This window comes from Anolis sagrei, chromosome 4 (assembly GCF_037176765.1).
Source record: "Anolis sagrei isolate rAnoSag1 chromosome 4, rAnoSag1.mat, whole genome shotgun sequence".
Classification (NCBI taxonomy): Eukaryota; Metazoa; Chordata; class Lepidosauria; order Squamata; family Dactyloidae; genus Anolis; species Anolis sagrei.
In genome coordinates this window covers 136,361,149-136,472,327 of record NC_090024.1, presented here as the reverse complement: position 1 = coordinate 136,472,327, position 111,179 = coordinate 136,361,149, and the positions used below count along the sequence as shown (strand labels likewise).

General features: G+C 40.4%; 4 protein-coding genes across 5 annotated transcripts; 2 read left to right on the top strand and 2 right to left on the bottom strand.

The window, feature by feature from the left end:
- Positions 1 to 3,141: 3,141 nt before the first annotated feature.
- LOC132772740 (toll-like receptor 2) lies at positions 3,142 to 12,798 on the top strand. 2 transcript variants are annotated; one of them, XM_067467735.1, is made up of 3 exons: positions 3,142 to 3,256; positions 5,446 to 5,544; positions 10,107 to 12,798. In XM_067467735.1, the coding sequence occupies exon 3, from the start codon at positions 10,117 to 10,119 to the stop codon at positions 11,455 to 11,457; it is 1,341 nt and encodes a 446-aa protein (XP_067323836.1). In that variant the 5' UTR covers positions 3,142 to 3,256; positions 5,446 to 5,544; positions 10,107 to 10,116; the 3' UTR covers positions 11,458 to 12,798. The 2 variants fall into 2 exon arrangements, with proteins under 2 accessions (XP_067323836.1, XP_060627583.2); XM_060771600.2 differs by lacking the exon at positions 3,142 to 3,256 and having other exon boundaries at positions 5,399 to 5,544.
- Positions 12,799 to 14,433: 1,635 nt separating this feature from the next.
- Positions 14,434 to 40,456, bottom strand: LOC132774257 (histidine--tRNA ligase, cytoplasmic). Its single transcript, XM_060774165.2, has 13 exons — positions 40,302 to 40,456; positions 37,432 to 37,521; positions 37,058 to 37,177; positions 34,210 to 34,305; positions 33,149 to 33,274; positions 32,352 to 32,459; positions 27,554 to 27,652; positions 22,173 to 22,266; positions 20,324 to 20,451; positions 19,996 to 20,238; positions 18,443 to 18,559; positions 17,528 to 17,674; positions 14,434 to 14,838 (listed from the first exon to the last, which is right to left on the bottom strand). The coding sequence occupies exons 1-13, from the start codon at positions 40,380 to 40,382 to the stop codon at positions 14,776 to 14,778; spliced, it is 1,512 nt and encodes a 503-aa protein (XP_060630148.2). The 5' UTR covers positions 40,383 to 40,456; the 3' UTR covers positions 14,434 to 14,775.
- An 8,525-nt stretch (positions 40,457 to 48,981) lies between these two features.
- Positions 48,982 to 70,994, bottom strand: LOC132774258 (histidine--tRNA ligase, cytoplasmic-like). The gene is made up of 14 exons (XM_060774166.2): positions 70,900 to 70,994; positions 68,025 to 68,238; positions 67,376 to 67,459; positions 66,861 to 66,980; positions 60,830 to 60,925; positions 58,286 to 58,411; positions 57,916 to 58,023; positions 57,103 to 57,201; positions 56,510 to 56,603; positions 54,376 to 54,503; positions 54,057 to 54,299; positions 49,647 to 49,754; positions 49,240 to 49,386; positions 48,982 to 49,094 (listed from the first exon to the last, which is right to left on the bottom strand). Exons 2-14 carry the CDS (start codon positions 68,145 to 68,147, stop codon positions 49,038 to 49,040), a joined length of 1,533 nt encoding a protein of 510 aa, XP_060630149.2. The 5' UTR covers positions 68,148 to 68,238; positions 70,900 to 70,994; the 3' UTR covers positions 48,982 to 49,037.
- Positions 70,984 to 106,915, top strand: ZMAT2 (zinc finger matrin-type 2). Its single transcript, XM_060774168.2, has 6 exons — positions 70,984 to 71,070; positions 93,004 to 93,097; positions 93,342 to 93,465; positions 95,331 to 95,404; positions 100,239 to 100,384; positions 106,245 to 106,915. The coding sequence occupies exons 1-6, from the start codon at positions 71,053 to 71,055 to the stop codon at positions 106,386 to 106,388; spliced, it is 600 nt and encodes a 199-aa protein (XP_060630151.1). The 5' UTR covers positions 70,984 to 71,052; the 3' UTR covers positions 106,389 to 106,915.
- Positions 106,916 to 111,179: the final 4,264 nt, after the last annotated feature.

The window sequence follows — 111,179 nt, the reverse complement described above, 5'->3', positions numbered from 1 at the left end:
CTCTAGATCTTAGAAAACTCAGCTATGGCAACTAAATAACACAAAATGGAGTCACAGCACAGACAGCAGCCTCTCCTTAGAACAGGTGTGGGCAAACTTCAGCCCTCCTACTGGATGTTAGGAATTGTTCAGCACCTTTCCAAGTCACCCAGTCTTCTGTGTTCCCAGGAGGTATCAGCCATGGCTTGAGGTTCTGGGTTTTAGCTTGCCACTTTTGGACTCTAACTTGCTGAGTTATTCCTGCAAGTATCTCTAGATCTTAGAAAACTCAGCTATGGCAACTAAATAACACAAAATGGAGTCACAGCACAGACAGCAGCCTCTCCTTAGAAAAGGTGTGGGCAAACTTCAGCCCTTCTACTGGATGTTAGGAATTGTGAGAGTTGAAGTCCAAAACACCTTGGGGGGGGGGGGGCAAAGTTTGCCCATGCCTGTCTTAGAAGGTGGGGAAGAAGCGGGCTTGGGGGCCTCCCCATTTTTAGAACAGAAATAATTAAAAATAATGGCTTTTTACTGGGTCAAAATTGGTTGCTATGCATGCAAAGTTGCCCCATTAACTAAAAATCAGATTTTTTATGACTCTTGCAAGTTCTCTAAACTTCCTCAAAAAATCCCAATAGAATTGCATCTGTCTCTATGAAATGGCATTTCAGAAATTGTTTGTGGTTTTTCTGGTTCTGTCTGGAGAATGAGGTGATCTGCGATTTGATGGATGTCTGAGCAAGCAGTTCCCTGATTTAAAAGCCCACAGCTTCAAAAGGGTCTGGTTTGTTTTAGTTAGATCTGATTTTGTCTATGGTCAGCTCAGCCTAACATAATAGTTAGTAGCAGCAGCCATGCTCTCTCAGGCCCCATCGACACTACCATTATAATGCATATTGAACTGGATTATATGGCAGTGTAGACTGATATAATGCAGATCAATCTGGATTGTACAATCTTCACTGTCATATAATACAGTTCAATCTGCATTATAATGGCAGTGTAGATTTTTGGAAAGGCATGACCTTTTAGAGATCATAACCTTTTGGGAAATCAGAAATCTCCATAGCCTTTTGGAAGTGGGACTCTTTTGGAGATTAATTGGAAGTCACACTATTTGGAATAATCATCACCCTTTTGTGAAGTGTGATCTTCCTGGTAAGAGTTAAATACTTGTGTGAGTTAATCTTCTCCTTAGTGGTAAATATCCACTAGTATTCATGCAAGGCAATTTAGACTTCTCGGGGCCCTTCCACTCAGCCATATAATCCAGAATATCAAGGCAGAAAATCCCACAATATCTGCTTTGAACTGTGTTATCTGAGTCCACACTGTTCCAGTTCAAAGCAGAAAATGTGGGATTTTATTCAGCTGTGTGGAAGGGACCTGAGTTGTTAGACTGATATACCTGGTTATCTCTTTGAACGGTCAGGAACAAAGATATGCCAATGCACAAAATATATAGCAAATCTTCAAAAGTGTTATTTTAGTTGCCCAAAAAAACAACTACTCCCCATTAAATATATTGCTTTTAAATCATGCTCTCAAGAGACCAAAAACAGATAGTCTTTGTTAAAAGTAACATAGCTGATTTATTTACAAACTTCATGTATTCAGTATACAGGTACATTTCTTATTGGTTGAGAGTTTAAACAGTAAGTTCTCTAAAGCATTCTGTTTCAGTCTCTTCTTTGTTGCATAGACTAACACTCTCTTCTGTCTAATACAGTAATTATTAATTACTGAACATTGACTCAATACACAGTGACACTAATACTAACTTATTGTGGGGTATTTGTTGTTTTGAAAATTCATCTACTGTAAGATGCAATGTATGAGCAAGCCCCCACAATGTCTATTGTGATTTATTTCACTTGTATAGCAAATGCAAGCATGCTGAGTTTCCTTATTGTTACAGTTAGATGTGATGTTACAGAGTGACTATACAATCTGAAAATTAAGTATCTTGTGACAAAGAAGGATAATGTTTCTTTAAACATAGTCCCCCATCTCCACTGTCATGACATGCTGTTTGAAGCTGCGTTTTTTTCCCATGTCAGGAGCGATTTGAGAAACTGCAAGTCACTTCTGGTGTAAGAGAATTGACCGTCTGCAAAGACATTGCCCAGTAGACTCCCTGGTGTTTTACCATCCTGTGGGAGGCTTCTCTCATGTCGCCACATGAGAAGCTGGAGCTGACAGACAGAAACTCACCCCGAAAATGTCGAACTTACGACATTTTGGTCAGTAGTCATACCAGCACAAGGGTTTAACCCATTGCACCACCGGAGGCTCCTGAAACTGCTTTGCGTGGTCAGCATAGAGTTGACTCATTGAATACAGTTTGAACTGTACTTTCAAGCTGCATTCTATGGCAGTGTAGATAATGGGACCATAATCTGATAAAATAGTACCTGATGCAGGAAACCTCTGTGGGCTATACATAACTTGTTGCAGAATGCCTAACAAAGTCTTACCAACAGCGCAATCCTTTCTGTTTCTACATTTATGACAAATCAATTTGGCTTAGATTAGCATGTATCGTGTTTCTTTGGAGCACCATATCTAACCATATCTAACGTGCATGCCTTCCTCCTGTCCTGGCAAACCCAAAAGAGGGAGGTGTTATTAAATGCCCCCAGAGGGGAAAAATGTATTGGACTCTCTAGTACAGCTTTGCACAAATGTGGAGTTTGTTTCCAAAAAGTACCAAATCCATCTTAACAAATATCACAGGAATAAAAAAAAAATGCAGAGGATATGCAGTCTTTGGCTATAAAATTAAATTTTCCAAACCCTGTACCAAAGTAATTTGATAAGTTTTGATCTAAATAATATATTCCTAACCAACAACTTGCTGCCACCTATAACTCATGTTTTGTGTGTTTGTGTGTGTGGCAAACAAGGATACATTGTTATTATCATGTGCTTATTTCCAATTTCTAGCAAATCTAAGGTGGTGTTGGAAATTAAAACCTTCTTCAAGCGTTCTCTGTATATAATATGTTTATAAATGATCTTGTTGCTTACTGTTTCCTGTATGTATGTTCTGTTATGCAGCTTCCTTTACTCTGTGGTCTCTGAGAAGTTATAAAAAGAGCTGCAGACTACATGATCAGAGACTTCAGACTACTTCAGATTTCGGATCACACGCTTAATAGCTGTTTTGTTATAAGAGAGATTTCCTGCCTGGATGGCACAGATAATTATCCCAAACATATCTGAAACTGGACTGATTAGTTTTGTACCTGGGTATGCTGAACATATGAAGGTTGTGAGTAAACCAAAAATGTTATTTTTATCAAAGCGTACTTCGTTTTTATCTCTTGAGTGCATTATATAAAACAAATGGTTTTAGGGGAGAGTATAACTTTTGGGCACTGAAAAACACTTCTAAAGCTCTTACATTTTTATGTACTGTCAAATCTCTGTTTTTCTAACAGATTGGAGAAAATGGGTTATTCAGTCTAACAAATGAAACCATTGCCTTGCATAATGATATCTGGTTGTATACCACACGTGATGATTCTACTCTAAAGGGTTTTAGGCTCTTTTCAGAAAGGTTGTGCTTTTCTAAAAAGTTATGATCTCCCAAAGGTGTTTTCCAAAAGGTTATAAATGTCATTTTCCAAAATAAGGAGAATTTATTGTGTTTTTTTTATAGGAAGATTTGTTCAGGGGAGGGGGGGTTGCCTATGCTTTCCTCTGAAGCTGAGAGAGTGTGACTTGCCCAGTATTACTCAATAGGTTTCCTAGCTAAGCTGGGACTTCCAATTCATTGCTCAAACAACTATGCCATGCTGCTTTCAGGTGGTAATATTTACATCAACCCATACAAACTTTTATTTGAAAGAATAATATTCTGCTACACAACAGTGTGAAAAAAATTACCCTTAAAATCTGGAATTTGATGGCAAGACGAGCATTGCACCTTTTGTTTTCAAAGTGTTGATAGCTTAGACCAGTGTTTCTCAACCTGGGGGTCAGGACCCCTGAGGGGGTCGCAAAGGGGTGTCTAAGGGGTCACCAAAGACCATCAGGAAACACAGTATTTTCTGATGGTCATGGGGATTCCATGTGGGAAGTTTGAGCCAATTCTATCGTTGGTGGAGTTCAGAATGTTATTTGATTGTAGTGAACTATAAATCCCAGCAACTACAATTCCCAAAAGTCAAGGTCTATTTTCCGCAGACTCCACCTGTGTTCACATTTGCGCATATTGAGTATATGTGCCAAGTTTGGTCCAGATCCACCATTGTGTGAGTCCACAGTGCTCGCTGAATATAGGTGAACTACAACTCCCAAACTCAAGGTCAATGCCCACCAAACCCTTCCAGTGTTTTCCGTTGGTCATGGCAGTTCTGTGCGGCAAATTAGGTTCAAAATCATCGCTGGTGGAGTTCAGAATGCTCTTTGATTATAGGTGAACTATAAATCCCAGCAACTACAACTCCCAAATTACAAAAGCAATCCTTCCCCAACCCCACTAGCATTTACATGTGGGTGCATTGGGTATTTGTGCCCAGTTTGGTCCAGTGAATGAAAATACATCTTGCATATCTGATATTTATATTATAATTTATAACAGTAGGAAAATGACTGTTATGAAGTAGCAACAAAAACAATGTTATGGTTGGGGGTCACCACAACATGAGGGACTGTATTAAGGGGTCACGGCATTAGGACTGTTAGGAGACACACACTGATTATGCCTGTTAAAATAATATACGAGGGTTGAATGAAAAGTAATGCCTTCACCTGGCTTAGACTGAAAGTTCATGAACATATGCTTTCCCTCCCTCTCTCCACCCAAGATGTATGGCCAGGATGTCCTAAAAATGTGTGGAGTGCCTCTGATTTTTAATGCAAATGCTTCCCTATCTGTCTGGAGAAGACTGTGCTTCAGAAACAAGGCACACTCTCTCCCTGAAGGCTAGAAAATCCCTAAAATCTGGTGTTATCCTATCTCTGTCTCCCAGGTTGCCTTCATGAGTCATAACTGGACCTGCAGTGGCTGTTCTGGATGAGAGCCAGTCTGGGATTGGATGGCAGGTTGAAGCAGTTTGAGTCCGCCCCCCCCCCCCCCACTCCTGCCCCCCAGCAGTTAACCTGGCTTTCAGCAGTAGTCTGAAGAAAAAAAATCAGAAAAACCAATGTTGCATTAGACTGTTTGTGACATTGAGTGTTTCAAAATTGAAAGAGAGGAAAAGGACCCAGAAGTTGGGATAGGCTTATTTCTCCTTCCATTTACACATTTGTTGCCCAATAGTTTCACAACCATATCCTTCTGCAAGCTTAGGTTCCCCAAAAAGAAATGAAATGTGCGATGAAGAAGTGCTGATAAGAGACTGCTTTTAGCTATTTCTGAAGTGTGGCTCTTATGTACAATAAGTGGTTTGGAAAAAGAAAGGTACAACTTGAACATTTAAGAGAGGTGATTTGTGTTCGGTTGCTCTTTTCCAGAACTGGCGTAGGGTGTGAACGGTTTCTTCAAGCAGAATATCCCGGAAGCAGAAGAAATTGAGCCAAACGTCTGGCACAACCAGAGCATTTGGATACCGAGTGAGTTCTGTTTTGTTGTTTTGTTGCCATTCCTCTCCTGCCTTGTACCAGACAGTCATTCTGGCACGTTTCCCTTGAATTCAGGCTCCTGCTGTGTTCAGTGTTCAAAAGTGTGCAGAGGATTGCTGTCCAAGTCTAGCATCGCAAATTTGTGGGGCTTTAGTCTTCCATCAGTGAGATTTTCAGTCTTTGCTGGAAAAAGAATGACATCAGTGACAAAATTTAGCAGTTGCCAGATTTCAAACATCTGATGAAATAAAATTAGTGGAGAACAGTATTAATTACCAATATTAATGAAAAGGGGACAATTGGTTTTAGACTGCATGCTCTTCTCTGTTTATCAGAATAGATGTACTGCATATTTTTTTAAAAAAACTTTGCATTTTGTCAAGGAAAATCTATGTAAAGGGCTTCATTGTTCTTTGAGCATACAGTAGTAGCAGTTTAAGCCCATTAAATCTGGTGCCAAAAAGGGCAGGACCATTAAATGTAATGCCAAGTATAGCTATTTAATCCATTCTCCAATCATGCCTTTTTGGCCCTTGCTTCTCTTTGTCCAGCAACTGAATAGCTGCTATGAAACAAGTTGCATTTTCCACTGAAATACTCCTAATAAAAAATAAATTCTGTCAGTTGAGGGCTTATGGTCAAGAAACAAACACATACTTCTGTTGTCGAAGGCTTTCATGGCTGGAATCACTGGGTTGCTGTGAGTTTTCTGGACTGTATGGACATGTTCCAAAAGCATTCTCTCTTGATGTTTCACCCACATCTATGACAGGCATCCTCAAAGGTTGTGATGCCTCACTACCTCTGAGGGTGCTTGCCATAGATGCAGACGAGAGGAGAGAATGCCTCTAGAACATGGCCATATAGCCTGAAAAAACCTACAACAACCTGTTGGAAACTAGGCAAGTGGGTTTATATATCTGTGGAATGGATTTATATGGATATACATTCATATATGGATATATATTCCATCCATACATAGAAAGGATATACATTCCACAGATGTTTCACCAATAATAATAATAATAATAATAATAATAATAATACTTTATTTTTGTATCCCATCACCATCTCCCCAAAGGGACTTGGGACAGCTTACATGGAGCCAAGCCCAGTCAAACAGACTTAAAATAACTCAATAAAAATACATATACAAACATCATAAAAGCATGATTCATCATACAATAACTATATCTATGGCAGGCATCCTCAGAGGTTGTGTGGTCTGTTGGAAGCTAAACATTTGAGATTTATATATCTGTGGAATGTCCAGAGTGGGAGAAAGAAAAACTTTAACACCTCCCAAAACAGGATGTCTCAGGGCAGGAAGCAGCCAGGCTTTGAAGCTGCAAGGCCATTCAGTGCTACTCAAGGTGACCAGTTGCAACATTCACACTTGCCTCCAACTGACAAGAGTTCTTTCTCTCACTCTGGACATTCTATAGATATATAAACCTCACTTGCCTAGTTTCCAACAGCCCTCCCAATCTCTGAGGATGCCTGCTATAGATGTGGGGAAAACATCAGGAGAGAATGCTTCTGGAACATGGCCATACAGCCTGGAAAACCCACAGCAACCCAAAAAATGTTCATTTGCAAACTGTATATGTGTGTATGTGTATAAAATGAATATTTCCTGGCACCTCACTTACAGTTCGGGCACAATGAGAAATGTAGTATATCTCGGAATCAGGTTATTTGTCCAGTTGATGCATGAAGGTATACTATTATATTTGGAAAATCCATGAGCTCTCTAAAAAGCTAAGGAACCATGCATGGAGACATAAATAGCTTGAAATGAACCAATATAAAATTAGTTCTATTTTCTTACAAGTCAGGCTAGCATAAATCAGTACAATTTCTAAGCTTTAGTTTTAAGCACATTATTCCTATTGGTAGAATAATTGTTTAGATACTTAGATGTAAGCTTGTCTTTTGACACATTATTCAGCTTGAGAGGAAAACCTGAAGCTCTGATGTAAATTAAGTCCTTAGTTATCTCGCTGGCAAAAAATGTTTCCGGAGGGTGCTGCTTTTCAAAAACATGCAGCTCCCGGGCAAATTCACTGAAGACAGAAGTAAATCACCACCAAAGAACACAAATCATTAAACAATTCATTCCCGACACTTACACAAATTAGATATTTTAAGGTGTTACAATGCGTCGGGATGTCGAATGGCTTTCTTTTTCTCTGCCAGATACAATAAGTTAGAAATGCCTAGAGAGAAGGATTAGGATAGGGTGAATTTCATGGTTGCTTTGCTTCCTAATCTTCCTACTGCCTTAAAGATTTTAGACGGTAGAGAATGGAGAGGAGGAGAAATGGTGAGCTGCTGCTTGAAATTAAATATGGGGCAGGAAGGCGATTTGCTCGCTTGGCAAGAGACCCTCGGGCAGCCCTTGGCCTTCCAGGCCCTTTGAAGTTTAAAGGGTAGCGTTATCCTTCCTTCCCACTTTATAAAAATAGAGTTATTCTGAATATTGATGTTATTTTCTGTTTTTCTATATTATTGTCTTTTGGAAACTAGCAAGTGGGATTTATATATCTGTGGAATGTCCAGGGTGGGAGCCAGGCTTTGAAGCTGCAAAGCCATTCAATCCTAACCAAGGTGGCCAATGGCAACATTCACACTTGCCTTGGGCAGACAAGAGTTCTTTCTCCCACCCAGGACATTCCACAGATATATAAACCCCGCTTGCCTAGTTTCCAATAGACCCCTGAACCTCTGAGGATGCCTGCCACAGATGTAGGTGAAACATCAGGAGATATGTATTGTCGAAGGCTTTCATGGCCGGAATCACTGGGTTGTTGTAGGTTTTTTTTGGCTATATGGCCATGTTCTAGAGGCATTCTCTCCTGACGTTGCAGGTGAAATATCAGGAGAGAATGCCTCTAGAACAGTGTTTCTCAACCTTTCTAATGCCGTGACCCCTTAATACAGTTCCTCATGTTGTGATGACCCACAACCATAAAAATATTTTCGTTGCTACTGCATACTGTAATTTTGCTACTGTTATGAATTGTAATGTAAATATCTGATATGCAGGAAGTATTTTTATTCAGTGCGCCAAATTTGGCATAGATACCCGATACGCCCTATACTGGTGGGGCTGGGGGGTGGATTGATTTTTTAATTTGGGAGTTGTAGTTGTTGGGATGTATAGTTCATCTACAATCAAAGAGCATTCTGAACTCCACCAACAATGGAATTGAACCAAACTTGGCTCATAGAATTCCCATGGCCAACAGAAAATACTGGAAGGATTTGGTGGGTATTGACCTTGAGTTTGGAAGTTGTAGTTCACCTATATCCAGAGAGCACTGTGGACTCAAACAATGATGGATCTGGACCAAACTTAGCATGGATACTCAATATGCCCAAATGTGAACACTGGTGGAGTTTGGCAGAAATAGACCTTGACATTTGGGAGTTGTAGTTGTTGGGATTTTTAGTTCACCTATAATCAAAGAGAACTCCACCAATGATAGAATTGAGCCAAACTTCAAACACAGAACTCGCATGCCTTGGAGGGATTCACTGGTGTGAACCTCCCTCCCACTTTGCATCCCTCACCTGCCCCGCACCCTCACCGGATGGCAAGAGAGCAAGGCAGGTGAAGGAGCCCTTGCCTGGCTGCGCCCTTGGGATGGGGCCAACAGAGGCGGTCTTGTGACCCCTCCAAAATGGCCAGGCGACCCCCAGGTTGAGAACCGCTGCTCTAGAACATGGCCATATAGCCCCAAAAAACCTACAACACATCAGGAGATACTTCTTCTGGAATATAGCCACACAGCCCAGAAAACTCACAGCAACTCAGTGATTCTGGCTGTGAAAGCCTTTGGCAACACTTTTCTCCATTGTGCTTCTCACCATCACCTGCTTCAAGGAGTTATGTGTTTGAGGGATCAAATAGAGGCTATTATTGAATAATTTGCCCTGCTTTGCCTCTATCTTGCTTATGTCTTCCTTATCTTAAAAGTCTAACAGAGAAAAATAAAATTTAGTTCAATGGGGCTTATTTCTAGTAAGCAGATATAGGATTATTGTGTTATTGTGCGATTTGAAAACATGCAAATGTGAGTAGATCAATAGGTACTGCTCCGACAGGAAGGTAACAGTGCTCCATGCAGTCATGCTGGCCACATGACCTTGGAGGTGTCTACGAATAACGCCTGCTCTTTGGCTTAGAAATTGTGAGCACCAACTCCCAGAGTCGGACACGACTGGACTTAATGTCAGGGAACAACCATTACCTTTACTTTATTTGGAAAGACTTGTTCAGAGGGTAGTTGACTTTGCCTTCCTTGTGCCTTATCTAGTGTGTTCCCATGGCTTAGCAAGGATTCAGACTCTAATCCAGTAATGGGCAAACTTCAGCCCTCCAGGTGTTTTTGGACTTCAACTCTCACAATTCCTAACAGCTGGTTAAAGTCCAAAACACCCGGCAGGCCAAAGTTTACCCATGCCTGCTCTTCTCTAGTGTTATAGTCCAACACTCAAACCACATCACATTGTAGTTTTTACTATGTTGTTTCTTTTTTTTCTCCCAGCCTTTGCATCATGTATACAACTCTGACCTTTGCATTCTTCCTTCTGCTGGGTCTGAACTTCCCTAAAGCAAAAGGCATGTGTTACTTGACTCAACAGCACTGTGTGTGTTCCCTGTCAGAGTTGAAAACATTCTTCACTTGCCTCCCAGCCACCACATATGAACTTCGAGGTGGAAACCTATCTCGGTTTGCCGGCTTTTCTAGAACTGAACTGGATGCAAATGAAATTGACATTCTGGAGGCTTTGCTGGTAAGCAAGCTGATATTTACAGACCTTATTGTGCCAGAATTTTTCTTGCCATTAGCCTTGAAAGTTGTTTCCTACACACCTCTGATATCTGAACTGGAGTTTGTAAACTGTACTTTCCTTAGATCTGCTGACCAGGTTGGTATAGATGGGTTTGACCTAAAAGTTTCTTCTCTGCGCTTCCACAAAGTGACAGCAGATCCCTTGGATGACAGACTTGACATATCCAGCCTGCAAAACTGGCTGGAGACCTTAGAAAACCTGACAGTAACAGAGTCACAAGTCACATCTATCCCTTGCAAAATTAGCACAGTGTTGAAAGCGCTGCACTTTTTAGATCTTTCAGGAAACCATTTCCAGGACCAGGCTCTGGAGACATCATTCTGCAAAGGTGCTTTCTCACAACTCCAGGTGCTAAAATTGCATGGGAACAACCTGAGCTCTTACGAGACGGTGTGCCAGACTCTTGCTCACCTCAACCAGCTTACTAACTTGGACCTCAGTCAGAATGACTTCCTGCCTGGACCACCTTTCATTTCCTGTTTGTGGCCACAGTCACTACGTGTCTTCAACTTGTCCAGCACAGGATTAGAGCACATGGACAGAGCTTTACCACCTAATATTGAAGTATTAGATCTGAGCAACAATCGCATTTTTATCTTAGACCTCTCCATCCCTGGGCTGAAAGAGCTCTACTTGTCCAACAACAGGCTGCAGACCATCCTCTCAATCAAGAGCCTTCCAGGTTTGGAGGTCCTTAGTATAGATCATAATCAGCTCTCACAACTCCCTGCCGAAGACCTCCTGCATTGGAAACACCTGAAGAGCTTAAGAGCTGGACTCAATCCCTACAACTGCTCTTGCAAACAGACAATCAGGGAGATCCAGGACCTGGCCACCCGCAAGGCCTTGCTGCCTGATTGGCCTCATGATTACATATGCAGGTCTCCCCCAGACTACCAGGACTTCCTCTTGAATGAGGTGCCTCTCTCATCGCTGCAGTGCAACAAGGCATCAGTGGTCAGGCAGGGCTCAGTAGTTGGTTTGCTGATATGTCTTCACCTGGTCCTTCGTTTGGTTTCATTGCCAGCATTTAAAAGCTGATTTATTGTGCTGTAAACAGGGCAACAAAGAAGAATGCTTTAGGGTTGACAAACTTAATAAGAGGGTTTTTTTGCTGGAGAATATTCTATGTCAACACAGTTTTAACTGGGTTGTTGTAGGTTTTTTGGGCTATACGGCCATGTTCTAGAAGCATTCTCTCCTGACTTTTCACCTGCATCTATGGCAAGGTTGTGACCTCACAACCTCTGAGGATGCTTGCCATAGATGCAGGCGAAACGTCAGGAGGGAATGCTTCTAGAACATGGCCATGTAGCCTGAAAAACCTACAACAACCCAGTGATTCCAGCCATGACAGCTTTCAACAATACAGTTTTAACTATCACTGCAGATGTGCTTTCTGCTGGACCATTTTCTTTTGAAAAGAAAATTGTTTTGTAGATCAGTTTGAGGGGCTTCCGCCAACTTCCAGCTTTATTTTTACTGATTTGGGGAAAATAAAATTACTAATCTCTACCCTTCCACTCATGAAACATAGTGTCTTAGTTTCACATTCACAGTTGTGAATGTTAATGCTATTATATTCGTTATGCTCCAATTAAAGCAGAGAAAATGGAAAGGAAACAGGTGATGGGTCATACAATTAAGTATTGCTTCAGAATATTCTGATGATTCACCAGTATTATTGCATGTGTAATTTATGTTAAACCAAAGAGATTAATAGTTTTAAAACACTGGATAGACAACTCCAGTTCTAGAATCTTCTAGCACACATTTAGAATCCCAGCCATGATGCATGGAAGTATTCTTTTTGAAGTTGTCTACAGATTTGTTGGACTGATGGAGCACTTCTACCTCTTTGGGAATCGTGCCAATGCTAACAGATAAGAAACATTTAATATTGTAGTAGAGCAGTGCTTCTCAGCCTTGGGTCCCCAGATGTTTTTGGCCTACAACTCCCAGAAATCCCAGCCAGTTTACCAGCTCTTAGGATTTCTCGGAATTGTAGGCCAAAAACATCTGGGGACCCGAGGTTGAGAACGACTGTAGTAGAGTAATGATAAGGAGCGAAGGATGGAGTAGAACATTCATTTTACCCTATTTACATACTACGGCACTCCATAGGTCTAGTTTCTTCTCCTGAATAGAACGTAAGTCTTAACACCCTCTGTCAGTGTTCTTAAGTTTTTTGGAGAAGAAATCCACACTTCTCCATTTGATGACCTAAGCCAAAGGGTTCATTGGTATGACTTTGGAGACTGCTGGATAGGTACGGTGGGCTCTCCGAATCCGTGGACTCATGATCTGTGGATCAACCTAATGTGGATTCAGATGCACATAATACAGGATGTTGGAGTTTGTGGTGAGGAGCATGCTAGCCATCTCCTTTCAATGTGACAGGGTTTCTTTGCAAGAGAGAAGTGGGCAACAGGATGACATCACTCCTGCCCTGTGCCATTTTAAATAGGCACTTATAAGCCTTGACCTTGCTGCATTTGTCTGTCTCCCCTGCCTCTTGAAGGGAACTTAAAGAATGCATCTCTTGTGGGATGTCTAGCAGGTGGAGCTTGCCACTGTCTCCTCCATTGGCCTATATGCCATTTTTAATAATGACTTGAGCATGCGTCATTTTGGTATCTGTGTGGGGTCTTGAAACCAATGCCTATAAATACAAAGTGCCCACTCTGTTTTGTGGCAGAGGATCAGAGGCTGATGTTTTCCAAGATTGACCTCTTCAGTGTTTTCCTGCTTTAAATTGACATATTCTGCTCCTAAGGGGTGGTCTTTGCTTTTGCCTAGGGCGGTGCGGTGGAGTGGGGTGTGCACTTCCTCCTGCACAGAAATACTTTTTTTGCATATAGGGCAATTTTGCATTATTTTTCATTTTGAACCCTGGTAGAGATGGTAAGACATAGAAAATGGGGGGGGACGGGACAGTTTTTTTCAGCCCCCTCCATTTTTTCCTAGGCCTTACCATCTCAAACCCTGGGGAGTCTAAAGGGGGCTCAAAATTTCTAACTGGGGCAAAGTACAAGGAGCACACAACTCCCCTGTTATGTCAGCTTCACTGGCTGCCAGTCTGCTACCGAGCACAATTCAAAGTGCTGCCTTTAGCCTATAAAGCCCTAAATGGTTCCAGCCCAGCTTATCTATTTGAACAGATCTCCATCTATGAACCATCTTGGAGGTTAAGATCTTTTGGGGAGGCCCTGCTCTCAGTCCCATCTTCTTTGCACATGCGGTTGGGAGACAGGGCCTTCTCAGTGGTGGCTCCTCAGCTCTGGAACTCTCTCCCCAGTGAGATTAGATCAGCGCCCTCCCTCCTGACCTTTAGAAAGAAAATACAGACATGGTTGTGAGACCAAACCTTTGGCTAGTAAAATAATGCAGTGCAAAGAATAATTAGGAAAGATGTGCAATGATGATCGGAATGACTATGGTGTACGGTTTTTGGATTATGTAGTTTTAATATTTATACTATAATGTTTTTAATGCTGTTTTCATGCTTAAATGGTGTTTATGTCTCATGTTTAATTATTTTAATGATTTTAATGTATAATATGTTAGTGTTTAGTAATTATGATTTTTTTCTATCTACATGTATGTTGGCATTGAATTTTTGCCATTAATATTTGTAAACTGCCTTGAGTCCCTGTTGTGATGGAGTCTTGGTTGTGAACTAATAAACTTTACTTTTACTAAATACTGGTGCTTTAAGGGGTCTGTCTTGCAACAGCCCCCCCCCCCCAACTAGGGTGGGAAAGGCAGTATATAAATATAGTAAATAAATACATAAATAAAATGTGCTGGAAGCACACCACAGTGATTTCAGACATGTTTGTGCAAAATGACCGCTGTGGGATTGCACTTTCCCACCTCTGCATTGGTGGAACATTTAATAAGACAATTTCTGGCCATTTGTTTAAAGAGGGAAAGCACGCTACTTTAGTTTCACAAAACAACAATGATTTAGCACATTTTAAAAACTGAAACAGAAAACATTAACACAGCAGGAAGCATAGGGCAGGAATATATTTTATTTGAAGTTCCCAATAATATTTTTCAAAATTATGAATTTCTAAGTTGAAACAAGGAAACCCTGCTGGGCAGGCATGCTGAAATAGAGCAGCATTGACTGTGAACCATCGCTGCACAGTCATTAACTGCTCATGTATCAGATGGTGTCTTCCAGAAACCTTACATAAAAGTTCTTTAAAAAAATGTACAGCCCATCATTGCACAAGCCTGATGAAAAAGACCTTCACAATAAAATAAATACAGCTTCTTTGTAGGCAAAACCGATTTGCCGTTCTGACGGATACAGACGACCTTAATAAGGAAAATCAGCAAATCGGATGTCTAGGGTTGACAACATGTTCTTCTTTTGATTTCCTCAACCAGTTTTCCTCTGCAAATATCCACCTACAAAACAGAAATATAATTAAGCTAAATAGTCAGTCCTCTTCCCCGGTATGTTTCACACACCTCTACATCTTTTGAATGTCCTACATATGCAGTTTTCTGTGCTCTAATAAGCTGTCCCGCCAGCCTACATTTTCCGTCAAAACAAATCTGCCATATTTCTATCACTTCAAAGCAGGTGGTTTGCATTTTGACAACAGAAGTGCATGTTAAGTTTGTATCTACATTTCTCACTCATTTCCACTAGACACCTGAGAGACAGTTCAAAGCTCCGTGTGTCTGGAGCAACAGGCCGCACAACTGTTTTTGCATACATTTTGGGATGTGACAGGATGGGGTTATGAGGTTTTAGAAGAAATATGGGAAGAGGAAGGTGTCACCTAACATACCTAAGCAAACACGATTTTGAAAGACAGCTCTCAAAACAAATCTGTGCAGTCCTTTCAACATCTTGGCCTACATTTTAGAACAGACAAGAACAGCCTCGTTGCATATCTAAATTACTGGGTAAGTATTTCCTGATGTTACAGTATGCAGCTTTTGGTGTCCCATCCTTTTTTCTCATTGTTACTGCTGGCAAAACGAGGATGTAGTCTGAAGCTGCAACAGGAAATACTAGGCTGGAAAGGAATGGAACAGTTGTCCCTATGGAATGGGCAAGCAACATAGACTCTCACTGTTTAGACAGCAATAGTTATGGTTTATACTTAGTAAGAAGCTCTCTTAGGTGGTTTATACCTTATTTCAATCCCCTTTGACATAGTTTCCCTCGTGAAAAAACTGTAGCAACTCTAATAGGCAGCAACCAGGGGTTTCAGTTTAAATGCAGAGTAGGATTGATGTAATTTTAAAGAGTATAACACAGTTTGGGGAAAGAGATTGCAGCCAGCATTAATTTTTGATCTGTATATTCACTATGGGTCTCGCTACCCACTTGGTTCAAAAATACAATGCAGAAGTGACCTCTGGATGCAAATTCTAGCCTTTTGTGCTGGGGTTAGTTGGGAGAGAGCAGTGGTTCCCAACCTTCCTAATGCCGTGACACCTTAATACAGTTTCTCATATTATGGTGACCCCCAGCCATATATTTATTTTTGTTGCTACTTCACAATGCAATGTTGCTACTGTTATGAATCGTCATGTAAATATCTGATATGCAGGATGTATTTTCATTTACTGGACCAGATTTGGCACAAATACCCAATACACCCAAATTTGAATACTGGTGAGGTTGGGGGAGGATTGATTTTGTTATTTGGAAGTTGTAGTTGCTGGGATTTATAGTTCACTATAATTCAAGAGCATTCTGAACTTCACCAATGATGGAAGTGAACCAAACTTGGCACAGAGAACCCCAACAGAAAATACTGAAAGGGTTTGGTGGGCACTGGCTTTGAGTTTGGGAGTTGTAGTTCACCTACATCCAGAGAGCACTATGGACTCAAACAATGATGTATCTGGACCAAACTTGGCACAAATACTCAATATGCCCAAATGTGAATACTGGTGGAGTTTGGAGAAAATAGACCTTGTTATTTGGGAGTTATAGTTGCTGGAATTTATAGTTCACCTCCAATCAAGGAGCCCCTTGAACTCCACCAGCGATAGAATTGGGCCAAATTTCCCACACAGAACCCCCATGACCAAAAGAAAATACTGTATTTTCTGATGGTCTTTGGTGACCCCTCTGGCACCCCCTCACGACCCCCCAGGGGTCCCGACCCCCAGGGTGAGAAAGACTGAGAGAGAGGTATTTGTGAATTTGGAGTGGTGACTAAGGCCCCTTCTACTTCCCTATAAAATCTAGATTATCTGTATGGAACTGGATTATATGGCAGTGTAGACTCATATAATCCATTTCAAAGCAGATAATGTGATTGATCTGCTTTGATAATCTGGATTATATGGCAGTGTAGAAGGGGCCTAAATTTTGTGGGACACTTTTAATCTGAATATTCCAGGGGGATGTTGGGGCAAACAGTCTGTTGACTGCAGTTTGTCCAACCCTTGTATAATGGTTGGATGATGGACTAGATTCCAATCACATTAAGGCATTCACGGGGCCCATTCCTCATCTTTCAATGTAAATGTATTCTTCAATATAAAAAAGGAACTGTAAAAAGAGTGGAGAGAAGCAGGCATGCCACACTGACATCCTTGAAGGAAGTTGGGATATGACTGTGCGGATCTATATATACCTAAGCGTATGTACAGGATGTTTCAAAAATGATGAACCCAACTTCGATATAGTTCATGATAGGAACATGTTACAATTACAGAAAAAGTTACAAATGGTTTTCTAATTACGAAGTTTTGTGCCAGAAACAAATTGAGAAAATAACTCTGCAAATGGAGAATATCTCATTTGGCTTTATGTTACGAATGACTGAGGCCAGGGGCTGTTTGTGTGCTGGGAGAGGCATCTAGCAGTATTCCTTTGAAACTCTATGCCCCACCCTTTAAAAGAGTAAGGGTTTCACTCATGGGCGGTTCATAGCAATTTCAAATTGGGATAAACTTTTTAAAACACCCTGTATATCTATGCTCCTTCGAGTCGCTTGACTCATGACGACTTAATATTTTGCATGTATTTATGGTGTATGCAGTCTCTTGTGGTACAAGAAGGGATTCCATTGTTATGCTATGTTCTTGCTTTCACTCTCTTCCTAAGACAAAGGAAAAGACCCACCTCTTCTCTTGTCGCTACATCTCTCAGTTTGACCACTCCATCCTTTAGCTCTTGCTCTCCCAGAATGGCTACAAGAGGAATTCCAGTTTCCTCACAGTATTGCAACTGATTCAGTAGCTTTGGGTTTTTCTTATACAACATCTCTGCCTGGAAAAAAAAGATTAAAAATTATGTAAGTAAAACTGGAGACCCATTCCCATTGTTTAAATATTTTGGGCTTCTAAACTGAGTGTAATTTCAGGGAGTATTCTCTGTTCAAATGAAATGGCCTTTATCGAACAATAAAAAAAAACATAAACATGTCCCTCGGCAACACACCAGGTATCTGCAACTGACATTTGGGCACATTTTGTCAGATAAATTGATACTCCCTGACGGCAACATTTTTTGCAACAATTGTTCTGTTCACATATGCGTCCGGAGTATTGCCTGCCTACAACTTGCCCACATGGACTGCAGCGCCCAGCTTCCATTCCTCCAAAACATGCTGGCTCTCCAAATAACAAACAAAACCCCTTTAAATGAAATTATGCTAGCTACAGGCCTCTATCATCTCTGTGTTTATTTGCATGCTGGCTACAGAACTGTGATACTGCTGGACTACATATTTTCATAAGTTGGAACCAGTCATTGTGTTTGAGACACCTGAAAAACACATGACAAAGACAGCAATTTGGGGCCACTCTTTCTAGTTGGAAGATACCAAACAGGCTTGAAATAAAGAAATGCTGAGGATATCATAAGGATTATCAAGGTGGCACCTGAAATTTTGGATTAATGTATTAAAAGGAGATTAAAACAGGTGCTACAGTATATCAAACACTCCTAATTCCTAGTAACTGAACTGGAAAGACAGAGTGTTGCCTGGTCTGTAGTCACTATTCTGAGCTTGACCCTGATGCACTGCTGTTGTACCTTGATTCCTGAATCCCAGAGTTCAGACACAAGCTTCAGCCTTTCTTCAAGGAGCTTCTTCTGAGCAGATGCCACAAGCACCTGGGTCTCTGTTGTCCGGATCTTCTCCTCTGAAGCCTATAAGCAAAATATTAGTTTTAAGAATTACCTTTGTGGAACTAGTCACACAAAACCCATGCAAGGTCTGAGGAGTACTGGCCTTTCTGCACCAAGTGGCACTCATGGGGTGTGGGGCAGGCAATCACAAGACATCAATTTTATCAATAGTTGACTGTAACGCAGAGGGAGGGGCATGTCCCAAGAAATAAAATAACTGATCTGAACTTGGTTTTGTGCTCCAGCATACAATTTCTGGAAAGGGAAATAATGTTCCCATGAACTGAAGTTTTGGGGGGGGGGGGGGGGACGACAACCCATCCAGACCCAGAAAGGAAAAAGAATAGCAAAAAATCTTTTATTTCCTACAACCATGGCTCCATCTACCTTGTTTTCCTTGTCTTCCACAGAGTGGGTTCCTCCATGCTCTCTTACAAATACTTTCTAGACCTCAGTTGAAAAGTTTTCCATTCACCTCAGACTGGCTCACCCTCCCAGAGTTTAGGGAGAGATAAGTGAGCACAATTCAAAGTGCTGGTTTTAGCCTATAAAGTCCTAAATGGTTTCGACCTAACTTACTTGTCCAAACGTATCTCTCCCTATGAACCGGTTGAGCATTAAGATCTGTCGGGGAGGCACAGCTCTCGCCCCCCCCCCTTCGCAAGTGCAACTGGCAGGAATGAGAGACAGGGCCTTCTCAATGGTGGCCCCTCAGCTATGGAACTCCCTCCCTAGGGATATTCAATCGTCCCTCTCCCTCCTGGTTTTCAGGAAAGAAGTAAAGACATGGCTTTGGAATCTGGCATTTGGAGAATAGTGCAATACAGAATCAGCGTGATGTAGCAGCATGAATGACAGCTTCAGGACTACATCTCATGTTTTTATTGTATTTATCTGTTTTATTGCCCATGTAATTGTGTTGTATTATATTGTATATTTACTTTGTTTATGCGGCATTGAATGTTGCCATACTGTAAGCCGTTCTGAGTCCCCTTGGGGCTGAGATAGAGCAAAATAGAAATATAGTAAATAAATTAAACGATAGAGCCTTAACAAACAGAAATTACATTTTAAGCTTGATATTTTGAAATATGTGATTTCATGGAGCAATTTATTCTGCTGAATTAGCCAGCAGCCTTCCTCTATGTGTCCTTCCTTGGCTTTTTACAGACCTTTCAAAAATGGCATCAGTTTTCCCCTACCAGGTCTAGTCTTTGAGATAGACAACATATGTCATATACCATATAAACCGCTTTGGGTCTCCTTGTGGAGAGAAAAAGCGGGGTATAAATAAAATAAGCATTATAATACCATCTTCATCTGCTCATGGCAATCCTATCTAAGAAACTAGAGCTTTTATTCAATGCAATTTTCTGAATCATAATCACGAATACCCCTCATCACTTGCATGTGATGACAGACAAAGCCAGGAGAGAAAGCAGAAAGCATCCTCTTACCTCCACCTTTTGTTCCATGATGGAAAAGATCCGCTCAATGCCGATGCTGACTCCCACACAGGGCACCTTCCGCCCCTTGGGGTCAAACATCCCTACTAGTCCATCATAACGACCACCTCCAGCCACGCTGCCCACGCCAACAGACTCCTCTGTATGGTCATTTTGCTGCTGCAGGAGGACAGCCTCATAGATGACTCCAGTATAGTAATCCAAGCCACGAGCCAAACTCAGGTCAAAGGAGACCTATAGAATAGGTTGGGAACCTCATCAATAGGAAGAAAAGGCTCAAGGCAAATGATGAGACGAGCAGTGGATCTACCTCACTTACCTGGTCTGAAATGCCAAAAAGGGCCAAGTACTCAAAAAGCAGCTTCATCTCCCCAAGACCTTCCATGGCTTGTTTGTTCTGCATCAATTTTTGGTCATGGAGCAACTGTTCAATCAGACTCAGGCCACCTGCACAAGTGACAGATGCAGGATATATACAGTGTGTGAAAGATACACCAGCACTAGTAACAACCTTGAAAAGACCTTCCATCTGACCTAGTGCTACACTTTATTCAATTTTTTGACTTGTCTTTTTTTAAAAAGGTATATGTTTAATGCCAAGGAAGAATGGGAAATGAGGTATATTAAACAGGGTGTCATACATAGGCAAATGGGGAATTGTGGCTAAGTGCATCTTTATTTACAAAATATTAATTACAAAATTATTCTCATTATGATGATGTTGATTCTAAAGTATCTGAAAGCATAAAATATAATATGAGCTTATTTTTTCCTATGTTTGGGATACCTTTGTATTTATATAAATGAACTCTCGACATTTAATGCATTTTACTACTTTAGCACAGTAATAAAACAATATCACAGTTATTGTAAACTAGGTCAGTGGTGCAGCAGGTTAAATCACTGAGATGCTGAACTTGCTGACTGAAAGATCGGCGGTTTGAATCTGGGGAGCAGGGTGAGCTCCTGCTGTTAGACCCACCTTCTCCCAACCTAGCAGTTCAAAAACATGCAAACGTGAGATCAATAGGTACTGCTTCTGCGGAAAGGTAACAGCGTTCCATGCAGTCATGCTGGCCACATGACCTTGGAGGTGTCTATGGTCATTTCTAAGCTCTTCGGTTTAGAAATGGAGATAAGCACCACCCCCCAGAGTCAGACAGAACTAAACTCAATGTCAAAGGGAAACCTTTACATTTACTAGGCTGAGGACAGGGTTTTTAAAATTAGTATTTTAAACATTTTACAGAAAAATATAACAAAGTAGTACAACGAGGTGTATTGAGCTCGTGCTTCCTGACTATTCAGCTAAAAAAATAGCCGCACAGACTGTCATTTTTATTTTCAGAAATTAAAAATATGCCCTCCCTTGCAAATAATTTGGATGGTCTTGGTAATGTTTAGTAGTCCTTCTCAGAGGCCTTTCTCAAGCAGCCCCTGGGAAGATATATGGGCTAGCTTCAAATGGTAACACACTGTGAAGGGTACATTTACTACCCATTTACTACCCATATACATTTACTACATTGGTATTTGACACTAAAATTGTGTCAGATTCCCTTTTGAAATTGTGTCAGATTCCCTTTTGAAATTGTGTCAGATACTATGGTGCTGTAGGCAGCCAAAAAGCACATCTATATCATCTCACCTTAGGAAGTAAACAGGCTCTCTAACAGATTTGGACACACTTTTGGGTTGTGTGGCATTTGGAGATGTAAAGACCACAATGTTGAATGTGAATTCCCCATGTTCCCCTGCCCCCTTTCAATCTTTTATGGCACTGCTTCTTAAACTATGGTTCTTGACCCAGAATGGGGTCCCCTTCACTCAATGTTGGGGTCAGGAAAAATCTGGCCCTCATTTACACCAATCTCTTAGCAACAACCTGCAGTGCTTACAGCAGACTCCGCAGAAAATGTTTCAGCTATACTCCACAAAAAGAAAAACCAGCCTTTAACAAGCCTTGCAAAGCTGATTCATTATCAGTAAATGTTTGATTTTATACCTATTTTATACACCTGGGGTCACATACAAATGTATCTGATGGAGAACGTTTAAGAAGCCCTGTTCTATGGGATGGCTCAACTTGAAAGGCTTCTTTTTCTACATTATTTAAATCAGCCTGCTTTCCTCAGAACAGAAATGGCAAAAATGGCTTTCCCACTCACCGTGAAGCTTTACATATCCACCAATATTATCTGCAATTTCTGGTGAGAGTCCTTTCTCGCCGACCATCTCATTTTTCACGTCCTCCCAGCTCATCTGCAGGCAAAACAAGAGCTATGTTGACCTTGCTTTGCTATTTCCAGCAGCTTGTCCCCCTTCTCAATTCTATGCTGACTCCCTGGAATCTACATCCATAGTTCAAAAGCCTTTGGCTCCAGACAAAAAGTCAGAATAATCTACACAGTCCCTGAGATGAAATGCAACCAGGAAAGCAACTTATTTGTCACCACAGTTTGTGTTAATAAGATGCATTTTATGTGTGGACAGATACCACCTTCCTTCTCTTCCTTTCCCTTAAGAGAAATGAGAACATTTGCTGTATGGGGCCTAAGTTATGGAACTACAGTGTTCTCCTGATAAGGTTGTTTCCAACAATCAGGAATACATTTTTCCCATCCATGTCTGGACCTGGAGTCCTTAGTGTTTATGCAGAGCTGACATTAGACTGGTCTAAGACTGGGGATTCATTCAATATTGTATGGCCTGATTCACTTGCTAGAGCTGTAGTTCTCAACCTATGGGCAGAGGTGGCTCAACACAGTACGCAAATTATGCTTTTGCGTATAGCGTGCATCTCGGGGGGGGGGGGCGCTCTTGAGGAGCTCTTGAAGTGCCCCTGCCCCAAAGAACACCATGAGGCAGCTCGCTCTCCCTACCTCCTTCCCTCACAAGTGCCCATTGTGCCTCTCCTCCTCCTCCTCACAGGACAAGGGAGAAAAAAACGCCAGCGTGTGTCCTTCTCCCAGTGTTAAGAAGTGCGCGGAGGAGGAGGGGCGATGAAAGGGAAAGGGACGCGCAGCGGTGTTGCTGGGCACGTGGGAAAAGAGGCATGAAACCATAGTGTTTTTTGAATGGATTGGAATATTGGGTTGCTGTGAGTTTGGCCATGTTCTAGAAGCATTCTCTCCTGATGTTTTGCCCATATCTGTGGCAGGCATCCTCAGAGGTTGTGAGTTCTGTTGGAAACTAGGCAAGTGAGGTTTATATATCTGTGGAATAACTACCAGGTACTGTTTACCCACAAGCATCAAGAAATTACATATATTAGAAACCAACTTTCTCATTACTTTCTTTTCAAGATCACCAGACTGGATCACAGCAACGCGTGTCAGGGGACGGCTAGTGTGTGTGTGTGTGTGTGTGTATGGATGGCATGGGACAACTTCGGCCCTCCATGTTTTGGACTTCCAACTCCTACAATTCCAAACAGCAAGTAGGAAGCCCCAAATACCTGGAGGGCCAAAATTTGTCCATGCCCCTATATATATATATATGCATACATATATATACACATGCCCCTATATATATATGGTTTGGGGGGGGGTGCCAAAATACTGTTTGCTTACCAATGAAAATTACCTAGGGCTGCCTCTGCCTATGGGTCCATAGATGTTTTTGCTTACAACTCCCAGAAATCCCAGCCAGTTTACCAGGTGTTAGGATTTCTGAGAGTTGAATGGCAAAACATCTGGGGATACACAGGTTGAGAACCACTGTGCTAGAGTAAGGAACCTGGTGGAAGCCCTTACTAAAGGTATGGACTGCTGTGGCAGTGAAGGAATTGACTTGGCCTCCCTTGAGATCCTAGAAAGCCATAGCTCCCTAATTCTCCAAATGTTATTGCTCCCAAATACCCTTCGATGTGCCATATTTCAGGTCCTCTCCTGATTGATTCTTGTCTGACAGTAAATAAAGAACAACACCAAAAAAACCAAACAAACAAACAAGGGAATTCTAGATAAGAATCAATCAGAGCCAGCTAACACCTCCCAAAAAAGGATCTCCAGGCAGCAACCAGCCAGGCTTTGAAGCTGCAAGGCCATTAAATGCTAATCAAGGTGGCCAATTGCAATATTCACACTTGTCTCCACCAGACAAGAGTTCTTTCTCCAACCCTGGACATTCCACAGATATATAAACCTCACTTGCCTAGTTTCCATCAGACCTCACAACATCTGAGGATGCCTGCCATAGATGTGGATGAAACATCAGGAGATAATGCCTCTGGAACATGGCCCGGAAAACTCACAGCAACCCAGATTAAGAACAGTTGTTATAGCTGGAGTTGTCGCATTGGTAGCAATACAAATGAGTCTAACCTTTGGATTATACAAAAGAACTCACCAAATTATAAATATCAAGGAATGGGAGATGCTAAGAATGCCCAGATGATCATTTAATACTTAATTTGTGATTAAGCATCAAAACAGGTAAAATCAGATGCTAATAAGCTGGAGATGAATCCCGAAAGGAGCTTAAACAGGATGACACAGATTGCAGCCTCCCTCCCTCTAATAAATGAAATAGGGAAGTTCAAATGGGAAAAAAGGGAACTGAGAAAGAAAAACTGCAATATATTCTCAGAGACAAATGAAAAATTGTCTGACAAGGAGGAAGTTGCTATGAGCAATGGATTTTATAGCAGAGCAGATGGTAGCTGTGAAGGATTTTATTGACAGTATTTTTTCCAGGACGGAGTGATGAAAGAAGAAATGAAAAGAGAGAGGGGTTATCTGCCTAGAAAGTGCTTAAAATTAAAACTATGCATTTGGAGGAATGAACTCTTTATAGGTTTATTTAGTTATATTAAAAATTGTATTATGTTTGATAGAAAACCCCATGTCAAATATGCACTTTTAAAGTGATAAAAAGATTTGATTTATTTGCCTTAGGAACAATAGGTTTGTCATTTGATTTCTCAAGGCATAAGATCTAGTATATAAAGATATTTCTGAGTTACATTAATTGTAAAGCAAAAAGTTGGATAAATATTTCATTTGTTGCGCAGGGATTAAACATAGTAAGATAGCCATATTATAAAGAAATGAGAATTTATAATTCCAGATATTTTTATTTTCTATTACGCTGAGAATTCTTGGATATTTTTTGTCTTTTTGTAGTAAAAACGTAATGGAACCAGCTTCTCCTCATCAGCTCTTGTTTCTGAGATACAGAACATATGACATATACCAATCGCCGTCGGCTCTTTCATAGAAAACCAGGATAATCATATCTAAGAAATTAGAGCTGATGCGATCTATCCAACACCATTTTATGAATCAACACCTCAAATAAATCTAGAAACAGGCCTAAAAATGTAGATTTTTTTATTGAGCTGTGTAATATGGTTACTTTATTATGTACTTATTATTAGAGAAAGTAAGGTAAACTGCGGTTGAAAATAAGTTATCAGCTGGAAGGGAAAATGTTGAGAGTGAGTAGCTGAATGTTTGAGAAGATGTGATTAGGTGGAATCAGGTCGGGAGAGATCTAAGTTAGAGGGAGAAGCATGAGTTTGTCAAGGTTATAGTTAATCATGGGGAGAGATGGGGATTAGTAAGACTCAGAACAATTAGCTAGGTTTAGCTAGGATTATGCAGAGATGAGTAAAGAGTTAGCAAAGTCCATTAGGATTTAGATGTACCTAAGTTATTGTTAACTATAAGTTGCATATCAGTCAAATAAATTATTTTTGTATTATATACCTGTATCTCTGGGAAGTTTACAGTAGTGCTATTGATCGAGTAGCCACTACAGATACATGATGTTTATAGTGGCAACTAGGCAACTATAATTCAACGACAATGATGTCTCCTTGTAAGATTATAGAAAGAAGAGTCCATGAACTACGGGGATATCCTGAACAACAAGTAGTGTTGTTACAAGTGAGTGAGGAGAAGACTGCTATGATAATGAGACAGATACAAGTCAGTACAGCGGCAGCATGAAATATATTGCATTTCATCACATAATAATTGCACTTTTTAATCGCATGGGATGCGACTATTATACGATGAAAAAAAATCTGCCTTTGATTCTCCAGTTTCTTGTCTATTAAAAAAAAATAAACTGCCATAACTGCAAAATAGGAAGAGAAGGAGGAATGATCGAGACTCAAACAGCTCTGTTTCTGTTTTTAAAACTATGTTGCCTCAGAGGAAGGAAAATTCCCTCTCCCTTCTTTCCATCTCCGAAGGCAAGGCACTTTACAAAATCTAAAATGGAGCTCTTTGGAGAAAGAAGGAAGGAAGGGGGAATCAACTCCAAGCAGCTCTGCAACTATTATGTGAGGAATACAAAAATACCAATTTTGCCACTCCTAAAATGGGGGTGCTTTTAAAAAAAAATGTTTTTGTTAATATTATATTTTGTTTTATGAGCAGATTTTGTACATTTAATACATACATACATATCTCTACCCCCTTCCTATTTCTCACTCTTCCTCCATTCTATATTATCCGCTCATTTATCGAATATATCTCAATTCTGTTCACTCTTGTTTTTTCCCCTCCCCCCTCAGCTCACCTCCCCGCTCGCCCCATACTCATACCACAATTTCTATTAGAACTTTAACTTCATCCATGAGCTCAACCCATCTCTGTACAATATTCACATTGGCTCTTTTTATTCATTCTATATATATCGACCATTTCTCTTTAATTTTTCTCATTTTATCTTCCTTCTTATCCTCACAGATTACATTTGCTATAATATCAGATTGGACACGATCAAACAAATAATTGTTCCAATTTACCATATTCCATTTTTTTATCTTTCCAACTCCAAGCAATTATGGTGACTATTATGCGATGAAATACAGTATTTCTAGATGTCATACGTTCAGCTTCCTCCAGAACTCCCTATCCATCTCCAAGAACAATCAATTGTAAATTTTGCATAACAAGAAGAAATGTTTCAGGAAGGTGGATCCATAGGGGGTGATTATACTATTTCCAAGAGGCATAACCATTGGAGTTCCCCTGGATTAATCACACAGTGAAGAACCTAAACCACCAGAACAGTTTCTGATCACCTTGTGAGTTCATACTTTGTTTTTGCTCCTTTGGAAATATATGCTTTAAGTACTGGAAATACCATTTTGTTCCCCCCTCTTCAAATTCCCAATTGTCTAAATTATATAGTTTTCAGCCTAGGGTCTCCAGATGTTTTTGGCCTTCAACTCCCAGAAATCCTAACAGCTGGTAAACTGGCTGGGATTTCTGGAAGTTGTAGGCCAAAAACATCTGGGGAACCCAGGTTAAAAACCACTGATCTAGAGAATTAGATACAGTTTGTCTAGGAGTAACAGCTAAAAGAATGACACTGTATAAGCCCAGTAACACCGATCCCAAAGCCTTGGAAAAAAAAGTTCCTCCTCATGGTTTTCATTCATTTGAGGTTGGATCTATACTGCCATATAATCCAGTTCAATGCATTTACTGTGAATTCTGAAACTGGATTATATGGCAATGCAAATCCAGCTTGAGTCACTCTTGACAGTGTGGGGCAACCTATGGTCCCTCTCAGCTTAAAGAGTTCTTACCTTATCTAGTTTGTCTACAGTAGAGCAAATGGTCCGGAATTTGCTATCTGGAACACCACAAACTGCAAACATCCCATCAAGGATACGCCGGTCATTGACCTACAACAAAATCAAATTGTTTTCAGTAGCATTTCAAAGTTCCTATTACTCCTTTATGGTGGGCAAAAAGACGGGAGAAGGATCTGCAGCTGTTTCAGCCTCACTTGCTTCCTGGTTTTACTTTCAAGGAACCAAAATAAGTCTTTTTAATGAATGTGACTTAGAGAACTAAAAGCAGTACAACTGAAACCAATTGTGTCACGGTCAAGTACTTCCTCCATCAACATTCTGTCAAAGCACAAGCTGTGATGGTATTACAGCAGAATAGGAAGGGACAAGTATTTTCTGCTGCTTCCTCCATCATTAGAGAGAGGAAGCCCAAAGCTAGTTGAGCCTAAAGGACACTACAATCACATGATCTGAAATACAATCTCAGCCTTCTGACAGGGATACTTGAATAGAGGATAGGAAGCTACAAAATTAGCACAGATTTGCCATTTCTTGCAAAAATCATGCACAGCAGTGATTAAATTATACTTATATCTTCATCCCTCTATCCCAGTGGTTCTCAACCTGTGGGTCCCCAGGTCTTTTGGCCTACAACTCCCAGAAACCCCAGCCAGTTTACTAGTTGTTCGGATTTCTGGGAGCTGAAGGCCAAAACATCTGGGGACACACAAGTTCTATCCAGTTGTTTCCAAGCTTTGGGCCTCCAGATGTTTTGGACTTCAACTCCCAGAAGTCCCAGCCATCTTACCAGCTGTTAGGAATTGTGGGAGCGGGAACTGAAGTCCAAAACACCTGGAGGCCCAAAGGCTGGGAACTACTGCAAGTTTACAAAAAAGAGTTTGGCGTCTCAAATCTTTCTTTGTGTTTGTATGGGGGGGGGGGGGGAAGAGAAAATGCATTTTCATAATTTGTTCTAAGTCAGGTATGTTATGACTGCTATGAAAAGACACTTTCCAGCTGAACTTGTGGGAGAAGCTACCATGATTTGGACTGATTAAGGATGGAAGGTTAACAAAGCTGATTGGCAACTAGAAATTCCATATGGAACATGCTTGTGTCTGAATTTTCTTAGGGGCAATTAAGTGGTGTCAGCTGAAGAGTGGTCAAAATCAGGTCTAGAAAAAGCTCAGGGTGAGGAACTCCAAATGGAAACCGTGCTGCAAAGTGTTGGTGATGAAACTGGAAGCAGAGCTCAGCATTAGAAAGATCTCACCTGAGAAGTCCTCACCAAATTGTTCCCAAAACAGAATCATCGTGGAAAACTGCACAGTTTCTGTTCCCGATTGTGAAAGACTGGCTACAATGCAGGCTTAAGGAAATGTGGGCTGCGAGAAAAGCTACTAAAATGTAACATGCAGATATTACTTGCTTTGGTAAAGGTGTGCAGGGTAAGTTCTCATTAATTAGAAATACTTATCTTTGTTTGGCAGATTTACAAGACAGCTGTGGAAATCTGCAGCAGCCCCAAGGTTGTTCCCATAGGAGAATGGTACGGGGATGGCTAGGGGAGGTTATGATTAATATGCCAATGGGGAAAAGTCTACAAAAGAGGTATTGAATTCTGCACTGTCCATTTATTATTTGAATTGCAGTGTCTATAAATCTATACTAATCAGATCTGACAACACCCGTAGTATAGTTCATTTCTTGGTCATAAAAGTACAAAAAAATGCAAAAATATCGTAGAACTGGGTGAGACACCAAGAGCCATCCAATCCAACTACCAATCTGCCATGCAGGAACACACAATCAAAGCACACCTGACAGATGGCCATCCAACCCCTGCTTAAAAACCTCCAGAGAAGGAGACTCCATCACACTCCCAAACAGCGAGTTCCACTTTCAAATAGCTTTGTCCTAGTGCGTATGTTGATTTCTTTTTCCTAGTTTGAATCTGTTGCTAGTCTCTGGAGCAAGTTTGCCACATTTTCAACATGATACCCTTTCAAATATTTAAATATGGCCATCACTACCCTATTAAACTTCTCTTCTCCAAGCCAAATATAACCAGCTCCCTAAGCCACTCCTCATGGATCATAGTTTCCAGACATTTGACCATTTTGGTTGGACACATTTCAGATTGTCAATATCCTTCTTGTCTTGCAGTGCCCAGAACTGGACACAATATTATTCCTAATCAAAACTAGCTGGAGGAAATTCCGTATATACTTGAGTATAAGCCCAGTTTTTCAGCCCTTTTATTAGGCTGAAAAAAAAGCCCTCCTCAACTTATACTGGAGTCTAAGTTATTTATTATTTTACTTTGTTACTATTATTTTTATTAACTTTATTATTTTACTCTATTATTGTTGTTATTATTACATTTATTATTTTATTTTATTATTATTGGAAGGATACATAAGCACATTTACATTAAAGATGAGAATAATGCTTTAATCAGAGTTGGACAGTCTTATTTAAATCAGTTTAATGTAAATATTCAAAAACCTACTGATACCTCAAATAATGTAATTTTATTGGTATCTATTTTTATTTTGAAATTTACCAGTAGTTGCTGCATTTCCCACTCTCGGCTTATACTTGAGTCAAGAAGTTTTCCCAGTTTTTTGGTGGTAAAATCTGGTGCCTCGGCTTATATTCGGATTGGCTTATACTCGAGTATATATGGTAATTTCAAGATATGACATTCTCTACAGCGCCTTATCCAAACTATTTTAATTCATTAAACGGGACAAGGTTCCTCTAGTGTGAGACTTAATTCAATCCTCTTCACACTTTAATCTTTAAGATAGGGCTTAAAGCATGGAGGATCTGGCCTTTGGAAGAGGTTTGGACAGGATAAACTTTGAATTCCTTCCAGACTAACTGCTCCTGAGAATTGGTACTTAACTGGCTCCTAGGGAAAATCTGGGCCTAATCCTATAACATGCACACTCTTTTATGCACAAAAACTTTAACTTTTTTTCTTTAGTGTGGAAATAGCTTTACAAGCTGCAAAATCTTTTTAAAACAGAGGGAACACGGTTTCAGCTTTGTACATATATAAAAGCAAATACAAGACATAAGTAATTTCACTTAATTCCTGTAGGACACCTGAAGCACACATACCAAAAAGCATAACAAACAAGAAGCTCATATTGGGGAAAGAGAACATTTAGACCATCAAATATGGAAAGGCATGGTGATGTTGCAAATTAAGATAAAAGAAACCAAACTGTGCTTCTTATGCTATTTTCATTGAAAAACCCAAGATTGTTAAGCTGAAGTATATTTTCAATTTACATTTTTGTGAACAGCTTTAGAATAAAGTAAAGGTAAAGGTTTCCCCATGTCATTAAGTTTAGTTATGTCTGACTATGGGGGGTGGTGCTCAACTCCATTTCTAAGCCGAAGAGCCGGCATTGTCCATAGACACCTCCAAGATCATATGGTTGGCATGACTGCATGGAGCGCCGTTACCTTCCCACCTGAGCAGTACCTATTGAGCTACTCACATTTGCATGTTTTTGAACTGCTAGGTTGGCAGAAGCTGGAGCTAACAGCGGGAGCTCACCCTGCTCCCCAAATTTGAACTGCAAACCTTTCGGTCAGCAACTTCAGCAGCTCAGGAGTTTAACCCACTGCACCACCGGGGCTCCTGTCCTTTAGAATAGCATCTTTAAATAACTGAAGGGATATCATGATGGACCGAGCTCTTTTTCTGCTGCTCCAGAAGTTAAGACACAAACCAAATGGATTCAAATTACAAGAAATGAGCTTCTACTTAAACAAGAAGAAATTCCTGATAGTAACAGTGGAAAAGATTGTGGTGAACTCTCCTCTATTGGAGGTTCTAATCCAGAGGTCCCCAAACTGAAGCCCAAAGGCCAGATTCAGCATTCTAAGGTCATTTACCCGATCCCTGCCCTAAACTTAAGACTTAAAGTAGCCTAAGTCTGAAATGACTTGAAGGCAGACAAAGTGTTTTAGCTATCTCATCAGCCAAAAGCAGGCCCACATTTTCCCATTGAAATACTGGCAAGTTTATGTTGGCTAAAAATTTTCCTCATTTTAAATATTGTACTATTCTTTCATGCTTTTGCACTACACATTGGATAGGTAGAGTGAGCATAGGAATTCATTCATGTTTTCCCCCAAACTCTACTCCGGCCCCTCAACAGTCTGCAGGACTATGAACCAGCCCTCTGCCTAAAAAGTCTAAGGACCGATTTCTCAATTATGCTTTAAGGATTGATTCTTATTTATTTGTGACATTTATATGCTGCCTTTCTCACCCCAAAGGGGACTCAGAGCGGCTTACAAGCAAAAAGTAAATACAATATATTATATTATTATCATAGCACAAGATTAATATTATATATTACATTGTACTATATCATTATCCTGTAATATTATTAGTAATATTACATTTAATATAAAATATATAATTATAATATCATATTATTATTATTATTATTAGTAGTAGTAGTATATTGTATTACATTATATTATCAATATTATATGTCTATACAATATATTATATTATATTCACAGTGCAGGAGATAAGATGAAACTGCCTTCCTGGTCCCTCTTTTCACTCTGATCTCAGAGCAGCGGTTGGTGCTGGAGGTAGGGGGGGCTCCCAACTGATGACACTGCAGGCAAGATGGAACTGCCTTCATGGCCCCTCTCTTACTGGGCAGAAAGGTTGGATTAGACAGCTCTTGCAGTTCCTTCCCTTATAAATCTGTGATTCTATTATTCTATCTTACACAAACCTTAATTTTATGCTTCTCTATCTTATACTCACCTTAATGCAAAAATCTCCTATTTGTAAGGCACTCAGAATCTCATGCACAATCTTCAGACACTCTGCATCAGGAATCATGGCATCATACTGGCCAGCAATGTCAAAGTCCTATGGTACAAAACACAGAAAAGAAAATTCCTAACACAGAAACTGCCCAGTAGGAGTCATGGCCCCTAAACTGCTCAATGCAAAAGTGCCAAGAACAAGCATCACAGGTCGTGATTTGGTACATAGCAATTTGGCCTTGCAGTGTAGCCCTAAATATAGACTCTGAAAAGGGCATCAGAGCTAGAGAATCTTGTCAGAAATATTAAAAATTAACTAGGTATATTTATTACAAAAATGTGAGTCAAGCACTGAAAGGGTTAAATGGATGCAGTCCTATATAGGCAGGTGTGCCTGTAACTTAGTAGCCATCAGTCTGAGGTAAACCTCAGTGGGAGAAAGGTCTCAGTCTTTGAGGTAGGCCTTTACACCGTAGCCTTCTTCTGGAACATGCCAGCATATCAATAGTGGTAACCATAATAGCAACAGGAATAATATCACCAGCACTCCATTCTGGCATGGCCAGAATATAAAAGTTTTCCAAGTCCAACTAGAGTTACGATTCAAACAGGGAGAAGTCATGATAATCAAGAAAATTTGGGGAATGGGGGTGGACAGATGCCAGTTGGCAATAAGGGTCTTAAAGAGTAAAGTGGAACAAAAGTCAGGTAAAAATTGGAGGAAGGAAGAAACAATAGCCAGGAAGTCTGTCATAGTCACAAATACCCAGACGGCACCCTGCTTGTACCTACACACTGATAGAACTCTCTGTAGCGGCCCCGGGTCATGGCTGGATTGTCCCGTCTGTAGACTTTAGCAATATGGTAGCGTTTAATATTGGTGATTTTGTTCATAGCCAAGTAACGTGCAAATGGGACCTGAAAAGAAAGGCTAAGGAAATGTTTTAACATTTAGGGTAAACACTTTGCAAGGAACCACCAAAAGACATTAGCATTCACAGGCATTAGCATTCAAGGAGGACATCCCAAGCTTCTGAGTAGTCTAGGAGATGGTCCTTAAGCTTGTGATAGGATACAAGTGTCTGCCTATGGGGTATCCTAGTTTGAAGAGCAATATTAAAATATAATAAATATTAAAACTTTATTTGTATTCCGTCTCTCCTCTGGGGATTCAGGACGGCTCACAACAAAAATGGCAGCCATTAGATGCCAAAAGTACATAATAAATCAAATAATTAATATGACACAGCTAAACAATAACGAATCAATAAAACACAATCAAGTACACATAAGCAAACACAAGACACTCTTTCCAAGGGCTCACAAGATCACTCTACTTTGTTAGAGATCTGAGTTTGAAACCATCTAGAAATATGGTTTTCTAGCAGCTTCCATAGGGGAAACTCTTAAAACGCCTGATCTCATAACAAGCAAAGCAAATGATATCAAATGATGCAAAGACATGTTGTTTGGAAAAGAAGTGGGAAAAGACAGAAGACAGGGAAGCCAATCTCAAATATTGCTTGAAGTGAAAGATCACCATTTTGAGGTGCATATGCAGTTTTGAAGAGAAGACATACCTCCAAAATGGAACACAAGAACAACAACAGTGCAATCCCTTCCTCTTCCAAAAATTAACGTCAGATTGTGCAACATGAGATAGACTTCCTCTGTCCCTCTTTCTATGCATGACAAAAGGACAGAGATAACAAATATCTCTTTTCAAGAAATAAGTTGCAGAATCAAAACAATTCTCCAAACATTTATATACATGCTTAGCTTGAATAATGTATTACAATTTAAGAATGTGAGGCTTAAGCTGCCAAGTTAGGAATATCAGGTTCTAAGGATACAGTCAAATCATAGCGAAGAGACAGAAGTTCTCCCCCTTGATCTTTCAAATCATAGATGAGCTTGGAGTCTTCTCCATATTTCCCTGTCAATGTTTCCTATGTACAAATAAGAGACAGAAAGATGAGAGTAAAGTAAAATATAAGAGCAATGATGGGTACTATCAGGATTTTTAGCAGTCGACTGAATTTTTAGATAAAGCCCTAAAACTGCATGGGAAACTGCATATAAATTCATATTCCATTGTTTATGTCTTTTTACTGCATATCTACAGGATCTTACAAATGCATTAACAAAAACAAGGCAATCAACATAAAAATTAAATAGTATAATATATATCAGTGATACAGAAATTGAATACAGTGAGATCTAACACATGTAAGATTTAAAAACTACACATAGTGATTTCACTTTCTGCTAGGGATCAATAAAAGAGGATGTGCGACAGATCTCCACTGGAAGGAGGCTCCTCAGTGGTATAGTTGCCACAGAAAAGACCCTGACTCTAGGGGTCACATCTTAAGGTGGTGGTTCTCAAGCTTTTTTTTGACAAGGGACCATTCTTGAACATTAGAGCCAAAAGGGTTACGAATCCGTTTTTTGTCAACTTTAGATTTGGTTTGGGATGCTGATTCAGAAAATTGCATTGGATCGACCACATCAGCTTTAGTTTCTGACACAGATCATATGCCATGGTCAGCGACAGGGAAGGAGTGGTAGACAGTACGAAAGGCGTGGAAATAATAAAATAAATAAAATAAAATAAAGAGGAAGGAACAGATTTTCGTTCTCACGGCCCACTGGTGGTCTGTGGCCCACAGCTTAAGAACCACTGTCTTAAGGTGATACAATAGTAAGTGCTCCCTTGGCTAACTAGCAGTGCATCTATACTGTAAAATTATTAGTTCATCTGCCATGGTTCAATGCTGTGGAATCTTGGGAGTTGCAGTTTTGCAAAGACTAAAGCCTTCTCCAATAAAGACTCGTCAAATGACAGCTCCCTCGATTCCATAGCACTGAGCCACGGCATTTAAAGTGGTGTCGAACTACATTCATTCCAGTGTAGATGCATTCAGAGAAAGTGTAGTGTGTTCTGTGCAGCCCTAACAAAAAAAGAATGCCACTCCAAGTTCTTCTGAGCCCACAAAAGGCCCTATAATCTCTGAATTAAAAATGACACTCAAATGGCCCCAAAGCCAGAAAACGTGTCCCCCAACTTGGTGGCTTATTTTCCGCCAGGAACCACAATACTTCCCCCGCCCATCAGGACCTTGAGGAATGTTATATTGGATTTGTGTATCTCCTCATTTATTTACTCATGCAGTTATGAATATGCATTCTGCAAGGTATTATGCTTTTTAACATGCTGATATTTCTTGCGTTAGTAAAGGCTTGCAGGACAAGTTCTCACTAATTAGGAAATACTTCTCTTTGTTTGGCAGATTTATGCGACCCTTATGGGAAACCACAGCAGTCCTAAGGCTGTTCCCGTGGGAGAAAAGTAGAGAGGATGGCTAGGGGATGTTAGGATTAATATGCCAATGGGGAAAAGCCTGCAAAAGAGGTGAATGGCTGTGTGTTATTTGAATTGTGCTGTCTATAAGTCTGAGGTATAGGTATAGCTTCTTGGTTATCTTAAGCAAAGTTTTACCAATTTGTGGGTTGTTGTAGGTTTTTCCGGGCTATATGGCCATGTTCTGGAGGCAATTTTTCTACTGACGTTTCGCCTGCATCTATGGCAAGCATCCTCAGAGGTAATGAGGTCTGTTGGAACTAGGAAAAATTGGTTTATATATCTGTGGAATGACCAGGGTGAGACAAAGGACTTTTGTTTGCTGGGGCTAGCTGTGAATGTTTCAGCTGATCACCTTGATTTGCATTCAATGGCTTGGTAGCGCCTGGGGGGAATCTTTTGTTGAGGGTGATTTCATGTGCCTGTTTGTTTCCCCTCTGTTGTTTTTCTGCTGTAATTTTTGAGTTTTTTTTAATACTGGTAGGCAGATTTTGTTCATTTTCATTGTTTCTTCCTTTCTGTTGAAATTGTCCACATGCTTGTGGATTTCAATGGCTTCTCTGTGTAGTCTGACATGGTGGTTGTGCGAGTGGTCCAGCACTTCTGTGTTCTCAAATAATATGCTGTGTCCAGGTTGGTTCATCAGGTGCTCTGCTATGGCTGATTTCTCTGGTTGAAGTAGTCTGCAGTGCCTTTCATGTTCCTTGATGCGTGTCTGGGCGCTGCGTTTGGTGGTCCCTATGTAGACTTGTCCACAGCTGCATGGTACATGGTAGACTCCTGCAGAGGTGAGAGGATCCCTCTTGTCCTTTGCTGAACGTAGCATTTGTTGGATTTTCTTGGTGGGTCTGTAAATGGTTTGTATGTTGTGTTTCCTCATCAGTTTCCCTATGCGGTCAGTGGTTCCCTTGATGTATGGCAAAAACACTTTTCCTCTGGGTGGCTCTTCATCTTTACACCCTATATATAAAACCCCGTAACAGGATTGTCTTATGTCATATTAATTCAGAAAGGCACACAAGAACAGCAAATGTTTTTCCATAGTTTTTCCCCTGGTAAAAAGCAAGATGTGCATTTAAAAATAAACAAATTTATTCAGGTAATTGAGAGCACACTCCCATATACCTGAATGTGTAAATAAATCCAACAGAATTTAATTGGTGTAAGTAGCTATAGGATTGTCTTTTAAGTATTTAATTTGAGAGGCGATATTTTCCACATGACACAACCTTCCAAAATTTTCATCACCATGCCCTCACTTGCCATAAAATTACAGACTTACAATGTGGATTTCTAGATTGACATGCCACCACTTTTGCTTAGTTACACCACCTTACCTTGAGTTCAAACACTGGCGTATCTATTGTTTCAGCTCCGTGGCGTTTGAAGCAATTTATGATGATGTTGAAGACCCTCTCTCGGATGGCCATCTGCTTTGGACTATAGTCCCTAGTTCCCTGAAAACATGAAATGGAAAGGATAAAGTCAGAGCTGGAAAGGGGAATGTGGCCTGAGGGCTACTTGTGGCCCCAGTTGTATTTGTGGTGTTTCAAGTCCATAGTGGTATTATGAGGTCAAAAATCAGTCCCCATACCCTCCATGGTTGACAATCCAAGACAGAGAAGAACTCTGGCCCACTAAACCCATGATATATTCAGGAAAACAAAAGTCGCCACACTTGATGTGAGCAAACAAGAGCCAGGGAACGTACCTTTGGTGTCTTGAGCACAAACTTATGCTTCCCATCCTCTGGGCATATGGTTGCCTTCATTTGCAAGAGCTTTGCAACCTGTTCTGCAATCTGAAAGAGAAGAATTTAACCAATATATAGGTTACACCACTGTGTTGTCAAAGGCTTTCATGACCGGAATCACTGGGTTGCTGTGAGTTTTCTGGGCTGTGTGGCCATGTTCCAGAAGCATTATCTTTTCGCTCACATCTATGGCAGGCATCCTCAGAGGTCGTGAGGTCTGTTGGAGGCAAGTGTGAATGTTGCAACTGGCCATCTTGATTAGCAGTGAATAGCCTGGCAGCTTCAAAGCCTGGCTGTTTCCTGCTTGGGGGAATCATTTGTTGGGAGGTGTTAGTTGGACTTGATTGATTCTTGTCTGGAATTACGCCCCCCCCCCCTTTTAATGTTGTTCTTTGTTTACTCTCCTGATTTCAGAGTTTTTTAATACTGGTAGTCAGATTTTGGTTTGGTTCATGGTTTGTTTCCTCCTTTCTGTTGAGATTGTCCACATGCTTGTGGATTTCAATGGTTTCTCCGTGTAGTCTCTTTGGTTGTTAAGAGTGGTCCAGCATTTGTGTTCTCAAATAATATGCTGTGTCCAGGTGGTTGATCAGATGTTCTGCTATGGCTGACTTCTCTGGTTGAATTAGTCTGCGGTGCCTTTCATGTTCCTTGATTTGTGTTTGGGCAATGCTGCGTTTGGTGGTCCCTATGTAGACTTGTCGACAACTGCATGGTATATAGTAAACTCCTGCAGCGGTGAGGGGATCCTTCCTGAACAAATGCTAAGTTCAGCAAAGGACAAGAGAGACCCTCTCACTTCTGCAGGAGTCTACCGTATAACATGCAGCGGTCGACAAGTCTTTCTATGGAAAGAAAAAGTAGGATAAAAACAAATAATAATAATAATAATAATAATAACAACAATGTATTGTCGAAGGCTTTCATGGCCGGAATCACTGGGTTGTTGTAGGTTTTTTCGGGCTATATGGCAATGTTCTAGAGGCATTCTCTCCTGACATTTCGCCTGCATCTATGGCAACAGACCTCACAACTTCTGGGGATGATTGCCATAGATGCAGGTGAAATAATGCCTCTAGAACATGGCCATATAGCCTGAAAAAACCTACAACCCAATAATAATAATAATAATAATAGTCATAATAATAATAAGTATTTGCAGTCCCAGGCGACAGCAGGATTGAAGAGAAACAACTGGGAAAGCTGACACGATACAAGGATTTAAAGATCAAACTGCAGAGACTCTGGCAAAAACCAGTCAAGGTGGTCCCAGTGGTGATCAGCACTGCCTAAAGATCTTGGCCTGCACTTAAACACAATCGGCACTGACAAAATTACCCTCTGCCAGCTGCAAAAGGCCACCTTACTGGGATCTGCATGCATTATTCGCTGATACATCACACAGTCCTAGACACTTGGGAAGTGTCCGACGTGTGAGCCAATATAACAGCCAGCATAGCATCTGCTGTGGACTCATCTTGTTGTGTTTCAAATAATAATAATAACAATAATCACGTATCATTCAAAAATACATCACAGTCTTAAACGCTTGGGAAGTGTTTGACTTGTGATTTTGTGATACGAAATCCAGCATAGAGATCTTGTTTGCTATGACATACTGTGTTTTGTGTCAGTAAAATAATAATAATAATAATAATAATAATAATAATGTGATCACTATATATACCAGGGGTTCTCAACCTTCCTAATGCCACGACCCCTTGATATAGTTCCTTATGTTGTGGTGACCCCCAACCATAAAATTATTTTCATTGCTACTTCACAACTGTAATTTTGCTACTGTTGACATTTGGGAGTTGTAGTTGCTGGGATTTATAGTTCACCTACACTCAAAGAGCATTCTGAACCCCACCAACGATAGAGTTGGGTCAGACTTCCCACACAGAACCCCCATGACCAACGGAATATATTGTGTTTTGTGATGGTCTTTGGCGACCCCTCTGACACCCTCTCGTGACCCACCCAGGGGTCCCGACCCCCAGGTTGAGAAACACTGATATATACTATGGGAAAAAGTAAAGGGAGTTGCTGTGAGTTTTCTGGGCTGTATAGCCATGTTCCAGAAGCATTCCCTCCTGATGTTTTGCCCACACCTACGGCAGGCATCCTGAGGTTGTGAGGTCTGTTGGAAACTAGGCAAGTGGGGTTGATATATCTGTGGAATAACCAGGGTGGGAGAAAGTGTAAATGTTGCAATTGGTCACCTTGATTAGCATTGCAGTTTCAAAGCTTGGCTCACACCCTCTGAGGATGCCTGCCATAGATGTGAGCGAAACGTCAGGAGAGGATGCTTCTGGAACATGGCCATACAGCCCAGAAAACTCACAGCGACTCTCTTTACTTTTTCCCATAGTATACATACTGACCACATAAATAATAATATTATGTTTGTTTATATCCTGCTTTTTCTTTCCATATGGAGACTAAATAGACAACACAAGTGTGGCTATACAGACACATAGATTTTTTTTAAAGGAGATAGTTCAATGATGCATAAGTGGTGGAAAAAGCAGAGCAATGTGCAAGGGCCTGCCATCAGAGAGGCCATCTACACTGTATGATTAATGCAGTTTGATACCACGTTGACTGCCATGGCTCAATGCTATGGAATCCTGGGAGTTGTAGTCACACAAAGTCTTTTAAGCCTTCTTTGCCTAAGAGTGCTGATGCCTCACCAAACTACAGCTGCCACGATTCCATAGCATTGAGCCATGGCGGCCAAAGTGGTATCAAGCAGCATTGATACTACAGTGTAGAGACACCCAGGGGCACAGGTTGTGACCTAGAGTACTGCCTGGTCCCCTCACCTCCTCCTGGCTGGCTTTTTCCTGCTTGAGGCGCCGAACCAGCTCCGCCTGTGCCTTCAGCGCCGACTCCCCCTCCGCCATGGCCTCCGCGCCGCCCGGCCACCAAGACGCAAAGAAGCGGCGACTCTGCTCAGGGCCAGCCTCTACTGCAGTGCGCATGCGCAGGCAGCATCCCTATCCCCGCCCCACGCATGCGCATTGCTTTACAAAGAAGCCACCCGCTCTCGTCTGTATCGGGTGATGCAACAAGGCTTTGGGATGGCAAAGGAGTCAAAGAAGGGAAGTGACGTCAGTTCTGTAGTCACCCTGTGATCCCTGCCTGCATTCTCTCTATCGACCTTCCTTTTCCATTAGTTTGAATAATACAGTCCCGGATACGCCTGAAAGTCAAGCCAGTTCATAGAATCACAGAAACAGCTGGAAAGATTTGAGGGTGCATCTATTCTACACTGTGAAATTAATGCAGTTGGGCACCACTTTTGACTGTCATTGCTCTATGCTATGGGATGTAGTTTGTTGAGGCACCAGCAGTCTTTGGCCGCCTCGTTGAACTGGATTATATGGCTGTGTAGACTCATAATCAAGTTCAAAGCAGATAATGAGGATTCTATGGCAGTGTAGGCTCATATAATCCAATTCAAAGCAGATAATGAGGATTCTATGGCAGTGTAGGCTCATATAATCCAGTTCAGAACAGATGAGGATTCTATGGCAGTGTAGACTCATTATCTGCTTTGAACTGTAATTCAGTTCAAAGCAGATAATGAGAATTCTAATAATAATAATAATAATAATAACAACAACAACAACACTTTATTTGTACCCCGCTACCATCTCCCCAAGGGACTTGGTGCGGCTTACATGAGGCCGAGCCCGAATACAACAATACAAACAGTAATAACAACAATACAAGCAATTAAAAATAAAACATGGACAATACAATAATGCAACATTAACAATAAGACCACACGATTAAAAACTATTCTATGGCAGTGTAGACTCATATAAGCCAGTTCAAAGCAGATCACAAGGATTCTATGCCAGTCTAGACTCAAGGGGCCTTAGGTCCCTTCCACACAGCCATATGACTCAGAATATCAAAGGCAGATAATCCACATTATCTGCTTTGAACTGCATTAACTGAGTCCACACTGCCATATAATCCAGTCCAATGTGGATTTTATACAACTGTGTGGAAGGGGTCCTAGTCAGAGGAAGGCTGAAGACCTTGAAAAAATGGAATCTCCAGGATCCCACAGTATTAATATATAGCAGTTGAAGTGGTGTGGAGCTGCATTAATTCTACTGTGTAGACATGCTCCTCAAGGGGCACTCAGGCCCCTTCTACACTGCCATAAAATTCAGATTTTTTTTTGTCGTGTCAGGTGCAACCTGAAAAACTGCAAATTGCTTCTGGTGTGAGAGAATTGGCCGTCTGCAAGGACGTTGCCCAGGGGACGCCCGGATGTTTTGATGTTTTATCCTCCTTGCGGAAGGCTTCTCTCATGAGGAGTTGGAGCTGATAGAGGGAGCTCATCTCCCCAGATTCGAACCTGCGACCTGGTCTTCAGTCCTGCCGGCACAGGGGTTTAACCCATTGTGCCACCGGGGGCTCCTATAATTCAGATTATCAAACCCAATAATCCACATAATTTGCTTCGAAATGGATTATTTGAGTTTACACTGCCATATAATACAGTCGAAAGCAGATAATCTGGATTTTATATGGCAGTGTTGAAGGGGTCAGGGGCTGGGTCTATACTACTATAGAATCAGGTTTTTCAAAATTAATCCAGATTATCTGTTTTGAAGTGGATTATCTGACTCTGCACTGTCATATAATCCAATTCAAAGCAGATAAACTGGATTTTATATGGCTGTGTAGATGGGGCCTAAGGGCCCTTCCACACAGCCCTATATCCCAGAATATCAAGGCAGAAAATCCCACAATATGGGTTATCTGAGTCCACAGTCAAATAATGTGGGATTTTTTGCCTTGATATTCTGGGATAAAGGGCTGCGTAGAAGGGCCCTGGGGCTCACTTAAAAAACTTCTGAAGCCATAATCATCATCATCATAATCATCATCATTATAACCTGCTTTTTCTCTCTTAAAAGAGAACCCGCCGTCCAAAATTTAGAATTTCACTGCAGACAAGTGGTATGAAATTAGGAAACCTCCTTAAAAATTGTCTTGGATTGATATGCATCATCTTGTTTTTGCATATAAGTAAAGGGATGCTCAAAATTTTACCACGCATTTCTCAACATTCACCATATATAGATTGTTGGAAGTTGAATCTAGGTTTGGAAAAACATACTTTGGATAATGGAGCGCACCAGAGCCTTTCAGAGGAATAGCAAACCCATTGATTGCACGGTTTCTCAAACCGTGCTCTTCCAGATGTTATGGACTTCACCTCCCACAATTCCTAACACCTGGTATGCTGGCAGGGATTTCTGGGAGCTGAAGTCCATAATACCTGGAGGAGCACAGTTTGAGAAACACCAATATAGATTATGAAAAAATATGGACCTGCTGTTAAATAAATGGGTGGGCAACAACATTTGACGATCATGATGCACAACCTGTATTCAGGACAAGAGGTTATTGTTAAGATAGAATATTGTAGAAACAGAATGGTTTCCAATAGGCAAGGGGCAATATTATACCGTGAACCTCTTAAAACCAGTTTAGAATCAGTGGAAGAAATAGTGAAAATTGGAGGAAGAAATATCAGCTGCAAATGGCTTGCATACTAGAAGCAGCATGTTGCAAGCAGATAACACTATGTAACAAAATTTGATTTTTTTTTCTGTTCCTGGTTTGAAAGTACTGGTTTTTTTTTGTTTAATTGTGCAGTACTTGTTTTAAAAGTAGTTGTTATGCTTCTGAAACTTTGTTTTTGTGGCTGCCAAAACTATGTTGAATTGGTTGAGACTCTGAGATATTCATTGAAAAACTATAGCAAAGTGTGCTGCAGGATGTCCTGCAAAAACAAAGCTTTTGTAGTTGAATAAACCTTTTTCATGTTTTTCTGATAGAACCAACTGGAACAAAAACCATGTTACATAGTGTAATAACAAAGATATGCTATGGCTTTTCATTACTCCGGGAGGAGTAATGAAATTAGCCCCCATGTTTCTGTGTGCTTGTGTATATGGGGAAAGGTCGTCATCTGTCAGGACCCCCTGTGGCCATCTGGTCAGACTCTTCCGGGTTGTGGATTTGAGAGTCCTATTTTTCCATAATAGTTATCAAAAACTGGGACAGTGAAGAAAGCTGTCAGTAAGATAGAAATTTAATTTGAAATATGATGCTGGAGGAGTGTTTTGCACACACTGTGGACTGCCAAAATGACAAAGCATTAAAAAAAATCTCCATTGAGATGTACTGTACCAGACAGAAAATGCTATGTCAGAAGTAGACACAAATAGATTGGCCTTCAAAATTCTCCTTGATAGCTATGGAAATGTATGAAGGGAAGCTAAAGTGCTTACACAGCTGTCATGCTTAAAAGAGAAAACTAAATTAAGTTCATTGTGAAATTTATCAACATAAAGATTTGACAACTTATGCAGTCTGAAAATTATGTCCATGCAGATGTCTGATTGACCATGATCTGGTCATATCCATGAATAGACCACCTCTAAACTTACTAGGCTTCTTCATGCTTTACCTGAAGTTGCCATTGCTTTTCTATTTCTTTCATTTAGCCAAGCCTCAACATTGCACAGATGAATGTACATAGTGTTCAAAACTTTGACATTGATTAAAATTATCACTCAGATCCAGATTGTATCATTACTTTCCAAAATATATGCAATATGTCACAATACCTCATTACATGCTGTTACCCCACACTGCAGGGGACAATGGAAATCCACCAACAGCTACCAATAACTTCAAGTAAATCTTATACTCCTTTTAAAAATATTATTTCAACGCTGCAGTTCCCTGTAATGGTAAACTGTTTCTTTATCCCTTTAAATCTCTCAATACCTTGTTTTTAGTTATGAGAAAAATATACTAGTGGTTCCTAAAGCTTAGAATATTGCTTTAAATTGAATAAAACTAGAAACTGAAATTCAATAAATACTAATTGCTGAAATTGTTCAAGTCATTGAGTTACCATTAATTTATTCATTGATAATCACGATATAGCATAGGCCAGACCCTGGGATTTACAGAGAATGGCATGGAAGTTTTCGCTGTTGACCTTTTTTTGACCAGGGACCACTTCCCAACATTAGTACCAAAAGGGTTATGAATCAGTTTTTGGTCAACTTTAGATTCAAGTTTGGTTATTTGGGGTGCTGATTTAGAAAATCTCATTGGACAGACCACATCAGCTTTAGTTTCTGATACAGAACATATGCCATCCAGTAGTTGCCATCTGATTGTCTACAGAAAACCATATTTAATAAGCCTTGGCACTATAAGAGGGTTTCGCGAGATCAGTTGCTCTTGTTGCAATGGTGTAGTAACAGTGAGGCCACGGACCATATTTTAGTTCTTGTGGATCGCTGGTGGTCCACGGACCACAGGTTGGGAACCACTACCCTAGGGGAACATATTTTGTAATTGGCCCATTCAAAAATTATTTTAATACTTTTGGTCCAGTATTGGCTCTTACCTCATGTTTACTGCCTTTTTTGGCTACTCTGGGCATGTTGCTTCTTTCTGTCTTGAAACACAACACATTAATTTTGTACCAAATAAGAAAAATCTTTGGCTTTTGTAGACGCACGTTTTCTTTCAATATTATTCTTGTGATGTGGAATTGAGTTCATTGATTTAGTTCATCCATGTTTTCTTTCCAATTATACTTTTAAAAATCTAGTAATACACAAAGCCTTGTCTTGCAAGGTGCCTGAGGTTTTTCTCTGCACAAGCACTCTTTTTCCAGCTGTTTTCTTGAATGATTTCAGCCTTGCCTTCCAGTCATCTCTGAGCCTCCAGCTCCTGTTGCTGTTACAAAGTCTTTGGGATTTCAGCATCTGCTTCTGTCTTCTTCTCTTGCTGCCTTTGGTGTTCCTAACAGCTTTTCACACACTGCTCTCTTCAGCAACCAGTTCTGTCTATAGGTACTGCTCCCATTTGACTGGCAGGCGATCGGATCCCCAAGAGGCAAAATTCTATAACTGTAGAATTTCAACAAAGGATCAATACATGATTGTGGCACATTTACATGATTCCCAGTCAGTCTTTACCAATTGGGATTCTTTCACAACCTTCAGGTTTGATTTTCCCGTGTATACTTTTTAAAGCAAAAGCTGCAATAGTAGTAGTTATCATTTGTTTGTCATTCTCCACAGGAGAAGATGGAGATATTCTACCTTTTCCATCCTAAAGAACAACACAGAAATCCATTCAGGTTTTGTCCAGTTTTGTCCAAATGCAATAAATGTAAGGAATGTATTAAATGTTTAAGCATTTGTGGGCAACTTGCAGCCCTGATACAGTTTTAACAACCTTCTGCTAGAAAGCATTTCAGACATCTGGCAACAGCAAGTGACCTCCTTATTAAGGAAAAAAGAAAGGAAAATGAGTGGCACAGGGTGGCTCCACCACAATATGCATTCCTCCTGTAAATTATATCCTAGAACAGTATTTCCTAGGTTATTTGATATTTGTGTGTGGAGGGGGAGGCATGTTTCCCAATAAGATAGAGAATATTACTAAATTTCAGCCTATTGTGTTCCATTCTTTCTTTTCTGGAACTTGTCAGAGACCAGAAGCCAATGGCTTAAGGACAGGTTTCACTCCAGAAGCACTATTTTGAATTGCACTACTTGAAAGTACAGGCAGTCTGTGAATTACAACCATCCAACTTACAAATGACTCATAGTTGAGAACTGGGTTGAGACAACAGGAAGTGAAATCTACTCCTATGAAGGAAAATTCACTCCTGGAAGAGTTATCATGGGGAAAAGGTGTTTCCACTGAAGCTTTATCACCAATCCTTGTTTCCACAACAAGCCATTTTTTCTGAATTTAATTATCACAGGGACAGAAAGTGAGGCGAAATCTTCTAAACCGGGGCACAGACAGCAAAACAAACACCACAGGGGTGTTAACCCTTCGTTATGCTATCCAAAGGCTGGCTCGCTCTCTCCCTTTCTCTTTATCTATATCTATCTATATAAATAACAATGTAATGTTTGTTTGTGGGATTAACCACTGTACGAATTGACACCAAATTCGGACACAATACACCTATCAGGGCAACAAGTGACCATCACTCATAAAGACACTGAAGAACATGGCGGAAGGGATTTAAAAAGCCAAAAAATAAAAAAAAACATACATTACAACACATGAGCAAAACCGCATAGACACACACACACACACAAGCACAAATATATATACACACATAAAACTCATATACACAAACTGGGCCACAGCAACGTGTGGCAGGGGATGGCTAGTATCTAGATACGGCTAGTATCTAGATACATACAGACATTTGGATGAAATTACACTGACTTACATACAAATTCAACTTAAAAGACCAACAGAACCTATCTTGTTCATAACTTGGGGACTATATGTGTACCAAAGCACAAGAAAATGAACTGCAGCACTGCTAGGGAAATAGCAGAAAAGACAAGGCTTCCCCACTAGGGGGATTCTTAGTTTCAGTATTGCTGAGAAATGGTAAGAAAACCTCTCCACAGTATATAAAGCTGACTTCAAACTGGAGCATCTCGCTGCTCATGTTAAAAAGTGCAGAAAGTTTGGAACAGAGGAAACTGCCCAATCTAAGGTGGGCATGTGTGGTAGTTCCTTTTTCTGTAGCTTTCAAAGTGGAAAAAAACAGAACTGACCCTTCTTAGCTTCTAAGATCAGATGGGATCTGGTACCAGAAACTGATTACTATTGTTCATTGGTTGGTTCGATACTTGCTTTTATATTTTGTTATAATATTGTTTTATTCTGTTTTATGCCGTTGTTGTGTATTTTAATGTGTTATCTTTTAACTATGTTGATCAGGTTTGTCTCCATGTAAGCCGCCCAGAGTCCCTTCGGGAAGATGGAGGCAGGGTACAATAACAATAACAACAGCAATAATAATAATATAAATTTTGGGCAGACATGGGCAAACTTTGGTCCTCCAGGTGTTTTGGACTTCAACTCTCACCATTCCTAACTGCTGGTAAGCTGATCTGGGATTTCAACTCCTCTGTTGCACCAACTCCACTGGCTGCGTTTGCTACCGGACATAATTCAAAGTGGTGGCTTTAGTCTATAAAGTCCTAAATGGTTCCAGCCCAGCTTACCTGTCCGAACGTATCTCTCCTTATGAACAATTTAGGAATTTAAGATCATCTGGGGTGGCCCTGCTCTCGATCCCGCCTTCCTCGCAAGTGCGTCTGGCGGGGATGAGACAGGGCCTCTCAGTGGTGGCCCCCCGACTGTGGAACTCCCTCCCTAGAGATATAAGATCGGCTCCCTCCCTCCTGAACTTCAGAAAAAGAGTAAAAACTTGGCTTTTTGAACAAGCACTTGGAAATGCAGTGGAATAGGTAATTATGAAATAGGAAGAATGAACATGGAATGGCTAGACCAGTGGGGGTCCTCAGATGTTTTGGGGTCAACTCCCAGAAATCCTAACAGCTGGTAAACTGGCTGGGATTTCTGGGAGTTGTAGGCCAAAAACATCTGGGGACCCCAGGTTGAGAACCACTGGGCTAGATGATGCTGCTAGATAATGATTTTAACAGGGTGACACCAGTGATGGCATCAAATTCTGCCAATCCTGAAAGCTGCCTTGTAAGGCTGAGAAAGGCAGGCTACAACTGCCATAAATAAAAAAATATTTCTGGGAGTTGATGTCCAAAACACCGGAGTGACAAAGTTTGCCCATGCCTGTTTCAGGGGTTTGGGCCCCATGGTAGGAATGGTATTATACTAAACAGACTATTATATACATTTGATTGGATTAAAGTTAATAGTTTTAGTTGCTGTTCCCAACGATTTAGAATTTTAGAAATCTATTTTCTTGCATGAACTTTCTCACCTTTATACAGCTAAATTTTACTGAGAATGAGTATTGCAATCCAGTTTAGAAACACTGCTGAAATTTTCCTATACATTTCTTTCTTCTTTTCTCTCAGAACATCAGCATCTGAAGATGAGTTCTATGTAGTTCGCATTGATGTTTGTATTAGGCCCATTCCTCTGCCTTTAACAGTGGCTGTATTGTCCAGCTTCATGACAATGTACACAGAGAGTCCATAGGGGAAACTATTCTATGAAAATAGTCAATACATAGCATTTTAGAAGTGTTATTTTCCTCTGTTTGTATTTTATTTATTTATATTCTTTGGATCTTTGATATAGTATTTGTGAGCATAAAGGTTAATATAAAAGTAGAAATCATAAAAAAGTTTGTTGTATGGCAGGCTACAGTTTCCTTTGTTACACCCCCCCCCCCCTTGCCCACCCTGCCCCATAACTTCGTTATTATTTCTGTGTTCAAGTCATTTTTGACTTATGGCAATCCTATTATGGGATTTTCTTGGCAATATTTGCACAGAGGGGTTTTTCCTTTGCCTTCCTTGGAGGCTGAGAGAATGTGACTTGCCAGGAGGGCTTCCATGGCTGAGTGGGGATTTGAATCCTGGTTTCCAAAATTGTTGTCAAACACTCAAATCACTTCACCATGAACAGAAATCCATTTGAACAGCACGAAGCTGCCAATTTTATATTAAAAAATTGAAATTAAGTGTTCATTTCTGTAGTCTTCTCTTGATCTCTTCTATGAGTTTCTCTTTAGGAACATTTATCTGAAAAAGAGACAAATAATCAAATTGGAGGTTTCACAATACGATATCTAAATGCGTATCTGAGGTAAGTTATATCTAGAGAAATATTATTTCAGATTGAATGGTGTAAAGTCTCAAATCCTTTTAAAAAAAAATCAGTACCAACCTCATTCCTGGTAATTACATCTCGAAGTTTTACAACTCCATCATTCAGCTCCTGTTGTCCTAGAATGGCAACCAGAGGAATTCCTCTTTCTTCACAATATTGCAACTGCTTCAGCATTTTTGGATTTTTCTTATAAAACATCTCCGCCTGAAACAGATCCACAACAAATGGAAAGTGGAACATTCAACACTGTATGCAGAATGCAGGGATATGTGAACTTCCTCATAGTCAGCCACACTAAAACACAGGTTGATCTAATAAGATAATTTTTACCCAATATGAGATTACTGAGATTTCAGGCCTATGCGGAACATGTCGAAGTGGGTCTAGTTATTCCTTCTTGTACTTTGGGCTAAAGGAATGCTAACTTTTAGGAAGAAAACAAAACTTTGGCTTCTTTGAGTTACCTTGATGTCAGCATCCCATAGTTCAGAGATTAGCTTCATTCTTGCAGCAAGGAAGTTCTTCTGAGCAGTTGCCACCAACACTTGTGTCTCTGCTGTGCGGATCTCCTCCTTGGAGCATTTCGGAGCAGAGAAAAAAATTCAGTAAAGCAACCCTTAGCAATCAAACAGCAACTTAACTAGGTGTAATAACTCTGAGGAAAAAAGTCATCCATCAAACTCTTGCATGAGTTAATTCTGCACATTTCTTTGACTGTAGGACATGGATTGTAATCCAACACAAACATACTTTGAAATAACATACAGTTGTCTCTCTACTGATTTTTGCAGATTTGATTATTTATGGAACAATTTGAAATGTGTTCTTTAAGAATGTCAAGGTCTTCCAGTGTAACTTTATGCTTTTCAAGATCAGAGCTTTTCAAGCTTTTCATCTCAGTGACACACTTTTTAGATGTGCATCATTTCATGAAGCAGTAATTCAGTGTTACTAGCAAACCAGAGGTTAATCCAATCCCATTATGAGAAATACAGACATATACTCTTTAGTTGGAAACCGCCCTGAGACCCCTGAGGTGCAGGATATAAATAAAGTGTTGTTGTTGTTATTATTATTATACATAATTTGTAATAATAAGTCTTTTCCATTGAAAGGTAAGGAAAAGCTATTGTCCTCAACCAATTCTATCTTGGAAGAAAATCTGGTAAAACAAACATTGCAGATGGTAATTTGATCAAAATTACACCGGAGCTTTTCCATTATGTCCAGCAGCAACCTTTGACTCATATTACACCTCCATTGGTTTGTTCAGTTTTTGTCCACTATTGGTGTTCCTTGAAATGGCCCATTACACATTAATGGGACAGTTCTGGGACTATTAAGATGTGTAGGAATTTATTCAATACTATTTTCTCTTCTCCAGAAAAAAATATGCAATATTCCACACATTATCCAAATGCTTCTCAAAAAGGGTTTATATGATCTTAATGGAGCTTCTCTTATCTCTGAATACAATGCTAAATAATAATAATAGTAATAGTAGTAGTAATAATAATAATAATAATAAATGGTGTTGTTATTATTATTATTATTATTATTATTATTATTATTTAGCATTGTTATAATAAATGCTGTTATTTTAAATGGTGTATTTTAATATTTCGATAAATGTTTTTAATGTTTATGTATTGTATCCAGGCACTGAATGTTTGCCGTGTATATGCTGTGCTCCGCTCTGAGTCCCCTTCGGGGTGAGAAGGGCGGAATATAAATGTTTTTTAAAAAAATAAATAAAAATAAATAATAAATGTTGATGTTGCAATCCCAGGTGATAGCAAGATTGAAGAGAAACAATTGGAAAAGCTGACACGATATGAGGATTTAAAGATCGAACTGCAAAGACTGTGGCACAAGCCAGTGAAGGTGGTCCCAGTGGTGATCGGCCTAAAGACCTTGGCCTGCACTTAAAAACAATCGGCGCTGACAAGATTACCATATGCCAGCTGCAAAAGGCCACCTTACTGGTATCTGCACGCATTATTCGCCGATACATTACACAGTCCTAGACACTTGGGAAGTGTCCGATCAATATAACAGTCAACTGTGGACTCATCTTGTTGTGTTTCAAATAATAATAACAACAACAACAACAACAACAACAATAATAAACAACTTTATTGATATTCCGCCCTATCTCCCCGAGGGGACTCAGGGCGGATTCCAACAGACAAAAAAGCAAACATTTAATGCCTCAGTACAACAACAAATGCTAACATAATAGCCCAAAATAACCCCACATATGAAAACAATTCATAACATGACACCTATAAATTAAATAAATAAAACAAAACATAACCTATCAAAATATATCTTACATAAAAGCAAAATATAAAACATCTGCATTAATTTACAGAAGCAACGAGGGTTTACTAAGATATGTAAGTTGACTAAAACAACCAGCAGTGATTTTATTGTTACAAATTCGCAGGGTAACACAATTTATGCAGAAATAAGACATCAGCTACACTTTTGATTTTTCAGTGCCTATCTAGTTGCCTGAAGAATTGAATTTTGAATTATTGCATAGCTATTGCAACAGCAGAAGTTCTCCTTGTTTTTTTTAAATGCACATAATTCCAACTAGAAGAAAGCAGCCAAATAGGCAGACAGAATCAGTTTGCACCCATTCCTCTCTCAGCCAATGAAACTGATATAATGGAATAAAACTAAATTCCACCTAAGTATTATCACAAAAGATTATTTTTGAGAGAAAATGAAATGTCTTTATTATATTGTCAAGCATCTACTACAACACACATATACATTTTGTCCCTACATCACATTTTGACAGCGTTTCCACAGATAAATGCCCATGATTAAATGCTCTTCTATGACTGACAGATTGGCTTGGCACAAAAAGTTAATTTCTCTCTGAGCACAGCTGTTACCACCCTCCTGGTTGAAAAATAGCTTCCATGTGTATTGAACGAAACGTTCATGAATCATAACCAATCAAATATATGATTTAAAACAAGGCTCAGAAGTCTTTCGTCCTCCAGAAATCTTAGAGTTCTGACTCCACTTATCCTCCCCATTTTCTAAGTCGGCGGAGTTTCAGAGGAACAGGAATCCTGCAGTTTTTAAACTTTGACACTCAGGACTCCTTTCAGTCTGAGATATTTTGATATGGCCCTAGGCATACAAAACAGATATAAAAATCAAGCATTTACTTTTTTTTCGTGCCAGGAGCGACTTGGGAAACTGCAAGTCGCTTCTGGTGTGAGAGAATTGGCTGTCTGCAAGGACGTTGCCCAGAGGACACCTGGATGTTTTACCATCCTGTGGGAGGCTTCTCTCATTGTCCCCATATGGGAAGCTGGACTTGACAGACGGGAGCTCACCCTGTTCCCCGGATTCAAACCGCCAGCCTTTCGGTCAGCAGTCCTGCCGGCACAAGGGTCTAACCCATTGCACTACTGGAGCAATTTATCACCATTTACTAATAACAAATCAGCATTTACAAGGCTTGGTAAACAGGCTGATTTTTCTTTCTATGAAGTACTGCAAAGCCAAATCATCTTCTGATGAACCCAAATTTGTGTAAATGTCTAAAATAGCTACTAGGTGACATTCAGAAAGCTTTCACTGTTTCCAGTTTTTTGAGGATCCCTACACTGAGCCAAGGGGGCCCCATTTTGAGTCGGAACCCACAGTATAAGAGGGAGTGTTCCAAACTAAGGCCTGTGATCTGGATGCAGCCCTCCAAGTTCATTTACCTGCCCCCTACTCTAAACTTTAGACTTGGGGTCACCTTAAGTCTGAAACAACTTGAAGACACACAACAACACAAATCCTAATTAAATTGACTATCTCATCAGCTAAAAGCAGGTTCATACTTCCAATTGAAACACTGGTAAGTTTGTGTTGGTTAAAACTGTTCTTAATTTTAAATATTGTACTGTTCTTTCATATTTTTGCACTACAAATAAGATATGTGTAGTGTGCATAGGAATTTGTTCATATTTTTTTCAAACTGTAGTCCGTCTTCCCCAACAGTTTGAGGGACCATGAACCAGATCTCTGCTAAAAAAGTTTGAGGAACTCTGTTCTAGAGGCCACTGATTTCTTAGCACTTCCTTTAAAAATCTATTCACAATTAACATATGTAATCTATGAGTCAGAGCAGAGGAATGGCTATGCACTTAGAGAACAAGCAACTAAAATTTTACTCTTCTGCAGTGACTACTAAATAATTCACATCACCACCATATATATATAACAACTAGCCATCCCCTGCCATGCGTTGCTGTGGCCCAGTCTGTGTATATGTTTTGTGTGTGTATATATGTGTTTCTGTGTGTGTATATATTTGTGTATATGTGTATATATGTGTGTTTGCATAGATAGATAGATAGATAGATAGATAGATAGATGGGTGTATATGTGTGTGTGCATATGTGTGTATACGTGTGTATATATTTGTGTATTTGTGTATACATGTATATGTATACTGAATATATATGTGTGTGCTTGTATATATATGTGTGTGTATGTATGTCTATATGTGTATGTGTGCATGTGTATATGTATGTGTATATTTGTGTGTGCTTGTGTATATATGTGTGTGTATGTATGTATGTGTGCATGTGTATATGCATATGAGTGCATGTGTATATGTATATATAGTTTATTTTGGGGGGTTTTAAGTCTGTTCTGCTGATTTTTTGTGTGTTTTTAGGGGCGATGGACACTCATTGGCCTGATAAGTGTATTGTGTCCAAATTTGGTGTCAATTCGTCCAGTGGTTTTTGAGTTATGTTAATCCCACAAACGAACATTACATTTTTATTTATATAGATCAGCATACACAATCTTTAAATACGCATAGACTTCATGAAAAGAATAAACCTTACCTCTATATTTTGCTCTATGATAGAGAAGATTCTTTCAACACCAATGCTGACTCCAACACAGGGTACTTTTTGCCCCTTTGGATCAAACGATGCTACCAGCCCATCATAGCGTCCACCGCCAGCCACACTGCCCACGCAGAGAGACTTTTGAAAGTGACCATCTTGTTGGTGCAGCAAGCCGGCCTCATAGATCAGTCCAGTGTAATAGTCCAGACCACGAGCCAAGCTCAAATCTAAGGAAACCTGGGGAAATGTCCAGAAAGTGAGCAAAATCTAGTACACTCTACTCAGATAGACCTAATACAAGACCTCAGCTCACCTGATCAATGATGCCAAACAGGGTAAGGTATTCAAATAGCAATTTCATGTCCTCTAGTCCTTCCATGGCAAGCTTACTGTGTGCCAGTTTGGGATCATGAAGCAAGTTCTCAATCAGAGGAAGCCCCCCTGCAGAAAAGAAATATTTAGAGTGTGTGGGTGCTAACCAAGTTTCTAGAGTCTTGTTCCATCCAGCTGTATTTAGCACCCAGCTGCCGTTCCCTATATGAGCCTGGCCATGACTTGAAATCATCTGTTGAGGCCCTTTTTTGTCTCCCAATCCTCACAGGTACATTTGGTGGGAAAATGCAGGCAAGCTTTGTTATGGCTGCTCACAGATTTCTGAACTCCCTTCCTAGAGATGCTAAATTGCTGTATTTCTTGCTATCCTTTCATTTCAGCAGGGCTTTGGGGCCAGACTGCTCAGAAATAAAAGACCTTTCATATGCTGTCAATAATTTAATTATATTTTTAACTTTGCTGTGATGTAATTTTTTAATTTAATGTTTTATTTTTTTGTAAGTTGCTTTGAGTGGGAAAATGCAGGGTATTATTATTACTGGTATTTGTTGGAATGCTTTATTAGCGTATACTTAACTATATATGCTGATGATCGTGCCATCATTGCTAAAGCAGGGAGCTTTGAAATGGTTGAACAGAAGCTCTCCGAAGCTTTAGGTGCTCTTACTGCCTATTACAAGGAAAACCAGCTGATTTCTAATTGATCCAAAACACTGACATGTGTTTTTCATTTTAAGAACAGACAAGCCTCTTGAGCTCTGAGGATTACCTGGGAAAGGATCCCATTGGAGCACTGCAGCACACCAAAATACCTGGGAGTCACTCTGGACCATGCTATGATTTACAAAAAGCACTGCTTGAATATCAGTGGGTGTTAGAAATAATATCATACAAAAACTGACTGGCACAATCTGGGGATCACAACCTGACACAGCGAATAAGCATGCCCAGTGTGGAATACATCTCCCCACGTTAAAACAGTGGATGTGGCTCTTAATTAGACATGCCACATTATCACAGGATGTCTATACCTCACCCTAATGGAAAAATTATATTGTTTCGCTGGTATTGCACCAACTGACATCCATTGGGAAGTAGAAGCCAATAATGAAAGAACCAAGGCATTGATATCTCCAGTCCATCCTCTGTTCAGATATGAGCCATGCCTTAAATCAAGAAACAGCATTCCAAGTATCTACAGAGATACTTGCAGGAACACCTCAGCAAGCGAGAGTCCAAAAGTGGCAGGCTACAATCTGGAACCTCAACTCATGGCTGATACCGAATGAGAGGCTTCCTCCTGGGCACACAGAAGACTGGGCGACTTGGAAGTTGCTGAACAGACTGCACTCTGGCACCACGAGATGCAGAGCCAACCTTAAGAAATGGGGCTACAAAGAGGAGTCCACAACATGTGAGTGTGGAGAAGAGCAAACCACAGACCACCTATTACAATACAGTCTGAGCCCTGCCACATGCACAATGGAGGACCTTCTTAAAGCAACACCAGAGGCACTCTAAGTAGCCAGCTTCTGGTCAAAGGAAATCTAAAATGTATTTATATTTACATTTTAAATGTACTAAACATACCAAGTTTGTATGAAACTGTGACTTTTACTTCCTGTGCTGGTCTATGACTGAAATAAATTATTTGATTTGATATGCAAAATGTGATGGCAATATCATCCAACCATGATCCAGTAAAGTAGGTTGGGTTTCAACCTACAATTGTGACAATAGTGTTAAACCCATGACTAGCAATTGTGAACACAGTCACTATTTAGTCAATAGTTTGACACTGTTGCTATAGCTGTAACCTTGCCCCATCCTACTTTACCTGGCATAAGCTGCATAGGGAGGAGGGCTATTCTGCTGATGGTCAGGCCACAGTTGAATGGTGCTGCCATCGGGTTTGAGGGGTTGGACCAAGAGGATTTCCTTAATGAAGTTTTTACTCATACAGGATTCCAGCCATTATTATTATTATTAAAAACTATGGGCTAGACCACAGGAAATACCAGCAAGGAGCTATGAATGGAAATTCAGCCAAACTGGCTGTCAAGGATGAGGAAATAAGTCCTGGATTTTTACATTGTGTCTTCACTGAAACTCACCATGCAACTGAACATATTCACCAAGATGATCAACTGTCTTGGGATCAATTCCCCTCTCTTTGACCATCTCAAGTTTCACTTCTTCCCATGTCATCTTTGGAAGAAACATGGGTTAGCTCAGCATTATTTATTATTTATTTATTGCATTTCTATACCACTTGTACTTACAGTATTTCTATACCGCTTTTCTCACTCAAAACTTTTCTCACTCCTGGGGTGGGGGTGGGGGACTGAAATGGTTCACAACATAATCAGTGGCAAAATTCAATGCCTCAAATGTGTAAAATATCACATATCAAATCAACAACATATAACAATAGATTAAAATCATTAAAACTATATAACTATAACAACAATTTTAGTTCAGAGGCAATTAATTTTCTGATAAATGGTCAAATCTCTTTGGCAGCAATGCACACTAGCAAAACACTCCAAAACCAGGTAGTTATGTCAGTATATATGTAACAGGAATTACTCCACAAAGAAGTTTGCCCAAGCTTGAGGAGAGACTATCCTCTTTTTAATCAGAGCTGAGCTATGTCAGAATATAGTTCAGGCCTAAGACATCAGACTAATGTTATGCAACCATTTACCTTATCCAATTTGTCAAGGGTGGAGCAAGCACTTAGAAAGTTTTTTTCAGAAACACCACAAGCTGTAAAGATCCCATTCAAAATACGTCTGTCATTTACCTAGAGAAAAAAAATGTGCAACAGAATCATATAGAGGTTAATTAATTAATTAATTATTAATAATAATCTTTATTTATACCGCCCCACCATCTCCCCAACGGAGACTCGGGGTGGCTTATATGAGGCCAAGCCCAATCAACAAATTACAGCTAAATAAAACCAGAAACACATACAACAAACAACAACATCATAATTACATAAAACATATGAATACATTAACAATATAAGATTACAATAAATACAGTCACAGCAACAATGGGTGGCTACATGTGCGAAAAAATGATTAAAAAACTGATTAAAAACATGGGTGAGATAAAAGGAGAAGCAGGTTATTTGCGGAGGGGGGCTCATTAAAATGAGGATTGTGGAATCGAGCTTTCCCGTGGGGGACGGGACGTATACTCCAATGACAAAACGTTGAGGCTAAGCAATAGTGTGAGGTTGTATACCTACTCACCAAAGGCGCAGCGGAAGAGCCAGGTTTTAAGGTTCTTTTTAAAGGTTTCTAGGGTAGGGGCTTTCCTAATCTCTCCAGGTAATGAGTTCCAGAGTCGGGGGGCCACAGAGGAGAAAGCTCTCTCCCTTGTGCTCACCACAACAAATAAATGCACCTATTAATAGCCCCTCTTCAGTCCTTTTTTTTCCAGAGCCAACAGTTCATACAATAATACAGTAAATTCTGGCCAGCTAAGAATGAGTAACACACTCTCTTACTCTGATCAGGAACTCTCCAAACTGTAGGGCACTTAGGATCTCGTGCATGACCTTCAGACACTCTGCATCAGGAATCATGGGATCGTACTGGCCAGCAATGTCAAAGTCCTGGAGCACAAAACATGATGGTTAAAATCTCCAAAGTATAACAAAGGTGGGGTAACTGTAATAGTGAGAAAAAATTAACAAAAAACTCCCACCTCCTCGAAGGGTGAAGGGAGGTGAATCAAGAGATTCAGTAGAATGCTCCAACCCTTTGGTCATTTCAGGTACAGAGCCCTCTGCTCAGGTTCTAAGGGTAAAGACATGTACAGCACTCTCTTTCTCAATCTCTTCCCCATTGGAAAATAAGCGGACCACAAAAACTTACACACTGGCAGAACTCTCTGTAGCGCCCTCTAGCCATGGTTGGGCTGTCACGCCTGTAGACTTTGCCAATCTGGTAACGCTTAAAATGGGTAATTTTGTTCATAGCCAAATAACGCGCAAATGGCACCTGGAAAATCTTTGTTAAGAAAAATCGCTGGCAGCTCAGAGTGTGATGACAATCTTGTTCTGTCAGAATTCCAACGGCTGCTATTGTGTCAAGTCTACTTCATGAATAGCTGTTTCCAGTGGCTGATGGGCTATTGATATTAAATAAGTGGTTGCACGCAGTTGCAGCCATGTCTTCTGAAAGGCTGTGTAACAACCTTCTAGAAGAATGAGCAGCCAAATGCATCATTTATATTTCTCCTACATTAAAGTTAACTATAACCTTCCTTTACATGCCTCCATCTATCAGCTTGGGAATTCTGAACTTCATTACATCTGCCAGTTTTTGGGATTTCACTGAGATGATGTTAAAAGTAATCTAGACAAAGAGACAGGCTCATCTCAGAAAGAAAGACACTTCACTCTTTTCACTTCATTTATAATTTTATTGAATTATATGAATTGCCCATTGATGCTTTTTAATGCTTAGTATGCTGCTTAGAAGACAGCATTTATGTACACATACCTAACCTTGAAAACAAACTACAGAGGTCTTTTAAAAACCAGTTGAAGCAGAACAAAGTACTAAAAAACCCTAAAGACTGAGCAGGTCAGACAAACAAATGGCAGAAACCTAAAACAAAGTAAAGTCAGAGCAAGTCTGCAGACAGACCGACACAAGGTGTGGGATCTCTGGGCTGGAAACTACATTTAAAGTCCACCTGCTAACTCCATTCATTCCTCTGAGATCTGAAAACCAACTGACCACCAGTAGTAAGCTTATTAGAAATAAGCTATATCCCCCATTCTGCTTCTTTCTCTGTTGCCGCACTGCTCTAAGGATTTATATAAAGTATCCATTTATTACAATTGAAATTTAAAAAAAAATCTAAGTAAGAGCTAAGTATGGGGATTTTCCAGGTGGAAGGTCATTACTTAGAACGCAAAGTTGAACCCTCTACAGTCAAATAGTACATAATCCCTCAAAAAACTGTCCATCCTGTCTTGAAACCAGATTTTAATGAACCCTACCCTGCAGCCAATGGAACCTTTTAATAAAATCTTACCACAATATAGGAGAAGTCATTTCAGGAAGTGGTGAGTGTATGGGTGATTCTTTCAGACATTTTCACATTATCTAAACAGGGGTCCTCAAAATTTTTAAGCAGAGGCCCAGGTCACAGTCCCTCAAACTGTTGGAGGGCCAGATTATAATTTGGAAAAAAAATGAATGAATTCCTATGCATATTGCACATATGTTCTTTGTAGTCCAGAAAACACTTTAAAACAATACAATAATTAAAATGGAGAACTATTTTATAAAATAATAATAAAACTTTATTTATACCCTGCCACCATCTCCCCAAGGGACTCGGAGTGGCCAAGCCCAACAACACATCAATAAAAACAACAGGGAATAAGCAAAATAAACAATACAGTTAATATAACTCACACATAGACAATAACACACAAGGATTTTAAAACTTATGGCCGGGCCAGATGTAATAGTTAAAACTTTAAAAATAAATGCTGGACATGAACAGAGGATTTATCTAGTAGACAGAGGATGTATCTTAACAAATATAAATGTATTAGTATTTCAATGGGAAGTGTGGGCCTGCTTTTGCCTGATGAGATAGGGTTGTTGTTGTTGTGTGATTTCAAGTCATTTCAGACTTAGGTTGATCCTGAGCAAGGGCAGGTAAATGACCTTGGAGGGCCGTATCTGGCCCCCAGGCCTTAGTTTGAGGACACCTGATCTAAAGCAAAGGTGGGGAAATTGCTGTCTACTGGGTCTCTCCCTCTAGCCTGTAGCTTTGCCATAAAGTTGTCTCCCATCTGTGCTGCTTATTAGGTCTCCTGATAAGATGTTTTTAAAGGGCTTAGCTGCATGCAAAGGACATTGAGGAAACCTTGCTGGGAAGGAAGGACATCCATACCCAGCACTTCTTGAAGGAAGGACAGGAATCATATAGCCCTCCAAATGCTGTTGGGATATAAGACCCATACCCATAGTCAACAGTGTTGAAGACTTTTGGACATTTTAGTTAATTGATACCTGGAGAACTGTATCATGTCCCCAGGCCACTTAGGGCTGTCAAATTCAACACTAGACCCTTGAATTATGACCAGAGACAGACAAGTTAACATTGTAATTTTGAGCCCCTGATTCTGTGCCCTCTAGTGACAAACTACTATTAAATGTAATTAACATTCTGCACCACTTGCAATTTTTAACTCATCTTCAGTAGCAAAGTGTATTATATTAACCAACTACTGGTAGAAACAATACAGGAATAATCTTGTTCTTGAAGAAGGGATGCAGCTGTCATATCCTAATTCCACAATCTTATTCAAAGAAGACTGTCAATGCACCCAAAGCAACCAACATCCAATGCAGCCAAGGTAAACCTATGAGGTAAAATATTTGGTAGGATACAGTCAAGTCATACCGAAGAGACAGCAACTCTCCTCCTTGATCTTTCAGATCATAGACAAGCTCTGAATCATCTTCATTGTTCTCAAATAACAATTCCTTGGATAAAAAAGAAACAAGAAATGAGAAATATTTTGACATATAAGGATGTCTGTTTAATATTGAACAGTGTGGTTATATAGCATCCTTCAGATAAAGGCTTTCTGTGTAGATGGACATAGAATGTCTGAGAAACATAAAACATGTACAGTGGAACCTCTATTTAAGAGCTTCCCAACTTAAGAGTGTTTTGAGTTAAGACCTGTCACTGAGTCTGTTTTGCTTTGACATACAAGCAACATTTTGAGTTAAGAGCTGGTGCAAGTGAGTGCCAATGTGAGAGTATGGGGCTCTGGGGCTTCAAGGGAGCAGCCTTCAAGTAAAATTGGCCCTCTGTATCCACTGATTCTCTGTCCATGGATTCAACGGCCCTTTGAAGATAATCATAAGGCTGATATAGACCTTGATGAAAATGCATGACATCCCTGGGATAAAGAGAACACAGTGAAACAATCACACTGCCACAATGAATTGGGTTTCCAGGATGAATTCAAAAAGCTTGGTTCTTCCCCTAAAAAGGATTTGGTTTTAGTTAAGTTAAATTAAAATTTTGTCCCATAGGCATGTTAAGTGTTGGATATCCCACTAAACCACACATTAAAACAAACCACACACACACACTTACTGATCTTTAAAGACAACAAAAGCACACTAGCTATTATCCCTAACCATCTGTACTTCTTCAGTATTATTGTCCCTCACACTCATCAGTAATTCTATATAACAGAGCTTGGAAACAACTACCGGTAGTTAATTAGCTTGTTAACTACTTTTTTAAAGAAAAGTAGCTTAACTAACTAGATTGCCTGGCGGACACAGAAGTTAATCCCATGCTTTAATGAGTTACTTGATTTTAGAACATTAGAATTCATTAAATCGGATGGCTCTTCTGACAGACTCAGAAAAGTAGGATGGCCTCAAGAAAAGGAGGATTAGGATTAGAAGAAATGCATCATATGTCCTTGTTGCTAGGCATGCTACTCTACTTGCTGGGCCATTGCTGCCTTGAACAATGAGAGAGAGGTGGCTCTGGAAACACTGTAAAAGAGGTTGTGGGAAGAAACAGGAGAATTAAAGAAAAAAGGAAAAAAGAGTTTCTAGAATAAAATAAAATGGGCTACAGAACTGATTTCTTTGCTTACCCCTAAACCTGTCATAGCCCTAACAAAATGTTGGGCCTTCTAGGCCAGATATATTGGTGCCTCTCATCTTCTCCCCTCTTGGCTTCAAACACACCTCCGTGCAACACATTAGCAAATAGGCAATTTTATGAACAATATTACACTGGATAATATAGAAACTGTGGTGTTGTCAGGTTTAAGAAGAAAACAATTGTCTCATTTTCCTTTGTCTTTGTTAAGATGAAGCTCTAAAATCGCATTTCTCAACCTGGGAATCAGGCCCCCTGGAAACCCGGGGGGGGGGGGGGGGAGGGTTGTGAGAGAGTTTCAGAGAGGTCGCCAAAGACCATAAAAAAACAAAGAAGGCTGAAGATCTCTCCGCCTGTCCTTCTCTTTCTTTTTGGAATCAAATGGCGAATCCTCTCACCAAAAGCCCTCTTCTACTGTGACTGGGTGGCCTCTGGGCCAAGGGGAAGGCTATTTCTGAGACTCCAAGCAAAGAGGGGAGAGCAGGTGTGCTTGGTGCATGGCAGCGTATGTGCATGTGTGGGTGAGGGAAAGTGTGAAAAGCTGGAAAGAGGCTCGCACCAGTGAGTCCCTTCAAGGCATGGGGGTTCAATGTGAGAAGTTTGGCCCAATTCTATCATTGGTGGGGTTCAGAATGCTCTTTGATTGTAGGTGAACTATAAATTCTAGCAACTACAACTCTCAAATATCAAGGTCTATTTTCCCTAAACTCCACCAGTGTTCACATTTGGACATATTGAGGATTCATGCCAAGTTTGGTCTAGATCCATCATTGTTTTGAGTCCACAGTGCTCTCTGGATGTAGGTGAACTACAACTCCAAAACTCAAGTGCATGCCCACCATACCCTTCCAGTATTTTTGATGGTCATGGGAGTTCTGTGTGACAAGTCTGGTTCAATTCCATCATTGATGGAGTTCAGCATATCAGATACTTACAGTACAATTCATATCAGTAGCAAAATGACAGTTATGAAGTAGCAATGAAAATAATTTTATGGTTGGGGGTCACCACAACATGAGGAACTGTATTAAGGGGTCACGGTATTAGGAAGATTGAGAACCATAGCTTTAGAAGAAAGATGACCAAGCCATATCTAATTTAAGAACTGTTCGGAGTCAACTGTTGCCCAGGCCTTCTGTAGGAAGGGCTACCTCTGGTATCCCTCAATCCTAAAACAGTTAGGGAAGGGCAAAACTGTCCCAATTCATTAAGATATGAGTGAGGGGGGGATTTATATTATAAAATTTTGGGAGTAGGTCTGGAGGGTTTGTTTGTTCATTTGTTCAGTCGTTTCCGACTCTTCGTGATCTCATGAACCAGTCCATGCCAGAGCTCCCTGTCGGACGTCACCACCCCCAGCTCCTTCAAGGTCAAGCCAGTCACTTCAAGGATGCCATCCATCCATATTGCCCTTGGTTGGCCCCTCTTCCTTTTGGTCTGGAGGGTATTAGGCCTCAAAAACAACTCTGAAGGTACATGTGACCACACTTCTACCTTCATCTCCATACTTTCTACTTGTTTTTCCTTCCAGAATAAAGCAAGCATGTGGTTGTGTTAGGATCCAAAGCCACAAAATGGCCCCTTTTACTCAATATCTTTTATGTAAGATTTTTTAAAGAAAGAACTAGGAATTAAGCATGGCTTTAAAGGAAACAGGGTGAACCTTTCAAACCGCTAAAGTCAATACGTGACCAATGCTTGGCATCCTTGGTTACATCAGGGCATGTGCCCTGGATTTTACAGAAACCAGGTCCCATTTATCCCCATAAAATCTTAATGACTCAAGTAAATCATAAAATGATAAAATGATAGTGTCTAAAAAGCTAGAGGAAGAAGAAGAAAAAGTTACAAATACACTATGCATCTTGCTTCCCATAAATAATGCATATCCTGCACTGGCAAGTGCTGTAAGCATTTGAACTAGCCCTGAAAGACTCCGGCTTAATGAGAAAAAACATTTTGCAGGAGAACACCAGTCCTGCATTTAAGACTAATTTGGTTAGAAAGGGAAGAAAGTCATGAACGAAGTCTTGCTTAGGTTTTTATAATCCTGCTTAACATGTTAAAAGATATATGGAGCAAAATCTGAACATGAAAAGTTAATTTTGAAAATCAAATTGTCAATGCCAAAATGCAGAATGAGAAACGTATTGATATTAATGTTAAACACTGCAATTCTTTGTTCTAATAACATTGATGTTTACTGCTGACTTTCAGAAGAGGTTATTGGATCTAGAGAATGGGACCGAGGTTCTCCTCATTGGTTTCTGAGGCATATTTTAGTACTATCATCTTTGAAGTTGTCTTCCTCCAACCTGTCACTTGTTTCAAGATCAATGTATAATATGATTGTTGGCTGAGGTTGTGGTGTACAAAACATCTTCTTTTAAAATTTATGAGGTAGTGAGACTTTTGAGAGTCACAGTGGTTTGAACACCTATGCAGCCATTGAAATCCACTGCTAACCTTGGACAAGTTACATTCTCTCAGTCTCAGAGGAAGGCAAAGGTGATATGTTTGCCTTAGGGTTGCCATCTATATAAATAAAAATGTAATGTTCGTTTGTGGGATTAACAGAACTCAAAAACCAGTGGGCGAATTGACACCAAATTTGGACAGCATACACCTAACAACCCAATGTATGTCCTTCACTCAATTTTTTTTAATTTTGTCATTTCGGAGTTGTAGTTCTTGGGATTTATAGTTCACCTACAATCAAAGAGCATTCTGAACTCCACCAATGATGGAATTGAACCAAAGGTGACACACAGGACTCCCATGAGCAACAGAAAACACTAGAAGGGTTTGGTGGGCATTGACCTTGAGTTTGGGAGTTGTAGTTCACCTATATCCAGAGAGCACTGTGGACCAAACTTGGCATGAATATTCCATATGCCCAAATATGAACACAGATGGAGTTTGGGGGAAATAGACCTTGACATTTGGCAGTTGTAGTTACTGGGATTTATAGTTCACCTACAATCAAAGAGCATTCCGAACCCCTCAAACGACAGAATTGGGGCAAATTTCCCACACAGAACCCCCATGATCAACAGAAAATACTTAAGGCCATCCAGTCCAACTGTCTTCACCAGGGCAAGAAAATCAAATCAAAGCCCTACTGACAAAGAGCCATCCAGCCAGAGATATAGATAGATAGATAGATATGATTCACACACACAGAGATATAATATACATTTGAATGGGACCCCTAAAGGAGGACAATGTTATATTGCATATTCCAGAGTAGGCAAACCAGACACTCTCCACATCCACACTGACAAAGAAACAACAAGAAACACTGTTTCCCCACAAGCATAAAGACATTACATATATTAGAAACCAACACTTTATTTTCCAAATCACCAGACTGGCCCACAGCAACGTGTGGCAGGGAATGGCTAGTAATTCATAAATTACTTGAAATCACATGGCAATTAGCATTTTAGGGCAACAAGACAGTGTAGAGCTGTGTGATGAATTTCCTCCAATCTTAATGTTGATTCTTCGTAGGCCTCCTAACTTACTGTACTGATCCTCATCCCTTAATGAAGTCTAACTAATTTGTTAAGGAATAGGTATAACAGCAGTATTATTCAGGCAATCTATGGATTTCAGCCAGATGTAGGGGAGAGGGAGAACTAACAGATTAATAATTTAACAAATCAATTATTATTTTTCCAAATAAAAATAGATGGGCAATTCATAAAAAGGAGAGTGGCAATTATGACACTGAAGTCTATGACGATAGTTGGAATTACATGGGAATATGTGGCAGAAGTAGGAGCACACCAACTCCTGCACTGTTTATCTTAACATTACAACAATTTGTGAAAAGATAACTCAAGTTTACCCAGAAAATAAATGTGTTAGGAAGTTTAGGTAAACAAGTAAGTCCTGTCACACAGTTAGGCAAACTATGTCAACAATATTGATACTGGGAACATGGTACATTTGGTCACACTTACAACACTGAGCCCACTTTTTTCAGGAGAGACTTGAGAATCTGCAAGTCACTTCTGGTGTGAGAGAATTGGCCATCTGCAAGGACGTTGCCTAGGGTGACGCCCGGATGACTGAGCCCACTAAACAACATGTCCATTGCTACACACTATTGTGGCCCAAGTACCTGATCTAGGGAGGAAACCTAAGGGGCAATGTGAGTAATAGGAGCATAAAGGGTTGAACTTTCATGGCCTGGCTGGAGAAGGGATCTATCCAACAGACATTTACTTCAGCTTGCTGATATGCTGTATTATATTGTGTTTTTAATGTACTATTTATTAATTGGTATGACTTTTTGTGTCTATTATATCTATTTAGTTCAATCCCTGCTATATTGAGTTTATTTTTATGTTTTTGCTTTGACTGTCGATTTGGTTTTTGGCATTGAATGTTTGCCATTATGGGTTATATATAAAGATTATTATTATTATTCCTTTAACAATGATTTTGGTAGATAAGATGCAATATAAATCCATGATATAGGTTTAATGTAAAAAGACGTGCACTTCTCATGAAGACAACCATGCCTCATTTCCCAATCCTAATACACTTAACTGGAACCAAATAGCATTAATATCAATGGAGTCAAAACAACAGGCATTTACTTCGGTTTCACTCCTGGACACAGTTAAGTTGCTATGGTTCTGTTGAAATCAATAAAACTAAAACAGCCTTTGTGTAGAATTTCAGCCTTTAGCAGAAAAAGACTCTAGAAATGTGAAGCTCTTGTCAGACAAAAAGGCCACTAGCACTTCCAAAATAATACTGATCCATCCTCACCTTCCGCTCGAACACAGGGGTGTCTATCGTCACAGCTCCATGGCGCTTGAAGCAGCTGATAATGGTGGCAAAGATATTTTCACGGATGGCCATCTGCTTTGGACTGAAATCCCTGGTGCCCTGAAAGTCCACACCGAAGAAAAGATGGGGGTTTAGAAGAGATGTTTCTTTAAAAAAAGAAACGCTTGATGAAAACTACACAGCTGAAATAGTAACAGCAGCCAACAGCTGAAGGGCTTCCAGATGCTTCAATTGTTTAATACTAAGCATTTGATTCTGTGCCAAAAAATCTTCTAACGAGAATCAAGTACTGCTAAAAATAATAGAAAATGATTGGAAGAGAGGGGAAAATTGAAAAAGCAGTAGATTAAGCTAATGGGGTAAAGGGGCTGAGTGCTCTATAAGATCATCTGGAAGGATGATGGTACGGCTTGTTCCGTTAAAGGAAGTACCAGAGTTAAGCAGTGCTCGAAGGGGACTCTGGAAGAGGAAGCAGAACACAGATGGGCTATTACCTTGGGGGTTTTGAGAATTATGTTTCCTCTTCCTCCAGCATCTCTCAGCTGTGGCGATGGTTGATTTACCACATCTTCAGTCACCTGAGAGCAAAGCAAATCTGATAAAAAGGATGCCATGGCACTTTAAAGACCAACACATGTATTATAACATGGACATGCGAGTTCTTTCTGACTTCAGTGTCTACTGTGCTATCCTCAAACATGTGTACTAAATCTACTCGAAATTCTGGGTAAGACAGTATGCCTTTGATAAAGTGGGCTATAATTCCTTAATGATTAGGCTGTAATATATCTGTTAGGCTTTGATGCAGCACAGGATCATTTGTTGTTTTTGTTGCAACAGACAAATGTAATACTACATTGGAAATATGAATAACTCTTTTTTATGTTCGTTTTACAGATTTCAATTAATATAAGACAGCTGACATATCAGTGCAAAATGGTAAGGACAGATTAAGATCTCAAGAAGTCCTAAATTCTTAACATTCTAAAGGTGGCAATGTTCCAGCCCATTCCCAACCCCGCAGAAGCTTGAATAGCAGGTTAATTTGGCTTTTATTTGTAAATTTCCAAAATGCTGCTAGGAAGAAACTTCTAAACTCAAAGCTACAAGAGTTGTAGAAGAATTGTGGTAAACGAGATGCACCTTGTTCGGTAGATGGCTGGAAAGTGTCCTTTGAACCCAAAACTGCGTTGGCATAAGCTGTCTCCTATACAGAGCCTTTGTGAAAAAGCTTATCCAATACATGTCGAGGAGTTTCAACAGCATCTGCCAGCAATGTTTCCTATACTGGGCATATCAAATCTTCAGAGCAGCACAGGAGAGGAAGCCTTTGCATTCTGATCAGTGAAAGATGCATCTGTGATGTATCCAGCATGAAGAACAGAGAGAAAAAGCAAGACATAAAATCCAACAATGAGAAAACTATTTTGCAAAGTCACACAGACTAATGGCGGAGATCCTCCCATACAGCTGAATAAAATCTCACATTTTCTGCTTTGAACTGGAATACATGGCAATGTGGTTCAGATAACCCAGTTCAAAGCAGATATTGTGAAATAATCTGCCTTGATATTTTGGGTTATATGGCTGTGTGAAAAAAAATGGTTTGTTGTGGAAACAAGGATTGGTTGGAAGGCTTCATTGGATACCCCTTTTCTCCATGGTAACTCTTCTAGGAGTGAATTTCCCTTCCTGGCGGTAGATTTCTTTCACTTCCTGTTGTCTCACCTCCCCCCTCCCCGTTCTTAACAATGAGTCGTTAACGATGAGTCGGCACAAACTTTAAGATCTTCCGAGGAGGCCCTCCTTTCGCTCCAAGCACGGTTGGTTGGGACGAGAGGGCCTTCTCGGTGGTGGCCCCCACCTGTGGAATGCCCTTCCTGGAGAAATAAGACAGGCTCAATCTCTCCCCTCCTTTTGTAAGAGCCTGAAGACTTGGTGGTTTAAACAAACCTTTGAGAATAACTAGTTCTAGCTATAACCCAGATACTGTTGAAATTGGCCATATCTTTTTCTTCCAATTACCCAGGTCACTTTCTTCTATTAGGCCCTGGAAATGTATGACCATAGACTCTACCTAATTTCCTGGGCCCTCTAAAATTGCACTGGCCCGGCCTTTTAAACTTCCTTGAACAGGCAGGATTATTTTAAATATATGTGCTATTGTGGTTTTTAATGCTTATATTGTCTTGTTAATGTTATGTTTATGCTGTTTTATTTGTATGGATTGATTATGTTACTTGGAAACCGCTCTGAGTCCCCTTGGGGAGATAGAATCATAGAGTTGGAAGAGGCCTCATGGCCCATCCAGTCCAACCCCCTGCCAAGAAGCAGGAATATTGCATTCAAAGCACCCCTGACAAATGACCATCCAGCCTCTGTTTAAAGGCTTCCAAAGAAGGAGCCTCCACCACACTCCAGGGCAGAGAGTTCCATTGCTGAACAGCTCTCAGAGTCAGGAAGTTCTTTCTCATGTTCAGATGGAATCTCCTTTCTTGTAGTTTGAAGCCATTGTTTCGCATCCTAGTTTCCAGGGAAGCAGAAAACAAGCTTGCTCCCTCCTCCCTGTGACTTCCTCTCACATATTTGTACATGGCTATCATATCTCCTCTCAGCCTTCTCTTCTTCAGGCTAAACATGCCCAGCTCCTTAAGCTGCTCCTCATAGGGCTTGTTCTCCAGACCCTTGATCATTTTAGTCGCCCTGGACATATTCCAGCTTGTCAATATCTCTCTTGAATTGTGGTGCCCAGAATTGGACACAATATTCCAGGTGTGGTCTAACCAAGGTGGAATAGAGGGGTAGCATTACTTCCTTAGATCTAGACACTATGCTCCTATTGATGCAGGCCAAAATCCCATTGGCCCTTTTTTTTGTCGTCACAGCACATTGTTGGCTCATGTTTAACTTGTTGTCAATGAGAACTCCAAGCTCTTTTTCACACATACTGCTCTCGAGCGAGGCATTGTCCCCCATTCTGTATGTTTGCCTTTCGTTTTTCCTGCCAAAGTGGAGTATCTTGCATTTGTCACTGTTGAACTTCATTTTGTTAGTTTTGGCCCATCTCTCTAATCTGTCAAGATCGTTTTGACTCCTGCTCCTGTCCTCTGGAGTATTGGCTATACCTCCCAATTTGGTGTCGTCTGCAAACTTGATGATCCTGCCTTCTAACCCTTCATCTAAGTCATTAATAAAGATGGTGAACAGGACCAGGCCCAGGACGGAAATCTGTGGCACTCCGCTCGTCACTTCTTTCCAGGATGAAGAGGAAGCATTAGTGCGCACCCTCTGGGTTCGTCTATTTAACCAATTACAGATCCACCTCACCGTAGTTTTGACAAGCCCACATTGGACTAGTTTGTTTGCCAGAAGGTCGTGGGGGACCTTGTCGAAGGCCTTACTGAAATCCAGGTACTGAAATCCACGGCATTCACTGCATCTACCCAGCTTGTAACTCTATCGAAGAAAGAGATCAGATTAGTCTGGCATGACTTGTTTTTGATAAATCCATGTTGACTATTAGCGATGACTGCATTTGTTTCAAAGTGTTTGCAAACCACTTCCTTAACATTTTTTTCCAGAATCTTGCCTGGTATCGACGTGAGGCTGACCGGGTGGTAATTCTTTGGGTCATCCTTTTTTCCCTTCTTGAAGATTGGGACCACATTGGTGCTGGAACTTCTCCCATTCTCCAAGAAGATAATCCATAATATCTGCTTTGAACTGGAATATATGGCAGTGTGGACTCAGATAACCCACTTCAAAGCAAATACTGTGGGATTTTCTGCCTTGATATTCTGGGCTGTGTAGAAGGGCACCTGCCACTAGGCCTCCAGGACCTTTTGCTGCACAGACAGACTTGGGAGTTGGAGCCAGAAGCAAGGCTGTGCTTTCACTTGAAAGAGAAACACGTGAAGGCTAAAAGCTTGAAGGGTTTCTGTCTGCCTCACCCTCGAGGCAAAGCTATAAGCTTCCTTTCTGAGGCACAAACACGCTCTAAGACACGTCCTTTCCTTACCTCTCCTGAGCGAAAAGGCTTCCCAGGAAGCATAGAGAAAGCTGCAGCTTGGGTGAGGACGCTCTGGCTAGAAAGGACCAACCGGAAGTACGCTTTACGGCAGGCCCCAGTTTGCGCGACGTTTTCCGGCTTCCGGGACGCTTCACAGGCAAGATGGCGTCCGGCAGTGGGGTAAGTGGTGGACTTGATTTAGAAGGCAAGGAAGGCCTTTTCTGCCCGGTTTTCTGTCCCGAGGAGCTGTAATGGCCCTCAGGGAGAGCAGGGCGGCGGGCCTTCCGGTGTGGCTCCGCTTTTAGGCCCCCAACGGGTGCGGGAAAGGGCTCCTGGCTTCTGGGACGCCGCCGAGAGAAAGGCCCGGCTCCTCAGCGGCTTTGTATTGCACTTCTTGACTTGAGATAAGCGCTTTAAAGCCCGCACTTGACACTCCTAACACATTCTAGGGAAGGCATCTTCCGACTACGGCCTTCCCGCTGTTTGAGTCTCAATTCCCAGATGCCCTAGCCATCTTGATCAGTAGCGAGGAATTCTGGGAGTTGGAGGCCCAGAAAATGGGAGGATGTGTGTTCTAAATACTGCCTTGAATCGCCGATAGGCTGAGAAAGGCGGTATACAAGTATAGTAAAAGAAATATCTATATAAATAACAATGTAATGTTCAGGTTCTTGTGGGTTTTTTCGGGCTATATGGCCATGTTCTAGAGGCATTTTCTCCTGACGTTTCTCCTGCATCTATGGCAAGCATCCTCAGAGGTAGTGAGATCTGTTGGAGTTAGGAAAATGGGTTTATATATCTGTGGAATGACTTGGGTGAGGCAAAGAGCTCTTCTCTGCTGGAGCTAGGTGTGAATGTTTCAACTGACCGCCTTCATTAGCATTTGAAGGCCTGGCTGAGCCTTGGGGAATCTTTTGTTGAGAGGTGTTAAGATGTGCCTGGTTGTTTTCTCTCTGCTGTTTTGCTGTTGTAATTTTAGAGTTTTTTTAATACTGGTAGCCAGATTTTGTTCATTTTCATGGTCTCCTCCTTTCTGTTGAAATTGTCCACATGCTTGTGGATTTCAATGGCTTCTCTGTGTAGTCTGACATGGTGGTTGTGAGAGTGGTCCAGCATTTCTGTGTTCTCAAATAATATGCTGTGTCCAGGCTGGTTTATCAGGTGCTCTGGTGTGGCTGACTTCTCTGGCTAAAGTAGTCTGCAGTGCCTTTCATGTTCCTTGATTTGTGTTTGGGCGCTGTGTTTGGTGGTCCCTATGTAGACTTGTCTACAGCTGCATGGTATACGGTAGACTCCTGCAGAGGTGAGAGGATCCCTCTTGTCTCACCTCACTACCTCTGAGGATGCTTGCCATAGATGCAGGCGAAACGTCAGGAGAAAATGCCTCTAGAACATGGCCATATAGCCCAAACCCCCCCCCCCCCACAAGAACCTAGTGATTCCATCCATGAAAGCCTTTGACAATACAATGTAATGTTTGTTTGTGGGATTAACAGAACTCAGAAACCATTGGACGAATTGACACCAACTTTGGACACAATACACCTAACAACCCAATGTATGTCCTTCACTCATAAAAACACTGAAAAACACAGCAGAAGGGACTTAAAAAGCCCCAAAAAGCTAAATGACGAAAAGCTAAAGACAATACAGAAAAAAGGGAAGAAAGAGGGAGGGAAGGGGAGAAAAAAGGGAAAGAAAGAAGGAAAGGGAGAAAGAAGCATGGAAGCAAAGAGAGAAGGAAGGAAGGAAAGAGGTAGAGAAGGAAGAAAGGAAAGAAAGAGGGAGGGAAAGAAAGGGGGGGAGGAAGGAAAGTTAGAGAAGGAAATAAAAAAGGGAAAGAAGGAAGGAAAGAGGGAGCAAAGGAAGCGGGGAAGATATAGAGAAAGAGGGAGTGAAGGAAAGAGAGAAGGAAGAAAAGAGAGACAGCAGAAGAGAAAGGAAAAGGGGGAAGGAAGAAAAGAGATAGAGAAGGAAGGAAGAAGAGAAGGAAAGACGGGAAGGAAGGAGGAAAGAGAGGGAAGGAAGGAAGGAAAGAGGGAGTGAAGGAAGGAGGGAAAGAAGGAGAGAAAGAGGGAAGGTTGGCCACAGCAAAGCGTGGTGGGTACAGCTAGTAGTAAATAAAGAAATAGCCTTGATACTCTTGTTCAAATCTGTAAAATATTTTTTTTAAATACAAGTCCTATAAAGCTGTATTTGCATCAGAATCTTCTGAAGTTGTGGACTGAGGTTCCTTCCACATTGAACTGGATTATATGGCAGTGTGGACTCAGATAATTCAGTTAAAAGCAGATATTGTGGATTATCTGCCTTGATATTCCGGGTTATATGGCTGTGTTGATGGGCCCTGAGGGAGAATGAGATGTTTTTAATAACATTGTATTTGATACAGCTCAAAACAGAAACCTGTATCCTCCTGAACTATTATTATCCAGGATTCGGAAATCTGAGATACACCGAAATTTGGAATCATTAGTGCAGGGACAATAATCTGGTTCTTAAAATCAATAAAACGAAGGAGCTCATAGTAGACTACAGAAAGAACAGACCAGAAATTTAGCCCTTCGTCATAAATGGGGACCAAATGGAATGGGTGGCCAGTTTTAAGTTCCTGGGTATCCCTGTTAAGGAGGATCTGAGCTAGGACACCCATACAGCAGCGCTGGTTAAGAGTGCCCAGGAGAGACTGTACTACCTGAGATGTCTAAGGAACCAACAACTGAATGAAAAACTGTGGATGACTTTCTACCACTGCCCTAACCTACTATATCTGCGCATGACTTGATAACTGCACAGTGACAGATAGGAAGGCACGCCAAAGGGTCACCACTACTGCATAGAGAATCATTGGTTGCCCTCTTTGGAAGAACTTCATAAGTTCTGCAGCGTCAAGAAAACTCAGAACATTTATGAATGCAAAGACAAGAATAGAGGTTGTTTTTTTTAGATATTTGTTTCGCAGAGTGGGACCAGAGGTTATGGGGGAATGGCATACCTGTATTATATGCATTTTATTCTCTTTTGCTATTTTCTTTTACATTCTGTATGCCATTAATACAATAATTGTGGGGCACGAAAACGGCATCATTGATGAAAAGACTGCACCTGAGACTTCCAAGGAACCACCAACTGAATGAAAAACTGCTGGTGACTTAATACCACTGTGCCATATAGAGTGTCCTGACCTACTGCATGGTTTGGTAACTGCACAGTAGCAGATAGGAAGGCACTTCAAAGGGTAACCACTACTGCACAGAGAATCATTGGTTGCCCTCTCCTCTCTTTGGAAGAACTTTGTAAGTCCAGCTGCATTAAGAAAGCTCAGAATATTCTGAAGGACCCATCTCACCCAGCATATTCTTTTTTTTAATAATTACCATCTTGCAGATGGTACAGGATGACAAAGACAAGGACAAACACACTGAAAGATAGCTTTTATCCTAGAATTGTAACTATGTTGAACTCCATGGTTTTGCATTGATTTGACATTGGGGTCTGTGCAGTGGTGGTTGGAGTGTGGAGGGATGGGTGTGTTGTTTTTGTGGTGTGTATTGGAGAAAGCATAAATATTGTCATTTACAATGACAATAAATGTATTCTGTTCTTTCCACATTGGAGCTGAGAGAGTGCCAACTTTGCTTTCTGACATAACATCATTAAAAATATTGTATAGCATTACCTTCAGGTTAGGTGTATTGCAACCACTAATAAATTTCATATTTACATTTGGGCCCTAGCTCCAAGAATATGAATTATGTGCGTGTATGCAGGCATTCCAAAACATGAAAATATCCAAAGCACTTATGACCCAAAGAATTTTGAGTAAGAAAGGCTCATGCTGAGTCTTAAAGGGAGATCCAAGTGTTATGCTCACTTCTGGGGTTTCTTTCCAAAGAATACCAAATCCAAAAAATTAAAATAAAATAAAATGAAATGAAAAAAATGAGTTATAGGTGGGAACACATTGTTAGCTAGGAATAGAATATTATGTACAGATCAAAGCAGGAAAATTGCAATGAACGACAAAGAAAAATACAGATCCTCAGCACAGTTATTTTTATTCCTGTAAAATTTGTTTAGATGGGTTTGGTACATTTTGGAAACAAACTCCACATTTGAGCTCCATACATAATTATAAATTGCCTTACGCTTTAGTCAAAGGTCAAGACCAATCAGGGACTTTAAAATTGTATGTTTGAGACTTAGTTTGGTATCCCTCTGTGCTTTTGGAAAGTTTTTGTAAGTATGGCTTGCATATTTTAGAGTTTGAATCACACTTTGTGTTAATGGTTACTTCTCATTTCACTACAGTCACTTTCTTCTGTGGTCATGCTTTGCAAATATGGCAGAAAGTTAGGGCTATTATGCTACTATAAGATCATGTGTTCACTACGTCCTAGTTCCTTGATACAGATTGGCATCGTTTGATGGTCTCACCAACATGTCCTCTGGAAAGAATCTGATGTTACTCAACATAGTGAAATCAGTGAATTTAAGCAAGCTATGTGCATATGATACGAAACTGATGCAGATGTAGGACTTTGCAGTGGTATGTGCAATCTGCTTGGAAATTGTAATATTTTAGGCACAACAGAAACTGAGGTTGAAACACCAACACCTTCCAACACCTGCAGTTATTCAGTTTGTATCTGAGTTATTTAATTGGTACCTGTGCTGATCAAAAATGTTTTCAAAGCTATCAATTGCAGACTTGCACAAGTTACTGCATTGAGTTAAGTGAGTTTTTGCTGCATCTAGTAGGATGTTCTAAAAACCTCATTTCACCTCAGTCCACAACAGGAATGTTCTGGTATGCATTTAACTTTATATGATTAGACATCTCATTATCTTTGAACGCCTTGCTTTATATCAGGGACAGTTAAGTGGACCTGGGGCTACTTTCTATTTGGCCATGTGCCTGAGGATATTTTTCATTTCGGCTCTTGCAGGTGTAGGGTTTACAAAGTTTTAAATACAAAAAAGTTAGCTACATATATTTAAAATAAAATTTAGAATAGCTGAGATGAATTAAATATTCTTCATTGAACATTCAGTTAATTACCATTTTTCCAACTTGATTAATTACTATTAATTGTATATTTGATTAAACGAACCTTAAAGGTACTTGAGTTGACTTTAATATCATATTGATTATTAAACTGACAGAAACTAAGTGAACTATGAAATCACCTTGACTACTGTACAGTGATTTTTTTTATTTTCCTCATTGGATGTAGAATATTTAGTGGCTTACATTTGACTGTGTCATAACCAATTAATGTCAATGGCAAAATACCACAGTTCCTTTTTGTTTTAATTAAAATTTTGGGATATATGAAGAGGATGGAGAAAAAGGACTACATGCAGGCTGTACTTTGCCCTGCCCTGCTTTATGAGTTCAAAGAGCAAATTTTAACACAGAAAACAGTGAGAATAGGTTCCTTTTCTGGAGAAGCTATAATACATGAGACTTAAAGAGGAACCCCTAAGCATAGCTTAGAAAGACAACTTTGTGGAATTCATTGCTATGAAATATAGTGATTGCGATTAACTCAGAGCCTTACGAGGGATTACATAGACTTGGAAGAATATCTCTCTCAGTTTTTCATAGTCATAAATGTATTTAAACTGTTGTCTCTGAAAAAATCTAAAAATATAGGTTTTCATATCTCCGTATAAATGTAGAGCCCTCCCAGACAGGCCCTATATCCCAGGATCAGATCCCAGGTTTGAGTAAACAGAAATGGGGAGCTGCTGGCCAGTCACTTGAGCAACACTCAGTGGTTCATTAGGCAGGAGGGGAGGAAGCACAGTGTCCCTCGATATAACATGTCAGTGTAATGGCACTTCATACTATGGACAGGAATATGTATAGTGCTCATTACATACTTAAAAGCCTCAAAGAACAGTCCAGGATGTCCTAGCCATCTGAGTTGGTCAGAGAGTGGTTTTCTCACCTGTACTGAAAGTAGTGAGCTGAGTCTTGGATCTCGGAGGGACCAGTTGTGGTTTGCAAGGAAGACACATGAAGCAGTAAGTAAAAAGTAGCAGCAGCTGGAATACAGTGTCTTGAGTTTGGATGTACAATTGTTGTTTATGGGAGAATGAAGGAGAAGAGGGAGTGCTGTTACCTAGTTGTTTATACTTTACTCTCCCATCAAATGGGGGCGGGGATCTTTAATATAAGAGCTTAAAGACCTGGCGGTTTTACCAGGCCTTTGAGAATGCCCAGCCCTAGACATTGTGAGAATATGACCTTGTACCTCCCACCTATTATCCCGGTCACTCCTCTAATAGGCCCTGGAAATGAGCAGTCACAGGCCCATACCTACTATTGCTGTTAGCTGGTTATAGCACTTTACCCAATTCCCTGGCCCCCCATATTTTGGTTTTGCACTAGCCTCAGCTGGGCCCTTTTTAATTGCCTTGATCCATTTTTTCTTGGCCCTAACAAACAGGCATGAAGAACAGGCAGGATTATTTTTAATATATATGTGTTATTGTGATAATTTTTGTGCTTGTGTTGTTTTGATAATTTTATGCTTATGTTGTTTACTCTGTATGTTTGGTGTCTGTTATTTGGAAACCGCCCTGAGTCCCCTCTGAAAGATACAGCGGTATATAAATAAAGTTTTATTTTTTATTATTATGATATGAGTTTTTATATTTAATATCTCTCTGGAACTGCAGTGAATGTGGATGGCTGCCCTGAGTCCCCCTCTGGGGGTGAGAAGGACGAGATATAAATGTCTGAAATAAATAAAATACACGTAATAACATTCTGCTCCAGCATTCCATGCTATGGTCCTGCAAAGCAGACATGTTCATAAGTATTTCACTGACAATAATAATGGCTTAAAAGGGTTTTGCCCAAAAAGACCTTACAGTCATGTGGAGTGCTAAGTGCTCTGTGCAGCCATTAACAATTATAGAACTTGTTCCCCTTTCTCTTCCTTGCTTTTGTGATGCTCTGTCTAAGCATCCTTCATTGTTGAAATGGAGTGGGGTTGGATGTTGTATCTGGATTCTGAAGATGAGTTGCCTTTTCATATCCTGGTAAGAGAAGGCTTAGGAGTACATTCAGGTTCTCTTATGAGGCCAAGTTATTTCTTCAATGTGTCTTATCTTCCATTATCAGAGTTTTCTCTTATGAGTGCTTAATGTGCATAAATTGAAAGAAGCCTGCAATAAATACTGTATCGTATAAGTTACGATCTCCCTGTGAGAGATTTCTGTGTTGTGATTGGGTCTTAAGTTACTACGAAGACAATATGTAGTATTACTGATCTGACTGAGAAATTTATCAATGTGTTTCTGTGAATCCAACTGGGAGGAATTTCCATGCTAAGTCTGAAGCTGGTGTAAAGATCCTTTGTTACTTGGACAGGGGATATAGCCATGTTTTGAAGTGATACAGGATATGGCCGAGGTGTGTTTCTTCTCCTTGCTGTCCATGTCAACTGTTTGAGCAATTCTGTCAACTTCTTTTTGCACTGGAATTGTAGTGTGGAATTTCAGATGTGCTAGGCATATCTTTCTTGTTAATGGAATATCTGGTGTGCTGCAGCTTCTGCTAAATCCTATAGCACCTCAGGCAGCAGATCTTCAGTAAAGAATCGTAATCTCAATTTATGAGTTTTCTTCTCATTTCTTTCTCCCATCTTCCTTTTTAACTGCCACGGGGAAAGAAGCACCAACCTAACGTTTTCATTTCCTTGTTATGAGTATAGAGGAACTGTATGTTATTATTATTGCGGAGAGGCATTCTTAAATGATCTGCTTGCAGAGCTTTGATTAATGTGAGACTTCACGGATTATATGGGTAGCTAAACATGTCAAAGTGAATTTCCCTAGCCAGAAATACAACTGTCCTGCTAACAACAGGTGGTTTCATTCTTAATTGCAAGGCTTGTGAACAATGAGGATATATTGGAGAATGTGTTCTTATTTGGCAGTGTAAGGGGGTTGCTGAGTCACTAGGGGAAATGCATTGTTATTAGTGTATACAGCTGAAGAGCAGTGTTATCTTGTGCACTTAGATGAGCCCAAGACTTTCCAGGCTATCAAGATGCATTGAATTTACTAATAGCATGGTAGTGACAGACAGTATTTTCTGCAAGCTGTGAACTTTGCACTCCTCATATATCTTAGAATTAAGGAATGTGAGTGAGGAGAACCATAGTTTAAATGGTTACAATGAATGTTTGGTCATAATTCTTTGTAAGGTCTTGGTGATTGTCATAGGTAATAATGCACAGAACCAGATTAGTTTACAGTTGCTCGAGTTTGTATCCACAAACCTGCTGTCATGTACAGTCTGTTGCAAAGCTTAGTGCTCAAGCATCACAAACCCTTGTTGGAGAAATTTGTGTGTCCACAAGCCCATTCAAAGGGGCTAGGTTTAGACCAGATTCCAGATGTTTGGGCCTCCAACTCCTAGAACAGGGGTCCTCAAACTTTTTAAAGAGAGGGTCAGGTCACAGTCCTTCAAACTGTTGGAGGGCCAGATTATAATTTGAAAAAAAAGAGAAAAGAATGAATTCCCATGCAAATTGCACGTATCTTATTTGTTGTGCAAAAAAACACTTAAAACAATACAATAATTAAAATGAAGAATAATTTTAACAAATAGAAACTTATTAGTATTTCAATGGGAAGTGTGGGCCTGCTTTTGGCTGATGAGATAAGATTGTTGTTGTTGTGTGCTTCCAAGTCATTTCAGACTTAGGTTGACCCTGAGCGAGGGCTGGGTAAATGACTTTGGAGGGCCATATCCGGCCCCCTGGCCTTAGTTTGAGGACCCCTGTCCTAGAAGCTCTAGCCAGCTTGTTCAGTGGGCAGGTGTTCTAAACACTTGGAGGACCACAGGTTGTGCAGACCTTGTTTAGACCCTCTTGGTTTTATCTATGGAGGCTTCATCTTGTTGTCAGCTTACAAAGCAGGCCTTGCTGAAGCTGCGAGGGAATATTTTCTGTTCCCTTTCAATCCAAACAACACATCAAGTGTTGCTGCTTCCAAATGGGCCAGTCCTTAGAGTTTTGTGTCCACCAGAGTGACAGAATAGTTGAAAAGAAATTCAGAGTAGGATAAAGCCTCACCAAGCAGCAGAAATAAGGAAGCAGAGGGCTCTCTTGAACAATTATGGGCCATACAGCAGTCTCTCTTTCTACTGTGAAGATAAAGTGCTGGCAAATGCTGCACTCGTTTTCTTTCTATATGCTTCACTTGGGTTTGATTATTTGGCCAGTCAAATATTGAGCAAATATTATAATCTATTTTCAGTTATTAGGCGAGAGTGTCAATGCTTATGTAAACAGTAGCAATAACCATACTGAGGAAAATTGTCCTTGCAAGCTCACATTGAATACTGAGTTTCATGTAAAAGTCTCATACTTCTTTGGCTTGTATGTAGACTGGTTGATTGGTTAAGAATAAAATTAATTTTTTTACACGAAATAACAACTGATTTAGTTATTCTAGCTATTATAAGAAAAACAACAAAGCAACAAAACAACAAAACAACTATAGCACTGAAATACTTATTATGGCATATGCTTTGGAGTTCTTGAGTCCTATTCAAATATTTTAAGTATTATCTCAAGTTGACAGACACAAACATGGAGAAAGAGGGAAATAGTAAAAAGTAAAGGGAAATTGGCTCTAGAAAACTACAGTCAGCAACTATTGCACTACTTTTTTAAAAACCCTGGCATGAGGAAAGGTAAAAATTTCCCCTGACATTAAGTCTAGTCATTTCTGACTCTGGGGGGTTGTGCTCATCTCCATTTCTAAGCTGAAAAGCCGGTGTTGTCTGTAGACACTTCCAAGGTCATGTGACTGGCATGACTGCATGGAGCGCCGTTACCTTCCCACTGAAGCGGTACCTATTGATCAACTCACATTTGCATGCTTTCTAACTGCTAGGTTGGCAGAAGCTGGCCTAACAGCAGGAGCTTACCCCGCTCCCCAGATTTGAACTGCCGATATTTCGGTCAGCAAGTTCAGCAGTTCAGTGGTTTTACCCGCTGGCAAACCAGAGACTCGGCATAAGGAAACAAATTAATATAACTTTTTTAAAAAGCCATCACATACAAGTCCTGCACTTGTTAGACTGGTATTTGCCCTTTTACCTGCCTTCATCCAACACAATAAGTCCTTTCTAGGAATGTCTGCAATAATATTATTTGAGTAGACATCAGTTTGGAAAATTATTTTTTAAAAAGCATTTCAAGGGTCCTAGTAATTCATTCCCACTATAATTACATTTTAGCAAACATTTGCTTGTGTTATTCAAATATAGCTAAATAATTACTTATAGTTACATTCGAAAACACTGTTTTTCATCTGTTGTAAATCACCTAGAGTCTGAAACTGGGAAAATATTAGAAAGGAATGCTGTGATTACTGAAAGTCAACATGGATTTCTCAAAAACAAGTAATGCCAGAGTAATCTTGTCTCTTTTTTCGATAGAGTTACAAGCTTGGTAGATGCAGGGAATGATGTGGATGTAGCATATCTTGATTTCAGTAAGGCCTTCGACAAAGTCTCCCATGACCTGCTTGCAAGAAAACTAATCAAATGTGGGCTAGGCAATTCTACTTTTCAGTGGACCTGTTATTGGTTAAGGTATCAAACCCAAAGGGTGCTCAGCAATTGTTCCTCTTCATCCCAGAAAGAAGTGACTAGTGGAGTGTCGCAGGGTTTGGTCCTGGGCCCAGTACTGTTCAATATCTTTATTAATGACTTGGATGAAGGTTTAGGGGGCAGGCTTATCAAGTTTGCAGATGACACCAAATTGAGAGGGGTAGCTAATACTCCAGAGGACAGAATTAGAATTCAAAATGACCTTTACAGATTAGAGACCTGGGTTTAAAAGGGGTTATTTGTGTGTGTATTTATTTTAGTGGGAGTACATACGGTCCTCCAGTGTCTTCTAGGTGACAAGTCTGGCATTCTAGCCTTCCACAACCACTGTCTGTATGGGTTTGGTATAAGATGGTTCTCATGTGGCCTTTATGTAATCATTAATGTCCAGATCTACTTTGCGGACTTGTCAAAATACACCCTAAGTGGAGGACTGGATGAAAACTGTGACACCTTGATGGAATTTCTTTTATATCTCCTGTTCTTTGATCAAGATGATAAAGGGATTGTTAGTGGGTTATTAGTGCTTCTCTGGTACAGAAACTGGGGGAATATTGATCTAAGTTACCCATGAAGATATTGGCATTATTTTTTCATGTCAGGATCAACTTGAGGAACTGCAAGTTGTTTCTGGTGTGAGGGAATTGCCCATCTGGAAGGACGTTGCCCAGGGGACAGCTGGAAATTTTTGATGCTTTACCATCCTTGTAGGAGGCTTCTCTCATGTCCCCGCATGGGGAGCTGGAGCTGACAGAAGGAACTCATCCGCGCTCTCCCCAGATTCGAACCTCCGACCTATTGGTCTTCAGTCCTGCCAGCACAAGGGTTTAACCCATTGCGCCACCAGGGGTTCTTGATGTTCAGACATTAAACTTCCCATTACGTTATCTGCTCCCAGGGGTATGCTAGAGCATTTTACTGAGTGAGTACTTGTTCCTTTCCATAGCAGACTTTGGTGACCAAATGCCTGTTTGGAAAAAAAGGAAGCCCACTCCAGAGGACAGAATCAGAATACAAAAACATCTTAACAGATTAGAACGCTGGGTTTAAAAAGGGTTATTAAAAAGGCCCTGCTTGCGATATGTACAAAAGTGTGGATGCCTTATGTGTACAGATGTATCTTAGTTTGCAAATGAAACACATTTGAAAAACAGTAACACCAGGATAGTACCATGAGGTTCCGATATTTTTGGATTATTGATCATTTAGAGGAGGGGTCCTCAAACTATGGCCCAAGGGCCGGATACGGCCCTCCAATGTCATTTACCCAGCCCTCGCTCAGGTTCAACCTAAGTCTGAAACGACTTGAAAACACACAACAACAATAATCCTATCTCATCAGCCAAAAGCAAGCCAACACTTCCCATTGAAATACTAGTAAGTTTCTATTTGTTAAAATTGTTCTTCATTTTAATTATTGTATGTTTAAAGTGTTTTTTGCACTACAAATAAGATATGTGCAGTGCACATAGGAATTCATTCATGTTTTTTCCCCCCAAATAATAATCCGGGCCTCCAACAGTTTGAGGGACTGTGACCCAGCTCTCTGTTTAAAAAGTTTGAGGACCCCTGATTTAGATATTAGAAAAACACTAAGTTCTTATTAAATGAAGGATGCTGGAAATCTTGTCTTTGCTCTTGGGTTTATTCAGATATGTATCTCTATGTGCAGCTCTTATTTCAGAGGTTTTTTAAAATAAGAGACGAAAAGAACCAGAAGGTGAGATTCAGCGTTCCAAGTGGTGAATGGCACACAGGGGAATCCCCTCTGTTGTGTCCAATTAGTGATGGGAAATTGTGTGTAGGTTCTCATCCTTCTTGACAAAGCTGGCTAAACACCTGGTTGGTGCCTGCAGTAGCTTTGTGTTGTGGTTCCCTATATCTGTTCTAAAACCTGTGTTGCCTCCCTAGAGAGCACCGCAAAGCTCTAGCCTGAAGCTGCCTGGAGGTCTGAATATCAGCACTTCTGCTTGGAATTGGAGGGACATCTTCGCACTCTGCTGTTAGGGTCCTCCCTTTGTCAAATAACATGGCCTGTTTTTAAACCATTAACTTTATTAACACAGCAAATATATACTTATGGTAATTACAAAAACAAATTAACTTTTTGCGAAACAATGAAATTCTTTTCTAACATTATTATAATTGCAATGCTGCATAACCCATCTGTAAATATGAATAACTAATTGAACTGTTCTTCTCTTGCATGTTTTTTTAAAACTATGAAACTGTCAAGGTACAATTCCAGTTGCAATTTAAAGAAAAATGATTTTTAAAAAAAATAAAGCAAAATATTAACAATTGCAATGAGGAGGAGCTTTCTCTCTCCAAAACTAAACAAGAGGTTTCCATGGGCAATGTTGGGCTTTAGGACTCTTATGACAGCTGGTATTGCAATTAGGGAGGGTTGAAAATTCTCTTTTTAAATTTTTTATAGATTTTCAAAGCTGTAACTTCAATCCAACAAATATATATATATTAAAAACACAGACAATAAAATCGAAAATAAAACACTCAAATATAATAAAAACCTCATAGTATGCCAACTAAAACTAACAAACTCTACTCTGCCCCCATCCATTTAACAACCCCACCAACTGAACCGTCCCCTTCTAAAGCAAGAATCAAATATTATATTTATTGTTTCTACTTAGTCGCATTTCAGCTTCTGCTAAATACAGTAAAGTCTCTCTTAATCCAACCTTTGCTCATCCAGTGTTCTGTATTACCCACCTGGATCCACATCTGTTTCAATACATTGAGATGTTCTGGTGCAAAATTTGTAAATACAGTAATTACTACATGTTGAACTGCTTTTTCTGTCAATTCGTTGTCAAGCATGATGTTGGTTGGTGCTTAATTTGTAAAATCATAATGTAATTTGACATTTAATAGACTTTTCCTTATTCCCTCCTTATTATCCAACTTTTTTGCTTATCCAGCGTTCTGCCGGTGAGACTCTGTTGTATAGACAAATATATTTAAACTTAGTATATAGCCCAAGTGTAGTGGATAGTCCAGAGAGCGAGGGGGAGAAGATGCTGGTTAAAGGGTCAGCATTGGAACTGGAGTTCAGCAGCTTCCTCAGGCATGCATCGAAGCGTGAAAGTAGTTACCACTCCTCAGCCTACAGCACAAGTGCAAGCATGCTCCTTTGAGCAGGTTGAGGAAGGGTTAAGTGTCCCAGCTTTGGTGGACCTGCAAAAAGGTAGAACTATGCAGGTTCTCTCAAGATTAGCTGAGAAACAAGTCAGCAATAGGGAAAATCTGGGAACTTAGTATTTGGGGAGCTCAAGTGTGGTACCTTGTTGCTAGCTACAACATCAGTGCCTGGAGCTACGACCTCAGACTCTTGCTCTTTATTATTCATGATCTTTGCACTTGCCCTTGGACTTTGGCTTTTGGATTCTGATTTAACTATGGGCTATGGATTCTCTTGTATAAGCTCTCGACCTTAGAATGGACATTCGGCTACTCTGTTGGTTAACCCCCTGCTGGTGATTGGGTTAAGACTTTTGACAAGTAATATTAATACAAACAATCTAGTCAATTTGAATAAAATTCAAATTCTTGTAAGTTCATCTTTTATTCATCACCTCAAACCCCACCCCCCTCGATGTTTTTCTCTTTTAATTTAAATTGTTCTTATCTCATATGACCTATTACTGTACGTTGATAAATTGTTTCTATATGACATCTCATTGTCTTTCTCCTTTCATTCTCAATGTTCCTACTTCACCAGTACCCCCCCCCCCCCAAATAACATTTTCCTCATGTGACTGGTAAGGTAGTATACACAAAGAAGACAGAAGAGAAGCCTGTTATAGATCAAAAGCCCAGATTGGAGGGTATCTGTCTGTAAACAGATAGAGCACCCTACACAATCTGCCATGAAGGAGCAGGGTGCATGAAACCAGCATTGCAAGCAGGTAGAGAATGGTTCCAATTTTTAATGTGCTGTGTGGAAGAAAAGTAAGGCACCAACAACATTGCAAGACATGCCACTGAGAAAAGCCCAAACCTCATCTCTCTCCATTCTTCAGAGATACAGTAAAGTCTCGCTCATCCAACATAATGGACCAGCAGAATGTTGGATAAGCGAAAATGTTGGATAATAAGGAAGGATTAAGGAAAAGCCTATTAAATGTCAAATTACATTATGATTTTACAAATAAAGCACCAAAACATCATGTTTTACAACAAATTGAGAGGAAAAAGCAGGTCAATACATGGTAAAGTTATGTAGTAATTACTTTATTTACGAATTAAGCATCAAAACATCACAATGTATTGAAACAGCTGTGGATCTGGGTGGGAGGCAGATTGCGTTGGATAATGCAGAACGTTGGATGAGCGAAGGTTGGATAAGCGAGACTTGACCAGTAAATGACACTTTTTTACTCTCGGGGAAAAAAGGCATAACTGGGGATTGGTAAGCTCTGGTTTGTGCCAAGGATCAGTGCCTGGTATGTATGACTGAGACTTTTGGTCTACAGCTGGAAGCCAAGGTGGATTGGCCTGAGATGGACAATTATACTACAAAAACAAAACCAAACAAAAACACTTGCCTCCTAGTCATCTTCATTAGAAGCCAAAATAACTAAACCAAGGGTGTTGTTCTTTGGGCATACCATCAGACTACTTGTCTCAATGGAAAGAAAGATCATGCTTGGCAAAGGAGAAAACAGTAAGAAAAGAGTAAGAATGAACTACATGTGGAATGACTCAATTGAGAAAGTCACAGCTGAGTTTGCAAGACCTGTGTGCCTCTCATTCATAAGATTGCCACTCTCTGAATAGAACAACAACAAACTTCTCTCTTCCGCTTGAGGACTTTGTGCGTATGTGTTTTCAAGTTGCTGGTTGACTTACGACCCTATAAATCCCATAGGATTTTCTTAGGCAAATAATACCCAGATATGGATTTGCCAGTCCCTTTCTTTCTAATATAGCATACAGCATCTGATATTAGTTGGCAGCCTCCCATCCAAGTACTTAGGAGCCCCCAGTGGTGTAGTGGGTTAAACTCTTGTGCTGGCAGGACAGTCAGCAGTTCAAATCCGGGGAGTGGGGTGAGCTCCTGTCTGTCAGCTCCAGCTTCTCATGCAGGGACATGAGAGAAACCTCCCATAGTATGGTAAAACATCCAGGTGTCCCCTGGACAACGTCCTTGCAGACGGCCAATTCTTTCACACCAGAAGCAACTTGCAGTTTCTCAAGTCGCTCCTGACACACACACACACAAATCCAAGTACTGAGCCGTGTTGACCCTGCTTAGCTTTCAAGATCAGACGGGATCTGATGCCCTTAAGCCGTAATTTAGAATTAGAAAAGCCCTGTTGCAGCCTCCTCCCTCTAATGCTCAAAGTCACTTTTTTCTTCTCCTTAATGTCAATAGTACTCTTGTTTATCAAAACATTTTGCTACCTAAATGTGCCTTTTGTTTTGATAAATGCACTTGTGCAAGTGTTAAGAACAAAGGTCTTGGATCAGAAGTCCTTTTATTATGGCAGCTTTGACTTCAACTTGTTTTATGAAGCTGAACATTTCCTCCCTTTTTGTGCCCTATGATGAATGCAGGGGCCCGAGGTCTTTTTTTCTTCATAGCTTATGTCATCTCTTGGGGAGAGATTCACTGTAGCTGCTAAGCACTTGTTAAAAGATGTTGGGGCTTCCAGCAAATCCTTCGTTTGATCACACTGGAAAAGTTTCTTTGGAATCACAAGCCAGGCCTTATTACAGCAAGATCAGAAGTTGAGTTTGATTCATTTCTCTCTGCCTGGCCTAGGGACACGGCTAAAAGATCTTCAAAAGGCTACAGCTTCTTTTTATTATCTAGGAGAAAAGTGAAGCAGCTAGTAAATTGCCTTCTCTCCAGGCACAGGCCAACTTTGATTTGCGATAACACTGCTTCACTGTGGTTGAATCTGGAAAATATACCCCCTCCCTAATTTCTGCCTTGTAAATCTTCTTTCTTCTTTTACCTGGAGAAGTGGCTAATGATCTTAGTCATGACATGTTTAAACCGCTTAACAGGCTCTGGGAATAAATGAATCAAGGTTTCAACCTGTCTCTGGGGTTCTTTTTAATTTGCAACTGTCGTTTGCAGTGATTCCGTTTTGAGGATTGCAGGGGGTGGGGTGGCAGGACGCTTTGATTCCAGCGCTGCATTTCCTTGAAATTAGTCTTTTGTTGTTGGGGTGGTGGTGGTTTTTCACATTTTGATGAGCTTATTAATGTAAGCAAATGAGAAATATGACAGAGAGAGCTGAGACTGTTCCTCCCTCAAAGACATGAGGTGGGGAGGCATAGCCTGCCCTTCACAGACCTCTCTTTTTCTGTGCCAGTTCGTCAGCATAGAATGTAAAACAAGTACAGAATTTGAATTCACCTTGTGGTATATACCTTCTAGTATTTCTTGTATTTGCTTGAGTGCTCATGTTCCCATGTGCAGAGCTGCCCTTTCTGAAAGCCTGTGTCTCTGTTCTAAAAGTACCTTCATTTTGTTATTTTAATTGTATTTAAATGTCACCTTTTTGTTGATAAAGAACACAAAGCAGTGGGCAGTGTTGATCCATACATTTTAATTGGATTTTCTGAGTGATACTGAATAGCCACCCTCTTTTTAAGACTGAGATTGTTCTAATGTCACAACAAGCCAGCATTTGCTCAGAAACAATTCAGCGTGCTGACTGCCACTTTCCATTTGCTCTTGCTTGCAGAGAGAGATGCTAAACAGACTGTGGAAAAGATGGTGTTTGTTTTATGTGGCACGTGAAATTGGCAGATGCCTGATGTTCTTGCTTGTTTCCCTCATAAAATCAGAAGAAGAATCCAGGGTTGATTTTTGGCTTCTTTCTCTGGTTTATTGGGAAAGAAGGAAGCTTTCCCAACATGGAGATTTGAGGTCTTCAGACAATGGGAATGATAGAATTTTACACAGATCTGTTGAGCAGTGTTTACAACGGGCAATTTGACCAGGTCTGGGAGCTAGGATAAGCTTGGGATAATCTCAGGATTTGCCGGATTCTTGGCTTACCAAAAATATTCAGATGTGCCCTCCCATCCCAGCTTGTTTCAAAAGTGAATTGCTGTTTTTGGAGACTTCTAAGATCAAAGTTCATATTTTTGGCAAGAAAATAATCTTTTTGGTGGCTGCTCACGGACTCTGGAACTCCCTCCCTAGAGAAACCAGCATGCCTCGTCTCTGTTTTCCTTTCACATTTTCCCCTGTGCATTTATGAACTTATGAGGGCAGGGCATCCTAAGGACAGTTGATTGAGATTTTCGGAAGGTTGTGCAGTATTTTATGTATTGTATTTGATGGTTTTAAAGACTTAAATGGTTTCATTGTTTTTTTAAAAAAAAATTATATTTATACTAGCTTAGTTACCTGGCAATGCCCAGGTTAGGGATTTTGTAAAGATAATCAATAGAAGTAGTCATTGTTTGGTTTTGAGTGTTATGAATGGATCCATTAGAAAACACATAAGGATATGGGTGAACTACAACTCCCATCATCCCAGGGCAATCCCCCCAAATTCCACCAGTATGTGAAATTGGCCATGATGGGTATGTGTGCCAAGTTTGGTCCAGATTCATCATCAGTGGATTTCACCGTGCATTTCACATATGAGTGACCTATAACTCCCATCAACATCTGTCATTACTCTCCAAACCATGTCAGTAGTAGAAGTTGGTCATGGTGGGTCTATGCACCAAGTTTGGTTCATTGTTGATGGGATTCACAGTGCACTTTTCATGTGGGTGAACTATAACTCCCATCTTTCTCTGATATTGTCCCTTAGATCCCACCATTTCTTACAGTTCGTCTTTTGGGGGGGGGGGGGGCATGTCTCAGACTTGGTCTAGATCTGTTGTTGGCAGGAGTCACAGGGCTCTCTGGATGTGATAGCCATCTTGAAAAATACATGCAAACATGGGTAGATACATATATACTCCTGTTCTTTGTTTGTCTGACTAGGTCAATTTTTGCCTTGTTTAGTAGTGCAGCATATGCTAAGGCTATCTATGAGGACCATCTGTATCCCTCTGGATAGGCCCAGATCATACTTAGCATTGGAGGACATGCTTTCTGGACCCCAGGAAGAGAGCTCAAGTTATGGAGGACAGAACCTTTTTAATTGTGGCCAATCAATTTTGGAACTCCTTCCCTAGTGAACTTTGGCTTTCTCTTTCCTGGTAAAAATATGATTGACTTTTCATAGTTTGCATTGTTGAACCTGTGCTTTAATCTGATGCTGTTTTTTGGATTGTTTTTGTTTCAAAGTTCTTAATTCTAGCTTCTTATCTGGTAAACTGCCTTCTAAATGCCTATCCCTGAAGGACAGGATAAAAATAACTTTATAAATCAATATAAATAATGGTAATTTCAGGTTTTTACTCTATGCTGACCATTTCTATTCCATTTACTTGTGCCAAATGAAATAATTGGGGCTATATTATATGTAAGTGTCAAGTTGGTGAAATGCTTACTGATTATATGGCCTTTTTAATTGGGTTCTGGAAGGATGCTCTCTTGTTAAGAGTACTTCTTGTACATTTGTATTACTCTTTAACAACATTTTTGTAACTTCATTTCTAATACATCACAAAAAGCCTTGCTCCAGAGATTCTTGCATACAGAAGTTTATACTGACTGCCACAGAGGTGATGGGTGGGGTTTGAGTTTACTCCTTTCTTCCTGTCTTTGATAGTCTTGCCCACAGCACTGTTCGACATGCGATATTGGGGTGGCACCTGCAGATTAAATCCATGCATGGAAGCTTATTTCTTGAAGGCACGGGGCATAATATTGGAGTAATGTTTTGCTGAGACCTCCAGGTTTCCACTAAAATTCAGGACCTGTATCTGGGAAGCAGTGGAAAAAAAGGAACAAGCAGCAGCGCTAAGATTAAAATGCTTGTGCAGAAATGCTTGACTAATTTTATTTTAGATTTCTCATTCTCACAATCCCTTAGGCTCAGGCTTAGTAACAATTTAAAAATGTAAAACTTAACATAATTTAAATGTGAAGCTCTTCTCTCTCTTGAGTGCTCTGGGCAGGCAACAATAATTTGAAACAGACATAACATGGGTATTTTTGAAATTCGATTTAAAAACAGAAGAAATGTTGGAGCTGTTCTCCTTTTTAAAAATAGTTAAAAGGTACAGCTAAAGTGCCCTTATTATCCACAGACACTAAATGCTGACACATTAGAAATGGAGACTTATCTTGATGGTCCTCCAGAGAGATGGAGGCCAGCGTACTGTTGCTTATGAACCGACTGTTCTGAGCCGTTTGGAGCTTGAAAAGCATGGATCGAGATGGATGGAGGGTTGGCACATGGAGACACTCAGGTGCTGGCTGAGGGTTATATTAAAGACCACAAGAGAGTGTCTGCTTAGCACATTGCCAGGTTTGCGTGCTGAATGCCCATTGTGGATCATCTGGCTTCATGTGCTAGGTGAGCATGCCAAATGACCCAATTATTTTGCTACCAAAAATGGAGTGTGTTTGGCATTTGCTGATAACATTGTTATAGGTGTTGTGATGCTTAAAAAAACAGAACGTGATTTAACCAATGCTCTTAACATAACATTGTGTGTGTCTATGCATTAATATTGAATAGGTTCAAGAGTAGGTCTGCTGCTGTTAATCTTTCTTGTATTCTTCTCTCATCATGAAATACCAACTTGTGACCAACTGTTTTGGAGTACTTGTGGTTCCTAAAATACAATTTTAAATGTTGATGATATATTTTTTTTGTTTGGTCAGATTCTATGAACCTTTATGTTATACTTTCATCAAGATACAAGTAGAGTGAGAAAGAAGAGGCATACATGCTGATTTCCATCATTGTCCTGCTCCCATTCTTTTTGGTAGGGGGAATAATAATAATATTTGGTTGTTGTAGGTTTTTTCAGGCTATATGCCCATGTTCTAGAGGCATTCTCTCCTGACATTTTGCCTGCATCTATGGAAAGCATTCTCAGAGGTAGTGAGGTCTGTTGGAACTAGGAAAATGGGTTTATATATCTGTGGAATGACCAGGGTGGGACAAAGGACTCTTGTCTGTTGAAGCTAGGTGTTAATGTTTCAACCGACCACCTTGATTAGCATTTGATGGCCTGACAATACCTGGGGCAATCTTTTGTTGAGAGGTGATTAGATGTCCTTGTTTGTTTCCTCTCTGTTGTTTTGCTGTTGTAATTTTAGAGTTTTTTTTTAATACTGGTAGCCATATTTTGTTCATTTTCATGGTTTCCTCCTTTCGACAATACATAATAATATTTATTTATATCCTGCTTTTTCTCTCCACAAGGAAACTCAAAGCTGCTCCTCTTGGATTTGGTAGCATATTATATAGGTGGCTGGATGCTAATTGAATTTGCATTCATGAATTTTGTCTCATCCCTGTAAAATCTGCCTGAGCCGATGGCCATTACCATATTTTGTGGCTCCAGATTTCATGAGTTAGTTCAATATTATGAAAATCAGTTTTTCTTTTTTTCTCCTATGCGCCTATTGTCCATCAATTCAATTGACCATGTTTTATTTCGTGAGAGCACACTAATTTCATTTCATGCATTTATACCTTTTATACCCTTGTTGTAAGTGCCTATCTCTTCCCTGGCTCCACTGAAATGACTTTGTGCTTATCAGAAACCTCATGCCCTTGTTTTGCTGCAGTTAGCAGTGAATAAATAAGAGTTCTCAGACATGAAGGAGAGAAAAAACTATCTGCTGTCTCTGCACCATGAATAATATTATAAACCTCTTTCACATTCTACTCTTTATTTGCATTTCCCCTGAACTCAAAAAAGCTCAGTATGAAAGTGATTGATGCTTTCCAGCCAAGTGACCTCCCTTGGTCTTGATTTAAACCACTCCAGGTAGAATTTTGCTTCTTCTTTTTAAAAAATAAACTTGGTGATAACTCTAATTGCATAATTTATATCATGGTTGTTCCTGTCATCCGTATCCACACAAAGTTAGGTGTGCTTGTCAGATGTTTTCTGTCATTATATTACTATGGCTAGGATTGAATAACCATTTTTTACTTTTTGGTCTGGCACTAATTCCACATGATAGCATTTATTTTAGTTATTTTAAGATGAAAATCATGACCATTGTTTGTATTACCATTATTACAGGAAAATAAGAGTAATTGTATTTCAAGCTTTTCATAATTCTTACAGTGCTTATATATATTTAACTGGAAATCCTACTGTGTCATCGTGTACTTCCTATCTAGTAAGGGTCTTAGGACTGCAGCTGGAATTATGTTCATGAATTTTGTGTAGCTGGAGTTTTATTTTCCTGCATGAGCCTTCTTATTATCTTTCTCATGTGAGAAGACATAGGAATTAAACAAGTTTGCTGCTTTCACAAGCTGTTTATAAAGCTGGTAACTCCCAATCTTTTCACAATGAGGATTTCATTTCTTTTTCTTTCTGTTCAACAGGCTAAAAACTTGGACTTCCGTCGGAAGTGGGACAAAGATGAATATGAGAAACTTGCAGAGAAACGTCTTACAGAGGAGAGAGAAAAGAAAGATGGTTAGTCACATTTTATCTATGAGATGGCACAGGTTTATTTCATTAAACATCACTGTATGCAGAGAATACAAGTAGAGATGATACAACCAACTTCATCTCCTGTTCCTTTATAAAACCTCCTTGATGTTCTTACTCTGCCAAACAAAATTATACAACTTTCTTTCAGAAACAGAGGAATTAAAATTAACTGAAAGAACTGAAATTCTCCACAAAGGAAAAATAATGTTTTATTGCTGTGTTACAGGCAAGCCAGTACAACCTGTCAAGCGCGAGCTTCTTCGGCACCGAGATTACAAGGTGGACCTGGAATCCAAACTGGGGAAAACCATTGTTATCACAAAGACGACCCCTCAGTCTGAGATGGGCGGGTGAGTCTTTTATAGCTTTTGCTATTCTAATTCCTATATCAGTTTTACAGAGGGGATAGAATAATTAAACATCTGTGTGGTTCTTCTTCTGTCTTGCATCTGTGCTTTGAAGCTATGGCCAGGTGTATAAGGACCATCTGATTATGTTCAAATAGGTCAGAGGTGATGGTAGTCTTTCTAGATCAAGGAGGACACAGATTTTCTTTTGATTGATGGAGTTGTAATTTCCTCCTCAGATTAGGTACATATCTTGGATGAGTTTTGATCAAGCAGTTGCCATTAATGCCGTCTATCAATTCCTACAAAGCACCTAAAAATAGTACGAACCTATAGTTCAGGCATGGGCAAATTTCAGCCCTCCAGGTGTTTTGGACTTCATCTCCCACAATTCCTAACAGCTGGTGTGCTATTAGGAATTGTGGGAATTGAAGTCCAAAACAACTGAAGGGCCGAAGTTTTCCCCTGCTATAGTTTCTGAATTTTTAGGCATGATGACTGCAATATACTTAATATGAGGCTGCTCTTGAAGCTAACGTAGAACTTATAGCTAGTGTGACTTGATAAAAATTCTACATCCTCATGGATGTGAAGAATTGCAAACATATCCAGCCAGCTTTATTCTAACTCTCTTAGCTGCAAATATGTGAGTTATAATGTACCAAGGGTCATCTAGTCCAGTGGTTCTCAACCTGTGGGTCTCCAGATGTTTTGGCCTACAACTCCCAGAAATCCCAGCCAGTTTATCAGCTGTTAGGATTTCTGGGAGTTGAAGGCCAAAACATCTGGGGACCCACAGGTTGAGAACCACTGATCTAGTCCAACTCCTGTATTTTCAGGAATTCACAGTCAAAGCAGTTCAGAATTTGATTCAAAGTGTTGGGATTCATATATAAAGTCTCATATGACCCCACATATTTCTTTATAGTGTTTTTCCCCACTTTGTAGTGCATGTGTGCACATGTATTCACACGACTCTTTCACACCATTTTCACTGGGGAGAGTGCCTACCAGATGCTGTTGGACTGCAGTGTCCAACTAGTCATGTTGGCTAGAGCTGTTGGGAAAGTCGCTCAACAACTTCAGGAAGGGCTCATGTTCCCCGACCCTTTCTTTAAACTAATTTATTTTATAGATAACCACATTAACTATGTGGGGTAAATTGTAGGGATGATAAGGAAATATGATGCATATCTTCAGTTTTATCATATTTATTTACTGTATCGATATAAGTATCTTATTTTAACTTACTACATAGAGTGTAATCAAGTCTTATCAAGCCTTTTTGTTTGATTTGGTAGTGTGATATGGCCTAAGGGCTAATCAATAAAATTATTATTATTCCAATAGTTTGGGAATCAAAGGAAAAAATCCACCGGACACATAAAGCCTTCCAATTCTGGGCAAATGTGCAAACTATTTTGCAAAAGTGATCCAGACATTTGCAGTACCTGATCACTTTCTGTCCTCAATGTCCTTGTGTTTTGAGCATTTTGGGTCTTGGTTAATAGGTTACAAAACCCAACCCTTTGAGTTTAGCATGAAATACACATGAAATATTCCATTGTAGCAATAATTAAATGGATGGGTGTCAGTGAATGTTTAGTAGAGGGTTGAGGGGAAAATATGATTTGTGCTTGTAATAATAGGAACTTTGAGGATATTATTACTCTGAGTAGCAACACTGAGCGCTGTCAGGAAAGAGACATTGCAGCTTCTGCTGTTGACCTATTTCTGAATGTTCAACAATATTGATTACGTTGCCTTTATGTGCTACCCACCTCAAATAGATTGAAGACAAAGCATCATGTAAAATGAGTTTCATAACGGATTTGGGAATTCATAAACTATTTTTTTCTTTATCTTAGGTATTATTGTAATGTCTGTGACTGCGTAGTGAAAGATTCCATCAACTTCCTGGATCACATCAATGGCAAAAAACGTAAGGATAACTTTTTTCTCACATGGAAAAACTAGATATCTCCTTAAGTGTGAGACAAGGAAATGGCTGAGAGAGGAAGCCCAGATAAGAGGTGGCAAAAGTGGTATAAAAATAAACTGATAGTGATGATGATAATTTGATATGTTATTTGTGGTCTTGGCTAAAAGAGGAAAATACCCAGAAGCAGCCCATACGCACTGATCCACATAAGTGGAAGGGTAAAGGTTGCCCTACCTACTAAGTATTGCTACCTTTCACCCCCTTCTTTGTTACTCCTTCTATTTAAAGTAATACTAGGTTTGTGTTACTTAATGGAGTGGGAAGAAGGAGCTGCGAGGGAGAGAAGGAAGCAAGGGGAAGCAAAGTGAAAAAGTAAGGGAAAGTGTGGCAGGCATGTAAACAAGAGAGAGATATATGCCAACACAATATGTGGTAAGCCAGGTAACAAGGAGGAAGTAAGCAGCAACAGGCAGGAAATTCTGAAGCTCAGGCATGCGGGCAGGAAATAAGTAAATGTAGGTAGCAATGTAGGTAGCAATGGCACAGACATAAGGAGAAACAGTGGATTCCTTCCTTGTTGGGTTGGTGAACGGTGTAATTCACTGCCTCTGCTATTTCACCCTCCTAATGGATGAAATGGCTTTGAAATTTCTTTTGGCAGCCTTCAAACAACCAAATGTTAATAATTAGGAGTTGTGGTTTTCTTTCAGTCTGTTAATTCCTTGCTGGGGCATCCCAGAAATTGTGAAGATGCTCTTGATGTATTTGATAACTTTCCCACAAAAGTTGTTCTCTCTCCTTCCCCATGTAGTAGTGAAGCATCGGGAGAGTTGGCATGGAGATTTTGGGCTGAGTCCTATAATTCCTTACTAGAATAGATCCATTCAATCACTTGTTGAATGGTCAGTCAGTACTTCGAAAAATCTCACTGATTCAGTGGTCTGCTCTAGTTTGGACTAGCAGCAGATTTTAGGGCATGAACTAACATGCCTCTAGTATTTCTTATAATATCCATGGTGCAGTATCTTATTGCCATATAATCTCACACCTTTCTCAAATATAATTTGATACTAGATTCAGAAGCTGAATTTGTCACAAAAAGACAGGAGGAATGCCATGTCAGGGGATAGCCCTGATTTATCATTGCGTTTGCTTCATTGTTACCACAGAAGACTAAAACTTTGGGACACTTCAGCCTATGTATTAACTTTACTGAGTGATGAGAGCAACTGAATATACTCTCCACAAATTTTGATACAAGGACTCTTAGATCTTTCAAAACTAGAGCTGAGTGGCTTTCATTCATATGTTCCTAGCTCTGGGAACTATGATGTATTTTGATCTTGTTAAAGTAGATATCAGCAAAATCATTGGAAGCACATTCTTGGAAGGCACAGTAGGTCATTGGAAGCACAAACAAATTTGTCTTTAGTGTTTACGGTTAACATAAGAGCCTAGTGAATTTTGAGTCAATCTTTTATTTCATCTTGTTCAGTGCTCTCGCGAGATTCCCAAGATCTCATTCATGTGCACATTGTCTGGTTGCACTACTTGACATATTTAACACAACATGGTGTAGTCAGTGGTTTGACTATTGGACAAAGACACTGGGAGATCGACGTTCAAATTCCCACTCAGCAATGGAAACCTACTGAGTGACCTTTGGCAAATCAATCTCTCAGCCTCAGAGGAAGGCAAGGACAACCCCTTTGTGAACAAACTCTGCCCAGAAAATCATGTTATGGGTTTGCCTTAAGGTCACCATAAATCAGAAATGACTTGAAGGTGCACATTGACACTCCTTTAATACAGAAGCCTGTTTCGTGTAAAGCATGTGTTGTGCTTTTGAGCAATGGCCTTTCTCCAGGAGCTTCCTGTGATCTTTCAGCTACGGTTTATGGTCCATATACTGCTTCAACTGCAGTTTATGGTCCAGATTTTAATAATAATAATAATAATAATAATAATAATAATAATAATAATTTTATTTCTTACCCACCTATACTCATGACTCGAGGCAGGGCAGAGCATAGTTTTTAAAAACTCCCAGAAATCCCAGCCAGTTTACCAGCTGTTAGGAATTGTGGAAGCTGAAGTCCAAAACACCTGGAGAAGCAGAGTTTGAGAAATGCTCCGGTCGATGGTAACTGTCAACTGTACTAGTCAGAGGCTTTGTCTGTGTAGCATTCATTATTTGGAGAAGTCCACTTACTACAGAAAATTGGATTATTACGTTTCTGAACTCCCCTAAATATTTGCTATATTGTGAACACACCTGAAGCTTGTTACATAGAACCAAAGTCCTCATGGTGCCTTTAAAGCAGACCCTTCTCCAGAGGGAACTATGGGGAAGGCTGTTCCTCCTCACCAACAATAGATCTCTTAAAGGGGAAGAGTACCTGCTCATTTATTTGCCAGTTGGTGTCTTGGATGCAAACATCTCTCAAGGTTCAGAAGCTAGAAATGAGAGATATAGTTGATCCAACATGCAGAAACAGTACACAAACAGCTTGTCCCATGAAATCTTTTTGATTATGTTATCTGATAGTTAACCATAGAGAAGATCTTGGAACGTGCTCCAGTTGGACTATTTCCCCCATCTTCCTTTAGTTGTTCTGTGAGAAGTCACAAGAAAGCTAGGGCTGTAAGCAAGGGGAACCCAGAGATCGCTACAGCTGAAGTGTCTCTTGCTATCAGGCCACCTGCAGTATGGAGAAAAAAATCTGTGTGCTGTATTTTTTTAAATTTTGTTTGATTGGAATTGGAATTTAATATCTTTAAAAATAAGATAGAAATATAATAAATAATAAACACTTTGTAGAGTTAATACACTTCTCTGTTTCTTTGAATTTTTATATGCTGTGTTTTGTTTCCCCCCCCCCCAAATAAATCGTATAGTATATTTTTCAGTTTTTTGAGTTACTCAAGATTCTGCCAGTTAATGCCGCCTTCTGCCAATTTGTAACCACATAGAGGAATTTTGAACAGTTATCTTAGAAGGTCCTAATACTTAGCAAGGAAGAAACAAATAACAATCTTATAGTTGTGCCTTCTGCATATGCTTACCAGATATACCTACGATTACAGATTTGAAGAATGTGACCTGTGAGTCAGATTGTGCCTGGAGACAAGATGGCTCAAATAAACCTTATTTTCATTTAGAATCATAGAACCATAGAGTTGAAAGGCACCTTGTGGACCATCCGGTCCAACCCCCTGCCAAGAAACAGGAAAATTGCATTCAGTGCACCCCTGATAGATGGCCATCCAGCCTCTGTTTAAAAGCCTCCAAAGAAGGAGCCTCCACCACGCTTGAGGGCAGAGAGTTCCACTGCTGAATGGCTCTCACAGTTAGGAAGTTCTTCCTCATGTTCAGGTGAAATCTCCTTTCCTGTAGTTTGAAGCCATTGTTCTGCATCCTAGTCTCCAGGGAAGCAGAAAACAAGCTTGCTTCCTCCTCCCTATGACTTCCCATCACATATTTATACATGGACATCATGTCTCTTCTCAGCCTTCTCTTCTGCAGGCTCAACATGCCCAGCTCTTACAGTCGCTCCTCACAGGGTTTGTTCTCCAGACCTTTGATCATTTTAGTTGCCCTTCTCTGGACACATTCCATCCTGTCAACATTTCCCTTCAATTGCGGTGCCCAGAATTGGACATAGTATTTCAGGTGTGGTTTAACCATGGAAGAATAGAGGGGTAGCATGACTTCCCTGGATCTAGACAGAGATTCCCTGGATCTTTCCCTATCCTACCCAAAGTGGGAAGCCACAACACAGAGGAAGCCATCCCACCCAGTGCTGGTTGCAGGGAATTCTCTGTGCATGATGTGGGCAGGTGACTTTATTCCTGCTTTTTCTTCCCAGTAAAAGAACCCCAAATAAATAAATAACTGGTTATGCACACCACTGACTTTTCCTGTTGATCAGGATGGGAAGGTCTTCTTAATTTCCTGCCTGTAGTTGGAGATGATGGTGGGATTTCCTGGCACAGCTTTGCCATTTGGGAAGTGTGCAATGGACTCTCCTGAGCTGGTGGTAGTGACTTTGCAGAGAGACTGCTTCGGGAGCCTCCTTGAGCCAGTTTAACAGATTTCCTTTGCCTGGAGAAAAGGCATATCTACGTTTGTAAGATTGTTGTCCTTCCTTTTACTTCAATATAGAAGCCACATGATCTGACGAAAAAGTGCAGAGAAGGCTGTGCCCCAGATCCATACTGACGGCACTGTACGTGTGGATTACATATTGATTCATATCAACTGCACTAAAAAGTGTTTAGCAGGTATAGATTGGCGAGGCAGGTACTTAAGCAGGAGATCAACCTTTTGTTCCCATTTCCATGACGTACAAAGCTAGCAAGCACAGTTGGCCTCATCCCACTTGAGGCATACAGCGTACAAATTTCACCTTCATAGTCATGCTGTGTGTTTTAAAAAGGCATCTTTTTATGGAAATCCTCCCTGCAGTCATGAAAAGGATTTCATCTCAAGTCCAGAAGGCTTAGAGTCAGTTGTTAAGTGTTATGAGCTCCAGCCACATGGGACCCAGTCGTTGTTTGCTATGCATTGTTGAATACTGGCTAGGGTGAGGCTGGAGGTAATCAGGAAGGGAAGGGAAGCAGGAGAGAGTTCTTTCCCTCCTTTCCTGCTGTGTCAATCAAGGTCTCCAGCTTTGAACAGACTATTAATTAAGAACTTGGTAATCACAATTGCCTATCCAAAATTAACTTGCAGATTCACATGTGGAGAAAATGTTACCTGTTTGTACAAGAGTGTGGCTGAGCTTTGGCTCAAGAAATTCACAACACTGGTCCATGCCTTTTTTTTTTTTAGATCAGAGGAACCTTGGTATGTCCATGAGAGTAGAGCGCTCTACATTGGATCAAGTGAAGAAGCGCTTTGAAGTGAACAAGAAAAAAATGGAGGAGAAGCAGAAGGATTATGACTTCGAGGAGAGGATGAAGGAGCTCAGAGAAGAGGTAAAGTGCTGCCCTGAACTAATAAGCTTGACTAGAAAGAAATAACATCTCATTTTTTTGGCTTTCCATCATGATGAGATTGCCAAAGGATTCTATCTGTTATAAAAGTGGGTGTTCTGCCATTTCTTTTTCTTCTGTTCCAGCATCTCTGTAATTGTCCTTGAGATCCACATCTTAGTGCCAATATGAGTTTATTCACCTTCTTGAAATGGCCACCTTGCCTTCCTGCTTTTTAGTGCTTAGATAGAGAGGCGAATTGCCTGGAGAAAAAAAGAAAAGAAATCCCTGTGCTAGTCTCGTCCATACAGCAGTGGCCTGCAGGTGGCATTAAAGATTTTTCCCATTGTAGTTCGTTCCATCTGCAGCAGCCTCCTGAGGTTGTATATGAGGAATTTCGAGGACATTTTATCACATGCATAGATAAAAGCCTTCTCTTTCCTCCCATAGATGGACAGACTGGGGCTCGGTTTGTCTCCCCTTGTCAGCAGAGGCAGCTTCTATTTTTTAATGTCAATTTCACTGGAAGCTGCAGTTGGGGGAAGGTCTTGAGAGAATTTCCAGGAGTCGCAGAAGAATCCTCAGTGCCATCTGTAACTACTTATCCTCCCAGAAGCAGAGTAAATCATTTATTTACTTAACTCATTAACTAATGCATGCACATTTACATATTTTATTCAGGTTGTAGAACCCATTTTCCCCTGCCTCATATTGTTAACATTTAGTGTAGATTGTACATTCCTCCCTATAGGTTCCAGCAAAGACTAGAGGAAGATCCTCCTCAGACGTCCTCAAATCAGTAACATGGGTCAATATAAGACGCTTCCTTTTGAAGAAGTAGATGTGATCTATGGAAGCTATCACACCCTTTCCCCCCTGCTCTGAGGCAGTTCCAGTGTCCCTTGTTTTGGTACCAAACCTTAGTGAAATTTTCAGTAACTCTTTGCTTACCTTACCGTTTGATTGTGTTTGAGGAGAATCAAGTGCTCACCAGTTTGGGAAAATGAAACTGAAATGTCATATAGAGAAAGCATTCCAGCTTTTACCCTTCATGTCTTAGTAATGTCTCAGCCTGAGGACTGAGAAAAGCGGTATATAAATGAAGTAAATAAATAAATAAGTCAGAGGGGAACTGGCTGAGTAGGAGTGATCAGTACCATGCTAAAAGAAGACTAGATTTCCAACATGCCTGAAAGGGGCTGTTGTAAGACATTTGTTGAAAAAGCCCACCAGCTAATTTCCAGTATTCTATGTTTGGGAAAGATACTGGAGTATGTGGTGGCACCCAACTCCAGGGATTTTTGGATGAGATGGATTATCTATATTAATGTCTATCTGGTTTCAGACATGGCTCTGGGACAGAGATGACTTTGGTTGCCTTGGTGGATGTCTACACTGGATATGGCTGTAAGGATCCAGAGAGTTATAGAGTCTTTAATTTTCAGTTGGCAATGTACTTTTTTGCTGCCTTCTCTGAATTCCATCTCTGAATTCAGTTACAAGGACCTTGAATACTGGTATCATTCCATATAATTTGATCATTTGTACTATTATTGTGGACAGTGTTGCAGATCAGAACCTGCCTTGGTACTGTTCACCTTGATACTGAGTAGAGTAGACAAAGTTCTTTGACTTGGTGTGGACCAGCATTGTATTTGATTCAGCCCAAGCCTCCTGCACATTGTTCACATCCAGTGGTGCTGCCTCAGACTTGGCTGCCGGTATTGTCTCCAGAGACAAGGGTGACACCATGTCATTCTGTCTCACCAGTCCATGTAGTTAATTAGGGAGTCATCACATTCTGATGAGTTGGACTCAGGAATCTTTGCTTCCTTCTTCTGGGGTTTCCCAATGTGATTCCACTCTTCCTCTCCTAGCTCAGCATGACTTTGCCTTGCCAAACAATGAGGTTGGGGCTTTCCCAGAGCAAACGTTGAGAATGATGAAGTCCTTGGACTTGGAAGTGAAATAGCAAGCGTCTGAACCATCTCATCTTGTATACAGGCAGATTCCAAACTACTAACACCAGGATTGATTCCTCTGTTGCTGTTCCTTCTGCAAATGGCACAGATGTCCTGGCATCATCAGTCTAGTTCACCTCTAAAGCAGGATTGGATTGCCTTTTGAAACACTCTAAGCTCCATTCAATCATCATGGGAACTGCTGAGTCCAAGTCCCTTCAAAAGAGGTGCAAGACACCTGCAAGTGGAGATGGCAAGAAACTTGACCCTATGGCATCTGTGTTCTGTTCAGCTGCTACTCTCTCATTGAAAACTGCTAGCTACAATGCTTACATGGGAGCTTACCAGCAGCTCCTGGAGGAGGAGGGATGTCCCCATTTCTTGCCAATCTTCCTGAGGACGACAGATGGTTATCTGGACTTCTTCAGGCTGAGACCCACAGTTTGGCAGCCCAGCAGATAAATATTGCACAGCACAGTGCTAACTGTAGTGGCAAGAAGTTGGCAGGAGCCATTGCAATCTTGTTATGCTTGGACAAGATAATAATCTGGGACAAATAGGTCCTTTAGCCCAGTAACATCTGAATAAACCAGAGTGGCTGCTCTCCCCTCCCCTCCTCCTCATCTTAGAAAGCCTCCTCAGATACTGGATACAAGGTCTTAACAAGACCTCAGGAACAAGGCAACTTGTGCCTTTTGACTTCTCAAGTTACATTCTTCTTATTTCTATTCCACTTTTCCACCGCAAGCTCTAGAGTTAGCATCATAACACTGGACTCCTGGATTATTGACATAGTGCAGAAGGGCTATGCAACACAATGTTGGAATTACCACTCAATTGGGGGTAATTAGTATTACTTCTCCTTCTGGTGCATTAAATGAGGAAGCCAATACTCGTTTCCTCAAGAGTAACACAAAACCCACCCTTATATCATCCCATACGGATTCGCCTGCTATTTTATCGTGTCCAACAAAGACAGTGGATTCCTCCCATTCTTTGGTCTTTAGGAAGTCAATTTCTTCACACAGCCCAAAATGGTTACTTTTGACACTGTTCTGCCCCTGTTACAGGAGAGGCATTGATTTGTGATGCTGGATTTTTTAAAAGAACATGCATTACTTCCATATCACGATCTGATCACCACACAGACATTTTCTTGGTTTGCTGTGGGAAGAAGGGCCTATCACCTTTGCGTCCTCCATTCAGACTTTGAACAGACACTTGAATCTACACAGTTCTTGGCAATAATAGCAATGTGGTCAGCCATTCCTTTTCCATACATCAACGACTGGTGCCTTCTTGTCCATTCTTAGGCCTGCCTTCTCAATGGCATCCATTTCACACTTTGTCTTATGGAGTTGTTGGAGCTCATTGTCATTCTTGAGAAGTCTCATCTGAATCCATCCCAGCAGGTGAAGTTTAGTGGAACCCTTCAGGACTGTTATGTTTCTATGGCCTTTCCACTTTATACCAGGTTCCAGGGCCACACTGAGTCACACTGAGATGCCAGAACAATTGCAGGGTGTGTACAAGAGCTTCAGGATGAGACCTCTGCAGACATGGGTTTTGTTCTGTTTCAATCCTCTCATCCACTCTCCATGTTTATTGATTGTTGGTATGGTTGGATCTATGGAGAAAACATACAAGCTAATATGCTGTTTCTTCCTCTGTACCCCTTGATGGTGTCCATGGTAGGATGTGTAGCTCATTCAGAAGACATTTCAGTGAAAGAGCATTGGGAATCTTCACATCACTGCTCTTATGCTGATTCTTTTTGGGTTTCTTCTGCAGGGAAAGAGTATTCAGGTAGTTTCTGATAACATGGTGATGTACTACGTGGAGGGCAGAACGAAATCCAGCACTTTGCTGTATCACACACTCTGTGGGACTGGTGCATCATTAGAAGCATCTTCATCTTGCTGATCATGTGCTGGAGATTTTCCTTTTTCTGTCTGAGAGAGGTCTCTCCCTTTTCCCCCGAATCAACTGTTACTTGGTGGCAATCTAGTCTAACTTCCAGATCATCATTAAGCCTTCCTGTGTCCAGAACCCATTGGTTAAAAGGTTCCTGAAGGGTTGCAGGAACCTTCACTCACCAGTGTCAGGTTCAACATCTCAATGGAGTTTGGAGTTAAGTCTTTCCCCAACTCTCCAGGAGGCCTTCTGAACCAGTGGTTGCTTGGGACATCCATCTGCTTGCATGAAAGACTGCCTTCTTGGTGGCTATTATATTAGCTGGTAGGACAGGGCAATTCTATGTCTTTAGTGTGAGTTTGCCTTTCCTGCAGTGTCACAAGGACCAGTTGGTTCTTAGTATAGACATTTCTTTTCTGCAAAATTAATGACAGGTTTCCCCATGAATCAGGACATTGTATTACCTGCACTGATGGAGAACTCTACCTCAAATGCCTCTCCTTTATTTGTCCTAGTTCTCTGGCCTCTGCTTTTGATGGCAGCCTTTCCTTCAGTGATAAGAACTGTTCTGGTACCAGTGGAGCAGAGGCTACCATGAAAAGAATTACATAAAAGCTCAAGACATTGCTAAATGATGCAGTGCACAGGCACAGATAATCCATTTCTGTGAGTTTACAGTTGACAAAAAAAACCCCTACAGTTACAGGTAAGCAGCCTGTTCTTCTACAGGTTTTTGAGGGCTGATTACCCAGGGGAAAGGGCATTTCATAAAATCCTATACTGTCTCTATTTGTTTTTTAAATATATGTATACTTTTAACTGCTTTTAATTTAGGTTCTTGTGGTTTTTTTCGGGCTATATGGCCATGTTCTAGAGGCATTTTCTCCTGACGTTTCGCCTACATCTATGGCAAGCATCCTCAGAGGTATTGAGGTCACTACCTCTGAGGATGCTTGCCATAGATGCAGGCGAAACGTCAGGAGAAAATGCCTCTAGAACATGGCCATATAGCCCGAAAAAAACCACAAGAACCTAGTGATTCCAGCCATGAAAGCCTTTGACAATACATTGCTTTTAATTTTATTGATCGTTTAATGAGTTTTAAAAACTTTTGCATGGTGGATTTTTTTAAAAAAAAAACTATCTATTTTAGGTAATCCACCTTGAGTCTGAGACTGAGGAAATGGTGGCATAATAATAGCAAGAAAGCAGGAGCAGATTTTTCTTTTAATCCAGCTAATAGCATTTTTCGCTTTCACAAATCAAACCATGATTTTGATCTCTTGGTATCTGTGTCTGGCTGCTCTGCAAGAGTCTTATGGTGCCACTGCATATTGGGATAGCTGTGCAAAGAGGAGAGTCCTTTAAGCTTCAGTAGCCTCCACAGCTGCCAAGGAGTCAGTAGCTGAAGTCACACTTCTGCATCCCCCAACACAAGTTTGGCACCATTCCAAGCCTTGCAATCTCGCAGAACGAAACATTTTGATTAGAGCCGTGGAAACCCTTTGATGCCAAAACCCCCCAAAGCCACTTGGAACACAGCTTATGTTCCACTGAGCAGCTGTCACACGGCTGTTCCAACAGCCATCAGGTACTGACATTGTCTGTTGCCATCATTCAGCACCACCGTTGTCGAATCAGGGCATTAGTACAGAATCTGTGACTATTGTTTTAGAAACAAAGCGGCTTTTTCATCCCTGTTAATTTTTGATGAAGACTTTGGCATTTGTTTAATAGTAGAGGTGGACAGTTGCTGGATGCTCCAGTACAATCCAATTCTTCACATGTCACTTGGATGTGTGTCTTTGGGCAGCTACCTTTCCATTCCTCCTCTGGGCTAAATTCAGAGGTGCCAAGCGTCGCCCTTTCTTCAGACCAGAAAGGATGCTCTCTCTGTGGCCTGATTTCTGAGGTTGCCCTTTGTCTTTCTTAGAGTTTGATGTGCAAGCAAGCTTGATTCATTTGGCAGTTGTTTCCCTTTGTTGCAGGAGGAAAAGGCCAAAGCCTACAAAAAGGAAAAACAGAGAGAGAAGAAAAGGAGGGCGGAAGAAGACTTGGCGTTTGAGGAGGACGATGAAATGGCAGCCGTGATGGGATTCTCTGGCTTTGGCTCAACCAAGAAAGGCCACTGATAAGCCATGGACTTTCCTTTGGACTTCTGTTGTTTCTGTCCAGGTGATGCTTGACAGACCCTTGGAAGACTTTGCAGTGAATTTGTATCTAAACATCCTGGTAGAAGATGGCTGCAGGAGCTGGGAGGCAATCCCATTCCTTCTGTCTGGGGCTGGCTATGCCTTGCCATCACTAGTACCTTCCTGCCTGCAAAGATAGTGTCACACATTGACTGTATGGTGGTAAACCTCAGTATTGAATAAAGAACTTTATATTAGCATCTCTCCTCTCCTAACCTCCTTGCAATACTTTGGGGAAAAAAAAACCCTTGTCGAACTTGCTCCTACTTTTTTAATCTTTTCATTGACTATGAAGCATGGAGCTGGATGTCCCTTTAGAACTCTACATTTCTTGGCTTTGGTTGCAGCTGTCATTTCCCTTTAATGAGTTCTGCTTGCTTCTCACTTTGTGTTGTGTGGCCCTGTGTGCACGAGAGACATTCTGCTAGGTATATATATTTTTTCTGTTAATAAACTGATAAAAATCATGTGCTTGGGGGTTTCTTTGGGAATTGTTCTTCCATCTATAAAATGGTTATAGTATATGTCATCCTCGCAGATTGAGCCTAGTGTATTTTTTCTTTGACAAACTATAGGAGTTTATTATAGCTTTTATAGTTGAGCATGAAGCTGTTTGCACTCTGAGCTTACTGAAATGTAGTAGATCAGGGGTGTGAACCTCATTTTCATTGAGGGCCACGTCAGCCTTATGGATGCCTTCAAAGGGCTGTTGAATAACAATCTAAGGATACAGAAGGTCAGCTATCATTAAAAAATAGTGGCCAGTGGACTTTAGTTTTCACTCAGTTTGGGTCCCTAAATGTTACTGAACAATAACACCCATCACTTTTGATTATCCACCATGCACACTGGGGATAATGGGAATTGCAACCCAACAGCCCTTGAGGGTCTGAAGTTGAGGAAAGGAGAAAGAACATTTTAAATTCAGACATCACATCCACAAGCCTTGTATCCAAATTCAGTCTCTATTATCTTGACTACACAGAACATACTGTAGCCTTTCAGATCTTACTGTACCACAACTCCTATCAGCTCTAGTTATGAACTCTAATGATGAGGAATACAGCAGTTTTCAGGGCAGGTTAACCGCCGACTGCAGTAATAAATCCCGGCAATTGAAAGGTTGACAGTTTGAAGCCCAGGTCAGGGTGAGCTCCTGACCTTCAGCCCAGCTTCTGCCTACCTAGCAGATAGAAAGAGCAATTGTGAGTAGATAAATAGCTACTGCTTTAAATATGGAGGTATTTTAAAGGCACCCATTAGGAAATGCCAGAAAAATGTTGGCAATTTGATCAAGGAGGAATTTTATGAATAAAAGCTCTTTGGCAGGGAAGATGGAGCAACAACACCTTGCCATGGCCGGAACTGAACACAGCCTCCAAGATGCCGAAGATGGGAAAGTCTATATACCTTTATCTATTATTATTATTATTAAACTTTATTTGTACCCCGCTAGCATCTCCTGAAGGTCTCAATGCCACTTACAAAGACCAAGGCCTCAACACAACAACAGCAAACAATAACAATAACAACACGATACAAAGCAAATTAAAAACATAAGCAATAACAAAACATTACACTATTATGCAATAAAACCAGGGCCGGGCCATTGATGGGTACAGGTTAAAAAAGTGCTGGGTGTGACAGATGGTATGTTGGAATTCTGGGCAAGTGCAATGTGCAGAGAGTCTTAAACTCAAATAAGGTGCTTCTGGGGACATAGTGCTGGGGGTTGTCCTATTCTATTCTATTCTATTCTATTCTATTCTATTCTATTCTATTCTATTCTATTCTATTCTATTCTATTCTATTCTATGTACAGTTGCCTGTCTTGTCATTGTATAACGGCATTGAATGTTTGTTTTATATGTGTTCTGTTATCTGCCCTGAGTCCCCTTCAGCTTGACAAAGGCGGAATATAAATACTGTAAATAAGGAGTTGTAGTTCAGCATCTGGAGGGCCACATAAAATGACATGGAGGACCAGAATTCAACACGTGTAGTAGATCACTTATGACAATGATAACCTTTCTTTATGACCTTCTCAGTGGTATGAAGAAATGAGTTAGGATAGCTGGAGAGGGTTTCAGAACCATATTGCAAATGTGGAAAAATAGAACCAAGAGAACCACAGAAAAGAAGATAATTGCAGGAAATAGCAGCGAATTGTGCCCTCTTCTAAAACAAGAACCTGGGATTTCTCAACAGGAGCAGATGACCTTGCTGGATATTCATCTCTGAAAAACAAAACTCAGTACACAAAATCCCTAGTTTAAAAACAGTTTTCAAGGTTACAACTATGAATTGCCCTCTCTTGGATTTGCTTGTACTGAGAAGGAATCCCAGATGAGTCTGTGTCTCTGTCTCTCTCTCTCCTGTGAAGCTAGAAACAATTTCTCTGTATTTTAGTTCTTACAGACTGTTGAATGCATATTCCTAATTTTTCTGTAAGCAGGTGAGAGGTGTGGGGCTTCTTCCCCCATCTTGATTCAGGTTGGAGAAGTGTTATCTGTCCTGCCTCAGCTGCTCTTTGTGCCCCGTGTCATTTTCACTGCTTTTTTTGATTTAGTTCAGCCAAACCTGCCGTGACTCATTCATTGCCTATTTCAGTTTAGGGCGATTTACATCTGGTGTGGCTGATTTTCATCGTGCCTTCCTTTTTATATTGATGGGATCATTGTTCTCGCCTTTCTCCGTACCTTTATGGAATATTGAGCCTTCTTTCAAATACATGTAGAATAAATCCTATCGTGCTTTGCTGCTGTTTTAATTCCTTAATCTTAGACTGCTGACAGCTTCACTGCCTCAGATATTTCCACTTCAATTCAGATTATAATCCCTATTGAAGATGCCATTGAAATGATACATAGCCCGTAGCACTGCCAGCTGAGATACAAATGTCCTTGGAGACTTGACCCTTTAAACTAAAGGAAAAAAATCCCTTTAATGTGCCTCGGATTCCTTCTGTGCACCAAATAGAAATGAGCATTTAATTCCAACCACGTACCTGTCCACATTCAAACCTAAAGAGTAAACTCCATTTGAATGTGAGAGAGAAATGAAGCCTGTGACTAAATATCCGACAAGATTTGAAGGGAGGAGGAGGCGCGGAAAAGCAAGTGAGATTACAGTGCTGCCGAGCTCTTTTCATGCCCATTAAAAGTTCTGTACATTTGGATTATTTTACCCTAGGTAGAAGCATTGTAGCTTTTCAAAGCCCCCTTGTCCTCTGTAGACATATTTACAAACTGCTCATTATTGCACATTGAACTAATTGAGTTTGGTTAGTGTTGATGAGAAATGGCATGGTCCAGTGGATCCCTGATGGAGGTGGGCCCTGGGACCTGCTGCGTCCTCATCCTGACTCGAGAACTACTGCTGCTGCTGCTATGTGGTCTTGACAATGGGATTTTCAGAATTAAATGTCACTTCGGGAATTATAAGCAGTTGAACAAATGCTAAGTGCTGTTGTAGCAGTGGGCACAATTGGAGGCCTTCCTTTCTTTTCTCCCCACAGTGGCCTTAAGGAGAAAAGGTGGGCTATTTTTATATAAAAGATGGGATTTTTTTCCATCCAGTAAAAGACGACTAGTCAGAATGGTTATGTATTATCTCCAGTTCATGAAGCTTAATTACTTACTTAGGTTGTCCGAGTAGGATTGTCTTTCACGATTGGTGTTCTGGCGGTGGGTCCATAGGTGACTGTGGAATCCTATTCTTGATCTGCATGTTCTCCAGCAGTGAGGGCATTGGTTTCCAGATGGTTGGGGTTGGCTTGACATGCCTTCCTCTTGGCACGTTTCTCTCTTTCACCCTCCATTCATACCTGTTCAAATTCTACAGCACTGCTGATCACAGCTGATCTCCAGCTGGAGTGCTCAAGGGCCAGGGCTTCCCAGTTCTTGGTGTCTATGTCAGAGTTTTAAAGGTTGGCTTTGAGCCCATCTTTAAATCTCTTTTCCAGCCCACCAACATTCTGCTTTCCATTCTTGAGCTTAGAGTAGAGTAACTGCTTTGGGAGACGGTGGTCAGGCAACCAGACAGCGTGGCCAGTCCAGCAGAGTTGATGGCGGAGATCATCGCTTCAATGCTGGCGGTCTTCGCCTCTTCCAGCATGCTGACATTTGTCCACTTGTCTTCCCAAGAGATTTGCAGGATTTTTCGGAGGCAGCACTGACGGAATCGTTCCAGGAGTTGTATGTGACGTCTGTAAATAGTCCATGTCTCGCAGGCATATACCTGGTGGTCTTTGCTCCTTCCAGCATGCTGACATTTGTCTGCTTGTCTTCCCAAGAGATTTGCATGATTTTTTAGAGACAGCGCTGATGGAATCGTTCCAGGAGTTGCATGTGATGTCTGTAGATAGTCCACGTCCAGCAGGCCTATAGCAGGGTTGGGAGGACAATAGCTTTATAAACAAGCACCTTGGCATCCCTATGGATGTCCCGGTCCTCAAACACTCTCTGCTTCATTCGGAAAAATGCTGCACTCGCAGAGCTCAGGTGGTGCTGTATTTCAGTGTCAATGTTGACTTTTGTGGAGGGGTGGCTGCCAAGGTAGCAGAAATGGACAACATTTTCTAATGTTGCACCATTAAAATTTATTTCTGGCATTGGAGAGGGATTGGTTGGTGACTACTGGAAGAGTACTTCGGTTTTCTCAATGTTCAATGACAGGCCGAGCTCATATGCTTCTGCGAAGGTGTTTAGAGTGGCTTGTAGGCCTTCTTTT

Bases quoted from the DNA above. Each gene is read 5' to 3' on its own strand.
- LOC132772740 (XM_067467735.1), top strand. From the start codon at position 10,117: ATGTATACAACTCTGACCTTTGCATTCTTCCTTCTGCTGGGTCTGAAC.
- LOC132774257 (XM_060774165.2), bottom strand. From the start codon at position 40,382: ATGGCGGAGGGGGAGTCGGCGCTGAAGGCACAGGCGGAGCTGGTTCGG. The intron at 22,267-27,553 runs GTAAGAACTCTT...TTTTGCCTGCAG, and splicing joins CTGTAGACAAACTAGATAAG to ATGAGCTGGGAGGACGTGAA. The intron at 18,560-19,995 runs GTAAGAGGATGC...TTTTGCTTATAG, and splicing joins TCATGGAACAAAAGGTGGAG to GCTTCAGAGGAGAAGATCCG.
- LOC132774258 (XM_060774166.2), bottom strand. From the start codon at position 68,147: ATGCTGTTGAAACTCCTCGACATGTATTGGATAAGCTTTTTCACAAAG. The intron at 58,024-58,285 runs GTAAGTTTTTGT...TTTGTGCTCCAG, and splicing joins ACAGAGAGTTCTGCCAGTGT to GACTTTGACATTGCTGGCCA. The intron at 49,755-54,056 runs GTAAGGTTTATT...AAATGCTCCAAG, and splicing joins TCATAGAGCAAAATATAGAG to GAGGAGATCCGCACAGCAGA.
- ZMAT2 (XM_060774168.2), top strand. The intron at 93,466-95,330 runs GTGAGTCTTTTA...TCTTTATCTTAG, and splicing joins CCTCAGTCTGAGATGGGCGG to GTATTATTGTAATGTCTGTG. The intron at 95,405-100,238 runs GTAAGGATAACT...TTTTTTTTTTAG, and splicing joins TCACATCAATGGCAAAAAAC to ATCAGAGGAACCTTGGTATG.